The sequence below is a fragment of the Fistularia commersonii genome, chromosome 20 (assembly GCF_037954325.1).
Source record: "Fistularia commersonii isolate RoL2024-O1a breed Wild chromosome 20, RoL_Fcom_v1.0, whole genome shotgun sequence".
Classification (NCBI taxonomy): Eukaryota; Metazoa; Chordata; class Actinopteri; order Syngnathiformes; family Fistulariidae; genus Fistularia; species Fistularia commersonii.
The window spans coordinates 14793842-14937140 of NC_141303.1; the positions used below are offsets into that span (position 1 = coordinate 14793842).

The following is a 143299-nucleotide window of genomic DNA, read 5'->3' on the forward strand; positions in this document are numbered from 1 at the left end:
ACTGCGGCGGAGCTTTGAGGAGAAATGTTGCATTTTTCATTTGAAAGCATCAACTGAGCTTATCATATTGATTACAGTTTTGTCTTTTCCTAGCAGCTCTAGATTAAGGTCATTTGACATGTTGGTCAGATTGGTTAAAAATGCCAAGTCTAGTAGCCACTGGTCATCATTTAGTTGGCTATATTCTTCATGTTTAGCTTCACAGAAAAAAACTTAATATCCAGACGGAGGTCTCGAAATCTTTGCAGGAACTTGCCTCGACTAAGCCATCTGACATCGGGGAGCAACAATAACTTAAAGTAGTCACTGTCAGCATTATCCAGATGTGCACAGAATAGGCGTCTAGGAAGAGATCTGGAGCAAATAGAACAAGTGATAGTGATCTTCACGGACACATCCATGATTTCTTTCATGTTGTGCATTTTTGCGCTTGTTGGTGTATTATGCAGTGGTAAATAAGGACGTCGGGGAATGCATCTTCCTCCCTGCACTTGGCCATAAACCCATTCAAGTGGCCAACCATTGCAGGTGCTCCATTCGTGGTGATGGACACCAACGTGCACACTTGCAGCTGGGTTTTTTCAATCCTGTACTCCTCTCCTCTTGCGATCATATCAGAAAGCACCATCCAAATAAAAATGCACAACTGCGCCATGTAACTGTGTTTCTTGATAGCTGGAGATGATATTTCTGCCTTGTTTTAAAGTCTTGGGACAAGTCAGCTGCGTCAACGAATGTTTCTTTTACCATCTCTCCATCTTGGAAGGATTTCTTGTTCTTAATGATTAAGTGACTCACCCAGAACGAAGCTTCGGTGGCTGCCTTTGCTTTTGAAGTTAGCTGTGAGAAAAATGACTGCTGTCTTAACAGCTGGGATTTTAGTTCTTTCACCTTTCTCCTTCTCAGCTCACTTTTCAGAGGGAAGTCAGTGTCATAGTTTTTATGAACAGTCCGAAAAATGGCGCTCCACATTATCCCCTTTTTCGGTATAGCAATGGCAGACTGGCAGATGAGGCAAATTCACTTTGAAAATGACATAGTAAAAAAAAAGTCCACCTCCCATTCTGAATGGAAGTGATACCTTTTAGTCTCTTTACTTGGTCCAGCTCCCCCACTCATTTTTATACTCATAAATTTAAACAACATAAATTGGAGGCTAACTCACTAGCTTGCTAGAACGGGCCGTTATGTGCACTTGCAGTGACGCCTGTATCAAGTCGGATTGGACCGACCAACTGTGAGTCAAGTGACAAATTTCATAGCGAGAATGATAAGCTGACGTCTACAGTATGTTTTAATGCCACGCGATCTACCCACACTACCTTTGATAAACCTACTGGGCACAACTGGTCCAGAGCAATGGAGAGTGTGGAAAAGAGGTGAAGAGACGGTTCAAGCAGGTTGGTATGGATGGAGAAAAGTGTCAGGGGTACTATGTGATAGAAGACTATCAGCCAGAATGAAAGCAAAGGTGGGCAAGACTGTGGTGAGACCAGCGATGCTGGTGACAATGATGAAAAGGAGGCACACCCAGAGGTCACAGAAATGAAGATGCTAAGGTTCTTTTTGGGAGTGACCAGGGTGGATAGGATCAGGAATGAGTCTATCAGAGGAACAGCACATGTTAGATGTTTTGGAGAGAAGGTCAGAGAAGCCAGACTGAGATGGTTGGGTCATATACAAAGGAGGGATACTGAATATATTGGTAGACGGATGCTAAAATAAGAGCTGCCAGGCAAGAGGTTTCGAGTTAGACCAAAGAGAAGATTTATGGACGTAGTGAGAGAAGATATGAAGTTACTTGGTGTGAGAGAGGAGGATACAGAGAATAGGGTTAGATGGAGAAGTTGATTCACTATGGGGACCCCTGAAGGGAAAAGCCGAAAGGAGGAGAAGATATTATAGCATAGCATATTACATTGTTATATTCTATTCTACTCTGTTATGGCATGCTCCAACATATTATATTATATTATATGATATTATATGATATTATATTATATTATATTATATTATATTATATTATATTATATTATATTATATTATATTATATTATATTATATTATATTATATTATATTATATTGCCTAGCTGTTCAAGCCAGCTCTGACTATTTAAGCACACAGGTGACATCCAGTGGCTTTACAGTATTACTGCAAGCAGCTAATTTCACCCTGCCAACAGAAAATTGAGTTTACATGGAATTCACAGGGATTTCCCATGAATGGATTTCTCGTGCCTCATCTGTTTGTTCCATATAGACAAACACACACACACACTCACAGAAAGAGAGAAAGAGAAAACGTTTATGAGTGAAGAAATTCAAGTCCAGTTGCCCCAAACACAAGAATTGTACAAGCAGTACAAAAAGTACAGAGGAGGAAAGAAAAAAAATCCTCTTCATCATCATCACCATCACTGTAATCAGTGTTTTCCAATAATTCCTCGAGCGCTGTGTGTTATATCCACTTTAACTCTGAAACTGGCTGCAATGAGGGATGAAGAGTGTGTGTATGTGTGTGTGTGTGTGTGTGTGTGCGTGTGTGTGTGTGTGTGTGTGTGTGTGTGTGTGTGTGTGTGTGTGTGTGAGAGAGAGAGAGAGAGAGAGAGAGTGAGAGAGACCTGGAAGCATATGTGAAGCCGCTCTAATGCTGAGTTCTGGTTAAACATTGGCCCAGAGTTTGCCTTCCGCCTTCTGTTGTTTTTATGCCGCCGCCCGCCGATTGTTGCTGCCCTTATTGACTTAGTAATTAAAGTATTTTAACCTGGGGATTCTGTAATCATTACACGTCCTGCCATCTGGCCCTGCGCCGCCAACGCTCAGCCTTGCATGGATTTTTACCCCTGAGTAGATAACGTACAAAGACCTGCAGGGAGCTGCTCTCTGTTACAGCCATATATATATATGTGTGTGTATGTGTGTGTGTGTGTCATGCATAGCTTGCGGCGCAACTGGCTGCTTCTTCTCTGCATGTTGCTGCTGTGAGAAGCAGCAGATCAGGTCCTTCTGGTTTCATAGATGAATGAATAAAAGCCTCCAGAATGTCCAAAACACTCATTCTCACACAAGACATATATACTCTTATTGCTGTTGAATTATATGTTCTTGGTTTAAGTTGTTTTTGTTGTTTAGAAATGATCGTGGAAATGAGGGACTTGTGAGATCCCCCACCGAAGATCTAAATCCTTGGAGGCCGTGATCAGAAGATCATCTCAGATAAGCTCATCGTCGTGCTTTGCTGAGAAATTGTCATTTTGATAACTGAATTAACGGCAGTGCAGAGGTCACACACGCCACAGGCAGAAGATCCCTGGTTTGATTCCCACCGGAGGACTTCCTGTGTGGCGTCTGTTCGTCAGGGTTGTCCAGGTTCCTCCCACAGTCCAAACACATGCAGGAGGTTCTCTGGAGACCCTCTATTGTGCAGAAATGTGGACAAGCGGGTGAATGGTTGGATGTCTCTGCATGAAGTGTGGATGAGGGTCCGTGGTTGAATCTCCATGTGATGTGTTAATGGTTTTATCTATAGATGAGGTTATATGAAGGGTGTCCTTGACCCTGACAGCAGGACGAACTGTGGCGATAATAAATGAATGAATTAATGAAAACAGAACTCACAAATTGCTATTATGATTTAATTACATCCCAAAGTCCACTTTCCCCCATGAAATCCCAGCATGGCCCCCCTTTGTCTGCCCCCCTCCCTCCAGTTGTTGGTCCTCATCACCTCTCCAAACGTCCTTATCTCCATCCTATCATCATCGTATCTCCATCCTATCTCCCTCCATTGTGTCCGGGGGAAACCAAATAATTGCACACAAGAACCCCCCCTCCCTCTAATCTCAGCGTCCGACCGCAGAAGATAAAGGGGCTCGTTGGGTTTATTATTGACCTTGAGTCAACTGGCTCCCTCCTCCTCATCCTCCATCTTCATCACATGGAGGCCGACGTCCGTCCAAGAATTGCAACCGCTTGCAAGCGTCGTCTTTATTTTCAGCGACTTGTCCAGGGACCGCTCGGCGCGGAGGAACTGTGTAGAACACCAAGAAGGAATCAGACAAATGTAGTGTTTTCACTGCTGGTGACCTCCAACCATCTCCACAATTGACCTTCCGCAAGAGATGTGTCATCCACAATCCTCGTGAATCATCTTTGGCCTCCAGGGACACACCAGAGCCACTGCTAGATGGGGATATCCGTGAAGGAGCTAGTTCCACTTTGCTCTATCGGGGCACCGGCAAGACACTAATAGTTGTGTCCTGCTTGAAAGTTCCTCCACAAGAACCTCCATGAGCAAATCAAAACACAGAAGCATTAGCATTAGCTTACTGGATCCAAACGCGATGGCTAACTATCCTCCCAGAATGACTCATCTCCCTCCTCTTCCTCTTATGTTTCTACATCCACCTCCATCTTTCCCCAACCAGAGTTTGTCATCCCCTGAGCTCCACGTCATTTCGGCAGCTCTCGCCTGCTCCATCTTTGGATGCTACTTCTGCTAGCCGTTAGCCGCGCACAGTCATTTCGCCGAGAAAGAACTGTCACTATGGAAAAACCCTCTTGGTCTGAGTTGCATTGTTCTAAGATGCTTTGTCCGACGTCGCTGCCCCCTAGTTGTCAGATGTCGATTTTTAGGCGCTAGCTTGCTCTCCTCACCTAGTCTACCATTCTTCATCCCGAGTCCATAAATATTTTTTCCACATTTTTTTCAAAGATCCGGTTCCTTCAACTGGAGCAAGGCATGGTGTGGAGATGTTCTCGGGTCATTGTACCCCACCGGCGCCCATGAAGACGGTGTTGATGGGCGGTAGCGAGGACACCAGGTCCTGCACGTCGGTGGAGGGCGGCGCTCGCTGTGGCGGCGGCGGCGGCGGGAGCAGCGCCTCCTGGGAGCTGAACGGGGACAGGACACCGTACATGCAGGGGGCCGAGCCGGAGGACGGGATGGAGTGATCTGCGGGTTGGAGGTGATGAAGACGTGACTTGGACCGTGTTGAAATCTGCAATTATAACGGGTCGTGTGTCCGCTGCTGTACATCCCTTGATATTACCTGCGGCGGCTTCCGCCTTGGGAAAGTAGCCCGCGGTGGCCTTCCTTCCAGGCTCATCCAGGATGTTTAGCGGGTCGTGGACGTCGGAGAACGTCGGAGGGAAAGCGCGGCTGCCGACGCTGCTGATGACCGACACGTGCTGGCCGGCCAGAGACGTCATTCGCTGGTTGTCCAGGTAGCTGTTGTTGCCAAGGTAACCTGACGTGGACAAAAGAACCGTTCAGAAAGAAAGACGAGAAGCGAGAGTCAAGTGACTTTATTCCCGGAGGCCTCACCGCTCTGCCCCAGGGCGGCGTACGCCGGCCCCTGGCACCCGGCGCCCGACGGATTAAGCCCCGCCTCCACGAACCCGAACCCCTCGGCAGGTTCCAGGATCTCAGTCGCCGCCTGACCCTCCAGACCTGGATCATTCTGGACCGGGTCAGATCCGGAGGCGTACCCGGATGGAGGCCGGGCCGCCGAGGCGTAGGGAGTCAAGGAGCAGGCGGAGGCGTTGGAGGCGTGGGTATGCCCGCCGCCATAGAAGACCTCTTTGCTCAGGGGCTGGTCGTTGAACGTGGGGTACCTAGAGAGGTGGTAGGCCAGGGAGGACGTCTGGACCGAGGACAGACATGGGCTCTGAGGCCTGGACACACAAACACACTATGTAGGCCAGTGGAGAACACAGCACTTGTTCAAATATTGTCTGGTTCGGAGAAACTGGGAGAGGGGGACGGCACATGTTCTGGAGAGAAAGTATGGACAGAGGAGGGATGGAGAAGATCTGGGTAGAAGGATGCTGAGGGTGAAGGAGGTCAAGAGGAAGAGGGAAGGAGGGGAGTTAGCAGGTATGACAGGAGATGGTTTGATGGAGGGAGACAGTGTAGCGCAGAGAAGAAGATGACCTCATTAGGTTTGTTCAACCTCGGTACGCAATCCCCCTCACGCTGCAGAACGAACCAATGTGCTTGTGGCAGCAGCTGCATCAGGCAGGGTACTTGAAGGCACCACTGCTGCTGGACTTCACAGTGGTTCACACTACCTCCAGGTCTGACCCCGAGTGGAATTCTACTTAACCCAAGTGACCATGCAAGAAGAGAGGCCCGGACCTGAAAGTGGTGCTGACCTGAATGTGGGCTGGTAGCCCGGGGTGGAGGCCCCGCTGGCCGGGGGGAAGTAACCGGAGCTGATCTGAGGTAAGCAGTGGTACAGGGTCTCCTGGAAGGAAGGGCAGGGGCCGGGCTGACCCATGGAGCCCAGAGCCGAGAGGCATGAGGACGAGGGGCAGGGCAGGGAAGAGGAAGAAGAGGAGGAGGTCAGGGGCCTCCCCGCCATGGGCCCCTGGTTGATGACGGAGCCTCGGTGCATTAGTGCAGCTGGAGAGATGGGGGGCGTCATGAGAGGGGCGGAGACCTGGGAGAAATCCATCTGACCACCTGTGGGACATCAAAATGGCTTCATATTCCAACGAAATACCAAACCAACGTTCATCTGATCTGATGAAGGTCCTATTTTTCCATTTTCCCCCGTAGACCTTTGTAGTCTTACCTGAGAGGGTGAACCCGATGGAGTCCGACGCCTGGAAGGTGACCGCACCGGTGTCCAGTCCTTGGTGCTCACCGGCGGACAGAGACATGTAGGCGTGCTCACCCAAGGCTTCATTCTTCACCGATTGGTCAACGGCGCCACCGGCCTTGTTGCGATTGGCTAGAAAGCAGGAACTTGGAGACGCCGAAAATGCAGCTTTACTAGCATCTGGAAGGATAAATAAATAAAGAAACTGGATTTATAGAATCATTTCATGGGCGTTTACTGCACTTTGATGTGTTGTGCATTTAAGTATTCACCCAACTTGATTAAGAGAGGCGTTCAGCCACCGGAGGAGGAGGAGGAGGAGGTCCCACCCGCCCTCCACATTACATGCTACAGGAGCCCTGTAGAGATCCTGCTCAGTAGCTTCATCTCTGTGAGGTAACCTTTGGGACCTCCGCTCCCCACCCAGGGCATCGCACCTGAACAAGGCATGTCCCGAGCCGAAGAACCGACACATCTACCGCAGCGTCTTGCCACTATTATTTCTTTTATGAATATTAAAGCTGTTATTGTATCATTTCAGCTATTAGCATGTAGCTGTTAGCACCTCTGTCTGTCAAACTCTTGCTTTCTATCTGTCTATCTGTCTCTGATCGAGGCTGAAGGCCGCCTGCATTGTGCTGGGATCCGTCCGAGCTGTTTCCTTGCTGCTTGTCCTGATGTCGGATTCCTGACGACCATCAGGCGCAAGAGTGCGTTCCAGACTTGCTGCACATGAAAGAGGTTCCGCAGCCGTTCTGCACCAGCATCCCCAGACTGCCGACCTCCAAATTTAACTATCCAGCTGATACTGATCACCATGCACTGCTATACTGACATACCTGCGTTTTTCATATATTTGTCCAAGAGGTTTTGCAGGTCTTGCTCCTTATCATTGTTGAACTGGGTCTCCAGGGCCAGCAGGATGTACTCATCCAGCAGCATTCGGATCAGGTGGAAAGAGCCTGTTTGAGAAAAAATCAGGCAGGAGGGATCTATCTGGTCTACCTTTGGGTTCATCTACAGTGCGGTTGGTCACCATGTGTCCTGTTCACTAAGAACGTTTCTGTGACAGCGAGAAGCCCAGCCAAACATCAGCATTTATATATATTCATGTGCTCACTGTGTGTGTGAGTTTGTGTGTGTGTGTGTGTGTGTGTGTGTGTGTGTATATTTGAACAGCGAGCACGCGACTCGGTGATAAGAGTGTTTGATCAAGGTGAGTCTGGCCTTTACAATTTATGGCACCATTGTAGCAATCTGCTCCAAGCTGCTTTGTGTGTGTGTGTGTGTGTGTGTGTGTGTGTGTGTGTGTGTGTGTGTGTGTGTGTGTGTGTGTGTGATTTTCTGATAGAGAAGAAAGAGGCGCAGCATTAATCAGTAGAATGATTAATGCATCACAATTGTGCCTGTATGTTATCAGTTCTAAAGCCTGGTTTAATATACTGGAGGGAATGATGTGCTGTGTTAGCATCGCTCCCCAATCTGGATTATTTTATTCTCAAAAAAATATTCTGTGTGCGCTAACCAGTGTGAACGGGTTATCGCAGGCGTTCGATCAGTGGCGATTTAAAATGCGGCACTTTGTTTTGAAAGGGCGCCCGGCGTCCCGTCTCCTCACCGAAGCTGGAGGCGTTGTTGAGCGTGAGGTTGTGCATCACCCTGGCGCCGAAGAAGCTCCACCTGAGCAGAAAGTCCTGCGCCCGCTTCCTCACCGAGCGGCCGCTCTGCTTCCCGGGCTGGACGGGGGAGAGGAAAGAGGTGAGGGGGTGGACTGTTTTCAACATGGAATATGACGCGAGCGCTCCGGCCATTAGATCTAAAGGAACCCCGGAAGTGTAGTTGGACCCAGGTTCCTGCAGCCAGAATGCACGCAGGTGGAATAAAACCGGCCAATTGCGCAAGACACCACCTGACCCGTGCCTCGGGGTGGAGTAAAACACCTTGATAACTTTATGCTCCACAACAGAGTCCAGCCACTCAATGAAGGACTCCACCGTGGCGTTTTTCCTCAGCAGCTCCTTCAGCTCCTGAAAGACAGTGATGGCGTCATCTGCAGGAAACAAAGATAACAGCGGTAATGACACAGTTATTTCTCGAGGGCTCCATTTGTAGACTGGATATAACACGGCAAAACAGGAAATGTCAAATTAACCATAAACGCCTCCCGGAAATGCTCAGATACAGTGTGTCGGCAGCGGAGAACATTCGGTGTAAAGTTAGAAGTGCAGCGGGCCGAGAACAGACACCTGTGGAACCCCATATTTGATTTGGGTGGATATCCACATCCCTGAAACAGGTGGGCAACATCCAGCGAACAAGGCCCGGGTCCTTACACTCGGTGTAGATGTCGGGGTCCTGCTCTCCCGTCGTGGTGATGCTGAGGAGGGGCTGGGAGCTGATGCTGCTGAGATCCACACTGTCAATGTCCAGCACCATGTTGGTCACCACGGTCTGGTCGAACAGGGCCGGGCGAGCTATCTGCGGGGGGTCAAACGATGAAGATAGGTGGTCACGGGGGAGAGGAGGGAACCGAATACTGCGGTTGATCCCTTTGTGACGTAAAGGTCAAACAGAAAAAGGGAAAAAGACAGACATGCTGTGCTATGTGTGACCTGTGTGGAGTTTCCAAATATTATAATATAATTCAAGTGCAGTTGCAAAGATAAGAAGGATTCACCGTGACCTGGATGTCTGAGAACTTCCACAGATGTGCTACGCTACCTGTGCCAGGTGTAGGAAGGAGGTCTGTCTCTTCAGCGACGAGACGAAGCGGCGCGCGATGGGCATCTTTTTGGCAGCGAGGCATTCTGGGAGATTCTCTAGGGACGAAGCAAGCCAGTTCTCCCAGTGTTTGGCAAAGTTGCGTATATCTGCTAACAGACTGATGGGATACATTCAAAGACGTCGCCTCACTGACGGGCCGTCAATTCATCACTTCCTCATCTGCTAAACTCAAACAAGTGCTTCTGCCTGGAAATGGAGATAACACATTATTCCTTGCAGACCCAGACAGCTTGCTGTCCTGCTCTCACAACCACAGAATTAGCAAACATTGGTGTTGCAAACAAATATCCGGCAACCTTTACATAGCCTCATACCACAGAGGAATATTTACATGCTAAGTATCTTTCATAGGGTCTGTGTGTGTGTGAGTGTGTGTGTGTGTGTGTGTGTGTGTGTGTGTGTGTGTGTGTGTGTGTGTGTGTGTGTGTGTGTGTGTGTGTGTGTGTGCCACCACTTTTAAGCTGGTAGTTAATGAAAAAAAGAATTACAAGCAAAGACTAATATCAGTAAACTGAAATGCAGGTCTGATGGGGCAGGAGCCCAGAGGTAGCCTCTAGGGGTCGCTGTCCTCTGACCCACCAACCTTCTAATAACTATGCAACTCACTCTGTCTCCTGTTTTGAAATGATATACATAAGAAAAAAAAAAAAAAACGTGTTTTAGAAGTGGACACAAACCTTTCAGGCATCTCTTGCATGGTAGCCGGGATCAGTACGTCAGTTAAAACCTGGGGAAACAGATGATTCATTTAAAAAACAGCAACAACTCGCTTCGGGTAAGTGTATAATGTCGCTAACTTAACCTCGACCCCGTGACCTTTATGTTCCCGCCTCTCGACATACGACTCTTTACTGCCCTCTAGTGGTGTTTAAAGCAAATCACGACGATCGATATAAAATTGTGCTTATCCATGAAGCTGCCTGATATGAACATGGACGAGCTCCAAGACAAATTGTTTCGGAAACCCATTTATGTTTCGACTTCACCCTGGGCCGGCCGAAACAACTAACTGAGCCTCAAGTCCAGTTGCCAGGAAAATATTCCGACTAGAAATGAACCGTGACCTGGATGACCGAGAACCTCCGCGGACAAACAGAAGATCTTGACATCGTCCTTCATGACGACGTTACAACAACCTTGTACAAGATGGAGTCGCAGACACAGAAGATGTCGACGATGACAGGGTTCTCCATCAGCGGCAGCAGGTGGTCGGGCATCCCCTGCCAGAAGTGCAGCAGGAAGTTCTGGATCTGAGACGAAAACACGGGCAAGAACGGATCACGCGTCGCCTCACCGATCTGCATTTAACCGGTGCGTCGATCAGAACTCACCTCCTCAAAGTTGACGTTTATGGCGTTGTCCAGGATGCACTGGCAGTGTGTCTTATACATCATGATGAGTGTGTCCACCTCCAAGCACAACAGGTACCATACAGTTATTAAAACACATGCAGGAAGTCGGCCACATATCCAGACCGTGATGACGAGCCTCATTTAAATCAACGGTCTTTTTGTTTTCCGACAGACCTTTTCCCTGGAGACGTTCCCCCGCAACAGGAGATGCTGGGCGCTCGGGAAGTCGGGGAGCAACGTTCCCGTCTTGGCGCTCAGGGTGTATTTTCTGGTGAAACCCCCCTGCACAGAGGCACGCGGTCAGGACAGTGTGCTTCAAATGCTGGTAATTTAGAGGGCGGAGGAGGAGAAGGTACCTCATTCTTCAGCTTGCTTCCTGAGAACCTGCAAGCAAAGATGGGCTTGGGTTACACACACTTGTTTTTGTTTCCAGTTTAGCTTTTTTTTAGATCACATAAACCCATATTTGATTTGTTCAGCTTGAGTTTTATCCCAATTGTACAATCGAGATTTGAATGATTCCAAACACGCACACAGACACACACACACACACATACAGTAAATAGTTTTTATTTGCTTTTTTCAATTTCAATCAAATAACTGTTGGCATTCCTCAAGCCAGTGAAGAACAGATGAAACGGAAACTTTGAAAGATTCACTTCTTTTTAAAAAAAGAAGGTATTTCACGAAGTAGATGAATTCATCCAAAGCTCGGTTCTCAAGGTTTAACCTCAGGTTGGGTTTTTTGGAGCTGTGGTGATTTTATCGAGAAACGTGTATTTGCTCGTAGAGCGATCGAGGGTAATCTTTCTTTTCTTTGAACAAGAAACAAAAGATATTTGGTAAAATAAACACTGCATCAGACACTGAGATTTTCACTTCTTTTCCTCTCAGTAAAGACTGATGAAAGCTTAAAGAGACAGTCATGGATACCTGGTCAAACCTTTCCCAGAATACACAGAGTGATAGTACGCGCTGCTCTCCTTGATGCCGATCCCGTAGTAATGGTACCTGCCGGAAGTCATTTAATGTTACGAAGCTTTGGGAGCAAACATTTGTGTCTGGAGTGTAAAAACAATGCTATGTGAATGTGTGTTTACTTGGAGTGTCCGCGGGTCCCCAGCCGCCTGGTGGTGAGGAGGGGGAACTTCTGACGGATCGTCTGGCGGATCGGAATTGGACGAGATATTAGGAAAAATATCAGACGCTGATTTTCTCAGAGTATTTTTCTGACGTCTACTTATCAACGGCTTGTCAAACCGTCCCCGACTGTTTCTGATCCGTTTTCAAATCTAGTAGCAGCCGCAGTTTTACCAGTGTTGTTTAATTTTCGACTGTTGCCATGCCAACCAGATTGGACCGATAGACTTTGTACGTCTCTTCATACAGAACACGGACCTTCCCGAAAGTGGCGGCGCAGGCCGGCTCCAGTTTCTCCTTCCTGCAGAAGTCCAGGTAGTGGGCGTAGAGAATGCAGCGAGGAAGACACACACCCTCACACACAATGTAATTCTCCTCCAGCCTGGGGACACACAACACATGGACAGAGTGTGTTTCAATGGGCGAGACAACACACACAGAGCAATATGTGTGTCTTCAGACTGAAGCTCAATGACAGCTCCAGGACAAAAGTACAAAAATGGCAGACATTAAGGCAAAATAGGAAATCGATGCGGTTATCACAAAGCCATGTCGAATTAACTTCGGCCAGAAGTGCCATTAGCGTTGTATGTTTATTTCCTCACAGTCTAATCAATATGCTATATTATATGTGTGACAATTTACCTCTGTTTCTGCTTGTATGAGTTCTGAATGCCATTACATGGTTTTTACCAAACCCTTGCACGAATTCTCAAAATCCCCTTTCATGTGTTTTAGAGCTTCTCTTTCAAATGAATAAACAGACTGATAAATAAATAACTGCTTGAATTGAATTAATGAATTCACTAAGTGGACGTTTCATGAGATGTGTCAAATCGGGGTGAACCCCTATTCATATTTCGACATGATCATAGTAGACAGGGTCATGTCGTTTATTATCATTTTCTTCATGTATTTTGTCGGAAGCATTAAAGCAAAGAGACACTTTCATATCAGATTTAGCTAAAGCTAATTTCCATCTGTTTTTCCTCAGGTTATATAATACAACACAAAACAAACACGCATAACTGGCCTCTAGATGTGCAGCCATGGGCTTAGTCTCCCAGAGGTGTCCACCATTCTTATATTCTTATTTCTTTTATGATTATCAAAGCTATCATTGTGTCATGTCAGCTATTAGCATGTAGCTGTTAGCGCTACTGGAACTGATACCCTAACCCTCTCTGTCCTGGTCGAGGCAGAAGGCCACCCACATTGAGCTCCTGGTGGGAATGCTGGTTTTCTGTAGCTCATTTTAGTGTGGTCCAGACCCGCTCTACATGGAAAATAAAACTGTGTCATGAAATGCTGCTAAACAAAATTTGACTTGACTTATCTTGAGATATTCCATTAGACAGGGAACAGAGATTGGCCATAAATTAGTGAGCCGTGACGGGGAAAAAAACAAAAACGAAACACAATATATTTCACTCATTCTGTATGAGATTTGCATTCATTACTTATTTCTTTTGATAATTTAGAATTTATCCAGACACTGCCTTCTTGCACCAGCATCCAAACAGTGTTTGAGTGAATGAATCCCTGCAGGAGGACAAGAAGCCAAACCAGAACCCCCCTCCATCGTATGTTCTCCAGCTCTTACCACTGCAGGGTGAGCTGCGTCTGCTTCTTCTTGTCCTTGATGATCTGACTGATGGTCTTCCTGGAGGACGACGCGCCCTGCTTCGCGTGCGCATCCGAACCGATGTCCGCCAAGTCCGGGTCCTCCTCGGAGGACGGCGTCTCGTTGCTGTCCTCTGCTTTGGTGAGACACACAGGTGAGTCGTGGATTCCTTTCTCAAGTGTACTTTTGGGAGTTATTATTATTATTATTATTATTATTATTATTATTATTATTATTATAATTATTATTATTATCATTATCATTATCATTATTGTTGTTATTATTATTATTATTATTATTATTATTATTATTATTATTATTATTATTATTATCACTGGTATAAGTTGTAGAAGAAGTATTTGGGAAAAAAGCAGATGAAGCTTTAATGGTAAAAGATATTAAGATTGTCTGTTTCTTTCACTTTGAAAGGACATTACTATTGGACTTTCCAGTCAGCTGATGTCACAGCCCTCATCTGATTGGTTCACTTCCCACTGCCTGATTTGGCGTTTGGCCTCCGGCCACAAGAGGTCCTTGTGTAGACTCAGGAAGCTCTTTATGTGTTTACCCTATTCAGAAAACACGTCATTTCAAATGTTTCCCCACTGTCTCTGTATGTTTCACTGTTTGTTCCATATGGTTTTCCCAGTGATTTAGTTTTACTTTTCTTTTTTCAAATCATTTGTTTATGTTTTTGGCAACTCCAGACTGATTTAGGAGTCATATAAAACACTATCAGCACCTGTAATGTTTGTACCTTATTGTTGCTGTTTTTTTTTCCGTTTTTGAAGAACATCTCACCATTTCACATCCAATAAGTCTTGATAAGACTGGATGCTAAACGTCCTACTGACTTTGTGCTCAGGGGCCATCTTCTTATTCTGTTAGCGTCGCATATGTTACATATGTGACGCCAGCATTTCCTCTGAACGCCCAAATACAATAAATTATCTAAATCGCCATACCCCTGCAGACATGGATGATCTCACATTCTTGTGTATCTTTTCTTAACTCACTCATGTGATTTAAAATGTTAAACAAAAGCGTTTCGCCAAATTCAACACTGCAAAACTCAGTTTCGCGCCACCCTGCGGCCGTCACAGATTTCAAACCTGTCCCTCTCAGGTAGGCCGAGAGGAGACGACGAAAAAGCTTCTGGAATAATCTAACCTCGCGGAGACCCCGTTTACCTGATCTGATCCCGGAGTCATCCTCCTGGTGGAAGTCGGCGTGCGTTTCCTCTGGCGAGTTGCAAAGGCTTTTGGTCAGAGAGTGGATAAGAAACACGCCGCTCGAACTCTCACTGCTTCGTTTCATCGGCATGGTGACGCTCAGTCATTCAAAAAAAAAAAAAAAAAAAAAGAAGCAAAGGAAAAGAAAAGAGGACCAGAAATGATGGACAACAAAGAAACAATCCTTAAAAACTTTTTTCTCCAATCCAGGGGAGGAAGACCACCAGGACCACATGCAGCATAGTGGGTCCGTGGAGGTGAAGCCGGCGGGAGGTTGAGGCGACGCTCTGCTCCACTGATAAACCACGGCAGGCAAATAAAGCAGTGCTGTGGGAAGGTGAGAGCTTTAATGAAGCCCAGGGATGCATTCATCATATTTACAGAAGACTGGGGCTAATCCAGGTTATTAATGATTAACAGAAAAACCCTCATCCATCTGTCCTTCCGTGCAGCCTGCCGGGCCCTTCACCAGCCGAGACCTGCGCCAAAACACCGAGACTCGGGATCCGCCGGTTTATTTTCACGCATTTCAATTTGTGAGTGTGTGTCTCTAAAGGTTAAAAACCTTATTCCAGCCTCGTCAGATCATTGTCCTAGACTTACGTATTATTTAACATTAAATAATGGAGTGTGTGACACCGCTGACACGAAGAATGAAAGAGTAAATATTTGTGTTGATTGGCGGAGCCTTTCCAAAAAGCGTCCCATTATATCCACCCTCTTGAAAGGTGGAAAGTTCATGTATTTATTTTTTTTCTAATGCGAGTTCAGGCACAGTCAGTGGTAGCAGGTAAACAGATCTGGGACACACTCCCACAGGTCTGCCACTCAAATATCACTCATCTTCATCATTCATCTTCTACACTGTGAGTTCATCCTGGATCGACATACAGAAACACTCAACCATTCATCCCTATTTACCCATCTGGACAATGCCAGGTCAAAAATATACACAGACAAAATGCAATTATCAGAAATGAGCAGCAACAGTTATGTCCACTTTCATCTCTGGTGAAAGTGCCACCAGTTTAACTGTTTTTCTTTTAAAATGCAATTTCCTAATTTAATATCCTAATCAATTAATCAACACGCTGTTTGAGCTGGACGCCTGATCTTTTCATATTAATTCATCCATCACTAATGGCCTCTCTTGTTGTGGACAGGTGCTGAGTGAAATATTTTAGATTTATCGTTTTCATCTTTTTTTTTTTAAATCTCATCTAAATTTAAGAATAAATTTATTGTGCATTCCAGTTTGATATATAACCTGATATTTCTTGACATCCCTGCTGTACATAATATGCATCTTTTTGCATCACCTCTCCGACCCCTTTTCTCAATACTTTACAATATTACACATTTTCTTCTGTATTATGTTTTGTGTCCAGTCGATGTTTACCTTCACGAGACTGCGACTTTTATAGTGCTACTTAAAAGATATAAACAGTCCCATCAAAAATGTGTTTTCAGATTGAAAATGTTTTTAATTTCAAGCTAGTTCAAAGGCATTTTGTGATTCATTTAAATATAACCTACAATCCCAATAGCAGAGAAAAGGATCAGTGGCAGTCGTACACATCGATCTTCTACTAGTAGGATTCATTCTTTATTTCTTTTTTTTTTCAGTGATGGAAAATACAGCTGCCTGTTGTTCGGTCTGATTTAACACCGAGTTCCACCGCAAAGTCCTTTATGATGAAAAGCTTAACAAGTTATATTGATTTCATGTTTATTTCCCTGAATTCACGTCACGGAAGTTTTGAATCCTTGGACTGGATTCAGGATGATCCCGCATTCATATTAAATAAGGTATTATCTGATTGGACAAGATCAAGCGCTTGCGGTTTAACTAGCCAATCAGATACCAGGTGTCTATTGATATTCTAATCAAGTCCAAAGCGTCTCTCCATGCTGGTACTTCCAGTCACCAGGCAAACCACGAAGTGAAAGGTTGGAAACGGGTGGATTGTCGTTATTTTCTGTCTCCAGGCGCTCTAAGACTGTCATCCGGTAGATATTCAAGTTATCTGAACCCAATTTTTTTTCAGCATTCGATGATTGGTCGTAACGTTAAAAATGTCGATTTGAAACATCCGCTAACTTAGCGACTGTTAGCACGTCTTTGCTAATAATGCTAAAGCCCTTTGGCGTTGAACTTCCATCCGTTCAGTCCGCGTTACTTGCCCTTATAAGTTTAATACTTAAATGTTTATCCAGTTAAATTAGGCTATCTTAGTTTTGCGTAATGTAGATGTGGCACCCTCTATCAAATTATTGATTTAAACTAGCGTTTTTGGACGGACTTTAAGCCATTTAAATACTATTTTTTTAATAACAAAATTAAGAAAACTAATTAAATAATGCCCTGTTTTGTCTTTAAATGGAAATATTCACTGTACTTACGTACGAAATACATATGTTTTATCACTTGTTTTGTTTATAATAGAGGTCTATATGAAACGTTAGATTCAGATTTACTTAGAAAATACCACCATTGTTCCCTGTGTTGTTAAATTCTGTCTTGTAAGGAAAAAACATAAATGACACCCTTAGAAATGTCCCTCTTGCAACAAAATTTTCATGCAGATTCTCACAGATAGTTCGTTTAAACATAAAATGAAAATATTGAGCAGCCAAAGTATATATTCTGGGATTTTGAGTTTATCCATAAACTAAAAGTTGGACTTCTGACAGCCAAACGCTGCTAATTAATAAGCTTTGGTACCAGATTCGATATGATCTGAATTAATTGGGAACTTAAATTGGGATTGTCAGACTTTGGCTCTAGAAGGTCTCCTCCTGCATATGTAGGCTTATCTTTTATTTTGGTGAATACAGTGGGGCAAAAAATTATTTAGTCAGCCACCAATTGTGCAAGTTCTCCCAAAAGGATGAGTGAAGCCTGTAATTATCATCACAGGTACACTTCAACTATCACATTGTAGGATTTTTAATGAATTAATTGGTAAATTCCTAGGAAAAATAAGTATTTGGTGTCCTACAAACAAGCAAGATTTCTGGCTCTCACTGGCCTTGAACTGGTTATTAGAATAAAAGACACCTGTCCACAACCTCAAGCAGTCACACTCCAAACTCTACTGTGGCCAAAGAGCTGTCAAAGGACACCAGAAACAAAATTGGCGACCTGCACCAGGCTGGGAAGACTGAATCTGCAATAGGTACGCAGCTTGGTGTGAAGAAATCAACTGTGGGAGTAATTATTTGAAAATGGAAGACATACCAGACCCCTGATAATCTCCCTCGATCTGGGTCTTCATGCAAGATCTCACCCTGTGGGGTCAAAATGATCACGGAAACGGTGAGCAAAAATCCCAGATGAGATGACCTAGTGAATGACCTGCAGAGAGCTGGGACCAAAGTAATAAAGGCTTCCATCAGTAACACACAACGCCACCAGGGACTCAAATCCTGCAGTGCCGGACGTGTCCAGACCCATCTGAAGTTTGCTAGAGAGTATTTGGATGATCCTGAAGAGGGTTTGGAGAATGTCCTCTGCGCAGATGAAACCAAAATAGAACTTCTCGGTACAAACTCAACTTGTTGTGTTTGGAGGAGAAAGAAGGCTCAGTTGCATCCAAATAACACCATGCCTACTGAGAAGCATTAGTGGGGGTGGAAACCTCATGCTTTGGAGCAGTTTTTCTGCAAAGGGACCAGGACAACTGATTTGTGTAAAGGGAAGAATGAACAGGGCCAAGAATCATGAGATTTTGAGTGAAAACCTCCTTCCATCAGCCAGGGAAGTGAAGAAGAAACGTGGTTGGGTCTTTCAGAATGACAATGATCCCAAACACACCGCCCGAACAAAGGAGTGGCTTCGTCAGAAGCATTTGAAAGTTCTGGAGCGGCCTAGCCAGCCCCCAGATCTCAACCCCATAGGAAATCTTTGGAGAAAGTTGAAAGTCTGTTGCCCAGCGACCGCCCCAAAATATCACTGCTCTAGAGGAGATCTGCATGGATCTGCAAGAATGGGCTGAAATACCAGCAACAGTGTGTGAAAACCTTGTGAAGACTTACAGAAAATATTTGACCTCTGTCATTGCCTACAACGGGTATATGTAATGTGATGAACTTTTGTTCTTGACCAAATACATATTTTCCTCCATAATTTGCAAATGAATTCTTTTAAAAACTGGATAGTGTGATTTTTCTGGATTTTTTTTTTCCCCATTCTGTCTCATAGTTGGCGTGTACCTATGACAAAATATACAGGCCTCTCGTCTTTTAAATGGGAGAACCTGCATAATTGGTGGGTGGCTGACTAAATACTTTTTTGCCCCTCTGTATTGCAAGATCTAATTTGACTAACAAGTGACGCTTTGTCGTATAAATCTGTGTTTTGTTTTCTTCCAATAATAAATATATATATAATTTTTTTTTTCTTTTTCAGGTTCTGTTTTTGACGTGGACGCAGCTGATGTTGCAGACGTGATGTCAGGCCTGAGCTCTGAAAGCCAAAAGTAAGTAAACCAGGCAAAACCTTCAAATTATTCGGGCTCAAGGTGTAATGTCCTCCATTAAGTCTTTTTTTGAAGTATGGTATTTTAATTGAAATGTAAAAAAATCAGATAAAAACATACCTGGCAATTCAAAGGGAATATTTTGCATTCAGAAACATATTCCACATATCTATACAGTTGTGTATATTTGACAGGATTTATAAATTAACCAAAAAAGTACTCCCAAATTTCCTGTCTGACTGAGAACACAAAGATTACATTTGAAAGGTGATAAAACCGCTCATTCTGTATGATTAGTGAATTTCTCTTCAAATGGTAAGTTGGATCTTTTATGCTTCATGTCAGCAGCGTAGCTTTCTTTCAAAAAATAGATTTAACATATCTCCATTCTGAAGATAAGAGACCTTTGGGTTTGCTTGTGTGTGATGATGCCTATTTTGCTGAGTTGTATATAACAAAGGTTCTCCATTGCAACCCACTGCATACAGTCAAATGAGAAAATGATGTTGCTCTTGATAAACCAGTATTTCCAAAATTATTTTAACACAATGATAATCATGCTATTCCTGAAAAGTGAAGTTCTGCTAACTGAGAAAGGAAAAATCATGTTTAAAAATCATCTTCAGGTCGCAGGACCTGGATCTATGTATTCCATGCACACCTGGAACAATGGACCTCAAGTTAGCTCACCTGGACTGGAATCCTGAAACAGCGCTAATATATTTCCAAGGACAACATCTTACTGTGTGTGAGCTTGACTACACCATCTTGCAAGGGGAAATACAGAACATCGAAAAGACCAAAACTGCAGGTGACATTGGAGAGTTTTGCCTTGTGAAAGATCTCAGTTCAGCTCACTGGTACCGAGGAAGAGTCCAGAACCGCAAAGAGGGTTTATTTGATGTTTTCCTAATAGATAATGGGAATATCTTGACGGCTGATATTGACCACTTGTCATCCTGCTCAGAGGATTTCTTTATCCTGCCTCCAAAGATAGTGTGTGGCTTTCTCGCCAATGTTCTGCTTCTTAATGACTCTACTTATTCTGCAGTGAAGAAGTACTTCTCCACCCTGATTGGAAAAACAATTACCTGTCACATCAAGGCCCTGCTGCTCTATGGAGTGTTCTTGCTGGAGGCTCCTGAAATAAATGATGGCTTTGTCCTGCAAGGTTTTGCGAGGCATGTGGACACAGACACGTTTCTCCTCTTGGTTGAGATGCTGACAGAGATCCCACTCAAACACAATGTAAATTATGATCCCCACTTGGTGACTGAGAAGTCACAAGAACAAGAACGTTGCTGCAAACCGTACAGATTGCCAGGATATGAGGAAATCATGTTGTTCTCTGGGCTCAGGTTGAGTTGTGGAAAACGCCTTAAAGTGCGTGTGACTGCTGCAATAAACCCCGGCCTGTTTTACTGCCAGTTGACAAGTATGGAAACAGATCTTTGGGACATGTCAAAGAAGCTGGCTGCTGTTTGTGAGCACAAGATGCAAGAAAACCCGGGTCCCCTCTGTGCAGTTAAAAGCAAAGATAAGAAATGGTACCGAGGCTTTGTGCAAAGGCTCCCAGAGAGCCCACAGGCGGAGGTGCTGTTCATTGACTACGGATACTCGGAATCCGTCAAAATTGAGAACCTCCGGAGGTTGCCGTCTGATTTACACTCAGTTCCCATAATGGCATTCCCCTGCTCGCTCTCTTCCTCATGTTCTCATGACAAAGCAGCCGAAGCTCAGCAACTGAGTCTCCTCAAAACAGGCCTGCTTGGAAGAGTGCTGCTTCTGGAGATCACTACTTTTGACAAAGTGCAACATCTGTACTCGGTTACAATTATCAGTGCTCAAGACAATCACACAAAGGAATCAGAACTTATCCAAGAGCTTCCCAAGAAGAGTGCTGAGTCAGTGTGTGAGCCAAAGGAGTCCTCACCTCCTGCTGGCCCCCTGTACTATGACTCAATCATCAGTCAAAAGCTTGTTCAAACCATGGAAGTAGAGGACGTGCGGGTAGGCTCTGTGTTCGAAGGCTATGTCGAACATGCTGCAAATCCTAACAACTTCTGGCTTAGAACACAGAAACGCAATAGTGAGTTTGAAGTAATGGTGGAAAAAATGAATAATCACTTCAGTAAGGTGAAGTTAGATGAGGAAGCGCTACATAAACCTGAACTTGGCACATTATGCTGTGCGTTGTATGAGCAAGACATGCATTTTTACCGGGCTGTCGTAATTGAAACTCTGCAGAGTGAAGCTCGAGTCCTTTTTATTGACTTTGGGAACGCTGAGAGAGTTCCATATATGTCGATTAAGAAGATACCTGAAATTTTTGCCCACAAACCTGCGTTCTCCCTTTGTTGTACTCTTGTTAATGTTGTCCCCTTGAGCAACGTTTGGACCAACCTGAACTGTGAATTTTTTAGAAAAGCTGTGTACAACAAGGCCTTCTTAGTCCACGTTGTTCAGATCAGAAAAGACAAAGTCGTTGTTGATCTGCGTGAGATGGGGGGCAAAGATAGTCAGAGTATCAGTGAGTTTCTTGTCTCCTCGAAACAAGCTGATATCTGGAACAGTATAGTGCAAAATAAAAAACATGTGACTGAAAAGACAGATCGCCACAGGAAACTTGTTACACCATACATAGACGGGAAAACAAATTGGAAAGATGGCGAGCAAGAGGGGGACGCTGTCAGATTCGAATATGAAAAGTCTAGCGGTGCCACTGGCTTCAGCGCCGGAAGCGTCAAACCCGGTTGTGAGTTTGCGGTGTGTTGCTCTCACATTAACTCTCCATTACATTTCTGGTGTCAGCGACTTGACATGGTTGCAGAGTTGGAGGACCTGATGAGTAAAATCCAGCGATATTACACGACTCATACGGTTCCCGTCCGGTGTGGAGAGAAACGGTGTGTCGCTAAGTCCCCTCGGGATGGTCGTTGGTACAGGGCCCTTATCACAGAAACACAAAAGGACCATGCCAGGGTGTTATTTGTTGACTATGGATTTACATTTCAAATCAAGAAAACTCACCTTCAGACGATAATGCCGGAATATGTTACTCTGGACCGACAAGCCTTTAGATGCACCCTTGACAACCTGAAGAAACCTGCTGAAGCTAAGTGCTGTCGGGACAGGAACCAAGAGGTAGCAGACTATATGAAAAAGTTTTTCAGAGATACCTCTGGCCACCTAAGATCCAAAATATTTTTGCAGTTGAAAGTGGAGAAAGAGCTGTACAGTGTCGTGGACCTCTACAATGCCCAAACGAAGCAGATCATTACCAATGCGCGGGTAGAAAGGGGTCTGTTTGGACAAACTACAGTCTCAACAAGGCTAGTAGCTCCCATTCCAGAGTCATTTGTTTACTCTTCATTTGACTTAAAGCCCAAGAATGAAGCACACGTCTGTGTCACTCACCTCAACAGCCAGTGGGAGATTTACTGTCAACTTGAGAAAAATGCTGAAGTAATCGAAGCCCTTGAAACCACGATATCTGAGGAAAGCCGGAAAATTAACCAAGCCAATATGAGATCCGTTGTCAGAAAGCTGTGCTTAGCAAAATACTTGGATGGAAAATGGTATCGGGGTATAGTAGCTCCGGCCCAATCTCCTCTCCATCTCAGTGTGTTCTTTGTGGATTATGGAAACACAAATACAACGGAGAAAGCCAACATCATGTTCATCCCAAACGACTCTCACCATTTGCTGTATACACCAATGCAAGCTCTGAGGTTCAACCTTGCCTCAGTTTCCAAAGAGCTGCTTTTTGTTGATGCCAAGGAGTGGCTGGAAGCAGCTGTTCTCAACAAGCAGGTGAGAGCCGTCATAGTTGGAAAGAATGACGATGGGTCATTTGACATTCAGCTGTTCGATGGAGACTTAAACATCAACGAGAGAGTGAGGGAGCTGGTTCGCGGTCTTTCAAAGCCCAATGGGAACAAAGCTAAAAAGACAGTGGATGCTTGTGATAAAAAAATGCAGACTTCAGTCAAATCCCAGACTCTAAATGTGCAAAAGATCTCCAATTATTCCTCATCTAATGACCGCAGACCAACTCGTGCGATGCCTAGACCCCACATGAAGAGAGGGAACACTGAAAGGCAGGCAGGCAGGGTAGCAACTCTGAAAGTCTCTCAGGTAGAAGTCCAAAGATGGAACCGTGACATTGGGGCAGGAAGGCCTCCACCCACCACAGACAGAGATGTCCCTCAGCTCTCATGTTTGCCCAACGTTAAAGTGTATGCGGGATGCAGGGTGAAGTGTTTTGTGTCACATATCGACTCCGTTCATAACTTTTTCCTTCAGCTGGAAGAGGACGAACCTGCTCTTTTGAAACTGCGTAAAGCTCTCAACTCAGGTGACTCCCAGATGGCCTTGAGGAATATCCCCTCTTTGAGAGCCAATGACCTTGTTTTAGCTGAGTACGAAGAGGACGGAGCTCTGTATCGAGCAGTTGTGAAACACCAAGAAGCGTCAAGAAAGAGCCATTTCCAGATTGAGTTCCTGGACTACGGAAACTCTGTTGTCATCGAGAAGGAGAAGATCTACTACCTACCACAGCAGTTGCTCTCTCAGCCAAGATTCAGCATTCCGTGTCGTGTCATGGGCACGAAAGAGAACGACAAAGATGCTTTTTTTGCTGATGCTGTGATGGACAAGCCAGTCAGTGTTCACTTTGTCTGCCAATTCGGAACCCATTGGGATGTCAAGGTATTGAGTCATGCTGAAACAATCGATCCGTCAGCAACTGAAACTGGCAATGAACCTGCCAAAGAAGATGTGAAGGTGCCTGATACTTTATCTGAAACAATGGAGATGGGGAAACCCTTTGAGCAGACCACCATCAAGGTGGAAGAGACCACAAAAGGATCTAAAATTAACCTCGATGAAGAGGACAAAATGAATCTACCGCTGTTCGCAAACCCGGGGATGAAATCAGGGCGTAACAGAAGCAGAATGTCCACCAGAAATAAAAGAAAATCCGGGATGAATCAAATAGTAAAGGAAGCTGTCAGACGAGGCTTCATGTGCCTCATTCAGGTACCAGAGGACCCTCAGTGGAAGAGAGTGCTTGTCCAACAAGTGGACCAGAATAGATGCCAAGTACTGTTGGTGGATGAAGGAATAGCTCGAGAAGTTACGATTGGCTACATACGAAGATTCATCAGTACAATCCCGAACCTTACTCCGTTGTGTAAGATGAACCGCCTCATGCTCGTGGAAACCAAGCATCGCAGTGAAACTCTCAAGACATTGGTTGACAAAGAAGTCAAGAATGTGTTTGCATCTCATTCAGATGCTCACAGCCTCAGGCTGGTCGATATGGTTCATAGTAGGTTGTTCCTGATTAACCGTATCCTGACCTCTCAGCAGAAAGATGAAGGGCCAAAGTCACCTCGAGCTCAAACCCCAAGTGAGTTAGCAAGACGTACCCGGGCCTCAACCCCACCTCAGCACTTTGAGTTTGCCCCCATCTTTTTTGACAAATTATATCATGGCTTCACTGCTGTCATGGCTCCTCCTTTGGAGTTTTGTATCCTCCGAGCAGACCTCCTTGGGACAACTAGCAACATGTCCGTCATGTCGGACAACTTCTCTCCTCTCCCACAAGCCCGCCCTGGAATCTGCTACATGCAGAACTCAGACGTAAAGAGCCTGTTGTGTTTGCAGGCAGAGGCCGTGGTGGTTTTGTACCTTGTAAATTCTGGCCATTGGGAATTTGTGCTATACCAAGACGGACGCGGTTTGAAGATGGTCCAAGGAGATTTGGTAAAACTTCCAAACGTGACATATCCCTGTGTCCCGAGAGCCGGGCTGGATGGGCAGGGGACAGATGAGGCTTCTGTGGTGTTTCAGCTGTGTTTATACCAGAAGAACCTTCAGATTTTCCTCAGAGAGTTGGTGTCACACTGGAAGGCGGGCATCCTGCCAGACAGCATCCTTGCAGTCATGAAGCTGGTGAATACTGGACAAGATGTGCTTGGACTAAGGCATGTCCCTACTATGGGTATGTACTCATATCTTCAATACTCTGTGATCGAATGAAAACGTGTGTGTGTGTGTGTGTGTGTGTGTGTGAGTGAGTGTGTGTGTATAAATAAATATATATATTTGTGTATATACAGTGGGGATAACAAGTATTTGATACACTGCTGATTGTTCCGCTTTTCTCACTTGCAAAGCATGCCGAGGTCCGTAATTGTTATCATGGGGTACTCTTTAACCGTGAGTGACAGAATCTAAAACAAAAATGCCGAAAACCACATTGTATGATTTTTAAGTAATTTGTTTTTTATTGCATGACATAAGTGTTTGATCTTCTATCAACCAGTAAGAATTGCAGCTATCACAGACTTATTAGTTCTATTAGTTCTAAAAAGCCCTCCTGTCTCCACTCAATACCTGTATTATTATATTAACTGCACCAGTTTGAACTCGGTATCTGTATAAACCTGTCCAAACACTCAAACAAACTCCAACCTCTCCGCAATGGCCAAGACCAGAGAGCTGTGTAAGGACATCAGTGATAAAATTGTCGACCTGCACAAGGCTGGGATGGGCTACAGGACAATAGGTAAGCAGCTTGACAAGAAGGCAACAACTGTTGGCACAATTATTAGAAAATGGAAGAAGTTCAAGATGACGGTCAAGCTCCTTCGGTCTGGGGCTCCATGCAAGATCTCACCTCACGGGACATCAATGATCATGAGGAAGGTGAGGGATCAGGCCGGAACTACATGTCTTGTCCTGGTCAATGACCTGCAGAGAGCTGGGACCGCAGTCTCAAAGAGTACCTTTAGTAACATACAACGCCATCATGGATTAAAATCCTGCAGTGCACGCAAGGTCCCCCTGCTCAAGCCAGCACATGTCCAGGCCCGTCTGAAGTTTGCCACCGACCATCTGGATGATCCAGAGGAGGAATGGAAGAAGGTTATGTGGTCTGATGAGACAAAAATAGAGCTTTTTGGTCTAAACTCCACTTGCCGTGTTTGGACGAAGAAGGATGAGTACAACCCAGAGAACACCATCCCAACCATGAAGGAGGTGGAAACATCGTTCTTTGGGGATACTTTTCTGCAAAGGGGACATGACGACTGCACCGTATTGAGGGGAGGATGGATGGGGCCATGTATCGCAAGATCTTGGCCAACAACCTCCTTCCCTCAGGAAGAGCCTTGAAGATGGGTCGTGGCCGGGTCTTCCAGCATGACAACGACCCGAAACACACAGCCACGACTGAGGAGTGGCTCCGTAAGAAGCATCTCAAGGTCCTTTAGACCTGAACCTAATAGAAAATCTTTGGAGGGAGCTGAAACTCTATATCGCCCAGCGGCTGCCCCGAAACCAGATCTGGAGAAGATCTGTATGGAGGAGTGGGCCAGAATCCCTGCTGCAGTGTGTGCAAGCCTGCTCAAGAACTACAGGAAATGTCTCATCGCTGTAATTGCCAACAAAGCTTTCTGTGCCAAATATGGCAAAGTTCTATGTTTCTGATTTCTCAAATACTTATGGCATGCAATAGAAAGCAAATTAATTACTTAAAAAAACCATACAATGTTTCTCTCTGGACTTTTGTTTTAGATTCCATCACTCACAGTTAAAGGTGAAGTTGAAGTATCCATGATAAAAATTACAGACCTCGACATGCTTTGCAAATGGGAAAAGCTGAAAAATCAGCAGTGTATCAAAAACTTGTTCTCCCCACTGTATATGTATGTAGGCAATGTTTTCTTTTTTTTTTTTTTTGTTGAAGTTGCCAGTGCTGCAATGTTTTTTTTTTTTTTTTTTTTATTCAAAATTATTTAGGATAATTCTATTCAAGCAGTAAACGGCATATTTTCTCCATAATATGTGTTTCTGCTTTTTGTTCTTCTTTCTGTCTGTAAACACAAATTATGATTACATTTTTAGATTGAATATTTAAATCCACACACACACACATATATATATATATATATATATATATACACACTGCTCAAAAAAATAAAGGGAACACTTAAAAAACACATCCTAGATCTAAATGAATGAAATATTCTTATGAAATACTTTGCTCTTTACACAGTTGAATGTGCTGACAACAAAATCACACAAAAATGATCAATGGAAATCAATTGTATCAACCCATGGAGGTCTGGATTAGGAATCACACTCAAAATTAAAGTGTAAAAACAAACTCCAGGCTGATCCAACTTTGATGTAATGTCCTTAAAACAAGTCAAAATGAATCTGTGTTGCTTCCTGAGTGGACACTATGATTTCACACAAGTGTGATTGACTTGGAGTTACATTGTGTTGTTTAAGTGTTCCCTTTATTTTTTTGAGCAGTATATATATATATACATATATACATATATATATACGTGTTTTGTCCGGGAAATGTCTCAGTGATATTTAAGTTAACCTGAAACCTTGCTGTCTGGCATGTCGAGGTTCCGGTTGCGGAGCACGTTTGAAGAACCTGCTTGAAGTCCCCGTCAGTGAAGAAGACAATGAGCGGGAACAAAAAGGTCTTCTGGTACCTCTTGAGGGTACTGATGAAAAGGAGGTTCTGCTCAGATTCTCCTCTGGATCCAATTGATGTGAGAAGAGTTGGAACACTGCGACTGTCACCAGCGTTTTCATTATCACCGTGGTTATCAATGAGGCCGTGGTCCCTTATTTACAAACTGAGTGCTTGACCAACAGATCCATTTGCAAACAAAATATATGATCAAAAAACTTGAACTGCTAAAATACTATCCTGTAGCATCGATTTGCATTTGCATGTCAGTGTTTCTTTGTTGCACAACACCGCAAGATCGTCAGACGGTTCCATCCCGAAGAACAGCGGCAGTAAAGTGAGCGAAGTAATCAGCAAAGAAAGTTTCGCAGGGTCTCCAGATCACAGAAGGACCTCAGAACTCTAAAGAAAGTGTTCATTTTTTCATTGTTTCTTATCAAACAATACGTTTTAGTTTAGAACTATGTGTAGGAGCTAATCAGATTTGTAAACTGAGGTACCACAGTCCAACATTTCAGTCATTTCAGTTGAGACTTGAAACTGATTATTGGTTAGTTTTTTAGTTTTCCTTTTTGATGATTCTCAGGGAAATACTTGTTTCTTTTTCTAATTCCCCTATTATGTTTGTAATGTCTTGGCTGGGTGTGTAAATAAAACATTGCAATTGAAAGTTTTTCATTTATTAAATCGTGAAAAAAAACTTTGTTTTGGGTGTCACACTGATATGATGTCTGCCGAGCGGTCTAAGGCACTGCGTCTAGGTTGCAGTCTCCCCTGGAGGCTTGGGTTCGAATCCCTCTTCTGTCAGCACCGTTTTTCCTTTTCCCATCCTGTCTGGAGCCTCAGCGGCTACATGATGAAGATCAGAAGTTTTCATGGTTTCCCACAGGAGCTTTCAAGCATGGACTCGGAAGGATTCACACATTACTGTACCCAAGCAGGCGGGTTACCAACAGAAAGCTGCAGGTCACAGTGGCTCAGCAGAAGTATGTGCCAGCATATCAGCAGTAAGTACATGGATTTAGCAAAGGTGATGCTATGAAATCCAACATCATCTTTCAAAACCTTGTTGTCAGAAGTGGGATTCGAACCCACGCCTCCAGGGGAGACTGCGACCTGAACGCAGCGCCTTAGACCGCTCGGCCATCCTGACTTATTTTCTGCCTCTCTGACCTTCAATTCTTCTATTTCTACATATACACACATGTATACATATAAATATATATATGTACAGATATGAGCTAGATGAAGTGATGCTAATTGGTGCCCATGGTCATCTGACTGCATAACCACAGTCTGGACGGCACACAAGGAGAGTCTGAAGCGTTCGCTTCTCCACTGGGGTGGGATGAACCGTTTGCTGAAGGCGATGCCCATCGGCCACAGCTCGTCATGCAGGGGGTGGGCAGGATTGTTCAGGATAACACCCGCTTTGTGCTTCACCTTCCCCGCTACCACTGATTGAAGATGGTCCAGTTTCAGTCCCACCCCGGAGCCGGCTTCTCTCACGGTCTTGTTGAGCCTGTTAACCTCACCAGTCTGGGCACCTCCCCATCAGCACACTATACCTAAGGAGAGAAAGCTGGCTACCATAGACTGGTAGAAGGTTTTGAGGAAGAACATCCTGCAATGACCCCTCCTGTAGACTGCATCAGTGTTGTGTGACCAGTCAAGTTTGTTGATGATGCGAACCCCAAGGTACTTGTAGGAGTCCCCTATCTCCACCTCTTCACTCTGGACGGTGGTTGGTACCTGTCTCCTCCAAATCTTCCAGAAGTCCACAACCAGTCCTTGGTCTTGGAGATGTTGAGTAGAAGGTGGTTCTGGTTGTTCCACTCAACGAAACTCGCGATCAGACCTCCGTACTCCTCGTTGTTATAATTGATACATCCAACAATAGAAGAGTCATCGTAGAACTTCTGGTGGTGGCTGGAACTGGAGGTGTACCGGAGGTTGGAGGTGAAGAGGGTGGAGAGGAATGGTGACAGGACAGTACCTTGAGGCACTCCAGTGCTGCACCCATCCATCCACTGTAACATACCGCGATCATCCTGTGAGTACAGGATCCAGGCACAGAAATCAATATATATATATATATATATGTGTGTGTGTGTGTGTGTGTGTGTGTGTATAGGGGGTCTATTCTGATAACCAGTTCAAACAGGTGCCATTAATACAGCAAACTTATGGATGACATTACATTACAGTCACTTGGCAGACGCTTTTATCCAAAGCAACTTACAAAAGGTGCAATTCAGTCACCTAAAATCCGAAGTACCAGTTGTTGGAAGTCCAAAGTGACCAATCAACCAAATAGACATCTCAGAACCATGTACAGAGACCTGCCGAGACCTATTCGATCGGCAGCCGGGGGCTCTGAGTGATGGGGTGGACGGTGTGTGTGTAGAAATCCCACAATTGAAGGTCAAAGACTAAACGTGTGAGTCAGGATGGCCGAGCGGTCTAAGGCGCTGCGTTCAGGTCGCAGTCTCCCCTGGAGGCGTGGGTTCGAATCCCACTTCTGACATCAAGGTTTTGACAGAGGATAGATATTCACAGTATCACCTTTGCTAAATTCTGTTGATATGCCGACTTGTACTTCTGCAGGGCCAATTTGACCTGTCGCTTTCTGTTGCTAACCCACCTCTTTGGTTCCCCTAAAGTTGTGTGAGTTCATCCTGCAAAGGTACAAGAAAAATTCAGTCCAATACTTACATAGTAGGGAAAACTTAAATTTCACATCAACATTAGTTCGACTATTACACTGTTGTATGTTCTGTCGGTCTTCCAGAATACTGCTAGTGGGGGTTTGCTCCGGAAAAACAGTACTGTCAGAAGTGGGATTCGAACCCACGCCTCCAGGGGAGACTGCGACCTGAACGCAGCGCCTTAGACCGCTCGGCCATCCTGACTTATGCATACGTGCAATGCACTATTTTTTAATATTTGAATGCATGACTGGGTTGTGCGTCTGTGTGTCATGCTTAGTTAGCTTGTTTAGCTAAACAGCGACATTTATTATCAGCTGACGTCACGAGTCTCTTCGGAAGGTATTCCGTATATAACCATTTTATATGTTTATATACATATATATTATATATTCAATTATGAGAATCAGGATGCGAACATATATAACGTTTTAACGTGTATATATATAAATATATATCCTTTTTTTTGGGATACCGGAAGTGATGGATTTGCGCCCGCGCCTTTATTCGGCCAATTCAAATGATTGATAAATATATGATAATAATAATAATGACTGGATCTCTGGAATTTCCAAGATCTCTGGCTGTAAAACAGCTTGTGTTAGTTTCAGATCCATTTTACTGAGTCGGTGGGTTTTCCACCATTTTTGTAGTTTTCTTACTGCTTTGGTGTTTAGTTTGTCTTCTGTAAAATCTTTTGTTACCTTCTATTCAGGTCATAGTTTTGAGGTCCATAGAGATTTCCTGTACAATATATTCAATCTGCTTTTCGTTGCTATTTTAACAGTAAGTAGTTTTAGTGTCGCTTCAGTTCCTTATTTTGACAGATCACCTACAATAACAACACTTCCAGTCTCAACTTTGGAAAAAGGTGTGTTTATTAATGACTTACAAAAAGGCTAAACATGACCGTGTTGAGTTTGAAGGCTTCAAAGGGGTAACTGTGGAGGGACGCTGGCGCAGGGGGAGGAAACATCATGTACAAAGTGTTTTCCTGGAAGGACGAATCAAACGTGGATTCACTCCATTCACCAACGGTCCAAACGTCTAGTTTTTCATTCAAACCAAAGGGCCCGAATCCCGTGGGCGACCCTCGGAAGAGGTCACGAACCCCAACGGCCAGTCCCGGATTATTACCACAGTACCGGAGCTCCCCGGTGTCAATCCACCTCTCCAAAACAAACAGACAAACAAAAACAGTTTCCGATACAAACTCAGCATTACAAGTGGTTTTCTTTTTCTAGTTATATTTGTGCAAGAAGGTCTCTTTGAAATAAATATCTGTTAAGCAAACAAAGGATTCAAAGGGTCGAAGTCTTTATTGTGAAACCAAACAGTCACATTGTGAACATCGTGAGCGAACGTTCCTGTTTTTGTCTTTTTTTCCCGTTTCTTTAATCTGGATTAAAGTCGAAGATAGTCAGTCAAATTAATCACACAACTCCGCAAAGGTTGGATTAAAAAACAAGAAAAAGCAAAAAAAAAATAAAACAAAATAAAACAAAGTTACCTCAAGTGTGGGGCAGGAAACATTTAAAAAGTCCACAGTTTTGGCAGAACTTCCTGTGGGACTTTTGTTACCAAAATAAAAGTTGTTACATCACATTAGTTTTGCAGGGTTTGTCTTCTCGGTCGCCTGGCAGGTTTTTTTTTTTTTACAGTAGTAAAAGTGAGACAGTCGTGGACCCAAATATTTACAGTAATGTTGTGCACTTTTAAAGACTCTGGACCGTAGACCCTCCGCGGGAGAGTCCGCCAAAGCTTGATTCAAAATGAAAAACAATCACAAAAGAAGGAAAGGAAAAGAAAATCCCATGCTTTTTCTCGCTACGGAATGAAAGAACAGTGTTTCCACTCGCTGAGAATTTAGATTTAAAAGAGAATATCCATAAGATAGTTGGTCGTGGAGCTCAAACTTCCTGCTGGAAATGAATGTGAAAGTGTGAGGAAACAAACAAAAAAAGCTTAAAACAACACCATAAAATTGTTCGTATTTCAGAAGCTATTTAAAAAAAAATATTAAAATGAGCATAAATCTCTGATCCGCCCCAAATCCCCCCAATTCGCGAGAGAAACAGTTCACAAACAAAAATAGATCCCCCGTTTCTCTAGTGGTGTGATTCTCCAAAACCGATCACCAGATAGAATTTCCATTGTGTACAGTGCTTTACCATCATATATCTCCGACAGACCGTAATGAGGGGAAGGTTTTTGAGCCGTACGTGTCTCCACCTGCTTGTGTTGCCCCCCCACCCCGTTATTTTTAATAAACCTTTAAATAACTGGACCCTTGACGTAGCTATATCATTGCAGTAGGAGACAGTCAAAGGGGGGAAAAAAGGGGAAGCGAGCGCCTTTTTCCCCGACAACTTAATTCATTCCCCCCCTCCCAGTTGCACCTCGGCGTTGCCGTGGCGACAGGGATGGATGCAGAGGGGGTGTTTGTGTGTTTAAGGGGTGTGTGTGTGTGTGTGTGTGGGGGGGGGGGGGGGGGGGGGGGGGGGGTTGTAGTTGGTGTGTCCAGGCTTCACTACTTGGTGTTGAGCTCGTTCTCCAGCTCCATGAGTTTGCGTGAAGCCTTGACCTTGTTGGAAACCTCCTTCCCCTGAGAGAAGAGACGCTGGCGCTCCTTGAAGGTCAGACTCTCCGGGGCTCCGCCGGGGACAGAGTTCTCCTGCTCCTGACTGCGACACACACAAACACACACACACATTTTTAGTATATTAAAAACATTTTTTTGACAATAAATTTATCTAAAAATGCTAAACCCTTTATAATAAAATGTAACTGCAGAATTTAAAATAAACCAATTGAAAATGTGAAAGAAATGTTGTAAAAATGTTCCGATATTTTCAAAATAATTGACCTGGAAAACTAAGATTTGGATGCAAGAGAAATCGTCAGACCTGGCAGAAGCTGAGGAACTAAAACAGCATCTAAGGATGGACGATGAAATTGTTTCATATCATCAACTTTTCTGATCAATATTGGCTGAACTTTGAGATGAAAAATATTCTATGATTAAATATTCAAAATTATTCTATGTGCGATTAAAATATTATATTTGAATATATATGCCCGGTTTGGTTGGTCTCAGGGTGAAAAGAACAAGGTTTAAACAGCTGAGAACTGCCGGTTCAACACTTTAAACTGAGCAGTCTATTTTTATCCTTGTTGTTATACTGTTTCCTGTTTCTATCCTTGTTATTGTCTTTGTCCTTTTGTTTCTTCGATTTATATTTATATTGTTGTGCTGCTGTGACAAATGAATTTCCCCTGATGATCGATAAAGTATTATCTTATCCAGTCCCTGACTCCTGAAGGTCACCTCCCCACTCCCTCCAGGTGGAATCTGGCGTCCCACCGGCAGGTGTAGCCAGATCCCACACACCCACGGCAGTTGAAGGCGTCTCACCTCCTGGTCCACTTGTCCCGCGGGTCCTTGTAGACTTCTCCCGATCCTACAACTCCTGCTGAGTTTCCAGTGTACGCATTAAGTCCTGTGAGGGGACGCGGGGTGAGACAACAAACGCACACGTCAGTCAAGATGGTGCCTGCCGCCGCCTCGTTCACAAGAAACTTGAAACATCTACGAGGAGAAGCTGCTGGTCTAGAGGGGAGGGGGGCGTTTACATCAACAGAATTAAGAAGTATCAATGTCTGGAACTGTAGGAGCTACAGGCATGGGGGGGCGGGGGGGGCGCAGCAGCTTCTCCTCGTCACCTGGTTTCCCACAGAGCGGCTGAGCAGCAGCAGGAGGACCAGGATCAGGAGAAGCTTCAGCCACTGCAGGCAGGAGAAGAGCTCAGAGACGGCAGGCAGCCAGGCAGAGAGAAGGCATTCAAACAGGGGGCCATTCCAGAGCAGCACCGCACGTGTGTGTGTGTGTGTGTGTGTGTGTGTGTGTGTGTGTGCGTGTGTCTATCCTGGAACATCTGAGAACATCCTGACCTCCAGAGGCTCTTGTGAATTAAAGTTAATGGATCCTGAAGATGTGATACAAATCACTGGGGTCATCAGAGCGCACAGGAAGAGGGCGAACTTGACCTCTGACCCCCAAAGCAGCGCCGATCATGTGATCATGTGATCATGTGTGTCCCCTACGTGCGTGTGTGTTGTGACCTCCGAGTCCGAAGGCTTTTCATCCAAAGTATTGATCGTGTAGTTTGTAACGGATTAATACTTCCGCATGGTTCCGTTCTATTCTTCTTCTCAGCCTCTCCGTCCCTTTGGTGGCTTCCATCGATCATCTCCGGGTGAACCTGCTTCTCCTTTTCTTCTTCGGGAAAAGAACGACCGAATGACTCCTCGTGACCAAAGCCGAGGATCGGATGGTCTGCTCTCTGGGAGAGGACGTCTTCTCTGAGGAGCCCTGCTCTCCTGGCAGCCAAGATGTGGGGATTAGTGAGCTCAGGGAGGGTCTTGGCGGATCTTCAGATCTACCGCTGTCCATTAAACATCACCGACAGGGCGAGAGCCTCCTCTGATCCGTGGGGAGAAGGTGAGGGGATCTGAAGAGATCGGCTCCGAGAGCCATCTGCCGCCTCCTGGCTGGAAGCTGCAGACGCCTCCCGATGATGTGACCGGAGGTCTGGCTTTTGTTTTATGGATGTGAGGAATGTCCTTGGCAAACCAAACACCGGTGATTCTCTGGATTCTCAAAGAGTGTTTTCTTTGCCGACTGAGGTTTGGTTATCTTGGAGGCTCCTCTGTTCTGCCGAGGAGGTGGTCCTCCTCAGAGGAGGTCCCGCCCGTTCTCCTCGGAGGTGCAGTTATTCTGTGTTGTGCTGACACCAGACGACGGGAAGGAGCGGCCCCCTGTTTGCTCCTGGAAGCTGCCGGCCGCGTAAAACACCCGGTGGACCCGTCGCGGGGTTGGAGGCTCAGGTGCCGCTGGAGCTCCACCTGAGCCTGCAAAGCCCTCTGGGAACCACAGTAGGACCCTTTGGTGCAGCTGCAGCCCAGCAGATGGACAGAGGAAAGAGGCGGACAAACCAGGGAGGGAAGACGGCGGGAGAACGAGAGAGGAGCAGGAAGCAGAGGAGGACGACGAGTGAGATCAGCTGAGGAGGAGCGGGGGTGGGGGTGGGGGTGGGGGGGGCACAGGCAGTCAAAAAAGCAATAGACATCAAGCCGGTTAATCAGCTGGTAGTGCGTGTGTGTGTGTGATGGGGGGGTGATGGTGGTGTGTGTGTGTGTACGTGGGAGGGGGGGTATCATGCAGATTCGGTCCCTGAGAGGTTGGGGGGCGGCATGGGGGGTCAGGGCATTAGGAGGTCTGGATTCATAATTGAATCAAGCAGCAGCAGGAGCAGTGGGAGGGGTGATGGAGGTCTGATGGGAGCTCTGGTGTTGGTGGAGCTGAAGGTGCAGGCAGCTGGTTCTCCTGCTGCTGGTGGAACCAGCCGCCGAAGGCCCCCCGCAGCTGTGGGGGAGGGTTATTCTGCTACTCCAGCGTTTGTGGACGTGGACAGATTTACGGCCCTGGCGCTCAAAGTTCTCCTGCGGAAGAGGAAGAACCACAGCGAAGATCCTCTGATGGATAGAAGGAACACAACGCACACAGACCTCCTGTTTGGGTTTTAGCTTTAAGCTAAGCTAGCTCTTGAAAGGGACGGAATATCAGATCATCTGATCTTCTTCCGGCACGGTATTGGGGTTCTCTTCTTCCCCCGTCGGCATTTAGGTCTTCACCTCAGAGGCGCTCACAGCCCGACTGTCACAAGGCATGTCTCCAAACATCTCCTCTGGAAGGACATGGAACAAACACATGCCGGTCCTTCCCAGCCTGGACCTTCTCAGCTGAAACCTCCATGTCACAGGATAGTTTCTACTAGGTGTTGAAGGTCGAAGGGCGGCCACGCTAAAGCTGTGAGGAGGGCATCCAGTAGGTCGCGCTGCTGAGGGCTTTGTACCTTCACATACCTTTGTGCTGGCCAGTAGATCAGTGTGTGTGTGTGTTTGTGTGTGTGTGTGTGTGTGTGTGAGTCCCTCCTTCCCTTTCCAGCAAGCACACACACACACACCGCCAAGCAGGGCCACGGGGCAGGAAGTGGGTGGGGCTTCCCCCTCCCCCCCCGCCCCGGTCCCGAAGCAGCAACCAATCAGACACACGGGAGGCGGCGAGCGACAACACCAACAGTACTATGATTGGCTGATGGGTCTCAATCGGGTGGATTGATTATCGATTGCTTTTTCTGTTGGCTAGTGCTGATCGGGGAGGGGAAGGGAGAGGGGAAGAATCTAAAAAAAATTAAAAAAAAAACTAGGAAGAAGGTGTTTCAAGACAAATCAACACACACAAAAATAAAAGAATCTGATTGGTCCGCGCAGACAGTGACACGTGATTGGACGACGGGGAATGAGAACCAGGAAGGGGGGGAGTCAGGGAGACAGACGGAGCTAAACGGTGAAGGAGTGAATGGAGAGATGAGCGGATGAGAGGGCACTGCGGCGAGGCCTGATCCTCCCTCTCTTCTACCTGTGGAGCCTCCTGGGGGGTTGGAGCCGGGTTTGGCGGGAAGGGGGGGCCCTGTACTGTTGGAGTTGTTGAGCGGCGGCTGGAACCGGCCCGACAGGAAGATGCCGTCGGAAAGGGGGCGGGGTTTGCGGGCAGCGGGCGGCGGCGGTGGCCTGCCGCGGCCGGGCGGGACGGCGGCCGGGAGGTCGCCGTACGACTTCCGGGTCGCCGACAGCTTCACCTGACCTGATTGGCCGCCGCCGCTCCCTGCTCCGGAGGCCTCCTCGGCGTCCTCCTCGTCACCCGCGTAGGAGACGAACTTGGCGGTGTAGAGCGTGTCGGGGGAGGCGACCTGGGTTTTGAGGTAGGAGGTGTTTCTCTGTGGGGGCGGCGGGGGGCGTGTTAGTAGGGCTGGGGGGGGCGAGGGGGTGGTAATCCCGGGGCAGCGGGGGCCGATACAGACCCGCCGGCTCCTCTGGCGTCAGCAGCTTTCGCTCCGCCTCCTCGTGCTGCCGGCGCCGTTCCGCCTCCAGGCGGGTGTAGTACTCCTCCTCCTGTCTCCTCTACGGGGGGGGACAACCTGTTAGTGTCGCCCGATCACACCCACGCCTCGCATCTCCACCCGAGCCTGGGAACTCCTCCTCCACAACCTCTATGCCCTTCTCACGTGACCTCAAGCTAAGACAACGCCGGGTGAGCCGGATCTGCGGACGGAACGCGAAGAAGAATCGCATGCGCCCGTGGAGAGCCGGCGCCGGCCAACGGGAAAAGCTCCTCTGTTCAGAACAGAGCGATGGAATTCACACGTCCGCCGCTGCTCCACCACCGGTCCCCTGAGAAGGTGGAGGTGACGGAGCGGTCGCCGAGCCGATCGGCCACGGAGGCCCCACTGGAAGATTCCTACCCCAAAATATGAACTTTATCCCATAAATACATTCTGAATCTGAGCCTTTGACTGTGAAGAAAGCGAACCAACTGATCCTACTGGAGCCTGAGAACCCTGAGACAGGTTCCTCCACGCAAACTCTCCATCTCCATAGAAAACAACAGTGAACACACAAACTCTGGCCGCAGGACCTGACTATGACTTGGATCAATAGCTTTGACCAACACGGTGAGGAGAACCTTCCTGACCCTGACTGGACTCCGGTTCCTCGGCTGCCTGCCACCGGCCCCCCTGCCGGGTGTATGGGTGCGTCGGGTTTTGGGGCGCCTCAGTGGTGACGGGGGCTTCGTTGAGGGTTCTGGGCGTCAGACGCCGGCGGCGTTCCTGCGAGCTGCTCGCACATGACGCAGCTCCGGGAGGAATGTGTTTAGGTTTTCTGGGTTTGGCGCCCCGAGCGGCCGTGCGTGTGTGCGGTGTGTGTGTGTGTTGTGAGATTCTCCTCCCTCTCGGCGTCGGGACTTCCCCGGCCCGCCGTGAGCTCGGCGGTCTACACTCAGCCTCTGCAGCTGCTGGCCAAGGAATCTGAAGACACTGGGAGGGATTAGCGGTGTGTGTGGTCTCAAATGAGTGGGAAGATGTGGAATGGGGGGTGGGAGGGCAGGGCATGGGTGTGGGGGACGTAAAGGGTGGGATATGGCGGCTGTATGTTTGTGTGAATATGAAACGTGGTTTTCCGGAAAGGGGGGGAGGGGGGGGGCGGCATTCCCTGAACTCAGACTGGAAGGCTGGCGAAAACAACAACAATGGAGGACAGGATGAACTCAAACCCACTGACCCCTGCGCCACCACCCACCACCCACCCAAATAAAGACAACAACTGAAAGATAACTTCAATTCCTGAAAACAGCAACGACACGATGGAGTCCCATGCTTGAGGTGAGCGGGGCATGGACGGTCACATGACAACACATCACATGGGTAAGGGGGTTGGGGGGGGAGACATCATGGAAACATGCAACTGTACAGTTTGATCCGAACACAAAACATCACATCCTGAAAGGAAGGCGAGCCTGTGGAAGGGTCAGGGGGTTCTGGGGTGGAACCTGAAGGAGGTTAATCAGAGGGACTCGTCATTTTAGCTCCTGGATTTAAAACCCATCAGATGTAGGGAGTCTCGGAGCAGAGCGGTTCGGTGCAGATGGACGATGATGGGTTTCAGGCTCTAAATGCAACACCAGCTCTGATCTGATCTGCGTTTGGAGCTTCGTGTCTTCTGCGGTCCAGGCTCCTCTCGCGTATGGGGAGAAGTTTCTACATATGTTGAACACATGGGTCGGCAACCTGTGGCTCTTTAATTGCTCTGATGTGGCTTTTGAAAATGAGTATTTAAATGAAATGTATTTGATTTTAGATTGATCATTTTCTAAAAGGAATTTTAAATTTGAAGATGATGGCGATCTCAGAACATCTAAATAGAATGTGTTAAAATATTTTTGCCACGCCAGGAAAAGGATGACAGCACACAGAGAGGACAGCATTTTTAGTTTGCTGCGGTTGGATAATTTAAGTTTGGCTTTTTTGTGTCAAATACAACGACTCAAACAGACATTGAGTATTTTGTTTAAAAGTAACCTTCGACCCAGCGCCGGATTTTCGGAGTTCAAAATGTTTTGTCGCATGCGGAAATGTAATTAAGTTTACTCCGCAGTTGTTCGTGAATTTAAAAAAAATGCAACACATATTTTGTTTATACACAGCATAAAGGATAAAAATAGTGTTCTATGTTATTCATTTTGAATTTCAAGAATGTTGTGTGGCTCCCGGTGTTTTCTTTTCTGTGGGTAAACGGCTCCAAATGGCCCTTTGAGCGGGAAAGATTGCCGACCCGTGGTTTAACACTTTCTCCGGGATCTTCAAGCCCTGGGTTTCTGTTTCTCGGTGGACCACAAGCCCTGAGCGTGTTCCTCCCGGCAGAGCTCCTCCGTGGACCAGAGGGAGCAGCTGCGTGAGGAGGCCACCTTCTCTCTGGAGCTTTGTGAGGACACCGCCATCCCGCTGAGACCAGTCGGTAAAAACCGTCTTGATCCTCGGCTAAACAACCTCCACTGTTCTCCTCCCGAAGGAGACAAAGGGAAGCACCGACCTTCTCCTCCGCCTCTCTCTTGGCTCTCTCCTCCTCCCTCCACCTCCTCTCCTCCTCCTGCTTCACTCGCTCCTCCGCCTCACGCTTGCGAATCTCCTCCAGCTGCTGCTTACGCCGCCGCTCCTCGTCCTGGAGCTGATACACACACGGAAAAAAACACACAGGCACGGGAGAAAGCAAGAAAGCAGTGAGTGCAACAAACACACACAAAAACAAACACACAAACACTCTTCAGGACAGAACAGATCAGTGCGTGGACACCAATGTGGATCAATGTGTGTTGCAAATGAGAGGCAGTCTGTATCAGAGTGGCAGAGTCCTCCTGGGGCAGTGTGCGCACACACACACACACACACGCGCGCGCACACACACGCACGCGCGTGCACACACACACACGCAGCTGATCATGCACATCATGCAACAAGGAGCTAGAGGAGGCGTGGCGAACACGAGGAGAGCCCGTCTCCACACACTCGAGGTGTTCTCGATGTTAAAGGTGGTGGTTTTGGAGCTGGGCTGCAGAGTGAAGCCCGACACACACACCTGTCCACTTGGCAGGTGGACAGGGTGGGAGGAGACGCACTCCCTGGCTGAGGATCGGTGGACCCAACCACGTTCTGAAAAATACACACCCGTGGACGCTGACACACACCTCAACTGTGGCAGTGTGGTATTTCAGCCACAAGGGGGCACCGTGTTAGAGAGGCAATTCATTCCTGTCTCATGATTGATTCAATGTTGAAATCTACACGGAAACTTGTTCTGCTAGAACTTTAAAAGGGTTCCTACTGGTGTCCATCAGATCAGTACTTGGTGGAGTGGAATAGTACTACCTAAGGGGGGGGGGGGGGGGGGGGGGGGGGTGAATGTCATGATTTTTTTGTTCCTGCTAAAAGGGTCTTCTTCAGCATCTGCTTCCTGGGCGGCCTCCGATCAGGGACAGGGGACAGGACACCAAGATGAGCTCCAGAGGAGCCTCACAGACCTTCACGCCCTGAAGCTCTGCAAGCCTCTAAGAGAGAGGATGTGTGTTTCTCCAGAGGCGGCGGCCGGACTCTCCTCGCAGACGCCATCGGGACGCTCAGCTGGTCACGCACAGACGGATGGATGGATGGCGGGAGGACGGATGATCAAGATAATGGTGATGGAAATGGAGCCCTGCGGCAGCAGAGCTGGGGGTGCACGGGGCTGAAGCATGCGTGCCCCTCCCCCCCGTTGGCATGCAGTTGCCACCTCCATGTTCACTCAGAGGCCGCCGCCGCTCCACCTTCGGTGTTCTTCTTCGGACCTTCTCAGCAGCGGGCGGCCGTTCTGATTGGATAAGGAGGCGGGGAGAGCACCCCCCACCCCCCCACCCCCGCCACAAAGCCGCAAGCACCCCCGAGGACGGCAAGCTAAACATGCCCCCCCCCCCCCCACTAACCCACAACCCCACCCGGGATGGAAACAACAACAGCTGTCCAGATGTGGGGGGGGGACAAACTGGAGACACGGGCGGCTGGGACGGCCCAGACAGGAAACAGGAAGTGATGTCAGGATTGGGGACGGGATACTGGTCAGTAACAGGAAGAACATACCAAGTCTAGAACAGAGATAGCTGGGACAGCAGTCTGCTGCTGGAGAAGAACAAGAGCAGAGCAGAGCATGAGAGGGGGACAGAGGAGGAGTGAGAGAGCAGGAAACACCCAGAAACCAAAGGGGGGGACCTGAACTTGGGGGAGGGGGGGGTGGGGGGGGGGGCAGAGAGAAGAGTGAAAGCATTACTCCATTACTCATGTCGGCTTCGCTCACGATGATGTTTGAACGGTGAACCACCGACAACCCCTCTGTAACCTCTGCTGTGTAACACACACACACACTACACAGTATTCAGGGTAGTACTGTGTGTGCGTGTCTATTTGAGCTGAACATATGCTAGCTTAACGAGTACCAACTTATTTACAAACACATGCTAACTTACACCAACATGTACTTACTATACATGCACCAACATGGACTAGGTTACATGTACTCACATGTGCTAACTTAACATCGACCAACTTTTCCTGTAGCCATCAACACGTGTACAAACATGTACCAACAATAATGGACACGTACCAATTCTCCATGAACTAACATGTGCTAACTTAGCACACGTAGTTAGTACATGTTAGTATAACACTACATGTACTAACTTGCCATGTGCTTCCATGGTTTGGTGAATCTGCAAAAAGTCTGTTCGTCTGACTAACCTGCTGACTATCTGTTTACAGACTGATAAGAAACCGCGCATCGTGCGCGCACACAAATTTAAGTTTGTTTTCTTTGACAGTTATCAGCTGACACTGCAGTTTGTCTTAAAGGTTCTGTTCTGTTCCTGTTTGCTGAAAATACTTTGTAATTCTTTCCTATTTCTTCTATATGCCTACAGACTGCCAGACCTTAAAAGTGACAATAGGAAAGAAATCATCTCAAATTTGTCGATAAAACCTAAATATCTGAGGGAAACCCAAACAATTCAGTCCAGAAAATTGCAAGGGCAGGTTGGGCCGTCACACATCTGTGGACCTTCAGCCCCCGGGAGAAGCTCCTGACCAGAGGGAGAGCAGAAAGGACCGCTTCGGCCGGAGCCTTGAAGGCTCTGACCTTCTGACCGGCAGGTGGGACCTCCTGACCGTCCACTCTCTCAGTAATACACAGTGGATTCCACACCCAGACCCTTGAGCCCTCCGAAAATGGGACTGGTGTCGTCATGACAACACAGCAAAGCACCTCCTGCATTTGCATGATAGGGTACATACATTTTTTTTTCTGCCTTGACTTCGGAAGAACCCAGTGTTTTCCTGCGGGTTTGCCATTTCTTTTTCTTCCATATGATGCAAATGCAGCTTCGCAACCATCTGCCCCCCCACCCACCCCCTCCCAGCCAATCAGATTAAAGCAGCTCAGCATGGCAAAGCGATGACAGAAGCGTGTTGCGGATGCACATTGCGGGAGCATTCAGAGTGCGGCGGCGCCGCCCGCTTCCTCCTTGGCACTTTGGAAGACATTTTTGTGTCTTCCTCCGCCGGGCCTGATTCGCAGACGTTCATCTAAAAGGTTTGGTTTCCAACCAAAAATAGCTTTGAAAGTATTTTCTCCTCAGCAGCTCCTGGCAGCCGATCCCGCTCCGTTTCCACAATCACTCTCAAACCCCCGTGACGTTGTGTTGTTCTTCTTCCCTCCTCCCCTCGATCCACCATTTCCTCTCTCCCCGTCTCACCCTGGCTCTCTTCTCCGCCTCCAGTCTCTGCATGATCATCATGGTGTCCACGTCCTCGTCGTCCTCCTCCTCCTCGTCCTCGTCGCTCTGCTTGGACTCTTGCAGCCTCTTCTGGAACTGCCACTCCAGCATCAGCTTCCGCAGGCGGTCACTCTCCTCCGCTGTCCGCTCGGGCTTCGCCTGGACACGCAGAGACAGAAAGACCTCATCCTCGTGTTGGGTTCATTCATCCATCCATCTACTCAGCCATTCATTCGCTTATCCTGCTAGAGCCTATCCCAACTGTGATTGGCTGAGAAGTGGGTTCGTCCTGGACCAATCACAGGACTGCATGTTGAGACATCCAACCATTCACCCCCTCTCATCCACACAAACCTCCTGCATGTGTTTGGACTGTGTGAGGAACCCTGACAAACCTCACGCAGACACAGGGAGAACACGGAGACTCCACACAGGAAGTCCAACCAGGGACCTCCTGGTCCTAATCTCTGCTCCATCGTGCCGCCCCATCAACAGTTTAACAGTTTAATAAGCACTGTGATGTGCTGAAGCCCTGCTGGAGGCTCCAGTTCTTCCAGATCCATCACATCTGTATATGACATTCCATCAAACCGCCGCTCAGAAACAACTAGAACTTCGTGACCTCCACACATTTCATTGCTCCGTCCACAAGACCTTTGCCAATTGGTCTTCAGGCAAACACTGATCCATCATCTGAAGCCTTAGAAGCTGTCTGCAGAAGAAATGTCTGGAAGTCTTTGCCACGCCAAGTCAAACCAAAGTAGAGTTAGATGTTTTCACAGCGCTGACTACAGACTGATCAAACCGGAAGTGGCCGCTCCAGGCTCCCACCTGCAGCTCCTGGATCTCCTTGTCAAGGAGGTCGACGATGTGCAGCTGCTGCTGCTTCTCGGCCTTCTCGCGGGCATCCCTCTTCCAGGGGTCCGGGGACAGGCTGTCGCTGGACGTCAGCTCCTCCTTGCTGATGGTGATGTACTGGAGGTCCCTCCTCTCGATGGTGCGGGGTTGCTGCTGCGGGAGAAGCTCCCTGATCACAGTGTCCGCGCCTGCAGGAGGACGGGGAGCACGGGAGTGTTGAAGACCTGGTCCGGAAGAGGTGGGGCGGCAAATGTCGCGGGATTCGAGGTGCTTACCGGCGGGGCTTGAGGCACTGGCGGGGCCGCAGGAGCGCGGCAGGCTGGCTGGCTTCTCCGGCCTGGAGGGGGGCGGCTGGGGCTGGGGGGGCAGGTACTGCTGGGGAGGGCCCGCCGAGCCTGGGGGGGGCTGGTGGTGCGGGGGCGGCGCCGACCCCCCGTTGTTGTGGGGCTGGACGGGCATGACGGGGTTGCCTCGGATCTGACCCAGCTTCCTCTCCTGCTCTCTCCTCTTCCTCTCCCTGCGAAACGCAAAGACCGACACGTTCACTGTCAGAGGCAGACGCCACGCGCGTTATTGCGGCAGGTTCAATTCGTTATTCGGCCTCTGAAAGTTTCAGCTAATGCTACGAAACTATGTCCAGCTCCAGCGTCATATCCAGGACCGGTTCTCCACGGCTCATTCTATGTTTATGAGGAGGTCTGGAGGGCCGAGGCACAAAGTAATCCCTGGAAGGATCTGCTCAAACTCTTGGTCAAGCACGTATCTCAAAAAACATCATATTATTCTAAATATAAGATTTTAAATAGATAGATGATAAGAGTTTTTATGTATGTATATATATATATATATATACACACACACACACACACACACACACAAATGTATGTATACATATATATACACACACATAGATAGCTAGCTAGATAGATATAGAGAGAGAGATTTGGATTACATTTTGTAATCTGTGATTGTACTTTGTGAGTTGGAATAGATTAAATATATATTTAGTTAGATTAGATGATAGATTATACATATATTGAGTTGGTTTCCACTTTGTTATCAAGTGCAGGGCAACGAAATGCAGTTTAGCATCCAAACAGAAATGCTAAAAAAGGAGCAGGTGCAGATATGTCAATAATTTACTTGTGTGTGTGAGTGTGTGTGTGTGTGTGTGTGTGTGTGTGTGTGTGATCAAATGTTACACAGAAGGGGGTTCTCAGTCATCCAGGTCATGGGGTCATGGTAAATTCTTGTTGAAATCTTGTCGTGGAAGAAATTCAAGTCCAGTTTGTACAACAAGATTTCGACAAGAATGTTCCAATCCTTCTCCTGGTCACCAGAAGAATCCCCTTCATGTTTTGCAGCACTGACCTCTCTTCTTCCAGACGAGCTTTCTCCTTCTCATACCAGCGCTGCTGCTCCTCGCGCTTCTTGCGGTCCGCCACTTGTTGGGCCGTTGCCGGGGCGATGGCGGCAGGAGGCGGCGGGAGAGGTAGTTCTGGCTGAGGGTCGTAGGGGTCGTAGGGGTCGTAGGCATCTGGGTAAGTGGCGGGTGGCGGGGGAGGGGGCGGCGGGAGGTCCGAGCGCGACGGCGGCTGGACTGAGTGCGGCGGCACAGCGTGGGGGGTGTTGGGCGTCTTCCATCGCCCCGGGCCCGTCTTCTGGTTGGCTGCCTTGTTGGAGGACGAGGAGGACGCCGAGAAGTTGAGGTGCTCCTGGCTGGACGTGGAGGACTCCAGTGAGGAGGACACCTGAGGCTGCGGAGCCCAGAGGTCTGGTCCTCCTACAACACACACACACACACACACACAGGTCACCTTCCTTACAGTAAACTAGCAGACCCAGAGAAGAGCCCACAGCACCCCCTGCTGTCATGGCGGTCACAATGCTGATGTGGAGGTATTTTCTGCCGCCCTGCTGCTGGTTCCCCGACCTCACCTCCGGGGCCTCTGTGGTAGTCCAGATCCCGGTGCTGGTAGTCCAGGTCTCGATGCTGGTAGTCCTGCTGGTAGAGCGGCTGCATCCTGTCGTCTGGCCTCAGGCCCGCCGGCGGAGGGTACAGCTCCTCCTGGGAGTGGTTCACTCGCTGGGCAGGGACGACAACGTGTTCCTCAGGCCACAAAGCCGGGGTTCCCTGCCGGCTGGCGGAGATCTCCGGCGGCGCCCTCCGTACCTGCATGCTGCTGTGGATGTTCTCCACCATGGGGAGCCGGTCTCGGTCCTCCATGACCTGCCAGTGCTGCGTCGGGCCCTGGCCCGGACCCACCACCCGGTCCTGGCTCTTGGAGGCCGGGATGGTGAAGTACTCCCGCGGGTAGGTCTGGGTGGGGATAGGGTACGCCTCTGGACGGGGGGGCGAGGGTTCATCCTGGAGAAGACGACCAGGAATCACAACGTGAGGGACTTCTCCTCACATAGACAGCCCTGGTCCTTAACTGGGGACACTTCTCATTTCGGCTATGCATTCGCAGGTCAGAACTCACGTCAGCGCAGAGGTTGCCGGTGGAGACGGAAGTGATCTTGGTGCCAGGACCTCCGGGGTAGACCGGTTTGCCTGCAGGACTCTGGCCCTGATCTGAGGAGACAGACGGGAAGAGGAGCTTTAAAAAAGGCATGTGTTTGTGTGTGTTTTTAAGGGTTCCCAGTCTTCACCCGAGATCATTTTCCAGGACATGAGACCTTCTGGAATAATGCTAAGTGTGTGCGTGTGTGTTTTCTCTCATACTTAAACTCTTCTCAGTCAATCCACTGAGAATAATCCACATTGTTCACTGTTTTCAACCAGCTCCGGACTTCACCCTTTCCCCTGTGTGTGTGTGTGTGTGTGTGTGTGTGTTACTGCACATGAAATATTTATTTCCTCCGACTGACGGGGGGTCTATTCTGGGCATGGGGGATGAATTTTTCAAAGCGGGTGTGTGGAGGCTGTGTCGGTGAGCAGACGGGAGGTCTTACTGGCCACGTTGGGGCTGGAGCGGTGGTCCGCTCGGTTCTTCAGGAGCCGGTCCTCGCCGCTCATCTTCTTTGGTTCGGGGTAGGAGTCCCAGCCGGGCTGAGGGCTCTCCGGGGAGCCGTTCTGCACTGAGCTGTTGTACAACTCGAAGCCCTCACTCTTTGGTCGCAGCTTCCCGTTCTTCTCACGTCCTCGGTCCGAGGCTGGGGAGGGAGGAGGAGAGGACACCTCGACGGTGAGCTTCTGCACGGAAACGGCTGAGACGTGGACCGTGAATACACATTCATTCATCATCCCGACTCCTTATCCTGTTCACCCTGGACCCGTCATGGAGACACACACTCCTCCGGTCTAAGATTAGTGTCCTCCGCCCACCCCAGACTGGGCCTTCAGCTGGATCCTTTAACGTCCTCCTGTGACCCCCGAGCTCTGTTTCAAACTTTAATTTCTGTTTTGTTTTTCGACCAGCGGGTTCTGGGCAGCTGTGAGGGCGGTGGAACACTCCAGGAGAAGCCTTCACAGCTCCATCCTTCTTTCATCCCCGTGGGAATTCGCTGTGGACATTTCTTTTATTTATTTTTTTCTTTTGCTAGCTTTTGCATTAAGGCCATTCGAAACCGACACACCTATCGCAGCGCAAACACGCACACACACACACACACACAGACAGGGCTGGGTGGGGGTCGTCCTGGACCTAAGGCGAGTCCAGACAGAGCCCCCCCCCTTTCTCAAACCCGAGGGTTCACATTCCAGCACGCAGCCAGACCTTCACACCACGGAAACACACACAGCTGGCTTTGGCCACAAACAGTCATTTGTTCACCCCTCACACACACAGGCATTGCTGCAGGGTGTTGGACCTTCACCCTCCACCATCTGGGACCTTCAGGGGCTTTTAAACACTGCGTACTGTGGAGTATTACATCCTCCTCTGAGTACCTGGATACACCTGGTATTTATACTTTCCACCGACCTGCACGCTTAACATCTAACCTTTCCCGGCAGCTTAGTTTCTAGAACTTTCTACAGAGGAGAAACCAAGTTAAACACTTGGGAGGACCCAGATCAGTAGCTCCGATTTCCTGTTTTGTCCAACGGACGGTCACACAGCCAGGAAATCCTGGGAATTTGTGGCCATGAGAAAAAAAATGACACGTGGGGAGCGGAGGGACGGCCGCGCAGAAGGGATTAATTATCGCTTCGTTTTCTGAACTGTCCCTGAAAAAAAAAAAAATCTATATTTGAACAGTTACTTACATATGCAAATATATAGAGGGTTATTTGTATAAATGCCTTCATTATGAAATCTTGAAAGGAAATAAAGGTGTTTGTGTGTGTGTGTGTGTGATCTCACCTCTGGGCATCATGGGGCTGGGCTGGTTGAGCAGCGTGGCCAGTCCATGGTAAATGGCTCCCTGCTTGGCCACCTCCAGAGTCACGACTGAGCCGGTCCTTGTCATCAGCTCTGCCGCCCTGCAGAAGGGGGGTGAGGAGGAGGAGAAGGAGGAGGAGAAGAAGGAAGAGGAGGAGGGAGGACATGAATATTGGAGCACTGAGATGTTCCATCATTCATGCAGTTCCATGGGTGCACCAGCAGGACAGAGCCGCTCAGACATGCAGTGACTCAATTTTGCCGGAACAATCCGGGCTTTCAAGCTCTGATGTGGTTTGAACTTTGCTGTCAGACCCCTGGTAGGACTTGTTGGGTGTCGTCATGCATCGGGGTCATGAGGGACACATGCAGGGATGTGTTGGTGATTACCAAAGGAGAATGTTCTTATGGGCTCCGCCCTGATTTCTAGGATGGAATCGATGAGAAGACCCTGAACACCCTGAGGGTCCTCCTTGCACAAACACGCTGAGGTGATTTAAACAGGCCCCGTTGTGTGCTGGTCTGCGTCCCATGAAGAGTTGAACATCATGGAACCACGACGCTTACATCTGAATACATCTGCAGCATCAGCCCCCTCCTCACCACGGGAACCTTCTGCAGCTCCGAGAACCCTCTCGGGATCTAGTCTGTTCCTCTGTGCCAGCAGGTGGGACAGCAGCCATGAGCTTCTAGAACCATCTGAGCTCCTGCTCCACAGCAGGGTCTGTTTTTGCAATTCCATAGGAACTCTTAGCTGGTTGGTGGAGCGCATAAGCCACGCCCGTTTTAAAAAAACTATCCTGGTCAGAGTGACGAAGAGGTCCAAGCTCGCAGAGGAACGTCTACATTTTGGACCAGAATAAGTGTGGAGTTTGCTAAGGGCAGGAGAAGATAAAAAAACCCTCCAACCATCTGATAGCCCTTGGTTATCATTCCATGAACGGTGTGGCAGCTTCCACCTCCATGGTGTCCACATTGTCTTCCTCTTCTACTTCTTCTTAGTGGTTTATATTGGACCATGGAGCTGAAGGGGCAGGTCACCCTGGCCGCTACCGTGGTCCCTCACTACCTGAGGGAACGCACAACTGGAGGCAAAGCTCTAACTGTTCGTCCCTGGGCTTCAAAGGAACAGAACAGATGGACACTGAATCCGGCAAGTTGCAGCAGGGGTGTGTAGAATGGGTGCCGTGTGAACATGTCGAGGGCTGTTAACGGCTGGGAGGGCGTTGGCGAAACAGCGTGCTGCCATTTACAAAACAACACCCAGGTCTTTGCTGAAAGCGCATCGCACACATGCCACAAATCTGGATGTTTCTGTGGAAGGCTCAACCCTTCCCTGGCAGGACTGGACACGCCTGAACCTGAACCTGAGGTCTAGAGGCCGCAGGGTTCGCAGGTCAGGGTGGTTTGCTTCTTGGCGCTCACAACTCCCAAATTAGCTTTTTCGCCATTGCACCGGCGTGTATGTGAAAACAATGCGGCGCGGCCGGCGGTAAAAACACCCTCCTCAACCACGTTCCCACGTAAGGGCTTCCCGGGGTTTCCGGGAAGTCAGGGTTCCTCTGTATTTCGAAGGAAAAAGAGGTTACCTCTCCTGTGACAGCCCCACCAGGCTCCGCCCATCCACACTCAGCAGCTGGTCGCCGGCCGCCAGGCGCCCGTCCTGCGTGAGCACAAACAGGTGAGTGTTTGACGGTTAATCTGAACAGTTATGTATGTGTGTGTTTGTGCGCACACGTGCGCTCACCATGTCCGCCGCTCCTCCCTTGACGACGGACTTGATGTAGATGCCCAGCTTCTCCTGCCCGGCGCCCTGAGGAGAGACAGTTCTGATTGGACCACAAGGACTTCTGTTCCTGGTCAGGAAGCGCATGTGGGAGATCAACACACACACGGACACGCAGACACACGCACACACGCCACTGAAACCAGACCCTGTGTGACGGACTTCCTGTTTCACAGCTCCTTCAAAACCTGAAATCAGACATCAGCTCTTTCAGGGACAAGACTTGAAGGCCCGGTTGGCGTCGGACCTTCTATCCTGGAGGTGTGACGATGTCTACGTTATGATGGTGTTCCTGCTCCTTCACAATTAAAGCCCTGCCGTTCATCTGACCAAATAGTGCCCAGGCCACGGTCTGACTCAGAGTTGGCCAGGGGTCCGAGAAGGTCGTGAAGAACCCGGGTCACTTCTACCGCTGGATGACTCCCTGCTTAGAAGAAGTTCTTTGCCACGGCTTGGAAGTTCTTGGCTCTTATAGCTATCGGATGTTACAGATCAGCCAGGGTTTCAAATCTCCGGGACTCTTTTAGTCCGTCACACTTCTAGAGAACCTCTGCTATGCATCAAGATGGAGTCACAGAAGAAGGAGACTCCTTCTTTACAGTCCTCTGGCTATAACACACTGACGGTGAAGCTCCTCCACTGAATTAACTCGCCGAGGAACCCTGCTGTGATCTTTTACAAAGCTCTAAAAGAAAAACATCTACTGCCTGCAAACGGTTCCCACCCAGTGGACAATTCCACCGCATAGGAGCGTGCAATCCATCACCGCCTGAGCTTCACACCACCTGAAGGTTCTCTGTGGTTAGGAGATGTACAAGCATGAGCTTCAAAAAGCAAGCCGAGCTGCTGTCAGTGGTGGAAAAGTCAGACACCCATTCACCATCTGACCACATGTCTGAGGAATGGTGTTTTCGCCGGTGGCACGGCTGCAGACGGTAAATATGAGCGTTACGCAAGGAGAGGGTGAACCTTCAGAGAACAGTTGCACTCAGATGGAGCACACAAATAATCCAGGATCTAGCAGGTCCGTAAACTACCTCCTGAAAAGGCGGAGAGGATTAAAATGAAGGGACAAGCCAAGTGGATGGCTGCCATTGTTGAGGAGCGGGAGGGCCAAGCAGAAGGTCAACGTCACGGCCATCATAGTGATTCACGCTGGAAAGGAGTCCTCCACGTCCACCGCCCAGGAACCTCCAGCCTCAGGACTCTGAGGAGGACCTGGTCCACTCCAGATCAAGTTCATACAGTTTCCGCACCTCAACTATCTGATTTCATTCAGCCAGTGTCTCAATGGGATTGGGCGAGAGGCGAGTGCCCTGGACCAATCGCTGGGCATCATGCAGAGACATACAACATTCACCCTCTCATTCGCATGTCTGGACAAAGTAGGGTCTCCAATGGAGCTCCAGCATGTTCTGGGCCTGTGGGAGGAACCCCACGCAGACACAGGGAGAACATGGGGACCCGACATAGGAGCCACCCTGTCCTTCAGCAGAAGGAGCTGCTCCTGCATGGGGGAACCAAGTGTTTACCAGGTCAAACCAGTTTTATTTCACAAACATCTGCTGAGGGCCAGCTTTAGACCACAGCATTTTTTTCAATAAATCACAAAGAGAAAACCAACAGTTGGCTATCTTATCAGCTCCACCCAGGCTTCTCGTCCAGCTGGATCCATAAAACCTGACAGCAGATGGTCACGCGGATCTACCTACAGACCTGGTGGAGGAATACTGGGCATGTACACGCTCCTGATCACAGCCGACTTGTTGACTCCAGTCTGAACAATCTAGAATAGTTTATGCAAAACAACTAAGAACATTCAATTATCTGGTACCTCGAGAACTCTCCGACAGAGGGGTCCGCAGCCGGACGCCGTCCATCAAGCAGCAGCCAGATCCAGCTCATGGTGGAAACCAAAGTGCTGGGAGGCAACAATGGGCTTTTGTGTGCACCCTCCCTTCTATTTTATTGGAATTCAACAGGAACATTCCAGCGCTCGCAGACATTTAGAAGGTGTTGTCGACGTGGGGAGGCTCCAGACCTGGAGCCACAGAGGACCACGTCTGGTTGGTCAGGATGTGGTTGGGCCGACCCACTCCCCCCCCACGACCCCATGACTCCATACACTCGACACACACAAGACCGCTTCAAGCCCCTTGACCCACAACATCTCAACGGTCTGCCTCCATCTGCCAGAGAATGAGATTGAACTTCCTGCTGGTGACATTCAGATTTTTTTGTCCTTTTGGTGTGTGTGTGTGTGTGTGTGTGTGCTGTACATTAGCAGCTCTGTTCTGCAGCTCAGTGCACGCTAGGCAGAGAAACCAGACTCCCTTGTGGGAATTCCCTGAATCCTGGGGGGTTAATATGTCTGAGGGGTCTCCAGGGGTCCAAACAATTACAGAAAAGCGTTGTAAGAAAAAGTCATTTCTGAAGACAAGCCCTCCTTTCTTTTTCTTTGTATGGTGCATTTACATGCACGCAGTGGAATGCGACATTTCTGCATCCGTCAGCGGGACAGCATCTGCAGGGGCGCCAAGCAGAGCTCTGAAACGGCATTAGCATGCTAGCAAGGTCCACACAGGAGGTTCTTCTGCACTGACTGATCTACAGCTACTTCCTCACCGGAGGAAACTTATGTAGCTCCTAGGACTTTCTCAGGAGCCATGAGGAGACCATGGACCTCAGCTCCGTGAACCATCTCAGCTCCTACTAGCTCCCAAGTAGGATCTTTTAACGCTTCCACAGGAACTCATAAGTGATCGGTGGAGCTCATAAGCCACACCCACAACCAGATACTTCCTGTGTAGCGCCATCTTTAAAACCAACGGTGGTCACTGCTTAGATGTTTTCTTGGGACCAAATGGACAGAAGCAGCGAGAAATGGAGCGCCAAAGAGGTTCCAGCTCTCGTTCATAGCAACCATAGAGGAAGTATCTGCGAGGGTTAAAGTCTCCTTGGTTCCTCCTCAAGGATCTTTAGGAATTGAACTATGGCTGAGGCTGCGAGTGGACCTGCCCTCAAGCACAAACCATCCCAGCTGAGGACCTCAACAGAGGTCTGCCCCCTCCACCCAAACATCTACACGTCTGCTTCACTTCCACAGTGCTTCCCAGCGTTGTGCTTCTGTCACCCAGCCTCAGACTCGGGTCTTCAGGCTCCACAAAGATCTCCGTTTTGGCTCCCCTGCTCTGAGAACCTGTACCTGGAGGTCTGATCGTACGCTGGGACGGGACGGTGCCTCCGTGACGATGCAACATTTGTGGAAAACACCACAATCTCGTGCAAACAAACATCAGGTGTCAGAGAAATGTTAAATATAGCTTCTGTGGCACCTTGAAGCAGTCTGACAACACGCTAGGGTTTAGCAACACCTCCGATCACCCACAAACAGTGATTAGCCTCAGAGACTGCGGTGGGAATCTTCTCCATGTCTGCTTCTCCTCACCTGAGCACGCCACACTGCTTCTACAAGGGAGGAAATGAAGCCGCGGGCAGGTCAGAAACCCAGATTTAACAGGAAATCAGCAAAAGAATCCCCCCATAAATGGATTCAATGACTGAAAAAAAACAGAAACAGCCACAGAGTTCAAGAGAGGAGAGGAGAGGCCCGAGACCTGGTTAACCCTCTGAGATACTGGGTTCTACCTGGCTATGCAGCTTAGCAATTGTTTTTTTCCAAAATTATTTGCAACCTTGTCATGGATATTAGCTAAAATAAGCTATAAGTCAGAGAGAGCAAGGGTGTATTGGCAGTAAACAAGCTGATATTTAGCAATATCTTAAGGAAGTTGCCAGAAAATTATTAGGAATTTAACTAAAAATCAGCAGTGTCTAAATAACCCCTGGACTTGTTTTATTATCATAAATAATATCTCAAAGGTCGTGGAGGCGCCTGACTGGTGTTTTCACAAGAATGTGAAACGCCATCTTTTCTGGCAAAAGCTCCTCCCACTTTTCATTACAATGTGTGACAATCTGCAAACACACACGCACACACAAACACACAGGCTCTGTGAAGATCTTATTGCCTCACCGGAAAAACCTGCTTGTGTGTGTGTGCGCATGCAAGTGTGTGTGTTATATATCCACATATCCTCCCATTGTTCCTTCCCTCAGAGGGGGGCAACCCACTCAAACAATTGTTTCATATGTGCTATGACAACTAAAACACACACACACACGCTAATGGAACGAGTGATTAGTAGCACCTGCAGCCCAAACAGCCACTGACCGCATCTCTGCGTTCCTCCACACCCCACTTTTAGCGTCCAGATGACAACGTCCAACTGGTCCCGCCACCATTCTCCTATTGCTAGAGCTCACAGACCCATCCGTTCTCCCACAAGGAGATCCCGTCTTCAAGTAGGACCCACGAGAACGTTTGGGTTTCCTGCTTGGGAAACAATAACATATATAGCATATTTTCAGCAGGGACAGAGGGAATGTTCTCGTCCTCGCTGACAATAAGATACGGGCGGATTCAGTCGTCCGGAGTGCTGAGTTGCCTCAAATTTGGCTGACACAAAACATGCACACACACCCTTTTGAAAACAAATCTCCTGCAACGCATTCCAAAAAATAAAGTTGAGGGACAGAAGTACACAGGTGTGAGCAGTGTGTTCTTGAACATCAGCCTCCTGGTGGCCTCGGACCTTCAGTGTGTGTGTGTGTTTGTGTGTGTGTGTGTGTGCTTTGGTTAACCATTAGCTGAAGGCAAACAGCAGAGAGCCGCGGAGCAAATGTGCAACGAGCTGCGAACGGCTCACATCTGTTGGGCTGCTGAATCCTTCACAGCGCGTCCTGAATCAGCAGCACGTGAGCCCCAGTACCAGACTGCCCCATCCAGAACACACACACACACACACACACACACACACACACAAACACACACACACTCCTTTTATTCATGGTGCATTTACACAAGTGCTCACTATGAAAATAGCATAAGATCAGGAAGCATGCCGGGGCATCCAGTGACACACAAACACACACACACACAAAGCAGCGTAAAAGAGCAATTACCTTGTCTTTCTTTCCCACCACAGAGAACCACATGTTGCACCACTCCGTCGTTAGCCAACCCCAAGACGTGAAGAGTGTGTGACACACACACACACACGCACACTCTATGGCAGTGCAGTACCTCAACACGCACTGACTAGTCTAACAGCCTGTTTTCAGGCAGACAGCAAGCGATCCATTCAGAGAGTCAAAAAAGAAAAACCAAAAGAAATCAGAGTTTCCGGCGGCAGGAGGGAGCAGGCGGCGCCGGAGGGGCTCTTCTGGCGAGGGTTACAAAAAATCCAAAGCGGATCATTTTGGAAAGTGAAATAGAGTGCTCCGCGATTGGAAACACCTGTTAAAACAAGAGGCGAGGATGGCGGGAAAGAGAAGCGGCGTAGATCCTGATCGGCGCCGCTCAGTGCGGGAGGCGGAGCCTGGGAACGCTGGAAACACGCCGGGGGTTCAGGTGGAGATCGAGAAGTGAAGCGTCTGCGGGACGCCAGCTGGTCAGAATGAGGTGGAGCTGCTGCTGCCGTGGCTCCACCTCACACACACACACACACACACTTATATAACAGGACAGAGCACAGCCCAGTTGACTGTGAATTCAAGCAGCTGTCTGACAAAATTCCCTACCTGACTTTCCCATCCCAAACACACACACACACACACACACACGGTTTTGAAAATAAACAGAGCAAGGAGGTTTCCTTGCTACATCCTTCCTCTGACCCTCACAGACTCCAGACGGCCACAGGAAGCCTCCCGCCTCCAGCAGGAAGTCACTCCACTCATATGCAGTGCTCGCAGCAAGCACGGTGGTTTCTCCGCAACTATAAATTTTTATTCTTCTTCCTTTTTTTTTTTTTTTTTTTTTTTTTTAAAGACCCTTCATCAACATGGTACGGGAGGGAGGATGGGGGAGAGCCGGAGGGCCGCGGGTTCAAAAACACCAGAGTGAACAGTACTCAGCAGGGACCACGCCCATCTTGAAAACAAACAACACTGGATTTGGGCCCATGTGGGTCGGGATTGGTCACACACACACATGCACACATACGCGCACACACACACACGTGCACACGCACACACTCACATACATGATAAGGTGCAGGTCAGACCCCTTAGACTGAGTGAGAGCCAGTTAGCGGACACCTTCCCCTTGTCTAGATCACTCAATCGTAGTGAACACAGTCCTGATCATGAGCCGGACTTTTCTTCAGGTTTGTTCCCGTGTGGACTTTTCCTGACGCCTTCACGTCTGGCAGAGGCTCCACCTGCTGATGTGTGGCATCATGGTGTAAATGTTGCCTTGGCGACCGGGTTGGGGGTCTGTTCCAAACATGGCATTTCTTCTTCACTCAAAACCAAACAGCGACCACATCAGTAGGTCGTTGTCAAGGCGCATACTCCCCCGGCAACCACACCAGTCAAACCTTCTCCCTTTCATGTCACCCCCACATCTGCCCGCCACCCCTCCATCACATTGGCCGGGGGCTACACAAGGAAGTGATTGGCCTGCGGTCACTTCTCGCACCACCAGGGACCAGAAATGGTCCAGAGAGACCAGAAGGTCCACCCAGGAACATCTTCACGGGCTCAGGTCTGGAGGTGGAATCCCTGCGACAAAGAGAATCACCCCACCCGTGCACACAAAGGTCCACAACGGAGGAGCGAGAATAAACACGGAGCCGCTGCAAACCAGCCCACACACACACACACACACACGTCGGCAAACTAAACAGAACCATCTAGAACCTTCTGTGCTGTGAAAGTGTTTAGTCTCTGCGTGGCTGTCAGACTCAACACGGGAAAAAAAAACTGCAGCTTTTTCAGTCAGCACTCTTGTCGCACAACCACGCGCACTCACACACACACGCACACACACACATCATCCCAACAGCCCAGTTATTTTTGGACTTCCTGTCAAACTCAAGCCAATCCTTCAATATTTCCTCCTGTGAAATATAAATATATAGAATCCTTTCAAAGTTGTTTTGTTTCTGCAATGAAAACTTTCTTGAAAACCCCAGCTAACACATCAGACCTGGAACACACACACGCACACTAATACACACACACACACACACACACGCGCACACACACGATGGGGTATCGCTTACCTTGGCAGCTACGATGCTGAGGCCCATGCCATTGTGCTTCTTGAGGGTTACCGTGACGACCTCTGGCTCCTTCCTCATTGGCTGCAAAGAAAGGTGAACAGACTGTGAATAAGCGCCGGACCTCTGGAGGTGCAGCAGTTAAATGGGTGCGGCGGCGGAGGGAGGAGAGGGGCGTCGATACTGAGACTTGGGAAAGAGGAGTGAAGAGCGAAGAGCGAGGCAGGCATGAGAAAAAGGGAGGGAAGGATGTATGGAGGCTGCGGCCACTGAGGAACCTGTGGTAGCTGGAGAGGAGTCAAGAATGAAAACCACATCATGGTTACCCCCCCCCCGCACACACACGCACACACACACACACACACACACACACACGGTAACTGGGCGGGCAGCACAAACAGAGACGCTTTCCCACATCGCCGAAAAATAAATAAATATTCCGCGGGAAACCAAAACACACGGCCCTCTGAGTGTGTGTGTTATTCGATTCATCACACACGTAAGAAATATGTCCAGGAGGCACAGAGGCGTTGTAGGAATGACCCCGAGACGGACTGAACGATGGCGGCTGGAACGCACTGCATCATAATTGTAACGGCGGCCGCGGCCTGTCACTTGGGCCAATTAAGAGATGGTGTCAGAGGCTGTGGCGGGACCTCCATTAACAGCGGTCCTCGCAATCACTTTCGTTAAAACTTTTACGGCGACGAAGGCATATTTGCTTTTTTTTCAGCAGCCACTGACGCAACCACAGGCCTTTTAGTGTTTATAAAAACATATCTTACATCTAGAAATCACTCTGACGGTGAGGAGTTTCCTCTTTCATGTCATGTTGATTTCTTGCGGGTCACTCCAGATGATTAATATACATTTAAACACAGTGACTCTCAAAATTTGAATTTGCAGCAAACGGGATGAAGACTCATCCAGCTTTCATTATTCATTCGTTGTCCAGGGCTGCTGCAGCCTGGCCCGGCTGTGATTGGCTGAGAGGCAGGTATCACCTCATAAGGCCTCACACACACACACAGCCGTTCATTCATTCACACACTGTAGAGAGACAACCATTCACACGTATGGACAATGTAGGGTCTCCAGTGAACCTCCTGCATGTGGGAGGAATGTGGAGATCCCTGAGGAACCCCACGCAGACACGGGGAGAACATGGAGACGCCACATAGGAAGGGAAACCTGTGGGAATCCAACCAGAGACCTTCTGGCTGTGAGGAGGAGGAGCTAACATCCGCACTGTTGTTGCCGCCTCCTGACTGACAACACTAAAGTCCTCCAACAAAGACCGCACGCACGCACGTTGCCGCCAACTGCTGGTCAAATAAAGCTGCTGATTCATTGTTCAGTGTTTCATGGAACACTGACCGCCTATTAAATCACGCCCCTGTGCGTGCGTGCATGTGTGTGTTTTGCGAGAGACGTCTGCATTATGTCGAGACTAGAGTCATGAAATAGTAGAGCGGGATAAACACGCCAATTACAGAGGAAGTGGCTGTGTGTGAGTGTGTGCGCTGTAAAGAAGTCTATCATTTACTGCTCCCGGCTCCCAGCTCCTGCTTTGTGATTGGTGTTGATTAAATTGTGTGTGTGTTTGTCTATGAAACTTAAATTACCCCCCCTTCTGAAGCAACGTTAATCGCTGCCTTCAAACACGGGACCACACACACCCACACACACACACACACACCTCTGGGACTAATTCAAACCCGCTCCCAGGTTGCAAGTGTTTCTAAAAATAGCCAAATATGTGAGTGTCCCTGCAGGAATTTCACCTTTTATAGGCTGAAATGTACCTAGAAAGCTGATCTGTGTTTTCACGGCGTATCACCATGACGACCAGATCTCATTCCCAAAAATACCCTTAACCCCCCCTCCCCAGGAGACCTGCCACACCCAGCTGTTGAACATGGATTATTTAATCCAGTCCAAATATAATTATATGGGATTCAGGGGTCAGGGGTCACACCCCCCAGTTTTATTTCTGTACTGCTGCAAATACTCAAACCTCCTTACAGGCTCTTCTCAAATGTTTCTAATCCTTTCAATTCTGAGATTGGCTTTCCAGGCGTTCCTCAACTTCAGCTGATGCTTTCACTCCCACTGGTTCTCCTCCGGCGTCAAGTGACGTCACTTCCCGCATGCTGCCTACCGCCATGGATTTCGAGTTCGAAACAAAGAAAAAAGTGCTATTGAATTCGCCTTCACTCGAATGTCTCCTGAGCATGGATCCAGATGTTGGAGGGTGTTGATGTTTTTTTTTTTCTGTCCAGTATTAAGCTGACGGGGACACCGGCGCGGCGGGGAGAGGAACTGGAGCGGCGGAGGATCACAGACTGGACAGAAGAGTGAAGCCTAGCCGTCGCTCCCCAAAGACTCAGCTGTATGAGACACTGCTGAGGTCCTCCAAGTCAGCACTTCACACACACACACACACACACACACACACACACCCCTTACCATCTCAGAGCTGTCAGCAGGAGAGAAGTGGCTGTCACAGTCGGCTCCCTCAAAGTGGACGGTCCACGTGCCGGGGGATCGGGGGTGGGATGTCAGCCGGCAAAATCCTGGAGGACACACACACACACGACAGTATTCACCACAAGCTCCTGCATCTAGAACAGGGGTCAGCAACCTTTAGCACTCAAACAGCCATTTGGAGCTGTTTCCCATGTGTCGCATTTTTTAAAATCAATGAACAACTGCAGAGAAAATGAAATTACATTTCCACATGCAAAACAAAAAAGACAGGTGATTGTTATTTTTCAGCAAAATACTCAACAAAATGTCTATTCGAGTCCTTGTTGTGTATATGACATAACAGCTAAACTTAAAATTATTCACTGGCAGCGAACCAAAAATGTCCTCCTCTCTGTGTGCTGTCATCCTTTCCTGAAACGTGCAGTCTTTACTTATTTAGATGCTACAAGATAGCCGTAATCTTCAAATTTGAAATTACTTTTTAAAAATGAATGAACTAAAATAGAATACATTTTGATTAAATACTCATTAATTATTTTCAAAACCCGCAGGGAGCTGCATCAGATGGATCAAAGAGACGCAAGTTGCTGACACTTGATCTAGAGAGTGAGTGTGTGTGTGTGTGTGTGTGTGTTACCTCTCTGCAGCAGAGGCTCCAGGAAGTCTTGCAGGCCGTTGGGGAGGCTACGCACCACGTCGCAGGAATAGCCATCCTCTGGGAGGAGGAAGGGCAGCTGGAGGTCTGGGTCCTCCTCCAGCTGGACCTCCCGGCCGTCACTCCTCGCCAGCTCGTCCGCCGTGTTCTCCGCCACCGCCACCACGTGGTCAATCAGCTCCTAAACACACACACACACACCTGTGATGCTTCACCACCTCTCAGGTTTCTGAGCCTCCTCCATCTTTTCCCTGACTCAATTGTTTTATTTCGTATTTCCCTAAATTCAACTCTTTCATCTTTTCTGTATCTGAATGGCTACGGATTTGGAGGGTTCCCTATCATCTGACGACTGGCGGTGGACCTCACAGGCGGGATGTAAGGCTCGTCCGGAGCACAGTGGTAGTTGGTCATGAGGGCGTGGAGCTGCAGCGAGTTGAGCTTGAAGCAGGTGTTGTGGATGTTCTGCACATCCTGCATGGAGTATTTGTCCATGGTCAGCAGCGTGGTGGCCTGGGGAGGACGGAGAAGATGGGGAACGTGAGGAGACACCAAGGTTGTTTGTGCACAAGTGGCTGCACAGACGTCACGGAGAAGGTGATGTCAGACAATTCCGCGCACTGTTTACCAGCGAACAATACACTCATCAGGATCGCAACGCAGCTGCTGGCTTTTACTGTGACGGGGGACAGAAAACAACCCCCCCCCACCCCTCACCTGAAACACACACACACATCTAAACAACAGTTGCCAAGATGAATATCTGAGCGTGTAGTATTTAGAAACGGTCTCTCCTTTCATGACCTTCATCAACCCAACACACACACACACAAATCTCAGATTTTTATTTAGATAACAAAGATCTGAGTGTTTTGAATTGGGAAATGGCCTCCACTTGAAAGACCATTCATCAACCCCCGCGGTTCCGCTACAGTGGCTCCCACTCACCTGTTCTCTCACACACACACACACACACACAGTGTCGTTCTGACCTGCACAATCCTGCTGAGGTGGCAGTCCGCAGCGAGTTCCAGGCCCTGCTTCTCGGCCCAGGCCTCGATGTGGCTGAGCTGCTGGCGCAGGATGGCACCCCAGTAGTGGCAGCACAGGCCCGACTCCGTGTCCGTCACCAGCTTGTTGAAGAGCCACATGTTGATGAAGTGGAAGAGCTGCGAGAAGAGCTGGATGGTGAGCGCCGCGTTGACGCGGCAGCGGCGCAGCAGCGACATGGCGCCCGTCAGGGTGTGCAAGACGTCCTCTGCGGGCGGAGGAGGGACGGACGGTCAGACCGAGAAGGTCTATCGCATAGGAAGTACACCCGCCTCTCCTCTCCCACCCCGGGACCCCGTCTACTTCATGGAGTGTCACGGGCGGCGGGTTTCGTTACCGATCTTGGGCCTCTGGGGGTTGTGCTCCTCGGGATCGTCCAAGAAGGCAGCCATGTAGTTGTTGAGGTCAGCCTGCAGGCAGTGGACCAGGTACCTGCAAAAGACGGGACGGCTGTCAAAAACACGGACACCAGCTCGGCACCCGCAGGATTTCATTGTCCAAACAGGAGCACGGTTCGCATTAAACCCCCAAAAGGTAAAAGTTCTCCAAAACAAGGCTTTCAGGCAACACACACACACAAACACACACACAGACTGACTTGAAGGCCATCTGGACCAGATGTGCGAGGATGTCCTGGGCGTCCAGTGTGACGCGGCTCAGGTCTCGGTCCTGCTTGATGAAGTTGAGCAGCTCCGAGGCGTTGGCCATCCAGAAGGCCAGCGCGCCCGCAATGTTCTTCTGCTTCTGTAAGGAGCCAATCACAGCAACACACGCACACATGCACGCACACACACGCACACACACACACACAATGGGGAGAGCTGTTAGCAGTGTTGCGGCTCACCATGATCTCAGGGGTTAAGACGAGTTAAGGGTTTACTGTTTGCGTTGCAGCCAGAAGGAGCAGATGTTACTTCAGGGATAGACTCATGCCCCACCCGCCTTTCAGATGCCCCACTCCCCAGCCAAACCCACCAATCAGGAGCGGTCACTACTGTCACTCTTTTTTGTTGTTTATTTTTTCCATGTGAGCTGTGAGACCCACCGTACAAGTGAGAGAAAACGCACAACGTTCCCTTCCACATTAGTGAGCGCGCCTGCTCCCTCAGAGACTGAACCCCACCATGGCGCCAGAAGGCTCCTCCTCAGACACACACACACACACACACAGCCCCCTCTGATAATTACCGATCATCTATTGTGTTTTTGCATCCATATATGTCAAATTAACTGATTCTGTCAGACATCGTTGGACCTGGGTTGACCCCTCCTGACCCTCCTCCAAAGTCATGTATGGGAACCATCATGGAGCAGGAACGTAGCGAGCTGTCGGCACAGAAGAGCTGTAATTTAACCAAGAGGCTCCTTTTGACAGCGTCTGATTTGAATTTCCATCTTGATAATATTTTGGAGGCGGAGCATCACTGGGAGACCTTTAGGCCAGCGTGATGGAGTGGACCATGACATGTTGTTACTACATAAATCAGCCAGATGATTAACGTCCAAGCTATCAAAGAGCCAATCAGATCACTTTATTTAACAATTTGGTTTCTGTATTGATACTTGGGTCCTCCAGGGGTCTCCACAGCCAATCACCTACCACCATTTAACCACCAGCCAATCACCTGCCTCTATCGAACCACCAGCCAATCACCTGCCTCTATCAAACCCTCTCCTCCCACACCATCTACCTTCCTGTCCTCTTTCCCTCCATCCATCCACCTCCTCCAAACAATCCAATCTCTGTCCATGTCCAAACCATCTCCAGAACATCTACCATGTGCTGGCTCTCTGTGCTGGACTCCTTCCTGATCCTCTATGTCCTCCTCATTCCCAAAGTAGAACCTCCACATCTTCACCTCTGCTGGGTGTAGATATCAGGACCCCTGATGCTGGTTTAGATGCTGTTGACTTGTCCTGAAGATACCGAGTCGTATTCCAGGCGGAAGGCAAACATCTGCTGGTCCTTCTGTCGTGGGTTTTCCCGTCTCAACATTTTCAACCCCTCCCCTCCACATGATCTGCTTTACGGCTCCAGACTCTGGATTGACCTCGAAGCCCGAACGTGCCGGTCTGCTGCCCCATGCCACCCTGAAACTTGGTCCCTGTTAATCATCTCCAGCCAAATCAGATGGAGGTCCAGGCCCGGGTTCAATTTCACAAGTCAGACAGACGGCCAGTGGCGCGGACCTCCTTGTGCTCCAGGGAGTTCAGTGTCTGAGGAGACGGTGGTGGGTAAGGCCCCCCCCAGCCCTCCCGCCCCCTCGCCGAAACAAAAAAAAAAACAAAAAAAAACAAAGACACAAATCAAACCCGGTCATTCAGAAAACAGCCAGAGGATGTGAGATGGAGCAAAAAACAAAGAAAACAACTGAGAGAAGAAGGTGACAGACGGGACGTGTTGGTTTCAAAAAAATAAATAAAGATGGTGGGACACGGTAACGTCCGGACGAATGGAAACACGAGGGACGGGTGAAGGAGAGGGGTGGAGGAGGGGAGGACGCTCGTCTCTGTCGTCCGCTTAGCAGGAGAGGCGGACGCAGCGTCGCGACAAGACAGATGCCGGCGTTAAGAAGGAGCAATGGTGGGAGAGAGGATGGCCGGCTTGGCCTGGCTCTCTGCTGGCGTTGGCCGTGTGTGTCTGTGTGTGTCTGTGTGTGTGTGTGTGTGTGTGCAGGTCCGCCAAGCTGAGTGGAATTAGTTGGCTGATGTTGCTGTTTTTGCTTAGTATTTCCAGCTGTTTGCTCTGGTGGTGGTTGTTATTATTGTTGTTGTCGGCTGTGTTTTTGTGTTAGGGTGGAGAAAAAGAAGCAGCATCAACAATGAAGGGCTGGTTTTAAAAAAGCAGAGAGAGAGAGAGAAAGAGAGAGAGAGAGAGAGAGAGAGAGAGAGAGAGAGAGAGAGAGAGAGAGAGAGAGAGAAGAGGAGGAGGAGGCTGGGCGACAGGATCTTTTTGCTGTTTTTGAAGGACGAAGCTGTTAATCATCGTCTAATTGCTTCTCATGCCGCGGTTTTAGCATTTTAAGCTAATGGCTAACGCGCTGAAGCCCCCTTTTCACCGTCACTGAGCTCAGATACCATTCCATTTGATGTAAACGTAAAAATAAGAAAGCGACTGCAAATATGGTCCTGCTACTCCGGAGATGTTTACTTAGCTGACATCTCATTCTGATGTCTTAGTTCATAAATCTGGAGGGATCCATGAGACTGTCCCTCGTAACTATTAGTCCACATTTGTGACCACTGGAGGAAATATTCCTCCAGTGGTCAGGTTAATATTCTCAACGGGAACATCCAAGAGACGTCCAGCATCACAACGGCGCGGGGAGGAGGACTGACTCCCATGAATGACTGAATGAATGAATTAAAGCTGCAGGATTTCTGCAGGTCAACCACATCGCCCACCCTGAGTGGGAGAGAGAGAGAGAGAGAGAGAGAAAGAGAGAGAGAGGAATGTAGACGAGTCTGCAACAGCTGTATCATGATGTGCTATATTGTGCTATCCTACCTGATCCCCTTCAGGAATTTCCTGGATGGAAGGAGGAGGAGGAGGAAGAGGAGGAGGAGGAGGACACGTTCAAAGGACAGAGAGAGAACACGTCAACGGCTACAGTATGGATAACACCATGTAACACATACATACACGCTCAACGCAGACACACACATGGTCATGGTTTACAATGTAAAGCCATCCTGAATTAGTTTCCAGAACATCGAAGTGGTGGAGGGGGTCTGACCAGGCCACCGGACAAGGGTTTAAAAAATGCAAAGAACACACTTAAACATTTCTATACTAAAACAAATAAACAAACAGCCCCTGGGACTAGTGATTTTCTATCCGCAGGGTGAAGCGCTTCTCGGGTGTGAAGGAGTTTCTGTGAACCCAAGACGTCATTGGACAGCGGAGTGGACGTGTGAAACACAGCCCAATGAATAAAGGAAGAACCAGATTCTGCTATGACTTAACCCCCCCCCTGCTAAACCAGTAATCCGTGCGGGGCAGGCTGGCCATTCAGTGGGCTCTCCACAACCACGCCGGGGAACATGTCCACAAGAATCCATGGCTCTTCAGGGAAATGTGTGTGTGTGTGTGCTGCGACTCTGCCGTTGTCAGGCCCACAGTCCTTCAGGCAGCGATGGAGTTATGATCAATAAAGGAGCCTCTTGGAAATATGAGGTCCAGAGGCTCCAGGTCTGTGTGATCCAAACACGGCATCCAGTGGAGACACCCTGGGGTTTAAGAGGTTTTGAAGTCCAGGACACACACACACACGTACACACGTACACACGTACACACGTACACACGTACACACGTACACACACCAACTCTGACTTTTTTTCCCTCAGGATCAGAAAAATCGGACGCAATGCTTTTTTGCAAGGCAATATCCAATGTTGTGGACGATAGACAACCTCCTGTGTGGCCTCAGACAGGCCTCCGTACCGCACCACTGCATTCAGATGCTCATCCAACACTAAGTATTTCCAGTTTCCCAGCAAACTCAAACAAAACCGGTGCGACAAGGCGAACCAGGGAGAGGGTGTCGCTATGGCGACGACACAAACACACCAATGTCATCTGCGGCAAGTGGATAACGCTCCCAAATGGAGGCGGGTGAAGGACATCCACATGTCTCCAAACATGAACAACACTTTGAAAGAAGAAGCGGACGGGGATGGTACTGACCTGGATGACGCCCTCCATCATGCTCACCATCTTGTTGACGATGGCGATGACCTTGTGCGTCCTCTCCGACGGAGACATGTCGGGCCGGTAGGACGGCGACAGCACAAAGCGGCACGCCATGTACAGGACGTAGGTGGGCGACAGCTTGAAGTGCACCGTGGAGCTGTTGGTATAGTTGATGATGGCTGACAGGAAGGTGTCTTCAGCTGGATGGGGACACACACACACACACACACACACACACACACACACACACACACACACACACATTTAGGCCATCCCATCACAGCATTGGGATTCAGATGTTCCAGTTGTGGGTGATGTTCCTCCAGCTTCTCTCTCTCCTCCCACAGCCTGGAGGTCACCGACCCGCTGTTTCTAGGCTACCAGGGTCGATCCAATAGTTTCCAGCTATTGAGCGCTGCTCGCCCAGCGATAGAAACACTTACAGTTGTCTCTGAACTCGATGCTGGCTGGGAGAGTCAGCTCGGGCCTGTCCGTCGAGACGTCCTGCAGCCTGATGGGCGACAAGGAGGGCAAACCATGAAAATCCACGTGGGGAACGAAGGTGTGAGAGCGGAGGTGTGACGCTGACCTGCTGTCCTGAAGCTCCCCTCTGATCATGGGCTTGACCATCCCTCGCTCCATCTCCAGCTTTCCTGAGCTCTGCGTGCAGAAGACACACCCGTAACACACACGCAAATGGACGGCGGGGACAGAGGACGTCCTGCGGAGCAAAGCGAGGTAGATCTTCCAAAGGTATGGCAAAGAGAGAAGAGCGGTTCTGGGCTGACATTGAAATCAAATTTTCCCCGGCCCCGCCTACTTTGTAGCCGTCCAATCAGAGCGTGGGCTAGGGCCGAATCCACACACACACACACACACACACACACACACACACACACACACACACACACACACACACACACACACACACACATTCTTTCTTTCCATATTTGCTCCATTATTGACTCTGATACACCGATAGTAAAGTGTGTGTTCTTTTCACGGTGGGCCAGCTGATTCCTGTCAGACCAAAGCACGCCCCCTCCCGCTAACATTTTTAAAAATGCGTTTTTAAGCACGACTCGAGCTGTGGCGATGAATAAGCAGCTAAAATGTGTGTGTTTCTCTCTCCTCCGCTGGCCATTAAAGATGGCCGCCAGGCTGGCGCGCTGTGTGCAAACCAGACAGGGCAGAAAACATGACTGGGCGGCGGCGGCGACAAACAGCAAAAATCTTTCCATATCCTGCCCCTAAATCGGATCAAATTGGCGGACTGGTGCGGCTGTGTGGGAGAAATAACATCATGTCTCCTGTTAGCAGCCGCTGGCAGGAGAGCGGCGGCCACTAACAAGCAGCTACACGACTTCCTGCCCGTGGCGCTTCCACCGCTTTCTGCTTGTACCACGCAGAAAAACATGGTCTGAGTTTGGTCTGTAAAATCCGTGGGGGTTTAGATCTTCTGTCCACTCTGCAGGGTCGGGGGGGTGGGGGACCTTCTCAGGTGTTTGATGAGCTGTAGCTCTTTGGTTATTATTTGATTTTATTTCTGGGCGGAGATGTTCCGTTGGATGTGCTGCTGGAGGTGATAAGCCGGCGTCATTGTTACCGGAGCTGGCCCGGGTTCAGAGCCTTTGTGGGACGTCTCCAGATGGATGCAGGGAGGACAAATAAAGCCGGTCTTTGATGGCCAACGTTCAAACGCCTCGCTCACAGGCTTCTGCGCACTATTTAAATTTTTTTAAGCATAGCAAAAATGACCGAGGCCGGTCCAATGTCAGAGAAGACGTGAACAGAAGGCTGGTTGCAGGCATGGAGAGGTAACCGCATGGACGTTCAAGATGGCCGTGAGGCCGGCCAAGTCTGTGTGCTCACAGCGGAAAGGTCTGGACTCCTGGGCGTAAAACCGACGCGCATCTCCACACGTCAATGTACACAACGCATCAAGAGCAACCCCAGGATCCGGAAACAACACCATGAAGTCCTTCCTCCAGAAGGTTACTTGCAGATGATCTCACTCACACTCACACACACAGAGCTGGCTGCAGCTGTGAGTGCCTTGGGGGAACACAGCTGACCTTGGCGAGCGACTGCGGCTCACCATCGAAATACCGAATACTCAAACGTGGAAAACATCAGAAAATACAACGCGGTTTGAAAATGTGTGTGTGGATGGATGTGTGTTACCTTGCTGGTGGGCAGAGCAGCTCCACTGTGGATGTCTCCGTGAAGATCAAAAGTGGTTTCAGGAACGCTGCTGCGGCACAGAAGCGCGCGCACACACACACACACACACACACACACACACACACACACACACACACACACACACACACACAGACAGAGACAGACAGACAGACAGAGGTTTAGATGAGTTGCTGCGCCCTGTGCAGCAGACTTCTCATTACTGACAACAAGAAGGGCTCAGACTTAAACCAGAGCTGTGTGCGTGTGTGCACACGCATGCACGCGCGCACACACACACGCGCACACACACACACACACACACACACGGAACACAACCCACGCACACACACACACTAGCTTATTAATCCCGGTGCTTGTCGTTGGAGGGGAAGGAGTGGGACATGCAGACAGATAAGTTTGTGTTGCAGACACACACAAAGTTGCATAACACTCCGGCCAGCCAGAGGTCAACACAGTGTTAGACACTGCAGAGTGAATGTGTGTGTGTGTGTGCGTGTGTGTGACAGTCAATCAGCGCAGCCTTTTGATTTTCAACCCTCTGCAAGGGGGAGACATCTCCACATACCCTGATCACATCGTCAGTGCTCTTCATGAGCAACTAGCTTGTTGTCAATTATGCCACAACTGGCAAGACATCTGTCCATCCATCTATCCATCCCTCCACCCATCCTACTAATCAGCTCCTTGGATGTGATAACAGGCAAATCTTTTATCCACAACATGGATACAAACTGGCGCTGAGTGTGGGGAAGGGAGACAGTGTCCTGTATGTCCAGTCCAGTTGCAGAGCTGCAGGTGTTCACAGCGGGAACATTCTTGTATCCGTAAACCTCGCTATGCCAGTCGACAACGAAAAAGGACAGCCGTGCTGATCCGTCTAAAGGCCGGCGAGGGAGCGGTCAGACCCGACCTGCTGCGAGGGGTGACTCCCGCCGCCGCGGATCACTTGACACTTGCAGGTGAGATTTGAGGGCATTGGGAAAAACAAGCGCCGATATGGTTCACGGACACGGCTTCCATTTGTGGTTGGTTCCATGTGTTTCCCTGAAGCCAGAGCTGGCGGGGAAGCAGATGTAGGCGCATTCCAGCCGGGGCCGGGGTAGAGTTACTCTCCGAGCTGAATGCTCCGCAGCTTCAGAACCTGACCCGCTTTGAACGCTCACTGCTACAGAGCACAAAAAGAACGAGAACCCAGAAAGGTCTGGGTGCAGCGGTGAGGGATAGCACCGAGCAACGACATGGGGGTTTCTACTCACCATGCAAGAGCATACAGACAAGGATTCAGCAGGAACCACGCAGTGACACCATGGATCCAGACAGAAAGGTTGGCTACAGGAAAGTCAAAAACCACCGGATGCTTGGAAGCAGCTGGATATCTGATCTCCTACCTGGCGCTGAGAAGATATGTGGCTATCAACACCAGTAATCGTAAAGCAAAGACGAGACCCGCCAGCTCCACCTGCCGCTCACCACCTCCTCCCTGCTTCTGAGGTAGCAATTGAAAAAAAACAAATAAATCACACTGATGGAGGTCTTCAGCTGGAACTCCATCCCAACCTCTGAGGAACATGTGAGAGGGTGGCATCACCAAAAACCCAGACTTTTAGCTCCAGTGCTCCATCTTGTTGGTCCTACATATTCCACCTCTGGTGGTAGAGAAGTGTTTAGTACATCATGTGGGCCGTAAGCTTCCATGTGAGATGTTCCCACTGAACGAGCGCCTTTCAAACTGACCTCAGACACCGCCGCGCAGCCCAGAGTTACATTTTGGACGTTCTTACTCACACACACCTCTCCGTTCTTCCTCAGCGTCCGTCATCCACGCAGCTCGCAGACCTTCTCCTCCCCAGATGTTCCCCTCCGGGCCCGGCCCCATGTGAAGCGGCGAGGCCCCGCCCTGGAGCATGCTGATTAGATTAGAGGGTGGCCTCCCCTCCCTGCCATAAACCCGAGACCCACGCTCTTCCTCTCCTTTCATTTCCCTCCCCGCGCTCCCGCCATGTGCGCGACCTCAGGCTTCCCTCCTCCCTTCATCTCAGGCTATGTCTGCCAACTCCAAAACCTCATCATCCCCTCCCTTCATCTACAATAATACTCACTTTTTTTTTTCTGCCCAAACCCCGGCTAGCAGTACACCATCAAGCAGAGCGCCAATGACGCGTTCCGACCATCACGCGTTCACCTCGGTCGTTATTGACCAAATATGGATGACGACAGCGTCTTCGGTCCAACCGCAGATGGTCCAACCTCCTTTACCTCCACCCTTACACTAGGGAAAGACTTCATCTGCACAGCGGTGGCAGAATAATCTACTTCAATGTGTGTATGCATTGATCCATTCACGGTCTCCAGGTTGCATACAGCCATTCACCCTTCAGAGACCTACAACCATTCACTCATTCATCCACACATCATTATGGAGATGTTAGGCATTCACCCTGTTATTCATGTGTCTGGACAATGTAGGGTCCCTTTTGAGGCTTCTGCATGTGTAAAGGCTGAGGGAGGAACCTGGAGGAACCCAACGCAGACACAGGCAGAGCATGGCGACTCCACAACGGGGGACCTTCTGGCTGTGAGGGGGCATGGCTAACCGCCATGCTACATGGCGCCCACATTCATCCATTCATCTCCACTGGGCAAAGGTGGGAAGGCCACTGGAGTCGCCACTTGTCAAACATTGGGATTCATGTAAGAACATTTAAGCCCCAACTACGGAGGCTTGGACGGAACCACAAGATGGTTTGGATTACGGGGGGTCGACAGGAGGAGGCTAGTTCGACTCCAACCAGAACCTTCTTTCTGCAGAGGGAATAATTCCATCTCTTTCAACATCTTGTTCGTGTCGCTATGGAGACAGGGTATGGGTGGCACCCATGATTTTGGGTTCCCTAACATTACTCCCAGATGTTCAGAGGACCCGCTTGGTATCAGAAAAAACAAGCATGTCCGCTCACCCAGACTTGTGGCGCCCCTTCATCATGGCGGGTGGCTCCCTCTTCCCACCCTGGTCGAACATGGGGTCCACAAACTTGAAGACGTGGGCTGAGCCAAACTGCAGCGTGGAGCCCGAACGCAGCACCGTGGTCTCCGAGATCCGCTGGCCGTCCACGAAGGTGTCGGCGTCGGGGCCGTGGGGTGTCACCGTCACCAGACCCTCGCTGTGTGTCAGGTTGCAATGGTGGGGCAGGATGCCTGGGCCCAGCAGCTGAAAGGGGGCGCACACACAAACACACACACACACACACACAGTCACTTTAAAACCCTCTAAATCCCTGCACCCTCACTTTTCTTTTTTCTTGTTGCCTTTATAAGGAAAATATTTTTTGTACAATCCCACATTGGGTCTCAGAGAAACACTTCCTGTGTGTGTGGAACACATGGCAGTATTGACAATCGGGTTGAGGTTGACGTTTGTTTGAGCTTGTTGCTAGGATACAGTCGTATCGCAGACAGAGATGGAGCGGTACATCTAGGACGGGGTCAGCAACATTTCCCACTCAAAGAGCCATTTGGGCCTGTTTCTCCACAGTATGGAAAAAACCAGGAGCCACATAACCCTTTTGAAATTTTAAAATGAATAAACACAGCATAGAATATTATTAATTTAGCCTTTGTGCTATATATAAATGAAATGTGTTGAATTTTTTTAAAAATCCATGAACAACTGCAGAGAAAAGAAAATTGATTTCTGCATGCAACAAAACATTTGAACTCTGAAAAAAAGACGTTGGGTTGAAGGTTACTTTGAAGCAAAATACTCAATGTCCACTTGAGTCCTTCTGGTATTTATGACAAAAGAAAAAAAAGCCAAACTTATATTATCCACTGGCAGCAAACCAGAAATGACGTCCACTCTCTCTGCGCTGTCATCCTTTTACTGGCACAACAAAAATATTTAACGCGTTATATTTAGATGTTACAAGATCACTAAAATCTTCAAATTCAAAATGAACAAACTAAAATAAAATGCATTTCTATAAAATATCCATGAATTGTTTTTAAAAGCCCCAGGAGGCCGCATCAGAGTGGTCATAGGGCTGCAGGTTGCCGACCCCTGGGCTTGGAGGTGCTGATTTGCTTGTCTTCCATCTGCCAGCTTCGAGTCCAGGGACGGGTTTCTTTAACTTTCACTCTGAAACCGATGGGTTCATTAGGATTCCTTACTAGTATAGCAGTGTGTCACGCATCTCGCGACCCAAACGCAATCCTAGTCTCAGCTTTTGACCACTAGATTAGATTCAACCTCAGTGTCATAACGTGTGGGCAAGTGAAAAAACACAGCAGGTGCAGATGGAATGAATAATGTGTTAGGGTTAGGGTATACAAGGTTTGTATGTCAATAACTTATAGCCGTGGTACCCTGAACATATTATACACATGGATGTGTGTTTTAAATGCATTAACTACAGACAGGAACTGTGGACATCGTTTACAAGTAGTAACGTACAGCAATGTAAGGTCTGCTGCACAAAAATACAGACAAATAAATATGGATGTCTCAGCCTGAGTTTACTAGTCCCGTGTGGGGTTGTGTGGTGGTGTGTGTGAAGGACCATCCAGAAGGACATGGACGCAATCTCCTGTTTCCTTCACCCAGCTGGACTCTGATCTCAGGAGCATACAGAATCTAGACTCTTGACATCAGGGGTGTCAAACTCATTTCCACCGAGGGCCACATTAGCATAATGGTTGCCCTCAAAGGGACACATGTAATGATAACAGTATAAATGTAATTAAATGTCATGTAAAATAAATCTAACTACTCCTTAATATTAAATAACTCTAAATTTATGACTCATTCAAATCCAAAATGTTACACATGCCTTCTTGAAAAAAAACCTCCCATCTGCGTCAACTTTTCCCTTCCTGGACATTTAGGGATCATTTGTATTTCTCACTTCCACTTGTTGAAAAAGGCATTGATGTGGATACGCAATCTAATGGCAGGCTGCCGCTTCTTGCCGGGTGACGTGATCGGCATGAATTGTGGGAAATGGAGTTTATGGTCAATGCACGCATTTGACTTATTTGAAGACAATCAGACCTTTCAAGACGTTCTCGCGGGCCTTTAGTTTGACACGTGATATGATTGCATCTCCTAATGAAACATCAAACTTTAAGGAGCAAAGACACTTCTTAGGAGACCTGTTGCCTAGGGAGGTCCTCGCCCAGGTCGACACGGACTGGATTTCTTCTTGAGGTGGTAACAAGGGGTGAAACCTCAAGAAGAAATCCCATTTCTGTCACAGATCAGTCATTTTTCAGTGGAGGGTGGTCGGCTGCAGAAGATCACGGACAACGAGGACCCGGGGGTTGCTTGATCGTTACCTGGATGGCTCCCTCCTCGGTACAGTCCGACCCCACCTCGGTGATGCTGTGCTGGAGCCGGTACAGCTTGGGCTTGTCCCGCGAGTCTGAGCCGTCTGCTCGCACACAAACACAATCCGGGATCAAAACAAGAACACACACACACACATACACACACACACACATTCAGAATCTGCCTGCTTCGTCAGCAGATATGTGGGTGGGCGGGGGTGATTATTGATTAGTAGTAAACTGAGTTTAGTAAAAAGCAGAAGCAGCACATTAGTAGGTCGGAGAAGAAGGGAGAACATCGGCCTCTTTGTGGGGAAGGGACAAAAAAAAATGAATGGGTGCCAGAAAAAATTAATGAGCTTCTCCTTAAAATGTTGAGGAGCAGTGAGGAGTAAAAAGCTCCAACATAATCATGATTTTTTTCTTAAATACAGCCATTTTTTTTAAGATTCTTAACACTTCTCCAAGCCCAGAAATGCTTCATTTTCTTAGAAAACGTATGTGGAAGCTCTTAGTTATCAAGATCAGATTCTTGTAAAAACCTTCTTCTCTTGGCAACTGCACCTGAATTAGAAAACACTCAGATGACAGGTGAAACCATTTTATGGGAGGAAAATAGAGTCCAGTTGCCACGAGATGATGATTTTGACCAGAACTGACCATGACCTGGATGACTGAGAACCTCCGCAGACCATTTCAACCAAAGTTAAAGGAGTCCAAGCCAGGAGAAGTGTGAAGAATCAGAAAAAAAATCCTATATTTTAGAATAAACACAATTAGGCCTGGGCTTTTTGCACCATTGTGCTCCTCAACATTTTTACAAGGTCCTCTTGAGGTTTTTCTACAACGCAAATTTGGTTGAAATTATACTCCATTACACAGGGGGGTGGCGCTCTGGCTCTGTGAAGACCCCGAGCTCTGCCGCCGACGGACCGAAGGGGAAACGCGCAGGAGGGTGTGGTGGGCGATTACCTTCGTGGTGCCGATAGGCGTAGTAGGCATAGTGATTCCCTCGCCCTACACAGGCAGGCAGCAGGCGGGCAGGCAGGTAGGGAGGACAGGAAGTACAACACATGCACAAGGCCCCCCATACACACGCACACGCACACGCACACACACACCATGCCATAAGGAGGTGGAAAAGAGAACAGACACATAGCAGAAGGTGAAAATGCAGCTACAGAGAGAGAGAAATAAAAATGTAATCAAATGCAGCGTTATCCTGTTATACAGTTAAGCAAACACACACGCACACACACACACACACACACACACACACACACACACACACACACACACACACACACACACACACACACACACACACACACACACACACACATCTTAGTGGTGAGTGTTTCCACACTCCAATGAGGTTATCATGCTAGTGGCGAGTTCAGTGTCTGGCCGCTCAGCATCTTTGTACAACAAACACCTTGATTCAGGAGTGGAACTGTTTCCGTGACCGAGCTCAGAACTCAACATGCTCTTATAACAAATTCAATTTGACCTTTAAAATGAGCTGAAGCGCTATGAATCCCTTCCAGCCCCTGGCTTGGTTACATGTTTTTAAATAAGAAAAATGTACTTTATTAGTAACAAATACTGTGGAAAACTAATAATACATAATAGAAGAGAATGTAAAGAAATAAAGTGGATTTGGCAAACTAGAGGTTTGGGGGGTTCATGTGGTTCTCTATCCTTAACTTAGCTTCCTAGCTCCACCCTTATGCTATAATGCAATGCTAAATGTAACATGCACACTTTGCTCCACTCCATGTCGGAGTGAAGCCGCTCGTGTTTCTAAAACCATCAAACCGTCCTAAATCGGCTTTGAACAGCTCTTCCAACACCTCGTCCGTCCACCGCGCCCAATCCCTGTAAATGTCCCTAGGCTTTCCACAGACGATGCTCTCTGTCACCGTATCTCACCTACAACAACTTTGATGAGTCCGAAACACGCTCATGTCTTTCCACGATTTTTTTCTGGGCTATGTAGTGGCGGCAGCGTCTCCTACGGTCTTTAAATGCCACTTCCCGGACAGCGGCGTCCGCGTTGGCGTGAAAGGCTCATCCCACTGCCGCTAACTCAGATCTGGACTCTGATCGCAAAGCTGGACATCCATTGAGCCACAGCTCTGATCGTAGAAAACTCCTCAGTAGATTCACTGGGAAGTCAGGGTTCCACTGTACCTCTTACTAGAGGTACAAATATCTCACCACAAAGCCAGTCCAAAAAAGGCCAAAATGAGGTTTTGAGTCTGGTGCTGTTCCTCGGGTCTCCTTCTAAGCCGGAGAGGATCTGGAACTGCTTACGATTCATGTTTTCTCAATGGCTTTTATAAATGTTAAAATTACGACGAGGGACGGTGCCAATTTGGCCCGGCCGCCCCCGCGGAGGGTCTTGCCGGGGTTGGATGCCCGCCAGAGTACGCAGCAATGGAATGGAGAGCATTCCACGCAATAATACAACACACATTATGGAACGGCTTTGGCTTTTCATAAATGTTATTGTCTTGTTTTTGCCCTCGCTCTCTACAAGAGCATCAGCACATGCAGCCAGATGGGACTAATTAGAGCTGGTTATGGGAAGAACTAACACACACACACACACACACACACACACACACACACACACAAACACACACACACAGATATCCCAAAGAAGGTGTTCTCCCCCAGGGCAGCGACCTGTCACCCACTAAGTGAGAAGAGTTAGTATCTCCACTTTTACGCCCCCCAAACAGCGCCGCCGCCAGGCAGGGGGGGTTCATGGATGGAGTGGAGGGAGGGAGGGAGGGAGGGAGGGAGGGATGGATAAAGTGGGGGAGGAGGAGAGGGGAAGGAGTGGATCAGCAGTGAAGAGATTAGCCGTTCAGGGGTCAGACAGCGGCGCGTAAGAGCAAACTTCAGGCGATCAGTGGATGTCTGTGCTGCATTCAGGGTCCCCTTACCTTTGCCGAACTCCGGGTTCTACTACCTCTCTATGTACTTTTACTTGGTGCACTGCAGTCTGTACTTATACAGTACTCTGTTTGGAACCAGCTCTGACTTAAAATGAACCTGGGACTGAAGGCCGTGCAGATGTTCAAGAACATTCTGGGCACAACGTTCAGGGATCGCGGGAAATGGCCCCATGCTGTTTGCACCAGCAGCGCCTCCTGTTGGCCACCGCCTGCAGATACAGGACCCCCAAACTCACAGCAGGTGTTTCCCTGCTGGGGTTGGGAGATGAATCTGTTCCTGACAACCATCTCCCCACCTTCTTCCCTTTTTGCGCGATGAATTATCACACATCAATCAAATGTACCTCGGCCTCTCCTCCTTTTATCTACTTCCTGGTTTGACCGAGTTACAGAGGAACACTGTGAGCAAGGTTCATGTCTGCAGAGCAGAGAGCTCAGGAAAGATTTACTTCTATGTCGCTTGATGTATATCTGTATGTGTGTGTGTGTGTGTGTGTGTGCGTGTGTGTGTGTGTGTGGACCTACCCGGGCTCAGCTCCACCAGGTAAGGCAGTTTCTCCGGTGGCAGCGAGCTGCTGCTGCTGTCCTTCCTCAGGCCCCTGTCCTCCATCTTCCTGCCCTTCCTGCCCTGGTAGTCGGGAGGCCTCTTCTTCAGCTGGAACACCAGTGTTTCTGCACACAGTACAACTACACTTTAACGCACTTGTCAAGCTACAGTCCAAGTTCATGCAGCTGCATCTCCGTGCGGTTCTGCTTTCAGGACTTGGGAGGAGACGGGAGAGGATTCAAGCTGCAGTGCCACAAAATGGCAAAAGGGGGCAGTAGAGGCCAGGCAGCGGGCATTACCTCTGTCTGCAGGCCAGTCCCTGAAGATCTGCAGCGGACACTCCAGGTCCTCCAGAATCACCTCCTTCCCTGATTTGTCGTCCTAATGAACCGGAGACGGGACATCCGATGATTTCAGGAAAAAAACATTTGAAAGCTCTAAATCCTGCCCCGACCCAGGGGGCGGGAGCTCCCCCTCCCTCCGCCCCCTCCGTCCCCTCCCTCCTCAGCTTTAATAATATGAGAAAGCCCGACTGGGCCGGAGGGACCCAAAACCCTGTGGTTGAAATGCGAGTGATCCTGTGAACAAGTGAAGGAATGTCTCGGAGCCCCTCCAGCCGGGGTCTGGGGATAAATACAAATTTCCTGTATTCATTGCTCCGCTTGTTTTCCACCCCGAGCCGCGGAGCAGACGAGGCCTGCGTGCCCCAGACACCATCCAGATACACCCTTACACGGCCACCAAAAGGTGCTGCTTCCTTTCAAAACCATCATTAATGACGCCATCAGGTGGGGTCACGGGGAGATTTGTGTTGAAGCACAAAGGGGGAAGGCTTGTCATGATGGTTGAGTGGCGGCTATAGCAGCTAGCAGCTAGCAATAGCACTAGCTTTAACAGAGAAGTGCATCAAGTGTAAATGTAAATAAATGTAAATAAAGTAACCATTTGACGACCGCAGACGGCATCGGATCAGGTTGATCCTCCAGACTGGTTGCCATGGAAACATCTTCAGGCCCCAGGCTTCGGGATGGTGTTTTTTTTTTTTCCATAATTATAATTGCACTTTTAACCGCAGGTTTGCCCCCGCATCTCTCGCTACCTTGCCTGGTCCTTCTCTGTTACCACCACAGTCACACACGTGCACGCACACACATGCTGACATGCTGCTGCCGTTGCTACCTACTCCTCACTAACCTAATGGACTCATCAGTAATATCGACTCTGTGTGCGTGCATGCGCAGTCTTGCCGTGATTGGCTGAGGCCAGTGTCAGTCATGGTGCAGAGAGTTGGAGGAGGCGGGGCTTGTGGCTGAGAGCCATTCGTGGCTTTCCTCAGCCAAGGAGCATTCCGTTCCAATCTGTGTGTGTGTGTTTATATATATATCTATATATGCAAACACACACAAACACACATACACACAAATGGGTGCGTGCATGTGGTTTGTGGGTACGACTGTGACCTTGGCTGTCAATTCTCGCAGCCTCGACGGAGGCTGTCGTAGGCGTTCGCTGACGGGACGAGAGGAGCAACAGAAGGATGCATCGGTGTCAATTTGGCCAAACACAGCCCGCCCGACGACAACAAGTCGCAGCCCGCAGCCCCACATGGAGGCAGACGCCCTTTCGGCCCATCGCCGGCGGAGGGCGGCTGGAGGGAGGAGGAGAAGGGCTCGGCGGGCCCTGGAAAGCTGACAGATTCTATTCTGTGCGGAAGCCTGTGCAAACATCTCGATTGTGAAGCTGCGCCGAATCAACCCCCTCCCTCCCTATCACCACGAGACACGGTTCCAATTCAACCCCCGCTTTGAAAACCGCCGTCAATCGGGATTATTAGTACGCCCTTACAGGGGCCTGTTGGGTTTGGACGTCAGCCTGGAGGTGGGAGAACCTGTTGCAGGCTCTGCAAGATTCTCAGTCAGGGCTGAAGGCCTCGAGACATTTCAAGGATTCAAGAACTCCTTGAAGCACCTCGGGACATTCCAGCCCTCCATGGAGAGATTTTTATTCACAGTGTGAATAAAGGGCTTCAGAGTGGTTGGGTACGCTTGGACCGGACATCTAAGCAGCATCTCAGCAACACTGTGTGTGTGTGTGTGTGTGTGTGTGTGTTTTAACCAAAGGTAAAAGCGTGGAATAAGATATGGCCCTTCATGGTTTGGAGTGGGACCCCTAACATTGGAGGGTGATGGAGTGGGAAAATGGAGGTTAGAGGTTGTGGTGGACGGAGGGTGTGGTTACCCAGGCGATGCAGTACTCTCTGGGGTTCTCCTTCTCCAGGCCGTACTTCTCCAGCGCCTCCACCACCGCAAAGTCTGCCGTGTCGCGGGTGGAGAGCAGGATGGTCTTGTAGGGGATGTTGGGCTTCAGACTGTCAGCGTAGATACGCAGAGTGCCCCCTGCAGGGAAACAGAGGGGGGCGGTTGACATCCCAAAACACAGAGCAGGAACTATTAAACACTCCTCTGTAGATCCCCCATCGTCCTCTGAGGGACAGAAAAGGATATCACAGCCTGTGGCCTGAATGGTCCACACCACAGCATCATTACAATAATTGTGGTGGGCTTTCAGGGCCTGCAAGGCCTTCTCTGCTGGCCTAAAAAAATATCCGAATCACAGACCGATTTTAATTCTATTTTGTCCATGAACACTTAAATAATTAAAGAATTCCAAATGGTTTGTCCGCTTCCTTGCATAGCTTTTTCCCTGGCTGTGCTGCTTCCAGACATGCATTTTCATATTGAAGCATTTAACCAATCACATTTCTGCCATTATTTATTGCCAGGTAGGCTGTAAGTCTCAGAAATCTGCCTGGAGGCTTGCAGAATCAGATTCACAGGCAGTCTACCGAAAAAAAAGAGCCGATGAAACTCTTGCTTCGATCAAACAGATATTGAGTTGCAACACCAAGGCCTTCTAGAAGGTTGAGGCAGAACAAAGCCAGTGGGCCGGACAAAAGCAGCTCCTGGGTCCTCAAGGTGTGTGCTAGGCAGCTTGCTGGGGTCTTCCAGCACCTCTTCAACCTCTCTCTGAGGTAGCTGAAGTTGCCTGACCTCTGGAAGACCTCCTTCATTGTCCCAGCACCTCAGAAAAGATGTGGCAGGTTCCTCAAGACCTTCTACCAGTCTATGGTAGGCAGCACACTCTTCTTTGCTACACTGTGCTGTTGGGGCGGTGCCAGGACGCGGCGGTGAGACTGAACCTGGACCATCTTCAATTGGTGGCAGTGGGGAAGATGACTGGGAGTTATCCTGGACAATCCTTCCCACCCCTTGCACCACGAGCTGTGGCTGATGGGCAGCTCCTCTAGCCAACGGTTCATCCCACCCCAGTGCAGAACTGAACCCTTTCCACGCTGTATAACAGCAGTCTGTACAGCACACAACTCTGGCTGGCCAGCGGCGCTTCGGTGCTTCCACAACCTCACTACCTCAACCTATTCACTACCTCACCCATTCATTCATGTTTCATGCCCTTACTATGTTGTCTTTTTTATCCTTGTTGGTGTCAGCCCACTCGAACCCTACCTATTTTTGCTTATTTATTTTATTGTTGTCATTGCTATTGTCACTGTGTTTATGTTGTCATTTAGTTTTAGTTTTGTTGTCTATTTTGGTTGTTACCCCTGCAGTCTTTTTTTTTTTTCTCCATTCTGTTATCTATTCTTATCCTTGATGTTGTTGCTGTAGTTGTTCTCTCCACTTTTTTTGTGGATGTCTTTTGGTTTTTCTATTTGTCTCTCTATTTATATTTATTGACACATAACTGTTACGCTGCTGTGACAAAATTATTTCCCCTATGGGATCAATAAAGTTTCTTCTCTTAGAAGGCTACGGCAACGTCAGCGTGTCACGCACCCTTTGATCGGATAATCAGGGAGCATGTCGTGAGCTGCACCGACACAAATATAGTTGTGTTGATACAAAAGCTAATTTGTCAGCCCATGATGGCTGAAGGAAGGGAGGAAATTGATATGGTTTCAGATTTACTGTCAAAGCCATTTTTGAGGACAGAAAGGAGGATGGATTTCGTGTAAAAATAAACCAATTCTTGATGAGTAAAATGTTTCTATTTTACTAAATAATATTGCAATTTTATGAGGGTATTATTGTCGCTTGTTTATGTGTGCCGCAGTTTTAGCTGCCAACAGTATTTATTAGGGCTACACGAGTTATCTCTGCCATGGAATGGCTCTTTACACTGCATTTCTGCATAATAAGATGTTTTTTATCGCCATAAAACAGTTATTGGGGGGTGGATTGCTATATGGCGCACTACTAAAGGCCTTGCTTAGAAATGCACAGTCCGCCACGGTCAATCACAAATTACCATTCACTAGAAATGCAAAAAGGTGATCCTGGTTGCAAAGATCCAGATGTTTGAAAAATACTTTTTGCCAAAAAGTTCAAATGGAGACAGTATTTGTTTCCTGTCCTTTTGCTTTGGACCGTCCTCGCAGCATTCTCATCCACACCGCTCACAGTGAGCACAGGACCAAGTGTCTGCATCCCCGCTCATGGATCAATGAGGTTGGAGCGGTTACCCAAGAAGGACTGTTCATTCTTTCAACCATGATCTATGTCACTCATCTTGCACGCGAGGTATCGAGGGTATCCCGGCTACGATTGGACAAGACACCGGACCGGTCAATCACAGGCTCACATATAGAGACAACCATTCACCCTCTCCGCAGCACGTCTGGACAATGTAGGGTCTCCATGAACCTTCTGCATGTGCTTGGACTGTGGCAGGAACCCAGAGAACTCTGAGGAACCCCACGCAGACACCAGGGGAGAACATGGAAAACTCCACACACAATCCAACCAGGGACCTTCGAGCAGTGAGGCGGAGGCTCTCGGCACTGCACCAGCGTACCTCCGTGCCACAGGCCTTATCAGCTTTGAATGAGTGCTTGATGGGTCCCACTAAGTAATGGAAGTCCCCGTAAAAGCTGCTGTGGGCTGCGGGGACACAGACCCTGCTGATCTGCTTGGAGAACCACCGGTGCCATATGCATGTCGAATGGCGGTTTTAGTTGCGTTTGGGGGAATTAGGTACATTCCTGTAACACAGCCAGAACTCCTGTGCAGGTGAATGAGGCGGATGTCGATGGATACAATCACCTTGGGAACATCATCAGGGAGCCGTCAGTAGATCAAACTGTTTAATTAATCTATTATTTTGGGGGCATCAAATGACAATTCGCGTTCACTGTGTGCAGGATTCTCGTGCTTGCTAAGTTGCTTCATGGGAGCACGGGACACCACTCTCTACTGGGGGGGATGTGGAGTTGGTTACCATGGCAACACACCTCACCAACGGTGCAGTGACGGGATGCTGTGATCCCCTCCTCCCTCCCGCAGACAGATGCACACAGCTCCTTTTGTATTCAGAGGCATGACATGAATATATATACAGTTGTTCTGTGGCGCCGTCACCCCTCCAAGCCCCTCCCCCCGGTTGCTGCTATCCTGTCAATCAAATTCTAATCACCTGCAGGATTTTCCATCTGGAGGACGGGGATTATTTTCATAAAACAGATAAACTGGCGCTCGGTACCTGAGTCTGGACGGAGTCTGAACTCCTGCATGCGTTTCTCCAGTTTCTGCTGGCGCCGCCTCTTCATCACCACCTCGGGATTGGAGATGGTCCTGGTGAAGCTAGTCTCGGGCATGTCCTTGTAGACCTCCGCGGCCAGGCGGCTGTTTTCCCTGCGGGGCACAAAGACCTCAGCCCTGGCGGACCGATACCCAGACCCCGACGGCGAGGGTTCGAGGGGATTACCCGTCCTCCCGGCCGAGGGTCTGATCATCTCCGTCAGAGACCTGCGGGAACTCTTTCTCCCGCTTCTTCTCCTTCTTCTTCTCCTTCTTGGAGAGCGTCCTCTTGAAGTTCTGGATCACACCGTCCTTCTCCTTCTCTGGCCCATTACTCTGACTCTTCTTCAAAAGGGAGACAAAAAGTGACAAGATGAAGACCTTTCAGCTTCTCCATTCGCTGGAGGTTGAACATCTACCTGGTTCCATCACCAGGTGCACCTCCTGTTTATATTCAGCTGCTAAGTGTGTCACTGGTATGAACTTCTTCATTCATTTATACCACTGGTCCTGCACGCAGGGTCATGGTGGGCAGCTGCCTATTCCAGCTGTCGTTGGAGGGAGGCGGGATTCATTCTGGACCAATCACAGGGCAGCGTATAGAGACACACAACCATTCACGCTCTCACTCATACATCTGGACAATGTAGGGTCTCCACTGACCCTCCTAATGTGTTTGGATTGTTGTAAAAACATCGAGTAGGGTGTCTCCACACAGGAAGGCCTCCTGTGGGAATCCAAGCAGGGACCTTCTGGCTGTGAGAAGGTTCTAACCGTCGCTCCATTTATGTATAAACTCTTCAGTATTTCATTCCCCTTAATGAAGTTATTAAAACCTTAACATGTGTCTCAGATCTGCTCCAGAAGACCCCTGGTTCTTCTCACCACATCCGCTGCCTCAGTGAGCCCTGATGGATCAGCTGAAGGTGCATGGTTTCCACCTTAGCGGTGGTGGATGAGCGGGTGAGGGCTGACCTTGGGCAGGACGTCGTTCTCGTTCTTCAGGACGAAGCGTCCTTCACGATCGTCCTTGTTCCAGTTCAGCTGAACAACCAGCGGCTTCTCGTCCAGGTCCAGCTGGCGCTCTTCTAAAAGGGGCACACACACACACAGAGTTGAGGACACAGTACAGCCACCTCCAAGGCCTGGATCCCGCTCAGTCGGTGGAACCCACCTCCGCTGACGTGGACCTCGTACAGCGAGTACTTGGGGGAGGAGAGCATCCTCATGTCGGGTCTGAACTTCTCAGCCAGCGTCTCAATGACGTCCTGCGTGGTGGCTGTGCTAGACACCCTGATGCACTTGGTGGCGAAGTTACCGGCCACCCGGTCCTGGAAATAGAACCGCATCACGCCATGGAATTCCAGATCCTGGGAAGAAACACAGAGGGACGTCGGGTTTGAGACATGAGGGGGGAAAAAAAGGCAGCAAACATCTAAGCATTCGGGACCTTCTATCACACCTTCAGGACCGACAGGAGGTGGAAATTAATTAGATGTTAGAACAATGCAGGACACCTGGGAGCCTCTCATGGTCATCCATGTCCTCCACCCGACAGTCATGGGAGAGCCGGAGCAAATGGAGTGTGACGGCAGGATGTGTGTGTGTGTGTGAGCAGTGCATGTGACAGAGCGTCAATGTCAACATGTGCCAGGTCTTAGAGCTACTTCAGCACTGTTAGGACAAAAGCTGCATGTATTTTAGGGGGTGGGGGGTAGGTGTGTATGCGTGTGAGTGGTGTGTATGTTTGTCACCTTCACGGCATCCAAACAGTGACACAGTGTATTTTGTGTGTGTGTGTGTGTGTGTGTCAGCAGGTAGATCTAGATAAGGAGATTGCACGTGCACGCGCAGACACACAGTCAACACAAGCCAGATCTTCAAAGGCAGGGAGACTTTAAATGCTAACAAACTTCTCCACAGCCAATCACCTGCCTCCATCTAACCCTCTCTTCTCATACCATCTACCTGTCCTCCACCCCTCCATCCATTAACCTCTCCTCTGTCCACTTCCAAACCATCTCATCCTGACTGTATCTTCAGAACATCTACTACGTGCTGTCCCTACGATGTTCTCCATCCTCCCAAAGAGGAATCTCCACATCTTCATGTCTGTCTGCTGTCTTCTTAGCATCTCCAAAGTGGTTTCTATGCCCATTGCCTCCACCGTTCCCTTCATCCCAGCTGATGCTCTCCTCCACCCGTTCCAACGTGCTCAAGCAGGTTTTGAACGGGTTCTCTGACTGGTTACACATGGAAACACATCATGGAGCACCAGCCATTGGAGACATGTTGAAATTCCACATTACCCCTGATGGAGACAAATGTGTTTTCTCCAAAAGGACCACGAGGAGGGTCAGGTGGCCCCCAGGTACCCTGTGGCTGCCTGCACAGGATCTGGCTCTGCCCTTTTTAGGCACCTCCTTCCATCTGGTGAGCATGTTTCATGCTTAGAGACCGTGGACTGAGGTTGGTAAGAATCAAACTTGAGTTTCCGCCCCTTTAACCCGGCCACCGCCAACAGGGAGGAAGCGGCGTGCACGCCGGTGCAGATCCCACATTCTTTGCCCCCACCCCAACCCCCCTCCATGGCATTTCCCACACCGGAACCAGAAGTGGAACGTCCGTATGCGGGGGGGCTGCAACTTTGGGGAAAACAAAAAAGCTAAGTGTTCACTTGCTGCTGCGCTTTGATTGGACGAGAAGTCAGAGAGCGCTGACACAGCAACTCAGGGCCTCGGGTTTCACCCTACCTGCATGCATGCACACACGAATGCATACGCACACACACACACACACACACACACGCAGCAGGGTTAACTCTGATCTCTGCTCGTGTTTCTTACGTCCGTGCATCAGAGGGCCGTTGGAGACGTGGAACCAGAATTTCTTCACTCTCAGGTCACAGGAGACCAGAGTCAAACTAATTTCCACCGAGGGCCGCATCAGCATAATGGTTGCCCTCAAAGGGACACATGTAATGATAACAGTCTAAATGTAACTAAGTGCAATGCACAATAAATGTAACTTCTCCTTAATGTTAAATAACTCTGAATTTATGACACATTCAAATCCAAATGTTACATATGCCTTCCCATCTGTCTTGACAAAAACCTCCCATCTGCATCAACTTTTCTCTTCCTGAACATTTAGGGATCATTTGTATTTCTGAATTCCCCTTGTTGAAAATAACATTGACGTGGATACTCCAAATCTAATACCGGGATGCCGCCACTTGGCAGGTTACATGATCAGCATGAATTGTGGGAAATGTAGTTCATGATCAATGCAAACGTTTGACTTATTTATTTGAAGACAATCAGACCTTTTAAGATGTTCTCACAGGCCACATTTAGCCTGCAGGCCTTGAGTTTGAAACTTGTGCCCTAAAGGGTGAATAGTTGTGTGTCTATGATTGATGAATGAAAGGATGAATGGGATGTGTGTCCCCATAAGCTGCCCTGTGATTGGTCCAAGGAGCCCCTCCTCCCAACCAATCACAGCCGTGATAGGCTCCAGCCTCACCGCCGCCCTGAGTGCTGGAAAAGCTGTATCATGAGCAAATGAATGAATTAATAATTACATTATTTAGAGTACATTTCCTTCAGGGATTTCATTCTTTCACTTCTTTTAGTGGACACTTAAAAGCTTGTAATTAAAATGCCTGCCAGTCAATGTCCTCCAGACCTTTAAAGCAGTAGAATATAAAACAGATATCTGTAATAATCTTACGTCCAGATCTCAGTCCAGACCTCGGAAAACTCCAGCAGAAAAGCTTTGGACCTCAGGATCCTAAACATACTGCTTCCTGAGGCAACAGATAACAGGCTCAGCGCTGCACTGCGCATGTGTGTGTGTGTGTGTGTGTGTGTGTGTGTGTGTGTGTGTCCTGATTCAAAGCAAAAGGTTTGACTGCATTTCGAGGGGTAAACAGATTTTAACATTCATCCCGTTTAAAGGTGAACTAACACTGAAACCCTTCAAAGCAACAACAACAACAACAATAACAACAACAGAGAGATTGACATTGAATAGACGGATCCCGCTACAGGAGCCCAGCGGCGACGTTTTAAAACCTTTTTAAAAGCAGGAGAAGCCGTTCTTCTTCATGTCCTGCTCCGCTTTGACACAGCTGAGCCCAGTTTTGATAGTCGAAAAAGGGTGGAGTCAGGAATGTGCATGTGTGTGTGAGAGTGTGTGTGTGTGTGTATACATGTGTGATTTACTGCTGGAATGTGGGTCATCGAGGGTTGCCGTTTTCAAGCCCGCGTAACCATTGGTAACTGTTACTGTGGAGACACTCGTCCACTCGGGCTCAAACAAAGACCGGCTCGCAGTTGGAGGCGGATAATAGACGCCGCAGCGGTCGCAGTCGCCCCGCTCGGCCGCTGGAACGGCTCGAGTGAAACCTAACAGGAAACGGATCGGCCCTTCCCTGCATAGTTTCAGGACGCGGCGCACTCCCACACACCTCGCCCGGCTCCGGGTCAAAGGTCACAATCACACGCACACACTCCCCTGAGCGCTGGCACGAGTCCAGAGTTTCACTTGGACATTTTCCAGTGAAGTCCACACCTCAGAGCAGATCATCAGGCTCCACCAGCTGAGGGGTCCCGGTTCTCCCAGACCCTGCGGCCAGGTGCCAGCCTGCCCGAGGCCATCCTAGGCCTTTCCGAGCACGCATATTCTCCGAGTTCCTCCCACAGAGGGTTTTCCGAGGACTGTCTGGAGGTGCGTGGACTCTGTGATTGGCAGGTAGGCGTCTCCAGGTTAAGCCCCGCCTCCCGCCCTGGAGAACCCTGAGCAGGAGAAGTGGCGTCACAGACGAATGATAGAGGAAGTCTGTGGAGGTGGGAGTCTCCATTTTCGTCCATCGAGGTGATAAAAAAGCTGATCTCCCGGTACATCAATACAGGAGGCCACACGTTTAACTATGCTGACTGAATAAAGCACATCCAGTGGAGTTTCAATGGAAGGTCTAGCAGACCTGCACATTGAAGACCCACTGTCCCCGGCGTTCTTGCTTCACCGGCGAGAAGGACTACAGGGAAGACTTCCTGGGAGCCTTTTCACAGAATAGAAGCCCCGCCCCCTCTCTGGTCCAAGCAGTTTGACCCGTGTGTCGTGTTGTGTACCGCTTCGGCCTTCAGAACACCGAAATATAATTTCCTCATAACTTCGGACCGCCAGAAAACGGATAAATCCCATCGTAGAGTGCTAAACGGTTCTTTAAATCACTGTTGCAGTCTGACTGTGCCCAGAACTGCTTTCCTCTGCACTCACACACCTGACGCACTTCGAAATCATTCACCTTGTAAAAATAAATGTCCAAAAACCGCTGAGCGTTTGGGAGGAAATGAAGCGAGAACAAACTGTTGGGTTCATCCCTCCTGCAGCTTTCGCTCCAGTAATCCCCCCGCAGTTTCATTTTTTTTTCCTGTGTTCCACTGACAGGAAGCACAAATGTCATCAAAATAAGAGCCCCAAATACACCCTGCTCCTGTCACCCAGTCCAAGCGACAGTGCAAAGGGAGCAGCTGATGTAGCACTGCCGCCGGCGTGTCACGCATCTACTTTTAATTTCTGCCAATTGCCTAATGCCTTGTAATTACTTTATATTATGTATGTAGGACTGAGGGCCTGTGTGCGTCTAATCCTCTCTGCAAGGCCGTGCCAGGAGGAGGCATCAGCCGGGGGGGTGCGCGCACACACACACACACGCACACACACACAAACGCACACAAGGAATGTGTGAGTGAAACCTGCAGTGAAACCTGCAGGTCTGGACTATTTATGACGCGCACATTCAAAGTAGGCCGACAGAGGAGATACGGCTCTTATCGGATAGATAAAACCTGAAGGAGAGGAGGGAGGTGACTGAGTGTGTGTGAGTGTCTGTATTTGTGTGTGTGTGTGTGTGTGTGTGTGTGTGTGTGACCCCAAGCTCTCCTCCAGTTCCACTCTGTAAATGATCGACCTGCAAGCTGCAGTTCTGTCCTTCACCAGAAGAGGCTGAAGGACTGCAGGGGTGCGTGCGTGCGTGCGTGCGTGCGTGCGTGCGTGCGTGCGTGCGTGCGTGCGTGCGTGCGTGCGTGCGTGCGTGCGTGCGTGCGTGCTTTGTTTTGTTCCGCATGCTGATTGTGTTGTGCAGCACTATATACTAGAGAAAAAGATATGGGTGAAAGTAAGTACTACCATCATTTCCGGACTATAAGCCGCTACTTTTTTTTCCCACGCTTTGAACACTGCGGCTTAAAAAACAGAGCAGCTAATTTATGGATTTTTGGGGCTAAGGAGCTTCTCAGCGGCAAAACATTTAGCCCAGTCACATCGGGACGATGATTTGACGGTGAATTTTGAGGCTGTTCAATTCCGACACCATAGAAGAGGACTTTAATGGTTTTAGTGATCAGGAGGAAGACCAAGATACCAGCTGGAGTAGGACAAAGCGGGGAAAGAAAATGGATGGTTGGACTTCTCCTTGTGTTATTTATTATTCATCTTTTTTTTTTTTTTTTTTATCAGCCGTGTTACACGCACTGTTAGGAAAAAAAGCATTTCCAGTACATACTTGTGGATGTTACCGAAATGTATTAAATTAAAAATCCAAAAAATGTGTGTAAATATCTGATGTTACAACATGGATGCCTGCGGCTTCTAGACAAGAGCAGCCTATATATGTACACACAGATTTATTTGTTTATTTTTAGTGGGTGCGGCGTTTGGTGTAATAGTGTTTCCTCCAGGTAATGTATTACTATTTTTAGGAAACATTTTCTACATTTTTGAGGCGATTCCTCACAAATAAACTAAATTTCATGTTTTTTTCTGAAACTATACTACAACTACCTGTGTTACTTCAAAAATGAAATGACAACAGAGCAGAAATTACGGTCATTGTTCAAATTTAATTTCCTGTTTGTGAGAATGTTCACATTCCCGACCCCTTGGCCGATGGAATCTCCTGATCTCCAGGCTTCCGTGGACTTCTCCTCCTCCGATGCATCTCCAAGTCATTCGTTATGTAACAGTGGACAGGGCTTTAACGTCTGAGCAACTCGGCTAAATTAAACCGATCCCACGGGGGTTTGTCATCCTGAGGAGACGCTTCCCACACTCTGAGCCCCTTTCATCTACGACCTACCACTCCCTGACACACACACACATACACACACACACCTCTGCACTGCACAGTGCTCTAGCAGCCCGGCTCAGGAATGCCATCCGTAAACCCTCGCCCGAGTAACTCTCCTCGCTGAGGTGTCGACAAGGTGAGACGACAGAGGGACGAGCCCCGGCGTCCGAGCGGCTGACACTGACGGGTCAAAGGTCACATATGCACCCCTATGAGAGGGGAGGCCAGAAATGGCAGCTCCCACCTGGTGCTTGTCTCTCTGCTGTCAGTGGGTATGTGTGTGTGTGTGTGTGTGTGTGTGTGTGTGTGTGTGCGCTTCCCTGAGAAAGCAAGGGACCGCTAACCAGCTGCCTCTGAGCAGCGAGCCTGGAGGATCCCCTCTGCAGGGCTGCTGGCACCAAAGTCTTAACGAGTGGATGCAAAAGACGAAGACAAAAACCTAGGAGGGAGAAGCGTTGCCACGGCAACAGCGTACACGTAGTTGGCCTCGCATCCGATTCCCGAACGGCGTGGAAAAGCATCTCGTGCCTGGAGGCGAGGCGGACTCTGCAGAGACGGAGGCCAGACGAGGGATTCGTGTGAGCAGACGGTGAGGAAGCGCTCAAGTCCCGGCTGATTCAAACATCTGAACAGCCAGACGAAGCACGCCTGGGAGGAGACAACCACACTAAACCACGTCAGTCATTGGATTTACATCACTAGATGTAAATCCATCCGCCTCTGTCCAGCGTGAAGGAGGAAGAGCGCGCTACAGCTGCACGCTGTGTGCCTGGACGGTGAAGTCAGACTCCGCTCAGAAGTTGGACTTGAACTTTTCAGATCCCTTCCCATGAGCCGTTTGGATTTCATCTGTGTGCCTTTTCTTTTAGCAGCTGGATTCACTTTTATCAACCCTCGCCGTTGCAACCTCGTCACGTGCTCCTCAGCTGACCCGGGAAGGTCCCTCCCTCATTTAAAGACCAACTATTTGTTTTATTTGGAATACAGAAAGCAAGAGGTCACCAGCTCCAGCACCATCAGACACCATCCTCAGACCATCCTTCGGCCACTCTCACACCCACTGTCTCCTTCCCCACAGGAGAAAGCCTATTTCCAACACATCCTACATCATCCCACATGCATGCACTCTGTGTGTGTGTGTGTGTGTGTGTGTGTGTGTAAGACGGTGGAGGATTATCAGGTGTTCGGGAAACTAACCAGACACATTTCCCAGCATGTAAATCATCTGCTGAGCTGAAGCTGAGCACAAAACCTGCTGGTCCATGACTACACACATACACACATACACGCGCACACACAACTTTTAAGTTTCCAGGTATTCATCTGCCCTGAAGTAACTCCTCACACTCTTCCAACTGTTGCACTAGATATTCTTCTGTGCTCTAAAATAAACATTAACTCTTTACCATGTTTACATTTCATCCCATACATTATATTCATACGTCTTGGGCTATCTTTTTGACATTTGTAAATTTATTTCCTCAATTCTAGCTAAATTTTGTGCACAGCTTTGCCTTATGCTACTGGATCCCAGGATTCCCCCCGGATCAATAAGGTATCTATCGATGTGGCTCCTGTAACCATCAGTCACATCGTATCGAATTTATCCAAGACATGTTGCGAGCCTTTGAGTTCAAATGTTAAAAAACATTCATTTCTAACCTACCGTTAAGTTTGGGATCGCTTTCTAATCCAACTGAATGAAGTCCTTCTAACCTTCTTCAAAAGTGGTTCAGTAAGCACCCAGCAGGGGGATATTTCTACTGATGACCAGGAAGATTCGACATCAATGTTTTTGGCTTTAGTTCATCCAGCTGCATCTTCTCCATGCCTCCCGTACCTGGCTGTCCTGCTGACACCCCGGGTCCCCATGTGTAAAAAACATCAGGGATGTCAGCAGCGAACCTCAGGAGATGCTTCAGGAACGTCGGCGTAGGCCAGCTGTTTCTGGACACAAAATTCTCTCCGACCATCGCCACGGTTTGAAAAACAGCAATCGGTCTCACACGTCTGGACCACGTTCCTCTCCGTGCTTTTTGGGCTCGTTGAAACCGGCTACGTGTGGAAACCAAACATCACCTCATCGCTCAACGGAACTTGGGAGAACAAGGACGTCCACATATGCCACGGCATCAACGCAACAGGTTCACGGCCCCGACAGGGGCGACCATGAGGCAGTCTTAGCGTCCTAAGCCATGTAGCGTGCTATACAGCTTCGTGATTTGTCCATACGCCGACTTCCTTGAAACTTCAACTTCCACAAGTAACTGTGAAATGACCTTGAGGAAATAAGAGCCTCCTAATAACAACAACAACAATAAGAATTCTAATAATTCTGAGGTCTGCTTCTAGCGCTCAGTTGCTTCAATAAAGTTACAATCTCAAAAAAAAAGTTTCAAAGACTACCCACATATCTCCTGCACTTAACGCTTCTGTGCTTCATTAAAACCCAAACCGGCAAACCTGAAAAAAAATAAATAAAAGAAAAAGGTTAAACCCTAGTTTCCATGGAGACGCCGAGTTCTTGAATTTGAATTTTCTTTGGCATTAAAGGAGATGGATTTAAAGTAAAGGGGAGGAGAGGGAGCGGGGGAGAGGGGCTTTCTGGGTGATGGCTGTTTGAAAACCAGAATAGATTCCAGCTGCTGTGCGTCATCTTATTCTCCTCAAACACACACACACACACATACACACATACACACACACACACACACACACACACCTCCTAAAATGAACCGGGTTCCTGAGTCAATATTGTTGCAGCCCCACCTGCAGTAACATAGGGGATTCCACCATAAGCCTGGGTCTAAGGTGGGCCGGACTGGGCTCTTGGCCTCAGACGTGGGGGAGCGGAGGGCTCTCATTCCACGTTGGATCCCAGCAGAGACATCTGAAAACATCAGACGCACCGAAAAGCCCCGGGACAGGAGAGGGATGTGGAGAAAGACTCCCGTCCCAACAAGCAGGACAACGGCTTTCTCATACTAGTAGATGTGAGGCTCAGAGTGACGGGGGCCAAGATGGCGGCCGCATCCCAAGGTGATGGGGGGAATGATTAAAGCAGACGGAGGGTGAAGAAGAAGAAGAAGTGGCGTTTAGAGAACAAAAGAGGAGGAGGAAGGAAAAGAAATAATCAAATGTGATGTGGTTCCTGGAAACAATCCTCCCACTCGTGCACGTCCTGAGAGGGAGGTGCAGGTCACAGGAGGAAACATGAGGAGTTTGTGTACGCACACACACACAGGACCAGCAGGGGTGTCTTGCCCGAGGACACTTCGGTATCAGGATGGAAAGACTCTGGCCACAGAGTTGAAAAAGAAGAAAAAACACATGCACAACCGCTACCCAGTTAGGGATGAGTGCGAAATCAAAAAAGAAAAAAAAAGTTGACCGAGTTTGAAAAAAACATCCGCACACCAAAAACACTCCGAACAGAAAGATAATTAAAGAAAGAAAAAAACAAAATCATTCTCGAATGATGTTTCGAGCAAACATAGGCTCTTCCTCAGATGCTTACCAGAGATGGGATGAAACGTGAATGTGAAAATAAGTTTTTTGGGTTCGATGTAAAATAAATCATCTTTGTTTTTGGCGCATTTTTGGTGTGCAGATTTTTTTCAAACTCTACTCCAGCCACAGGGACTCATTGGTCACGTCAGAACATGGCTGCGGGCGATGTTTCCAGCTCATTCTGTCTGTTTGCAGACACAAGTTTCATCCTGACATTTATTTACACTTTGCGACTCACTTAAGTTTCGGAAATGTAATATTGGACATGTATTTAAAGATGGCCAACATCTAATCGCACAATCTCCCTGTGACTTGTTTAACATCTTTAACACTCATTCATTCAAATTCTACACAGCTTATCTTGTACTCAAGGTGGCAAGGTGCGTGAGTCTATCCCAGCTGTGATTGGATGAGATGCAGGGCTCAGACCAACCAATCACAAGGACACAGAGACATGCAGCCATTCACCCTCTCACACACAGGCCATACAGATTCTACATAAACTGAAAGGATATCAGCGTATTGATCAATACCATCATCATCTATAATGGATTTCAGCTCCAGCCCTGGTCCTCGTGTGACTGATACCCCAGACAGACCCTACAAAACCACACTCGGAGGTAATCACAGCTGGACTTCCTGCCGGGCAACAGAGATAAACAACAACCACCTGTATCACTGCTAGGGCTCCTTCTTCTCAGCCACTGTGAGAAGCCCCTTTGTTTCAGGTGAGTTCAACCCAACCCCTGCCCTTCCTCCTCCTCATCCATCCATCCCATCCTGTCACTGCAAGAGAGTAAGGCATTGTGGGAAGGCAGGCATAAGTCATTCGATGGCCGGCCACAAATCAGACCTGCCTGCTGCCTCAATGCCCCCATGAAGAGGCCTTGCGAGGTTCAAGGCTAGCAGATAGCCACTGCTGGGAGGACATTACTGTGCGTGCGTGCCTCAGCTGTCTGGTACAAGGCTGCTGATGCCTGATGAGATGTGATGAACAAGCTGAAACGTCTGTCAAAGTGACAAACAATGTTGTTTAATCGTTTCATTACCAAAAGAAAAAGGTCATCGCGTCCCGAGATTCCTCCTCCATTTCAAAAGCACCTTCAGAAACCCCTTCACGACAAACCTGACTCATCAATCGCACCCACACAGTCAATGTTTGACTACACTGACCATTTTCCACCATGGCAGCCCCCGTGACTCACTGCTTATTGATGAGATCTCAAAGCATGTAGACAGAGTGGGTGAAGGAGGACAATGGCATCTGAAGGACCTCAACTTTGAATTTTGGTTTCTTTACCTTCCTGCAGCAGTAGACATAGTATCTCTGGACACTGAAGGACTTTGAGAACATCGGCGTCTTACTGTCCAAGACCATATATCTTCAACAGCAGCCTGAGCCGAGTCCTGCTGCTGCTTCTTCTTCTTGTCCTTTAGGCTTTTCCCTTCAGGGGTCTCCACAGCAAATCCACCTTCTCCATCTAACCCTATTTCCTGTATCTTCCTCTCTCAGACCAACTAACTTCATATCCTCTCTCACCATGTCCATAAACCTTCTCTTCGGTCATCCTCTGGACCCCCAATTCCAGCATCTGTCTATCAATATATTCACTGTCCCTCCTCTGTACATGGCTAAACTATCTCTGTCTGGCTTTTCTGACCTTCTCTGTAAAACATCTATCATATGCAGTCCCTCTGATGGACTCACTCCTGATCCTATCCATCCTGGTCAGTCTCAAAGACAACCTCAATATCTTCATCCCTGCGACTTCCAGCTCTGCCTCCTGTCTTTTGGTCATTGTCACTGCTTGCAGACCATCTCACCACTGTCTCCTCCACCTTTCCTTTCATTCTGACTGATAGATAGTCTTCTATCTCATAGAAAACCTGAGTCTAGTCCTGCAATCTGCCACAATGGACTTCTCCAACAAGACTCAAGGAGAACCAGGCTTTTTGGGTCACAGTTCCCAGTGGCCTCGCGTGTCGACCCAGCAGGAATGAAGAAACCCTCAAACTGTAGGAAGTAGAGCCAGAGGATATTTGGATCCGTAATCGTCCTCGTCCAACTGATTTGACCCAAAATTCCTCAGAACACCCAGAAGGCCACAGGAAGCGTTTGAGTCTCGCATTTACCAGACAGAGACCTTGTTTTTCTTCTCCATGGGGATTTTGAAGAGCAAAACTTGTCATGAAGTGGAACACAGCTGGACAATAATCACATGTTTATAAGGGAAAAGGAACTTTTATGACCGAACTTAACGAGTCAACGCGTGCGAGTTGGTTGTACGGATGGCGACCAAAGGAGGCGACTCGTGCTCAAGAACAGCATAAAACGTGGGGTCGGCCTGAAGGTCACGTCCGAGCCCAGCTGGGCGTGACACAGCACCATTAATTAGCAAATGCAGCGTTTGTAAGCATGCACAGGCTCCCCGCGGGAAGCACACCATTATGTATTCACAATCAGTCACTTGATAGCATAAATATGATTTACATTTTTGCTTGGCACACACACACGCACGAACGCACACACACGCACGCACATAAGGATGTTAAAAAAAAAGGACAGTCGAGTTTTTTGATTGGGAGATTCTGTACGCCTGCAGACCTGGTCTTCAGCCGTTCATTGTGGACGCAGGTTCGAGGGGTGAACAGATCAATAAGGTGGATTTTAAATCAACCACACAGGTTTAAAAAACACACAGGTTAATACAACAGAATGATCTTATAGGGAACAAAACATCCCCCCAAAAAAACATGAAAGTGGCACAAAGTCTGGTTTTCCTTCTACAGCCGTCTGAATTCCTGCTTCTCCACAGACAGCGACCTCCAAGGTCCTGCAGGTCGCATTGAATGTTCTGTACAGACAGGATTCCCACCTGGGCGGCGTCGAATTAACCAATTAAACTAGTTTAAGGAGGACTCATCACAGCTCGGCACCAACTTAAGAGGTGTCTGATAACTGGAACCATGAGATCCTCAGCTGGACTCACTCCATCACCTTGCAGCTCCAAGGTACTTCAGCCTGGATCACCTTCCCCCGTTCACACACTGAGCGAACCGTCAGGAACAGTTGAGTGGTCCGGTGTCTTGCCAAAGGACATTTGGGCATGCAGACAGAAAGGGCCGAAGACAGCTCCGCCAGCTACGGACTCACAATCTGGTCAAAATAAAACACAGATCCGAAGGCAGCCGGTCATCTGAGCGGGTCACGTGACGTGCAAGCTATTGCAGGCCTTCAGACAAATCCTGGAAAATAATTTAGTTACAGCTGTCAGACCAATTTAGGAGGCAGGAAATCCAATTCAACAGGCCACCGAACACGAATGAGACACACACTCTCACACGCCCGACGCCCAAATCATGTCAGCAGTTTCCAAGAATCTGTTCTTTTCATTAGTTTGCGGAGAAATGCCGAGCTCACCCAGCTCCGGCCTCATGAGGAGGATCTGCCGTAACAAAGCCTTCCTGCAACAGTTCGCCGTTCACGGTCTGAGAGCCGGCGTCGGCCTTCATCACACCCATCAATAACAACCATTGTGAAGGCAACTGTCGTTCGCTACAAGTTGCTATGACAACAACACAGGATGTCGGGACGTTAGCAGGTGAGCTGATTGTCATGTGTCACGTAACACCTTCCCAAACAAACACATTGGTTAGAGGTTATGGTTAAGGTTATGACCACCTGACATCCATATGGAGACCACAGTCACGCCGCTGTGACGGCTCACCGCCTTGTTACACGAGTAATAATCTCGTCAGTTCACAAAGCCTGACGAGCAGGAAGGTGTTTGCTTTAAATGTTGCAAAGAAATTTGCTTTTAGTGCTTAAGAGGCCATTCATTCATTTATGACTTCATTTACTGGGCAGGAGTCCCTGCTTGGATTCCCGCAGGAGGCCTTTCTGTGTCTGTGTGGGGTTCCTCAGGGTTCTCCGGGTTCCTCCCGCAGTCCGAGCACATAGTTGAGGTTCATGAAGACCCGACCTTGTCCAGACGTGTGAATGAGAGGGTGAATGGTTGTGTATCTCTAGGTTCCCCAGAGTCCAATATCATGCAGGAAGTACATTAGAGGCCAGTTATTTCCCTCTCCAGAGGACAGGAGGAATTAATGCACAAGTGATTGTTACTCCATAGCCTTCCTTCTCATAGCTCCTCTACTTAGTGCACAAAGCACATTCTGTCCTACAATCCTTTCACTTCTACCGAAGTTCAACCATCTCATGGACCTGGTCCGCCTCAGACTAACCGCCGACCTGTAGATGCAATCCAACACTGTCGGCAACAGAGCGTCGCTATGGAAACTAGCGAGGGCGGGTGTCGTGTTGCACTGTCTAGGCCCAGGAGGCCCCGCCCTGCTCTCAGGTGACCACTGGGGACACAAACTACAGAACGCATTAGCTTCCATTCTTCATCCGATCAAATCAACTTTAAGAAGGTGTACTTTAACGAATATGAAATTGAAAAAAGATTGAAAATGTTGATATTCTTTTTATATTTTTCACTTCTCCATCTTGATAGCACTTCATTTATCTGAAACGTTACAAGAACTTTGGGTTTCCCGGGGCTTTAAATAAGCTCATGGTCATTTCTCCTCCATTGCCTGACCGTTTTGTGAAACTAAAGGTTACTTTGCCAGAACTGTATCCATTGTGTTGCTGTACTGGTAAAGTTGCTGTAGTAAAGTCTTGATGATCTGAAGATCTTTTCTGAATCATTCATGGATGTGTTGTAGATTTGATCCATGTGACTGATTGCATTTTACCAGGATTAAAGATACTATTGCAAATGCTTCTGATGTTGTGCTGTGAGGCCATGAGACCAAAATGAGATTCCTCTGCGGACAGATGTTCACACTCGCTGGTGGACCACTGCTCCACTGTCATAAATGGCCCCCTTGTAAACCAAAGGCACGTTTTGAGGTATTTCTCAGTTTTTCTTATATATAAAGATGGTCGTTTGCGACTCCCAAGATGCCCAGAGCTGCAGCATTTCGCTGGGAGCCACAGACACCCCAGAGCTGCAAACGTGACTGACGCCGCAGGCATTCAAATTGGCAGATGACATCACCGCCGGGCCTCCACCAAGTGGCGCATGCGGAGATGGAGGCGTCCTGGTTGGAGCTTAATTTCCACATTTACAGGATTTACTGATCCAGGACATTCCAGTCAGTCGCAGAGTTTTCCTCTGGTTGGTGAAATTGCCCGGTATCACTGGTGCAATGTGGTGCCACAAACAACACCAGAGAAGAAACTCTTCCACTGGCATCAGTCGGCCTCACTAGACAAACAACTAACCGAGGAAAACACTGCAACGGTGAGTATGCATGCGCACACACTCCCACACAAACACACACACACACACAAACACTCACTCACAATAACACCTATGGAAACTGACAAACAATTATTACCATAAACCGCCTAAAAAGCTCTTCTCCGCCTTCTCTTTCCCTGGACACGCGTTAAAAAACACCCGAATCCTGAATTCTTTCCTGCACACAAATCCCCCACAATCAACAAGGAAGGGCTTAAACGGCAGTAAGAAATGGCTCCAAATCTGCAGGATGGGGTCTGAACTTCTGCCACAGGCAGAAGGAGAACTGAATAATAACCGAAGAATGAATTTGGTCACACAGTCCCATCCAGAAGAGAACGTCCACAGCCGGTTCCTTTTGCAGCTGCCAGCTCAGACATCCAGAACCTCCAACCAAGTGTGTGTTCACACAAGGTGTGTGTGTATCCTGTCCTCTCGCAGAGCCTCTTATGAAACAGGGCCGGGGGAGTGAAGACCAACAAATAGGGCTGGGTGGAGCAGCGAGGAGGAAAGTCCCCGGCACGCTGAGCTCACCGGCACGCCGCTGCTCCACTTCTGTTCAAGATCTTCACAGCATCCAACTGGGTGGGCGGGGGGGTCAGGGCGGGAACTGGGAGCGGCTCCACCCGGGGAGGGGGGCTAATGGAAACCAGCAGCGGGGTTCACCGAGGGACAGGGCTGTCGAGTGAAGGGGCGCAGCTAGATCTATGATCGGCCTGTTCTGCACGGACAACCGGCGAGTAGCCAGAAGGTCCAGGCAGAACCTTGGTGAGCGACCGGAACTTTTGGTTTCACGCAAACTGCAGTCAAAGGAAAAACCAGAGCGGTTCCACCTTTGGGTCGTCCACGTCAGTTGGTGTTTCTGATCGTCGTATGTTTGTGAAGGTTTACATAGTGGGGCGGTCAGCCCCTGCCGAGACGGGGCTTGTTGTTTGCTCGCTGGTCTCCTATCCCCTCAGTGAACAATGACAATGTCCGCCCTATCCTCTGGCCAAAGGCTAAATAAAAGTTTACGTTCCCTCCCCCGATGCTGTTTATTTAGCCCTTTATTGCTCAATTACCCAAAAACTGATTGAGCATGACGTCCTCTTGTCCGGCAGTCATTTATTTGTGCTGCTTTGCAAACTTGAGATAATACGGGCTCCGGCTCGACAATCCAGGACAGGAAACCAATTAATCATCGGGAGGGGGGGATGATATCATTAACATTAATGCCGTCATTAACAGGATACAAGGCGAGACATAAAGACGGCATTGATCGTTTCATGGAAACACAGGAGGCGGCAGACCGGCCGTCCGCTAGCAATACTGGTCCGCAGATTCAGCGTTCTACCTTCATTTGCGGCTAATTTTCAATACAGAGGTTTCATTTTCGCCCCAAGCTCCCCCGGGGCCCGCTGTGCCACACGCCTCACCCCACCCCCAATCCCAAGGGCGACCATTCACCATCACGAGAAGGTGTGAATGCTCATGGGTTACTGTGCAATATCACAGTTGCAGTCAGACATGCCTTGACTGCACACAGTTCTGCCCAAATGGCAATATCCATTGAGATACCCAAGAGAGCAGTCAGACCGAAGCCCCTCCCCTACGCAAATCAATCATGGTGGACACCATATCACACAGCGGGCTGAAAATGAGTTCTTGTTATTTACACACACACAGGGATTAAACTGCACAGTGTGGAATCAGTGCACATACCACTGACTCAGACACACTGGTTAATCTTTTTCTAAGAAACCCTGGAAAAGGTGGGACTTCATTGCGCGCAGTTTTTGTGGCGCCGGCTTTCTAGAAGACCAGACTGCGACTCCAACACGCGAAACGCGCCGCGTGGGTTTGTTTGACCGATAATCTAATCTCCCCCCAAAAAAATAAACCCTGCTTCTCCGACCGAGTCAAGGGCCATCGATCATCCGATCAGACCCAAATATGCATCAAGCCAATAATAACCAATGAGTAACGCTGAAAAGCGCATGAGGAGACAAATCACTGTGCTTTTCCTTTGAATTACTTGGCAGAGAACGTGACAAGCCCAGACGCTCATCATATTCATCTCACTCTGCGCCGCTGATTTCCGCGTATTGGCCGTTTTTTGTTTTTTTTTTCCTGCGAGCCAGCAAGAGGATTCACTGAGAAAAAAGTGAAGATAGAGAATAACTCGGAGCAAGAGGTGTTTGGACTTTCCACTTAGCCCCTGGCCCAAGTGTCGCCTCCCCCGGACCTGGGCCGGGCCCAGCCCCCAGGAAGGGAACAATAAGATTCACTCTTGGTGAAGATACACCTCCGCCCCGCCCCCACCTTCCACCTCCTCCCAGGACGCAGCTAAGACATTGATCTGCCGCAAAGCACCACGGGAACCGGGAGCGAGCGCTCACGGCCCAGGACCGCCGTCTGATCCTGCGAGGTCAACGGGGGGTTAGCACCCGCCCGATTGGCCCACAAGGCAGTGACAGGCGGCCAGGGCAGCGAATCAGCCGGGGCCGGGCGAATGAGGGGAAGGAGGGGCTGAGGAGCAAAAGGAGGAGGAGGTGAACCAGGCCCTCTGAGGGGATTAACATGGTCTGACAGGCTGGCTGGGACAAACACACACACACACCATACATACACACACAAACACACACACACAATCTTTGAGGGGCGGGCTGCTCTGGTGAACACACACAATACATTGCTTGTTTTAGAACAAGAGGAAAGAGAGAAAAGATAGATAAGAGAGGCCAAATCACAGAGGAGGAATGTGTGTTTGATGGAGGGAGGGAGCAAGGGAGCGAGACGGAGAGAGGGGGAGATTATGAAGTACAGGTGCTTCCCGCCTTTCCACCGGCGCTGTGACCCGAGAGTTAACTCCATGACTCTTCCACCAATCCCACGGTGGCCGGGGGCAGCAGCCAGGATTCTCCATGCCTGCTCGACACTGCACGGAAATAAAACACACTCGGAGGGAGAACGCCATCCCCGGAGACCACTGAGAAAGCTGCGTCTACGAACCAGTCAGAAGGATTTGAGTCCGTCCACCGCGTGAGAGGGCCGGTCTGAAGACAAACTGCAGTGGATGTTAAACTATAGAGAAATTCAATTGTCTCCTCAACAGGGTTCATCTGAACTGAGATGAGAAGCCATGGATCGGCACGCCGCCATTTTGGCTCCAGTCCACTAGGTGGACCAACCAGGTGGAGCATAGTCACCGCTCATAGAACACCATGAGCAGTGTTATTAGCGTTGTAAAGTTTGTGTGATTGACTTCCTCTGTCCAGAGCTTGGTATTCTGGTATGTCAGATGTGAAGCCTGCGAGCACCAGCCTGGTGTCCACCCTGAGAAATCATTCTTCTCAGATGGTAAAAGCCCTTCACATTCTAAAGTGCCCAAAGATGCTCTTTCAGGTTACCTGACCTCCCTCATCTGCACGACAACCTCAAAAATCCCATCTGCATTCCAGGGATTCCATGACCGGCAGGAACCCTGAAACTATGACACACGCAGAGAACCTGCAAAGGGGATACCCAGGTCTGCTTAGGGAAGCTTTTCCAGTGGGTCTTTGCATCTATCGATCCACCCTTCCCGGAAAATTAATTGCCTCCCGAGTAAAGCGACGTTTTCTGCAGCATCGACGGCTTTAATTTAAGAGCCTGGCTTTGAGGCAGGAGTCAATTATCTGATGTATTTCACGGCCTAAACAGCGATGCAAACAGCGCTGCCGCACAAAACGTCATGCACTTGGAATCTCTGAGGGGGCTTTGACGTGTTTTGACAAGGTGTGTATCTGTGAGGATCGTCTTGCTACCTGGAAGATAATAAAGACGCGCAATTGCAATTGTTTTCATTTTAAAAGCAACCGTTTTAAACAACGGAGGCAATGCTCTGCTACGATCTGCTTTTCTGGTAAGAAACTTGAACGGCTAAATTAATTACAATTTTCATCTGCGGTGTTCCGTAAGGCTCTAATAATTAATTATTCGGTTTAGCCCCAGTACCAGGGGGAAGGGAGGGGCTGTAACAATGAATAATTTTAATGTCTATTAATTGTTAAATGGGTTTATCAAAACGGCTTAATTTCCTGCTGAATATTTCATCAACGGCTGCAAAATATGAACACATTTAGTCCACTTTGTTTTTGTTTAACTTTAACCCTGGATTAGATTTCAGACGCTCCCCGCACACCGCCAATGGAACACCCATCAGTGATAAAACTAAGAGGTAATAAACCTTAACCGGGCCTGGTTTGTTCAGTAACAGAGCAGGAGGTTAGCGGTTCGACTCCCGGCTCCTGTCTGGAGGCAAGAGTGCTGTCGGGCGAAGACGCCGAACCCCAAACCACCATCGCTGGGTGAGCGAGATTGGCCTTGCAGGTATGGAAGCCTGGCGGATACAGGCTGGTCCCTCCATTAGCTTTACATTAACTTTTATTGAAATATTCATGGAAAAAAAGACATGAACAATGTACCGTCATTTTAAAGTTGGCTCCCTTGGGCATCTTGTTGGGTTGGTCCTTGGTGGTGGTTGATGTTTGTGCTGATTGGAGATCAGCTTTAGATGCCGTTAGTGTTTTTTTTCCTGGAGTATTTCTGGATTAGTCTGTTCGTACGTGCTATCCATTACTGCTGCAGTTATTATCTTTGGGGATTCGTTCTTTTTCCCCTCAAGGAATTTGCCTCACGTTTTGCAATCTGGGGGGAAAAGAGGAGTTCAGCTGGGCTCAGCTGGTAAACACTGGTGCGCGTGGATGGCGGCCAGACCTCGGCACGTGGCTGCACCTCCCCTGGAGCACATCTCCATCCCTCCTCGGGAGAGGGGAGGCCGCAGAAACAAGGTGATAAATATGTCCAGTCTTACCGCCATCCTTCTCCTGAGCAGGCAGAAGCCAATGGAGTGCTGCGGCCAGCATGAGTTACGACCCCGAGACGATTAAACGCCGGCCGGACGGGACAGCGGGCCGCTTCGACTCATCTCCTCCGTGAATAACACAAACAATAATCATGGAAAGTAAAATACCGGAGCAATCTCCTGCACGCTGAGGGGCAATTCAGACAACACACAGCAAATCCCAGCGAGCTGCAGAGTCAGACAGACTTTTATATCTAGAAACTTGGAAAAGGCTTCAATTGGAGCCCAGAGACAGTCTCAGCAGACGGATTTCACCTGCCACGGCAGAAGGTGCATTAAAAACACCTGGAAACACTGGGAAAAAATATCCAACAGGAAATTACAGAAATAATAAAGACGTTAATGAAAAAGCCACATAAAGTTAGGAAACAGCTGCAAGTTAAGAATCTGTCAGCGAGTATTGCGGTATTTATTGAGCTGCTGCATCAGCCATGAATAAAGAAGCTGAACCTCCTCGACCCGGGAGCGGGAAATCCAGCGGCATATCGTTTTGTTCTCATTAAATGGTGTTTAATAGGGGGAAACGGCCCTCACAGGCCTGCTTAGCAGGCTATGACGGAGTGTGAGTTGAGGAAAATGACTGGTGTGTTTGTGTCAGCGGCTCGAAAAAATAACAAAACAAAACCTGGTCATTGTGATTTTCATGCTGCTGGTAGGGCGATGCATTCGGCCACGGGCACGACGTGGACGGAAAGGCCGAGGAGGATCACTTGGGCCTCCGCCAGCCGTCGGCTGCAGCAGAGGTGATAACACAGAAGACACGTCAGAGGCTGGTGGGCCTTTGAGTGCCTTCAGGGGGGAATAAAGTGCAATTACTGAGTTGCACAAAAATGGATAGATTTCTTCAAATGTGTGAATAAAAAAGTAAAGGGGGGGGGGGGGCACAAGAGCTAAATGAAGGGAATTTTGAATATCCAGCAACCAAACTTGCACAGCAAGTTACCCTGCCTTGATGTCTGATTTGGTCCCAAAGCCTCCCATGAGGACCTGCAAACACGCGAGGGGAGCAGAAATGGAGTCTGCATTTGGTCCTGAAGACTCCCATTATGTAACGCCAGAACATCTGAGCATCCGACGCCTAGTTGCAAAAACTCCGGCGAAACTCCACCAATAATGCAGATGATGCACAAAACAGCCAGAACTCGTCACAGCCTTGCCATTGCCGTGGTGACGAAGCTAACCTGGCAGGCCATGTGACGTAATTGGGGGGGGGGGGGTGCAAACACACAACGAGACAATGCCACCACAAGATAAATGTGTGTTTATTGTAGTTGTAGCTGAGGCCAGCAGATCCATAAGCCAGGCCTCCCCCCCGCTGCCATACATACTTCCAGTATCACCAGCTACAGCCAACAGGCAGATGTTCACCTCTCAAAGTCAAAGTCACACAACACCACAGCTGAGGACACCATCAATAGTCTTCATCAGTAATCCACAGCAGCCAAAGCAAAGAAGTGTATTATTCCCTGTGCTTTCCTTGTTTTAGATGTTAGTAAGGTTAGTATGGTGCACCATACATACACCGTGCGGCAAAAAGGTCCCTGGCTGGATTCCCTGCGTGGAGCTCCTCAGGGTTCTTCCCACAGTCCAAACACATGCAGGAGGTTATTGGAGACCCTACAGCAGGGTAAATGGGTGAGTGAATGATTGTCTCTGCGATGGCCTGCTGACCCCTCCAGGGTGATCCTGCCTCTGAACCAATCACAACTGGGATCAGGGCACACATGATGAATGAATGAAGGTTCCACATTCTAACGGGAGCCACGGCGAGGCATGCTGAGATATTTGGGTACAGTCCGTATCGCCTCTGCTCCTCAACCATCCCAATGGCATTTTGTCATTCTGCTGATTTCCAGAACGTTCCCTGGAGTCCCTGCGCTTCTGGACGGACCGGATTTCATCTGAGATAACTACATGTGAGAGATAGCAATAGCATGGGTTTTAGAATTAGCCAACCTGGAATGACATGGGCCGCGTCTCTTAAAGAGTTGAGTGGACGTGCCCCATCTCTCCATCACACCTACACGACTTCTTCCTGTGACACTCGAACACGTGACAGAAAAGCACCTGCGCCATCAAAATGTCAGAGGACCATCCGCCGCTGGAAATAAAACCAGCGGCATTTCACAGACGACCAACTGCTTCTGCGTCACTTCACTGAGCAAATTAGAGGGTTTCTTTTTCCGAAGTCTGTTCACATCCAGGAGGGTAAGAGGACGTGTTGAGAAGAACCCAGACAGAGGGACATGTGACAACGGGAACATGGAGCTCCTTCCCGACGTCTGTGATTTCTCACATATCTTAGTGAATAAGTCGAAACAGATGAGGCCGCTTGCCTGCTTCAGACGTAATTTATGACGGATTAATTGATTACAGAGCTTTCTCAAGTGCTACGGCATCACAACATATATCACCGTGGAGCACGGCACTTGATTCATCGACTTCTCGGTCAAACTGAAGCTAATCTTCAAACTAATAGTGACAAACGATTCGCCGTGTCAGCCATTTCCAAGCAAATGTGTCCATCATCCCATTGATCCGCCCATCCTGGATGGATCATATATTACTATAAACTCAATTATCTATGATTTCTTCAAAGCAACTCAGCTTTTGATTAAAACGAGAAGCTTTTTCTGATCTGTTGCATAGCTGCTTTGGTGGCTGGAGCTGAGCATCTACATCTCCCCAGGTCCTGGTTCGGGCCTTTGGGGAGAACCTGAGTTGCCGCGCGTGTCGGACAAAAGTCTGCGGAAAACAAAGCACAACACTTTGGGCCAAAGTTCTCTGCACCCAGCTGCAGGAGGAGATGTGCATATTTGAATTCAATGTCCATTCCCCGGCACTTCCAGAAGTACAATTCAAATCCGGTTCAGGAAGCTTCTCAATTCTGGTTCACCAGGTTGTTGGTCAGAACCGTTTGAGTCACATCCATTCAACAAACTGACCCCGATGGAAAAGTGATAAGAATAATATCCCGATTGAACGGATTCTGCTCTGAAGATTGGTAATGGCTCGTATTATAAATGCATGTTCAACCTCATCAGATACAACTAAAGGTCAGCTGTCAACAGGTCTATTGCTGAAAGATTAGATGTGAAACAACGCAAGCGTCTTTTTATTCTGCTGCTTTAGGAAAAGTGAAGCATTATTGTGACAATACTTCCAAATTAAAAGCATACGTGATGGCACGCATTAACTATCTATCCACAGGGAACATTCATTCGAGTGATTGCCTGAGAATTGAGGTTCAAACCAGATCAATCACAGGGCCACACAGAGACATCCAACCATCCACCCTCTCATCCAACTCATGGACAATCTCGGGTCCCCGATGGACGCCCTGCATGTGTTTGGACTGTTTTGCACTGCTGGTAAGGACGCTGGAAGACTTCACTTTCAGCGCTCATAAATTGTAATGAATATTTTTTTGCGCACACACATCAAGCGCTGCGGCGAGGACACACAACTCCGAGGGAGGGTGCAACAATAGAATCCACGGTACTGCTGGTGGTAAAGAACCCCCTAACCTGGAAATATGCTGTAAAATAAAGTTTGATCTTTCTGAAAACAAGACTTTCCACCTCAACCACAGGAAAACCCACAATCTGCACGCAACACACACTTCCTTACTGCTTCCTGCTTCCTGTTTGGTGGTGGGGGGGGGGGGGGGGGGCTTACAGACTGCGATTGCATCCCAGAGGAGGGAAGCTGGATCCAGACTTCCTGCTAATAAATAGCGAGTACTTCAGATTGAGTAGGTAAGTACTACAAGAAACATCCACTGGAAATAAATCAAATGGTGTTTGTGACCCACTTAGTTGTGGTTGAGTGAATCAGGAGTTGGTGAAGGTGGTGGTGGTGGTGGTGATGGGTTCTCAGTGGTTCCACAAATGCTATGGGCCGGTATCATCAACCTGTAGTGACAGATTTCTTCCTGGAGCCGAGGAAGACCTGCAGGAATCCCCGAACCTGAGGGAATAGGAGCCTCAGATATTTCTCTTAAAAAAAAAAAAAAAAAAAAAAAAAGAGAGAGACCCTGTAGACCTACAGAGGCAACCGTGATCAGAGAGCATCAGTGTAACACCAACTCCATAGCATGACAGCAGGCCACGGAGTGTTCACGTTGACTAAAATGACTGCGTGACGATGGTCAACCTCCACCCTAATCAGAGGAGCTGCTCGGGACGAGGCGTCTCGTCTCTTTGTGCTTGTGTAATTCATGGCACCAAACCAAGAGCGCAACATGACATCATGTTTTTCTAGACGGATCACTATTGCTTACGCGAGGATTTTGAGAGGCAACTGATAGTGATTATTTTTTGGAATCTCTGGCCAGGTTAGTTGCTAACCCTGACATTGCTACCTCATGCGTACCTAAAAATACAGGCAGCAGCATCAGTTTGGACAGAACGGTTCGGACTTGGAGAGATTAAGACATGTTATGAAAAATCAGCAGGGTTTATCTTAACAGATCTGACCAAGCTTTTAGTCAGTCTTGTTCTGTCCTCGCGAGCTTTGTTCTCCATGGAGGGGAACAAGCGAGTCACATCGACTGCTATCAGCTGATAGGCTATCAAAACACTCCGCACTGAAGAAAGACAGCACTTGTTGCTCATTCATCTTTTTCGTATTTTGTCTTCAAATAATAAGATCATGATAAATATTATGTTTCACCTTTGTAATTTTTTTAAAAGAATATTACAGCTATTCTTGCATCATGTCAGCTATTACCATGTAACTGTTAGCGCTATGATTATCTTACACCCCTGCTCTGGTTCTCCTGGTCGAGGCAGAGGGACGTCTGCATTGTGCTGAGATCTCGCCAAGGTTTCGCCGAAAAAAAGGCAGTGCTTCCTCACTGCTGTCGCCAAGTGCTGGCTCCCGGGAGGAACATTGGGTTTCTGTAGATCACCTACAGAAGAGCGGTGGGCCAGACCTGCTCCATGTGGAAAGTGTTAGCAGATAACTGGCTTGGGATTTGGAGCCGGGGAAATAAAATCTAACTTGGAAGTCAGGATGTGTCTGACTCCACAGGCTGAGATGTAATTGAAGGATGGTGAGAATGTCACCACGGACGTCCTGATCCGGCCTCCAGTGGACTCTCGCTGATGGCATTGTGACCAGATATGGGCTGGAGAATTACTCAGACGAAGGTTGAAACAAATAAAAGGGAATCACTTCTGCAGTCAGTGATATTCAAATATAAAAATTTGATGTTACAACTTGTAACTGGGGAAGTTGATATCCATTCATGAATTACTACAAGGTTAAATTACATTTTTGGGGGGAAACTGGACGAGTGAATAGACACTTTAAAGTTCAAAGACAAACCTAGACAGCAGGAGACCATTTTGTTAAAAATGCCAGATATGACAGCAAGGCTTTGTTGACAAGTCATTCAGGAAAATTCAAATAAAGGAGAAATCTGTAATGAAGGAGAAAGCTTGGAATACGCTGGATTTGTGTCGTGTATCTGAAGCTTGTCTTCAAGAAATAGTGGTACATGTCAAAGAACATGAATAAGGAAGAAACAGACAAAACTATTCCTCGAAACTGCACAGTGTCACGCAGGTAATGGGATTCCACCGAGAAACACAACCAGATACTTCAAGGAAAGTCCAGCTCAAACTGAGTTACCATGCCTGACAAAGCCTAGAAAAAAAAAACGGTGAGTGGAAATATTCCATGCCTTTTATTATGCATGGTTATTCTGGTGAGGCATGTGGTTTTCAGAACCAAGCTTACAATTAACTGCAAGCGTAAATTCCCTCCGAAATCCTCATTCGTTTCAAAATTGCATGGTGAATTGTTAGCTTCTCTCTCACCGGGTCGCCCCCGTTTTCTCCCGTTTCCTCCCTTTTCTGACCATCTGCTGTCGCCATTGACAGCCTCTCCCATCTCTGCCATCCTGTTGCCGTCCGCCAAAACAACATCCGGCTCGCTGTCTTCCAAAATTCCCCGTGAATGTGGCATTATCCTGGTCGTGACCTCTGATGGCCCTCCGTCTGATTAACTGCAATGCTAATCGCATGTAATTAATTCCCTAAATCACTCGATCTGATCACTAAAAAGAAAAGACAAGAAAAACAAGTCCAGTGGCAGACCCTTTTCAATGCTTAGCTTGTGCAGCCCGGATTCGGCCTACCCGAGTGCACAATGACTGAACACTGTACGTGCATTTGTAAGGGGATATGCATCATCTACGCTCTATTGTTTATCCTGCAGTGCACACAGGGTCTGCTTGTCCTGAGCACCGACTATCACACAGCACCGTTAACGACTTAGATATATGACTCAAACGCTCGGGTATTTTCAGCGCCGTGCTGCCAACCTGCAAGAGGCTGGACGATATCATGATAATCACATGTAGGATTCGGAGTCAGAACATGAAAATACGTAAAAATCCGGGGCTGACAACGCAGTACCTGACAACCCAGTTCCTCAGCGGCAACTTTTCCCCTCATACAAACCTTTTTCCAAGCACAATAATTTGCTGGGCCTCGCTTGTCAATGTTAAGAAAAGAAAAAGCCTAGATTTTCAGAAGTTGCACTCCTGCAGATGCTGCTTCTCCTCAAATCAGACGCCCAGGCTATTTATGTGCCTTCACATTGTGAATGACACTGGTCTCATCTGGTGCGAGGAATTAATCCCCAGGCTGTATGTGCAAAAGTGTTAAAACAAAGAAGTAATTAGCACAGTCCTGCTCCGCACTGCCTCAACATACACACACGCACACACACACACACACACGCACACTCACGTGCACACTCGCAGAATCCCAGCTATTCTGCTAACCAGACCATCATGATAACAAACCTGTCATAAGATACTAGCATGAATGAGTGATGCATGATACCTCAACACCACCGCTAGAAATGACAAGGTCTGACAGGCCTTTTTGTCCACTGCAAACCTACAATGATCAAGGTTTAGACAACTTAGCCCTCGATCTGAGAGCAAGTCTTGATGAGAAATCAAACCGTGTGAAGGCAGCCAAGCGCTCGGTCCGGGTCTTCGCTGACCCGCAGAAATGCCACTTCTTTAAGAAACACCAGCGAAAGTGTGATGGTGAAGGCAGACATATCACAGCTGAGACAAAACCCACCGCAGTTTCCGCAGGGTTGTGTTTGGGTGGTGTCCTGCCTCATCTGCTCCGTATACAAAGTTTGCAAAGCCAAGAGTAGTTTTATGTAAAAGCTACTGCCACTGAGTGAAAAGCGAAAATGGGGGGCTGACTTATTATGTGTAAACAATGTAAACAGACCAGTCGGGGTCGCAGTTGCTTCTGCAAACATGTTGCAGTCGCACCTGATTGTGTTTCTGGAAATGTGACAAGGTGGGGGGTGGGGGATGGGTGAGTCGTGCCTGTGAGCGATAATCTTTCCATGATAAGCTCACATTCACGTCCAATTTGAGAGTTTGACGGGTTTGAATACAAACAGGGGCGAAAGTATTTCCTTTGAAACAAAACAACCTGATGGTGCGTTCAATACAGTCCTCTGAGCTCTTCATCGCTGCCCAATGCCGGTCGCCACGTTACACAAGTACCTGTTATGTTGAAATGAATCTCGCCATAAGCCCCCCCCCCCCCTTTCCCACAGCAGGATTTATTCAGTTTGGGCTGCAAGATTAAAAAGTTTGAGAACCTTTGCTCCAGACTAATCAGCCGCCCGTGACTAATCTAATCACACGAATGGTCTCACACTTCTCCACGGCAGTTATGATTAGAAATTCTGAATGCTGAGTTTCTGCGTTTGCTTTCCCTCCCTCGACTGTCAGGTGTTTTATTTATTTTTTTTATTTAAGTGATCGATGAGAGGACGCCGGCCTGGGTGATCCGGTCACAGTGTTTATACAGAGGCTTATTTAACACAAGTCCGCTGCGGGGGTCAGTCTAGACAGAGCAAAGGGCACTGGTGCTGCCTGGGGGCTCCTCCACCTGACATATGGGAAGGGTGTGGCGTGGCATGGCAAGCAAGGAACACACATCTGTTTATATGGAATTGGACGCTGGAACGAGGTCGAGGCAGTTCTTCTGCAGCAACAGCACCAAAGCCTCCCTCCACAGTATGAACGCCGTGAGAACCTGCAGACTGGGTTAATCATCTCTCACAGAACGGAGGAGGAGGCTGTGTGTGTGTGTGTGAGCGCAAGTACACAACCCTCTGCAAAGAGCTGGCCAACTCCAAGCCTGAGAAATTAATCGGCTCAGGAGCAGAAGAGGGGACCCTGTGCCCACCCCACCCCCCTTTTTACACCCTCACCCAAGAAAGGGGGTGGGCTGTCCCGCCTAAAACATTGCAACTGACACAATCACAGCCCCTGCGATAAATCAAACCCACTTAGCCATGAGGTGCAGTGGTCCAGGAGGTAGATTGATATTGACTGACTTGTTAGGAACTGGAAACCCTGCCGACCCCTTTAAACGGTCTCTGTGAGCAGCCGGTCTGCAGGAACAGCTCTGCGTCTTATAAGAAACAACAACAACAACAACAAGAGGCTGAGGGCAGACGGCAGACTTAATCACTGCTCTGCTGCTGGACGTGTCCTGCTAACTAACAGTGGAGGACAATGCAGGGCGATTTGGGGACGAGTCGGGGGTGGTTGGGGGGCTGCGTGTCGTCTTGTGGACGCCCGACTCCGTGGTAATCCACATTCCCAACCCGAAGCTTGTGGCCGATACCTGGACGTGCTCCTGCTGCGGTTCAACCCCCCCTCCGCTACCCCGGTGTTGTGAAGCCATTGCGGGCAAGTGTTGCCCAGTTCCCCACCCCCTCCACCCCGCCACCCCACCCGCTCCATGACCGGCACACAACACGCACGGCGGGAGATGTTACAGTCTCTCGTTGTAAACAATACACGTCGTTATTCCACGTCGTGAACACGTCGCCACTTTATTATTAGTGAGATTCCTCGGGTTGATCCACAGGCAAGGTGCTTGCTTGCTTGCTAGCTAGCTAGCTAGCTAGCACCGAGACGCGCCGTTCCCTCGCAGGAAAACACCACGTCGAACTCCATTGAGAAATCTGGCGTTTCTGCGTCGCGTCGTTTTGACGGATACGCAACCAGGGGGAACACTTGGGAGGAAATCACCCCGAATTTCACGTCGAATTCCGCAAGTTAATTCAGCCCAATGCAAATTTATGGGGAGAAAAAAAACACTGAATAATATTACCACTGTTCACTCCAAGTATAGCTTAGGCGGTCTCAAGTCAGGTTAGCAAGCTAGGTGAGGGGCGAGTGAGTTGGACGTGCCAGGGAGGGTGTTTGCCAAAACAGAGAGTTATTGGGTGCTTTAGTAATTAATCCCTGTGATTGAACCGCAAATCGTTAATTAAAGAATAGCGGCCGGTGTGTGCGTGTTTGTGATACGACAAAGTAAAATCGACCGTTTTGTCAATGGAGTCTGGCACGCAGTCCGTCCCATACACCCAACTTGCGGGACTTCCCACCGAGTAAACCACGCTGTCCATCCACCGCTCCACCGCTCCGGGCGTCCCGACAACGGCCGCCTGATTCCCCACTCCGCCGGGCGGAGGGCCCCCGCAGGTCCGCGGCCTCTCCCACCGCCCCGGTCTGGTCGCCTACCTCCGTGGGCCGGCTGATCTCGAACAGGTCGAGCCGGTTGGCGTTCCAGTGGTTGATGATGTCGGCCAGTTTCCTTCTCTCCTCCTCCCGGCTCCCCGTCATGGTGGCCGGCCGTGTGCTCGTCCGTCGGTCCGCGGTGGAGCGGGACGTCCGCTAGCGTTAGTCCGCACGGGGGTTACGACGCGCCGCCACAGAGAACCGAGGCTCGGGTCTTCTGCGCTGCTCCTCCGGTGCTCCGCGCAGTCCGTCTCTCTCTCTCTCTTTCTCTCTCTCTCTCTCTCTCTATCTCTCTCTCTCCCTGTGCGCGCTCCCGAAGCGTTCGCGCACGCGCAGCACCCGTTTAACCGTTTCTGGTCCGGCGGGGAAGGAGGGGTGACGTCAGCGCCCGTGGCTGTGTGTACATACATACAAATACATACAAGATGAGATGTTCTGTTATGCCGTGACGTGCAGTCAGTAGAGGCAGGGGAGGCCGGGCCTCACTTGTCAACATGGAAAGAAAAAAATGAAATAAATTAAACAGTTATTTTAAGCATAGCTTCACCATTTTTGGTTATTTCTTTTCAAAATCGCTAAAAGAAATTCATATTTACTGTTCAAATATGAAAAGGAGACATGCAGTGACGCGGCAACCAGCGGAGCCCACTATGGATCGCGCAATGATTCTGCTATCTGTGCTACCATGCTATGCACTGAGACCGTATTGCTGTCCCTGTGGATGTCACCATTAAAAAATCATTTTTAATATATGAACTAAATTTCCACAGTTTAGCTGATGTGTCTAATGTTTTTCGTCAACAACTGTAACGTGTTTCTTGTGTTTGTCGTAATCATAAAACGACTACAAAGAGACATTAAGTGAGGCACGCAGTGACGGTGCCTCATTGTAGGGGGCACCGCTGATCCAAGGGATCCTTCTTACTACTCGGCTACAGAGTAATTGAATTAGCAATAGCAAGCTACAGTAAACAGTTAGCAAGTCAAGTGCAGCCATCCAGCTTTTTTTTGCCAATCTCATCAGGCTGTATAGCTCACAAACAGTGAGGGATGAATGTAAATATCCATGGCAGCGTCTCAACTTTTTGGTCCAGAATTATCTCATTCAAACTGTTCCTAAGGCGACAAAGTTGCTCCGGCCGGTGGTCACCGTTCCAGCTATGACAGCGTCGGTGGAGCGGTCATTCTCGGCACCGAAAAGACTCAAAACATACAGTCGGAACAGGGCCGATCAAGGACGAATGTCTTCACTGGCAGTCATTTCCATTGAGAAAGAGAGACTTTTAAAACTGAAGAAAGAAATGGAAGACTTCTACAAGCAAGTTATCAATGCTTCAGAAGGAGTGGTGCATGGACTTCATTTATAAGTAAGGGTAAGCGATAATAACGTTTTTTGTACATGTGTTTTTTCTTCTATGCTACAGTTTTTATATGTAAAGAATGCTGATATGATATTTTAAACAAAACACATCAACTGCCGCCCATAAAATGGTGAATAAGCTACCAAGTAGGGTTCATATGTTCGTAAATCTGACTGTGATGACGTCAGTGCCTCACCAGCCATGAACCTCAGCGCACGTCACTCCTGTTATGCATACAAATTTACATAGTCATCTCATTGTGTATATATTTAATATGTCCGTGTGATTATATGAGCGTGCATGTGTACTCCGTCTCATTCTGTTTATATTTTATATCCATCTCATCCTATATATTTTTAGATAATGTCATTCTGTCATATATTTCTATAAATTTACATATCCATCATATTCTGTCTATATATTTTATACAGTTTCTTCTTTTCCTTTAGACTACTCCCTTTAAGGGGTGCAACAGTGAATCAACCTGTCCATATTTATTTTATACCCATCCCATTCTATAGTTTTTACATGATGTTATTCTGTTGTAGATACATTTAGAGATCCACCTCATGCAGTATCCATGTATTTCATATCCATCTTATTCTGCTTATATTTTAATAAATATACAGAATATACAGATCCATCCATCCATCAGGATCTTAACTCGGGAAAACTTTGTTCTGATCGATTTGCTCTGATCTCACTGTCTTTTATGCCAGAGCAGTGACATTAAAACTAAACACACACACACCTGTATTAGTTCCACCCATATATATTCCACATCTCCTTCCATGACTCCTCCTGTTTGGACCCCATTAGAAAGGTGCGTGTGTGTGTGTGTGTGTGTGTGTGTGTGTGTGTGTGTGTATGTGTCATAGTCTCCTGTAGAGTCTCAACAGAAGGCGCTGAATGTCTCACCACCTCGCAAAGTCCAACAGCTTAACGCCTCTCTCTCTCCTCCCTTCTCGCTGAGGGTCTTTCAAGATTGAATTATACATATACAGCTTTTTCTCCCTTTTGTGGTATATATTGTCCCCCGAGTTTGCTTTTCGGCCGCCCGATCCCCCTGCCTCCCCTCCTCGTCCCCCGCCCGGTTTTAGAATGCTGTGGGTGAAATCTATTTCCAGCCGCGGGTGAGGAGCAACAACTATCTGGGCAGAGCAGCTGTTGTGTTTTTATATTATTTGTGTCCATCCAATGAACAGTTTGGTGTTTGGAAAGCAGAGAGGAGGAGCTTTAGCTTTGAAGCGTCTCTCAGTCAAATGAAGAACTAGGATGTATTTCCAGTATGCCGATCCAATGAAGGAGCGTTTGCACAGGTCGCCAGGTTTGAGCAGCCTCTCACACACACCTTCTGTTTACCGACATGCAGAGGAGCCTCTGTGGGGAGGGTCGGCGCGTATTCAGCCATTAACTGAATAATGTTGTTCACCTGTATCCCCCAGTGGGGTCACGCTCCCTGCGACGCATGCACTTTAAGAAACATGAGCGTTACCTTTTTTTTCACCGTGATAATTCGTTTATTATTCATCCAGACATGCAACATTAACAGGTCACAAAGAGACTTATAACCTGCTTCTTCAGAAGCCTCTGGGATGAGGGCTGAAACGTCTTCAACCGAAGAAATTCAAGTCCAGTTTCCATAACAAGAAGATTTCACCATGACCTGGATGACCGAGAACCTCCATAGATATATCCTTTCAGCACTCCATGATTTTTCAGCATTTGGGTGGGGTTTGGAGAACTGTCAGGAACCCACGTGGACGTGGAGGACACGGAGGCTCCGCAGAGACTCACAGCCAGGTGACCCCAGAGCTTCTCCCTGTCAGCACCTAGATGAGTGACGCAGACGACTAGTCACAGGCAAATGCGGTGATGTTTCTTGGGGACATGGAGGAGGAGTGTGTGGGTGATTGTGTCAGCATCCTGGAACCTGCACCGTCAGCGGGGGAGTCACCTGCTATCTCCAGATGCAACTCACACATCCAGACCTCTGCTCTTCATCAAACCGAACGAAGGTCAGCCACGCATGCAAATGCCAAGCATTGCCTCAGGAACAGCTGGAGAAGAGCTTCTTCTGAACACCTTAGTGAATGAATACAGAACCGGCTTCACTTCCCAGAAAGAATAAACGGGTTTTTATATTGAGAAAGAAGCAAAACTAGATTTGTGAAGTTCGGCTTTTCACAGAACGTGACACGATGATTCTGAATCCAATAAAACAAAAGTAATAATGCATTTCAGAGATAAAACATTTTATATTTGTAATATCCAGAAACACATTTGCAAATATTTATTACACCAAATATTGTCTGTGGACTTGTTTGAAATAGATTACAAAAGAGTTCTTTTCCTTTGGCTTGCATCTTTAGGGGTCTGCACAGCCAATCACCCGCCTCCATCCGACCTCACAGCCAATCACCTGCCTGCATCTGACCTCACAGCCAATGGCTGGTCCATGGACAGAGAGGAAACATCAATGGAGAGATCTATGAAGAGCAGCCGAAGTGAGAAACCTCAACAGGAAACCAACTTCAGGCTCACCACTTCCTCTATGTGTGATGCTATCATCACTGTCTCACACACACACACACACAAACACATAGAGTCCGGATTTGGATGAAACAAAACAAAATCAGCTCTTCCAGAAAACCAAGCTGAGTCATTTTTAAACTCTCCACTAATTGGAGGAGCCCATTTATCTCCAGCGCTGGGACAGACAACCCCTGACATCATGTCTACGTTCCCCTCCGCTTCTTCTCCCTCATTATGAACATGATACATTATGATTTACGGAAGCCTCTCCCAATAACCTGGTCACCTTCAGACAGTCAGCAATGGGATGACCTGAGAAAGCAGAAGGGCAGTGGGAGTGTGAAGAAGGTGGGACGGGTGTGTCTTCACAGGAGGTGTGAAGAGAGGCTGAATGGTCGTAGACAATAAAATTCGATTATAAGAAATAATAAATAGGAGCAAATATTGAGCAAGAATAGAATTCAAAAACTGGACCAAAAAAAAAAAAACAAGATTCCATCCATCAGGGCTGCTTGACCAAACCCCTGACCACCACAATGTCATTGTCTTCTAGAAACCACCGCAGTGGGAGCAGTAGATCCTTCAGAGGGAACGTGCATTACCCTGTGGACAACAAGAGAAGGTTGAGATCCTCCAGCACGGTTACAGTATTCGCACTTCCAACCTTACCAGAACCGTGAGCAGCCTGATCTTCATCCAGCCCGTTTGCTTTTGGGGAAAGAAGTTCTTACATCCTGGAGATGTTAGGACAAAGCAAGATATCAGTGCTCGGGCTTGACCCAGGAAACCCTGTGTGATCCTTAGCCTGCTGCAGGGGAAGGTGGATCTTCAGCTGCATCATCTCAGATGGTTGCATAACCCTGTACAGAAAAAGCAGTGCGCTGTCTGTCCCAGGTCCACTGCTGCTGGCGACGATGGTCTTCAGATCTTCTCCATCCCTCTTCTGTCCATGTCCAAACCATGCCAGTGTGACTTTATCCCTCGAACATCTAACATGTGCTGTCCTCTCATGGACTCCATCCTCCTAACTCCCAAAGAGGAACCTCCACATCTCCATCTCTGCTGCCTCCTGTCTTCTCCTCAGTGTCTCCAAACCAGACACCATGGCTGCTCTCAGCTCCATCTTCTCCACCTTTCCTTCCCTTCTTCTCTCCTCCTGCTCCAACCTGTTTCCATATGTTCCTCCACCTCTTCCCCAGCCTCTCCATTGCTCTGGAGCGTTAGCCCTCGGTACTGAACCACCTCCGCTTTCTTCACCTTCTCTCCCTGCAGCCCCAGCGTTCCTCTTGGGTTCCTCTCCTTCACACACATGTACTCTGACCTGCAGCTGCTGCTGACCTCCATCCCTCACGATGCTGAGGTAATTTCTCCGGTTTTCCTGTTTTGAGAACGGTGAAGCTGAGGGGGACAAAGAGGAAAAAAAAAAAAAGCCCCTCTTTTTAAATATTATTTTACCAGATGCATTAAAACCTCATCTCCTCCCAACACAAAGGCCAGATCTCAACCGATCTCCCGATGGTCTGCATGTTTTCACCAAAGTAGAAAAGCACGTGACCTGCACCTTATCTCTCACTGCACACCTTTCTGCTTTCCTGTTCTCTTCCACCATCTTTTCCAGGAGAACGCTGTGTTTCACCAGTGTGGTGTGACAGGAAAAATCTGCCAGAGTGTGGATCACGCACTCTGCAAGATAGGAGCTTGTTTGTGGACGGGGGTTGTTTCTCAAAAACGCAGACGGCTGCTGAAGATGCAGCTCCCAAGGCACCGGAGGTCCACCTGACCTACCGCTCTCTCCTGATGAAAGTGAGAACCTTCATCATCCACTTAAAGTTCTCTGCTTCTCACCCAGGCACTAGATTCAATTCTTTAATAAATACTTCAGGACTCTTCCTGTTTTTTTTTTTTTACTGCTTTGCACATGTTTGCAGATGACATTGTGATCTGTAGTGAGAACAGAGAACAGGTTGAGGAACATCTAGAGAGGTAGAGGTATGCTTTGGAAAGGAGAGGAATGAAGGTTAGTCACAGCATATAAATGTGAGGAACCCAGATGGAACGCTGAGTCTATAGGGAGTGGTGGGAAAGGGAGTAGGTGGAGGATTTCAAGTACTTAGGGTTAACAGTCCAGAGAGTAGGAGAGTGTGGAAAGGAGGTAAAGAAACGAGTCCAAGCAGGTTGTAATGGGTGGAGAAAAGTGAATGAGTCCAGAGGGATAGCACATGTTAGATGTTTTGGAGTGAAGGTCAGAAAAGCCAGACTGAGATGGTTGGGTCATGTACAGAGGAGGGATAGTGTCAGGATCTCCTCTCGGCAGCCGAGAGGAGACACGGCTGGGATTAATTCGCAATCGGTGCCAGCGGCAGCAGCTGCCGCTAATCAAGAGCCCGATAAAGGGCAGCGGCACGCTCCGCCTGGGGGTGGAGGACTGTCCCAGACCACACCGGACCCCTGCCATGACTGGACCCCTACCCTGTTACGACCGGACCCAGCTGGCCGGTGTAACTCTGACCCAGCCCGAGATCCTGCCTTGACCCAGGTGAGCCACCAGACCCTGCGTGTAGACCGGGACCCCCTGGTGGACCACCGGACCTTGATCCAGCCTTCACCCTGCCTGGGGCCTGTCCTGGTGAGACCCAGTCCTTCCTGCTTTCACCCTGCCTGGGGCCCGTCCTGGTGAGACCCAGCCCTGCGCAACTCTGTCTCGGGGCCAGGGGCTTACCAGCGACACCTTGCCTGCTGTTTCAGCCCAAATAAAGCGCTTTCAATCCAGATTCCTGCTCTGAGGTGTGGTTCCCTGCCCGAGTGCGCCCCCGCGATCCGTGGCAGTGAATATATTGGTCGAGGGATGCTGGAATTGGAGGTCTAGAGGAAGACCAAAGAGAAGATTTATGGACGTAGTGAGAGAGACACAGAATAGGGTTAGATGGAGAAGGTGTATTCGCTGTGGAGACTCCTGAAGGGAAAAGCCCAAATGAAAATAAAAATGTCACAGGGGTGCAGGACATGTATGACCAAGACAAACTGATGACTGAGATGGTTTGGACATGAACACTCCTCTGTCCATGTCAAAACCATGGTGAAGATCTGGGTAGCAGGTTGCTACAGGTGGAGCTGCCCTGCAGGAGGTCTAGAGGAAGACCAGAGGGAACATTTATGGATGTAGTGAGAGAGGATATGAAGTTAGTTGGTGTGAGAGAGGAGGATACAGAGAATGAGGTTAGATGGAGACGGTTGATTTGCTGTGGAGACCCCTGAAGGGAAAAGCCTAAAGGAAAAGAAGCAGCCCAGGCTTTGTCTTTCTGGTGTTCAAAGTACTGCCATCTGTATATCATGTCTGTCCAATACTTACTGTAAAAATTTTGATTATGATTTATAAAATGTAAAAAACTGTGCATACTGTACAAACTATATACCGGGGTGCCTAATATGTCAATCGCAATGGATCGTAAAGGTAGTGTGGGTAGATGACATTGCATTTAAAAAAACGATGTAAGCCCATCATCTCTCCTCATTATAAGACTTAATTGCCATACAGGGTTGCCAGTCTGACATTTGAGCTTTTCTGACACATGGGTCACCACACATGCAGCGCCGCTAAGTGTTACAAAACTCTAGCAAGCCACCTAGTATATCATCCAATTTATGTCTTTCAATCTTAAGAATTAAACTGAGTGTAACCTTAAGAATTAAACTGAGTGGGGGAGCTGGACCAAGTAAGAAGCCAAAAACTTACCACTTCCATCGGGCGTGGGAGGAGGACTTTGGTTTTTTTTTTTTACTGTCATTTTCAAAGTGCGTTTGGCTCATCTGCCAGTCTGCCGTCGTTATACCCAAGAGGGGAAATGTGGAGCAGCATTTTCAGACTGTTCATAAAAACTACGACATCGACTTCCCTTTGAAAAGCGAGCTGAGAAGGAGAAGGAACTAAAATCACAGTTGTCCGGACGGCTGTCATTTTTCTCACAGCTAACTTCAATAGCAAAGGCAGCCGACATATATTGTGCATAGAATTCAATACATTTGTGAATGTATGTCTTTCATTTTTATAGTGGGTAGATCATTTTATAAGTAGCTCGCATGTTGAAAAAGTGTGCACACCCGTGCTATATACCATATATACACTGCACATACTACATACTCTATTCAAAGATACATACTTAACACACTTAGATACTGCATATGAATTTCTTCGCCATGCACACGCATAATGATAAAGATAAATCTAAACTAATCTGAATCTAATCCTCTGCCAAGGAATATTCACAGCAACACAAAGGAAACGGTCAGTGTGGCCACAAATGAAAAGCTTACAAGCAAACTCCTAATCCTTTCTTCTAATGCAACCTCAGAAACCGAAAACCTAACAGGAAGTACAGTAATATATGTACGCGTGACATTTGTTAGCCCCACACACACTTCCAGTACTTTATTAATGACTTCCCTGATGGTCTCTCTCCTCCTATAAATGTTACATTTACTGATGGAGAATCTCACACATGCACCATGAAGATGGAGGATTTTCATGTAGAAACCTGCACGGGGCTTATTTACAAGGGAGATGAATGGAGGGCTATGCCAGGTCCCAGTTGTTTTTGAGGTCACATCATGGGAGTCTCAGGAACTAGGAACTTGCAAGGGAAGGCGTTGACCCTCTGGACGTGGGAAGAAGCCTGGTCTCGGACGCGCGGCTAGCATACACCTATGTGTGTGGGGGGGGTACCCACTCGAGACATAAAAACTGGCACCGAAGGGCTGGCAGCAGGTTCCTCTTAATCCTAATGATCTGCCGGTATGCATTGCATCCCAGCTGAAATCATTCTCCTGCTCCATCAGGCTCACTGGTGAAGGACTGAGGTGACACATAACCCCAGATCCCAACGCAGACGGACAAACAAGACCCCCAGATTGAAAGCTCATACTTTGACACTAATTTCCAAAAATAAGGTTAACACCACAGAAGCAAATGCAATATGTCAATTTTCTGAATTACTTGAAAATCTTGAAGTTAGCTTGCTCCTTCTATCCTGCCGAGGTGCTCTTGAGCAAGACATCCCCAGATGCAGCCCAGTGTCTGCCTGCAGCAATCCATGATGGCAAAATGCAGAGTTCACACTTCGCTGATGATGCTGTGATGTATTTTTAACTAAAAGTGACCGAATCAAGGGGTTTCTTTGATCTATGATAAAAGTTATGTAAATATTACGAAATAAAATCTAATATGTCAGCAAAGCATCTGACAAGATGAGTCCTTCACGCCTGACATTTCAAGTCTGGCTCCTTTTCTCACTGGAAGTGTGCACAGACAACGCCCTATTTTTGAATAAAATAATTAAAAATAATTGTATGTTTTGTAATGAATTGTAACAAAATTAGTTGGTTAATGAGCAGCCATCTCAGGGGACGTTGGGTGCAGACGCTGCTACAGGGCCCAAAAATTTCAGCAATTTAATTTATTTATAAGAGCATAAAAGTAACCCATTGTCCTGGTGTGGGAAAATATTTTTTCCTTGTAGTCACAAACAGTTTGGAGCGGCCATGCAGCAAATACTCCAGCCACATTGCACTACACTCAAAAACTGATCCCTTTGTGAATGCAAATGATCACATGATGGTATTACGGTTGTCCTGTAGCTCCGACATGTCGGGAAAATGCGAATGCGGAGGTGCGCATTGAGGGTTTGAGACAGAAAAAAGGGCCTCCAGCGGTAATAAGACGGAGCTGCCAGGATCTGCTCCAGGAGTTTACTTTGCACGTGAAGTGACATCAGCTGCTGGCAGACGAGCCGCTGCCCGATATCAATCTGCCATCAGGGATGCAGGCAGCGCCGCCGTGCACAGATCAAGCCCGCAACAATAACATTCAAGAGGAGAAATTCTCGCCTGGCCTTATCTGCTCGCCGTCAGAAGCACATAAACAAAAGGCCCATTGGCTCTTTTTCTGGCAGACAGATGGAAAGATTGCAGAGTTTCTATTCCAGTGTTTGTGGCTTCACTCTTCCCCGGAGTGTGCTGGGCCGAGAGTCCTTGTGTGAACCAGGTTTCTATCTCTCCGAATTTGAACACCTCCGTGTCAAAGGTGGACCTCAGCCCTCAGCTCAGAATGGGTGGCTTTATGATATCGTGGTAGAGAGATACAGTATATGGAGGCATCTGCTGACAGAGACGACTGATCCATCCATCCACCCATCCTGCCGTGCATCAATTCACTCTCAATGCTGCTTATCCTGCACTCTGGTTGCAGGTGGATGACATTTCGGGTCGTACAGCCATTCACCTTCTCATCCAGGTAATGTAGGGACATCCGACCATTCACCTTTTCATTCGCATGTCTGGACAATACAGGGTCTCTAGTGAACCTCCTGCATGTTTTTTGACTTTGGGAGGAACCCTATGCAGATACGGGAGAACATGGAGACTCCACACAAGAAGGTCTCCTGTAGGAATCTAACCAGGGACCTTCTGATTGAGAGGAGGAAGTGCGAAGCGTCAACCGCTGAGCCACCATGCCGTTTTCCAGGCAGCTTAGGTGATATTGAACAAAAGCTGGACCTTCTTGCTGTAAGAAGGAGGTTGTAATCCCAAAGCTCCATGAACTCATGGTGTCATCAGTGTAGAAAAGACTTAATTGCAATGATGTGAAGAACAGTTGTTTGTGAATCAGCCAATTAAAAAGCAAGAGCCAATAAAAGAACCGCTCATCATCCATGAATGTCAAATGATTAGAAAATTAGTCAAAAACTTGAAAATCATTTCCAATTTTTTTTAATCTTGAAAAATGATCAGGAAATGATGAAATTGCAGCGTAGAGTTTATTAAATGTTTCGTGATTCTGAGGCTTTCAGAAGATGACAGGGTTGCCGGGCAGATGGCGGGCTGCGGACCACCCAGGCCACGGGGCCCACCGGCGATGTCATAGGTCACATGACTCAAAGCCCATGTCAGGCTGTAAAAGTCATTGCGGCGGAGGCGCCATGGCAACGGTCTCGGCAGCAGGACGCTTTCCAAACATGGTCACACACACACACACACATACACAACCTGGGAGGACGACAGACAGGACTGAATGGATCATGTGATCGCTGTGTGGATTAGTGACCTTTGACCTCTGGGGGCCTTCAGCCTCATTCTGTCACCTCGTTAAAAAAAGCTCCTCTGAACACGGCAGCAGCTTCACCTCGGCTCAATGGCAGGAACACCCACTGTACATTTAACGTGCACATTTGAGGGGTTTCAGATAGACTTCCTGAGGGCTCCTCACTTGTTGTGGGGAGTCTCCATGTTCTCCTGGAGTGAGGAGCTCCTCCAGGTGAGAGGGGGAATAGTTGCATGTCACTATATGTGGGTGTGTGATTGGCCCTGCCTCCCGTCCAATCACACAGGGTAAAACTGAAATCTCTGCCCACAGACATGGATGAAGGACCTTTCAGGGATACATTCATCTCCATCATTAACTGTGTGTGTGTGTGTGTGTGTGTGTGTCTACTCCACCACTCAGCACCACATCATTAAGAGGGACTGTGTCACCGGCAGACACTGGGAGACGCACAAAGGCCTCTGTGGTGCAAGTTCTATTAGACCATTCATCCACACACACACACACACACACACACACACACACACACACACACACACACTTGTGCAGACGTTTCTCCTTGGGGAGGATTGCATGTCCAGTAAAGACGACAGATGCCATGTCTACTTTCCCTCCCTGACAAATACACATGATCAGTAAACATGGCGTGTGTTGCCGTGACGATGCTGTGTAGCCTCGCTCAGGACCATATAAAAGTCTGCCTGCTGGTGTTTGTGTATAAAAGGAGCAGGGAGGAGAGATTAGAGTGCCGTCGGCTGCTCCGGTCCGACCGGTTGGTGATGTTCACACAGAATGCGACCACGCCTGTTGGCCTGGAATCCACTCACCTGCCTCGGGCGCTCCTGGCCGGCGTCCCCCTGGTGTGGACCTCGGAAAGGACCTTCTGTTGGTTGGAGCGGCAGAAACCACGGTCTCCTGAGAGGGTGTGAGCGATGAAGCAGGGAGGAGAAGCCCAGGGAGGAGCGACAGGTGGACGAGGGCCAGGACGACCTCCAGCTGAAGAAAATGTCACACAGGTGACGCCACTTCCTGTTCACTTGACATCATCACACACTCATTGTAACATCATCACACACAGACATTTAACCATCACATCTGTGTGTGTGTGTGTGTGTGGACAAGATAACAAACCTTCACGGTCAGACCTTCTGGTGGAGACCGGACCGGAGGACATTCTCCATGGGGACATTCTCCTCTCATCCCAAAGGTTCCTACGTTTCCTCAGTTCTGAGGAGCCTCCAAGATGGGAGGAGAACGGAGCTCTGCCTCAATTCCTCCAAAGGATACTGGCTCTAAATGCAGCTCCACCGCCACCTGAAGCTTGAAGGTACTGTCTAGAATTTTATCCACAGGACTGAGGCTCTTTCTTCTCAGATGCCGATGAGACCACATCTCCGTTCCATCTCTGGAGATCAGAAGATGAAGAAATGAATGACTCCGCCTCTGTGTGACGCCTACGTTTCCCACAGTCCTCGGCAGCCGGCGCCAAGACAGGGCCGCAATTTGCCTGTCTAATTACCAGCCCTGTGTGTGTGTGTGTGTGTGTGTGTGTGTGTGTGTGTGGCAGGGGTGGGGGTGGATTCAGAGCAGATTCTATGGCACTTAAACAGTATACGCACACACACACACACACACACACACACACACACACACACTCAAGAAATGCCTTACACTTTACACCAAAATGAGAGCGCACACACACACACACCCACACACACACACACACACACACACACACACAGAGTGGAGGATGATGGAGAGATAAATGGTGTGCAGATAAAGAGCCAGTTGAATAATTCATGGAAGTTGTTTTTTTTGTTTGGACTTTTTTCTTTTTTTCTTTCTCCTGTGGAAGCTTTTCTTTGTCCTCCTTCTCCCTCTCCTCCTCGCCATCCCTCTCCTGAACTCCAGACTTTTCCTCTGGTCCAGCAGTTCACCCTGTGTGTGTGTGTGTGCATGTGTGTGTGTGTGTCTGCTCTGTGAAGGCATCTGCAGAAGATGTGGTTAATTCCACATTCATAAGCAGGGATTTAAATATAAACTAAGACGTGGAGGAAACTTAACCCCTCACTGACCAAGGAGCAGGAAACTCAGAGGGAGCAGGTGATTGGCTGAAGGTCAGATGGAGACAGGTGATTGGCTGTGGTGCTGTGGTGAACAAAACTGGAACAAAATTCTTGATATATATCCTTCAGCTCTTGAATGTTGTCTTACATTTTTGGATCCTCAGACACAGAAACTTCTCAGCTCTTTATTTCCCCATGAAAGAAAATGACCTCATTCAATGTGTTCTGAACCCTCATCTCAATTTGACTCACACACACACACACACACACACACACACACACACACACACACACACTTCAATCTATGTGAGTCCGGCTGTGTGTGTGTGTGTTGTGTGTCATTCAGCGAAATAAAGCGACAGAGTGTTTGTCTCAGCAGCTCTGGACAGTGTGTTCATTGTGTAGGAGCCAGCGGTTGATGCACCGTGTCAGCAAACACACAACAATGGCTGTGCTGCTGTCACTCACACCATCACACACACATACACACCCACACGCATGCACACCAAATGACAGAGCTGGACAGAGATTGCTGCCTGACAAAAGTGTAAATATGATGCGCACACACGCACTCACACACACAAATATACATACATACACGCACACAAGGACACACACAATGATGGTGCCAGAGTGGGAGACTGAAGTCTGGCAAATCCCAAACACACACACACACACTCACAAGCGCGCACTGTACATACACACTTACACTACAACTTTTCCCTTAGAAGTAAACAGGTTTTTTTGCTAGTTTTAAGTTTCCTTTTCCCCTTTTGCGTGAAAATACTTCAAACAAACAACAACTACTAACCTGGTTATTTACCTGGAATAATAAAAAACTGAACTTAAAATAACCAAACCAAAACAGGTTATTGGCTGTGGGATTTGATGGAGTAAGGTGATTGGCTGTGGAGTTGGTTCGCTGGAAAATATGCTGTAAGACATTTCGTACTATAATGCTACTCGATGAATTTATTTAGTTGTATTTAACAAAAGTAAACGAATACATAAATCCATAAATAAAACTCGTGAACCCTAAACATCAGTGAGTTCTTCAGCCACTCGCATCGTGTAAACTTTTGAGTATGTCTCCCTCTAGTGGCCACCAGTCATAACACGCATACATACATACACACTACATATACTGTATATACACACTATATGGCCAAAAGTATTGGCTCACCCGCCTTGACTGGCATATGAACTTAACTGACATCCCATTCCTAATCAATAGGGTTCATTGTGACGTGGCTCCACCTTTTGCAGCCAGAACAGCTTCAACTTTTCTGGGAAGGCTGTCCACAAGGTTTAGGAGTGTGTTTTTTGGGAATTTTTGACCATTCTTTCAGAAGCACATTTGTGAGGTACACTCTGATGTTGGACGGGAAGGCCTGGCTCTCAGTCTCTCCCAAAGGTCTTCTATATGGGGTTGAGGTTGGGACTCTGTGCAGGCCAGTCAAGTTCATCCACACCGGATTTTGTCATCCATGTCTTTATGGAGTTTGCTTCGTGCACTGGTGCACAGTCATGTTGGAAAAGGAAGGGACCAGCTCACGCTGTTCCCACAAAGTTGAGAGCATGGAATTGTCCAAAATGTCTGGGTTTGCTGAAGCTTACGGAGGCCAAGCTAAGCTCGTGAAAAACTAACTTCACCCCTGTGCACAATGCAGTCAGACAGGTCCTGGCAACCGACAAACCCAGACCCGTGCATCAGATTGCCGGACGGAGAAGCGCGATCGGTCACTCCAGAGAAGGCGTCACCACTGCTCTAGTGTGCTTCACACCACTGCATCCCACGCTTTGGATTGCACTTGGTGGCGTGCGGCTTGGACGCAGCCGCTCGCCCATGGAAAGCCGTACTAGGAAGGTCTCTGCGCGCTGCTCTTCAGCTCATCCGCCGCCCTCGCTCCGTCAGTTTACGTGGCCTACAGCTTGATGGCTGAGTTGCTGTCGTTCCCAAACACTTCCATGTTCTAATACACAGCCGACTGGAATATTTAGGCGCGAGGATACGTCACGACACAGGTGGCATCCGATCACGGCTCCACGCTGGAATTCACTGAGCTCCTGAGAGCGACCCATTCTTTCATAAATGTTTGTAAAAACAGTCTGCATGCCAGGGTGCTTGATTTTACACACCTGTGGCCACGGAAGTGATTGGAACACCTGATTCCGATTATTTGGACGGGTGAGCTAATACTTTTGGCCATATAATGTATATATATACTACATTGACTTTCATGTGTTACGTAAAAATAAAACTTAAATACCCAATTTATTGAGATAATGTGAAAATCTAAAGATCATATATAAAATTCAGAATGGCAGAGAGTGAAATAAATACTTAAATATATAAAAACTCAGGGCAGAGAATTATTGGACCGATCTGCCCTGTTCTGACGATCAGTGAGTTCATTCTTTGCGTCTAAAATCGTAAACATTCCTTGAAATTTCTACTATGTGTGTTTTAGAAATAGTGGTTTTCTCTTTGGTACGTGTGTCCTGATTTATGGAGAAGACGGGGATCGTCTGAAGGTTTCAGAAGATTTGGAGAAGAGATTTCTATGCTAATGATGCTCTTCCGTTCTGAATAGGATTCACCTGGTGCCAAACAAAGACACACACACACACACACACACACACACACAGTGTGCTGACAGCAGGGTGGAGGCCAGTGGACAGAGACTATAAACACATTATTACCTGATTATAGCAAAGAAAACAGCTGGAATGTCAGTCTTATCATAGGGTGGACAAACATTCCCTTTATGGTTAGAAATAAAGGACAAGGACAAGGACAGACCGACACACACACACACACACACACACTATTTCCCGTCCACAGGTCAGCTGACAGTTATCTCCTGTCACTGTTTGGACCTCTGCTGTTTTCGCATAGATAGATAGATAGATAGATAGATAGATAGATAGATAGATAGATAGATAGATAGATAGATAGATAGATAGATAGATAGATAGATAGATAGATGGATGGAGGAGACCCTCCCTCCCAGAACACCCCGTTCTGTGTGTCACCTGTGTGTGAGGGTGGTGGACCTGCAGTCAGAAGGTCCTCTCAGGGAGGACTTTGCAATGACCCGTCCAACACTGAAGATCCATCTGCTATAAAGCTGCAATAAAGATGTTGTAAAAACTGGCGTGACTCGGACCTGGAACAACCTGCAGCTTCGAATGTCCATGTGTGCAGCTGGGACAACACACACACCCAAAACAACTGCTGTGACTCGTTTAGGGTGTCACAGCAGTTGTTTAGGGTGATGATGGTCAAAACATCAGCTGGATTTCGCCAGGACATTGGACTGGGACAAACATCTGAAGGCCCCAGGGTGTGGAAGTGTTTGACTCCAGTGGGGAACTGATGAACCAGCAGAGGGAGGGACAAAGGAGGAGGATGACCAAAGGGGGGAGAAGGAGGAAAAAAAAAAACACTGGATCTTCTTCCCCGTCAGAGGTGAGGGAAACCATACTGTGGAAGTTATGGTGCGTTCAAGTGCACATGGGACGTATCCGCTCCATGGTGCGTTCAGTTGCCTTCATGGAATCACAAAAACCAAAGGTCTCGAGGTGACGCCAGCGCCATTCGCCGAACTCACTTCTCCCATTATCCTGCCGGCACTCGAATGCACCACACATGAGGAGAAAAAAATGCAGCGAAACGTATCACACGCATTGTGGGAAATTCTGACTGACACGTGATGTTTACTGACTGACAGGCCATTTTCACTTCTTCACTGGAGGCTTCAAGATGTGGGAGGGGCAGTGATAAGAGGTGGGTGGGGGGGGGTGTGTGTGTGTGTGTGTGTGTGTGCACTTTGCTCCCAGCTGATTCCAGTATATCAGCTTCCGTCATGTCCATATCAGTTTAGACTCCACACTCAAGGAACACCGCCGCTTCTCTTTGGTTATTTTTTAATTGCATTGAAAAAGTTGTTTTTTGTCGGGGGTTTTCTCTCCAGAAGGACGAAGGATGATCAGCCGGAACTTCAAGAATGTCCTGGTGGTCTCCGTGGGCTTCCTGTTCCTCTTCACGGCCTACGGGGGCCTGCAGAGCTTGCAGGTAAGCGAGGACAACCACGCACTTTGAACGCATCACTGATCGGGCTCTTCAGAATAAGTGACAGTTATGAACCACCTTTTTTTTTTTTGACAAAATATAGCAATATTATGGTTTTATTTTCCAGACAGATTCTCAAAATATCATCAATATTTATCAACACATTGATAAATATTTAACTATAATTTACATCATTGATCGTCTTGTATCGTTTCCAGCTAAGCGTTATCTTAACGTTGATGGGGTTTTTTTTTAACCATTTCATACGGCGAACGTGACAATGACGTGACTTCTGGTTTCGGGGTGAAGAGCAGAGAAGGTTCAGGACCCAGCTACTGGTCCAGGATCCGTGAGAGAGGCTTTTAATCATCTGCACGGTCACTAATGCGCTGGCACGGGGGATTTCTCCTCGCTGCAGAGCAGCCTGAACGCAGAGGAAGGGATGGGCGTGGTCTCTCTGAGTGTCATCTACGCCTCCATCATCATTTCCTCCATGTTCCTCCCTCCCATCATGATCAAAAACCTGGGCTGCAAGTGGACCATCGTGGCCGGCATGGCCTGCTACATCACCTACTCCTTCGGGAACATCTACCCCGGATGGTAACGAGCAGTGCAAGCTGACTTCGGCGTGACCTTCTGCTTCCGTGAATCAATAACGATGGGTCGGACGAAGGAGGGCCGTCGAAGAGCATCGCCTTGCGGGACTCGTCGTCCACATCTTCTCAAACATGGGCCTTCGCCCTCTGCTTGGTCCCTTCAGGTACACGCTCATCCCCACCTCGGTGGTTCTGGGTCTGGGAGGCTCCCCCTTGTGGTCGGCCAAGTGCACTTACCTCACCATCGCGGGGAACGCCCAGGCGGCCAAGGAGGGCAAGAAGGGCCCGGACGTTATCAACCAGTACTTCGGTATCTTCTTCTTCATCTTCCAGTCGTCGGCCGTCTGGGGGAACCTCATGTCGTCGCTGATCTTCGGGCAGGACACCAACATAGGTAGGAGGACGTGGAACATCAGGAGGCGGAGACTCTCTGAGCACAGTTTGCTTTTATTCATTCGCGGTTTCATTATTTATGATACGCTATCGTTATATTCATTTATTTCCCGCTCGGCCCCTCCCTTCGGATGTGCCTGTGCACGTGAGCGGGAACACGTGCACGGGAACCTGTGACCCTTCCAGGCCAACGGGGAAGTGACACCTGGGACGTCTTCACCGGAGCTGATAAGACCAGATGGAACATTAACGTTGTAAACGTTCAGATGGGGAAACCGCCTTCGCCTCGGAGACAATCCCATAATCGTCACCTCGCGGCCAGAAGGTCCCTGGTTGGATTCCCGTCGGAGGTCTTTCTCCGTGGAGCCTCCATGTTCCCCGCGTGTCTGCTGGGGTTCCTAAAGGTTCCTTCCCCAGTCCAAACACATGCAGGAAACCCTGGGAGGAGAGACCGGGTCAATAGTCGAATGTCTCCATATGTGACCTTCTCGCCCCCACGACCCCGAAAGCGGGACGAGCGGTGGAGACAAGGAACGAACGAGTTTTCACCTTGTCATCTCACTTACCGATGGCGCAAGGCACCATCCAGACCACTGGGTCCGCTGGGAGGGCTTGCTCAAGGACGCTTCGGCATGCGGGCGGGAGATCACCTCCATCCAGATCACCTGAATATTCTCGGCTCGTTCTTGACGGTCGGCGGAGCGGTCGTCTTAGAAGCGAACATCCGATTCCCGAGTAGCCGTTGGGGCGGACGCCGAACCCCTGACTCCTCTCAGGCCGCTGCTCAGCGGCTCAGAGCTCATCCCTTATGGTTCAATGGAGATGATCTGTTTCGCCGATGACGCTGTGATGTACGTTGACCTGGATGCGACTAAATTATTTTCTCTCGACTTGCTCTTCCTCCTCCTTCTTCTTCTTCTTCTTCTTCTTCTTCTTCTCCTTCTTCTTCTTCTTCTTGTCATGTATCAGCTGACATCCCCCAGGAGCAGCTGCAGTTCTGCGGAGCCGCCGACTGCGGCCTGAACGTGACGGCAAGCGGCGCGCCGACTCGGCCGACCCAGAAGCTGGTGTGGACGCTGCTTGGCTGCTACATCGGTACCACGATTTTTGCGTCGCTGAACTCACTCAGAAGAGGGAACAATCCGAATTCTTTGAATTCTCCGGAAAAGATTTGCTTTATCCGAACGCAGAGGCTAAAAATACTCCGGTGGTTTTATCACAGGACGTTAGCGGTCCGTGTCCTCGTGCAGCAAAATAACGCAGCTGTTTTATGACTCGCGCTTTAAAAGTTAAAAGGATCTGTGCATATGTGTGTGTGTGTGTGTGAAGGTGTGGGCGTGGTGGCCATGCTCATCATCGCCATATTTCTGGACAACATCGACCGCGAGCAGAGCAGCCGTTTCCGGGGCAACCGGGAGCCGTTCTGCCAGACGTTCCTGGCCACGTTCCGGTTGCTGAAGGACTGGAGGCTGCTGACCCTCATCCCCCTCACCATGTACAGCGGTTTCGAGCAGAGCTTCCTGTCCGGGGAGTACACCAAGGTGTGTGCGCATGTGTATGCGTGTGTGTGCGTGTGTGTGTGTGTGTGTGTGGGCAAAAACACAAAATCATCCACGCCGACGGTTCAAATGTATCTTTGCTGTTTTGAGTTTGACTGACGTGAAAGCTGTGATAAACTGTGTCACCAGCTTCCTGTTGATCAGGAAGTGTCTGTCTGAGCGTGCTTTTAATTCCCTACAGTTGCTTGTAATGAGCTGAATAATGGCGAGGCGCTAACTAAACCGACGACCCGGGGGTCGGTGCCTTGCTCAAGGGATCTCAAAAGACCCGCCCCAAGGTACTGATTTTTTTTTTTCCGTTTACCCGCAGAATTACGTCACCTGCGCGTTGGGGATCCACTACGTCGGCTTCGTCATGATGTGCTTCGGAGCCTCCAACTCGCTGTTCTCCTTCCTGTTCGGGCGGCTGGCCCGCCACACCGGCCGGGCCCCCCTCTTCCTGCTGGGTGAGCCAGAAGCCCTTGGGTCGCCCCGCCCCGGCTGAACCTCGGGTGGCTGACGGCGGGTCGATCTGTTTTCCAGCTGCCGTCACCAACCTGGCCAGCATCATCGCCCTGCTGTACTGGAGGCCCGTCCCCGACCAGCTGCCCGTGTTCTTCGTCTTCCCGGCCCTGTGGGGGATGGCCGACGCCATCTGGCAAACCCAGACCAACGGTAGGGAGCGGCGCACGCCGGTTCCGCTTTCTGAATCATCTATCCAATAAGGAAGCGGCAAACAAACAAACAAATCAGTGAGAAGTGACCTTCAGAATGGCTGTGGGGCGACCCCGAACATCTGACAACAGCGAGAAAGCTTCGATGGAGAAATCAGCCGCAGAAGAAAACCAGAGACACTGTTAAAAAAGCCGAAGAACCGTAGACGGAGGAGCAATGGAGAAGATCTGTGTGGAAGGACGCTCAGGTTGGAGGAGGTCTGGAGGAAGACCAGAGAGGAGGTTCATGGATGGAGGGGGGAGGACAGGAAGGTAGATGCTGTGAGAGGAGAGGGTTGGCTGGAGGCGTGTGATTGGCTCTGAGGTTTCAAAGGAGGAGGGTTATTGGCTGAGGGTGAGATGGAGGAAAGTGATTGGCTGAGTGGTAGAGGAAGGCAGATGATTGGCTGAGAATTCAAGGGAGGCAAGTGATTGGCCGTGCAACCAGACCATGCAGCGACAACCTATCAGCTGTTTCCTCGTCGCGGTTGCAGCAGGATAAAGCTCCCATAAATGATACCCGTGTGTGTTAATGGTTGGACTTTCTCCCTCAGCCCTGTACGGCGTCCTCTTCCCCCGCGACAAGGAGGCGGCGTTCGCCAACTACCGCATGTGGGAGTCTCTGGGCTTTGTCATTGCCTTTGCCTACAGCACCTTCCTGTGCCTGGAGTACAAGCTCTACATCCTGCTGGCTGTGCTGCTGCTCACCTGCGTCTCCTACCCTGTGGTTGAGTTCTACGAACACAAGCATCCCAGCCAATCCGAAGAGGAGGAGAGCGCCTATGTCGCGCAGAAGGAAGACTCCCCAAAAAGCTGCTGCAAGATCATCAGCCAGACACATCTATAAAGACTCATGGTTATATTAATATCTAGGGGCGTCGGGCCTGGAGCAGCTCCGACCAGGTGTTTGAAATAAATGTAAAATTATTTAAAAATCGCATTAACTGAAGTTTAAAAAAAAGGATGATAAACAAAAAAAAAAAATTTTTTTTTTTTTTTTTTTCTTAAAAAGGATTGTAAGAAAAAAAAAATCAGAATAAAATTATATACATTTTTGAAAAAAGCTAGCTTAGCTTTAGGTAGCAGGTGTGAAACTTCATTCGAAACATTATAATGGAGAAAACTTCACATTTGCAGGTAGTCATCACGATAGATCAGGCCTGGCCAACCTGCGGCTCTCGAGCTGCATGCGGCTCTTAAGTTCATGTTGAATTTTGTGTTTGTGTGTTTTTTACTTGTGCAATCACGTGCCGCTCCGGCAGTCTTTGCACACAGCAAAAAAAACCGCACACAAACACAAAATTCGACATGAACGTAACAGCCGCATGTGGCTTGGGAGCCACAGGTTGGCCAGGCCTGCGATAGCTATATCTCTATACATATCAGCCTATTTTTATATTTCTTTGTACATACAAACAGAGAACATTTTGAAATGTTGCCATGCGTCCTTGCACAGGCGAATGCTTTTACTCATGAGTTCCTACCTGAAAATGGAGCAGATGAAACAGCTCCACCACCTGATTGGAGGTGCAGCTCTTTACCAAGCCGTGACTTCACGGCAGTATTTGTTTATATGTAAAAAAAAAAAAAAAAAAAAAAAAGACCAATGTAAATATCAAAATACATACGAACTTTTCCAGAGTTGATATCCATAATTAAAAATGCTGTGTGGTCAGAAATCTTTGTCTGATACTAAACCATTTGTGTGATACACGCCCATTTCTTATATTTTTAACAATTTTACAATCTAGGTTTGTAACTTCACAATATGTGAGAATACCTCTGGCTTCTGTTTCCACAACACCCCAAAGTTCTTCTATTTCTATCTTCAGCTCAGCCGGTCAGTCTTTTCCTTTCCCGCGATCTCAAAGTAAGGGGAGAGACTAAAACTGTGTCGATTTCAACGCATCTTTTCCTCGTCATTTATTCTCTATACGGCTTATGACGGTCTGACTGTCACTTTGGGACGAGTTCAGTTGTCATTGTGTAGAGGTGGAGTTGGCCCTGGACCGCTCCATAAAGAGTCATGCTAACATTCACCCTCTCATTCACGTCATAAAGCTGTCAAACTCAAGGCCCGCGGGGCAAATGTGGCCTGCGAGAACTTCTTAAAAGGTCTGATTGTCTTCAAATAAATGAGTGAAATGCGTGCATTGACCATAAACTATTTCCCACAATTCACGGCGATCATGTTTCCCGCCATTAGATCGCAGTGTATCCACATCGATGCCATTTTCAACGAGTGGAGTTGAGAAATACAAATGATCCCTAAATGTCCAGGAAGAGGAAAAGTTGGTGCAGATGGAAGGCTTTTTCAAGAAAGATTGGAAAGCCAATACATGTTTGTGCTACAAGGAGAAAAGGTGTCCTTTTGCGTTATGAGGCTGTGTCGGTTGTGAGAGAGTACAATCTATGTTGGCATTTTGACACCAAACATAGAGCTAAGTATGCTAAAGTTAGCCTTCCAGAAAAACAGCAAATTGCCCAATAATAAAAGCCAAATAATGATGGCAGAAGAATGTGTTCACGAAATCCACATCCAAAAACGTTGCAGCAGTGAACTCTGGCTAAACATTTCTGGCTTTTTTTTACATCTATGCAAATGCATATGTAACATTTTGGATTTGAATGAGTAATAAATAAATGCTTTATTTAACATTAAGGAGTAGTTACATTTATATCACATTACATTTGGTTACATTTATACTGTTACTGTTACATGTGCCCCTTTGAGGGCAACCATTATGCTGATGAGGCCTTTGGTGAAAATGAGTTTGACACCCCTGTCATAAAGAGACATATAAATATTCATTCAGACGTCAGAGAGACATCCAACCATTCGCCCTCTTATCCACTGTCTGGAGAATTCGGCATCTCGAGTGTGTCTCCAAGAGAACCCTGAGGAACCCCAGCAGACATGGGGGAGCATGGAGATGCCACACAGGAAGGCTTCCTGTGGGAGTCCAACCAGGGCCCTTCTGGCTGCCAGGAAGAGGCTTGAACTGCTGGCTTTTTCCAGAGAGTGCAAGTGAAACGAAGCAAAAGGAGGACTGCAATATAAACGATGGCGTCGTCTGCAAATGGGACAATGACCAGAGACGTGCAGCTGCATTTCAAATGGTGCTTTTATTGCAATGTGTTGCATTCCCACATTCATAGATGTTATAGATTTTGTTAGTCAAAGCGTAATTTCCTCAAGGTAGGCATCCTCACCTTGGAGAAAAACAAAAACAAAAAACGAAACAAAAAAAAAAAAGCAGAGGGATCCAATGCACGAGGTGTTTGTGTTTTGAGTGTAGTAGAGAAGTGTGTGTGTGTAAACTTGAGCAGCCACGGACATATGAATGAACGAACCTCCAAATTTAGACTTCCAGTAGATACAAATCTTTTTTTTTTTTTTTTTTGTCTTTTCTCTTTTTTTTATGATTTTTTTTTGTCCTTTTTTTAATTGTTGTCATTGTTGATGTTTTGAATTGTCAAACAGAAGATTTTTTTAAAAGGTATTTTTCTTTTAATTTATTTCGTTTGTGGTATCAGCCTGCGGGGCTCCGACTCCCTGCAGCGACTGCACCCGGCCTGAGACTGATTGTCTACAACATTCCAAAGGATTAAAAAAAGAAAAAAAAAAAAAGAAAAAAAAAAGGTAGATTTCTTTATTTCACACCTGAACAGTGGGATTTAGGGGGGAGAACTGGAGCGGAGGAGGGTTTTTTCTTTTAAAAAAAGAGAGAGATAGATAGAGAGGAAAAAAAGAGAAAGTATTAACATGCATAAGATTCTCCCAGATGAACATTGTCACTCATATTGTCTGGAAATAGCTGCTCTGATGCCTCTTTAAAACCATTGTACATGAAATATACAAAAAAAAAAAAAAAACTGGACAAAAAAATGAGTAAAATGTATAATATATATTTATATATATTTATTTATATTAATTTTTGTACAAGGGAAGAAGTGGAACCTTGGCCTTCTTTTTTTTTCTCTCAAAGTTTTCAGAGAAAGCATTACCGCTCCCAGGACCCCCCTCCCCCCCTGAAAAGAAACCCCAAACAAATAAAAACAGAAAAGACACAGATGAAGCAGAGACCTCAAAGTTTACCATCTTTTTTTTTTTTTTTTTGGAATCTCTGAACCCCCGGAAACTGACCTGTGTCCAATAAAATAAGGCAGAGCTTAAAACCAACACACAAACAAAAAAAAAAGAAGCCATGAATTTTGACACACACACACACACACACACACACATATTAGGAATGGGCAGGGCTTACAGAGGACTTCTCAACCGAACGCAGAGCAGCATCGCTTTGCCAACAATGAAACTTGACAACCATAACAATCGGCTGGGACGCTTTTGGCTGCGAAGCTCTCCCATTGCTAGCTAGCTGCGAAACCTCCAGGCCTGCACGCCACTACGCTACCGAGGAGCCGAGGAGTCGAGGAGCTGTTTCTATTTCACCTCAGTGGACAGCTGCTGCAGGATCTCAAACAGGCCAAACTTCTTCTTCTGGGCCGATGGAAGCCAGTGCCCAGCTCGGGTGGTGGGAGTCGGAGGGGAAACGCGCATTTGTGAGTAGGAATGTATGCCCTTATTCGGATGGGCGGGACTGGAGGCGTGGCTAGGCTGGGAGGGGGCGGAGTCACCTGAAGAAGATTGGCATAGTATTGATATTGAGGATCAGTTGGTTAAGACAGACAAGGGGGGAGTTTCAGAGGGGCTGGGGGGTTTGGGGGGGGGACGCTCCGAAGCAGGAAAAGAGTGTAAACGTTTATCAGCAGAGTCCAACCAATGGCAGCGGTATCTTTTGTCCCAGGCGGACGGCGGTCGTGGGCCCGCGCTGGCGTTAGGTTGGTGCAGGCTGTGACGGAGGCAGTTCGTTTTGATCCCCGGCAGCTGAGGCTGATATTGTGGGGGCGTGGAGGGGAGGGGGTCGTCTATAAGCTGCTAGCGTGTCTTCCTAAGGCCCACATGTCCCCGCAGAAGGAGGCGCACACAGTTTTGGGGGTCGGAGTTTCAGCTGACATCATTTCTGATTTTGAAAGAGGTTTTCTTTCAGGTGAGATACTAAGTTGTCTTTCGAATCCGCGATTTACAATCTGACATTCAAACACGACTGGTCTCTGGCTTTTCTTTTTGCTCCTCCTGTTCGGACACGACCTGATGGCCTTTGGGCGCTACCAAGCAAAATCTGACATAAAGTGCAAACTTAGATTGTATTTGCAAATTCCTGGAATAGTGGGGATTCATCTCTCTTAAAAAAAGTTATCTGAAAATACAGTCATTTTCATTTTGATTACTTTTTGTTTGCTTTTTTTTTTTTTTTTCTAAAAAGTGGAAAAAAAAAGTTGTTTTTTTGTCTTTTTTTTTTTTAAATAAAACAAAAAAAACCCTGGGTGATTACTGTCAAAGCAGCAAAGCGTCTCCACTGCAGGGATAAATATATACATGAGGCACCTGGAGTTTGGTATAAAGATTTCACTCGATGGCGTTGTCTCTTGCGGAGGTTTAACGTAAAGTCGTCAGATGGACTAAATCCGCTACTGACAAGACTTCTTACTCGTTTGTCTTTTCTGTAATAAAGTAGCTATAAATGTCTTGCCGGTGTAATTAGATGACTGAGTTGGTTCCAGTGTTGATTCTACGAGATGGAGGTGAGGAGAGGTTTTAAGGTGCATAGCTAAAACGGTTGCAATGTTTTCCTCCTTCCTGTAAACGAGCGCTTTTTTTTTTTTTTTTTTTTTTTTCGATTAAGGACTCGGGCTCTACAAAGACCTCATTTGGCGACAAAAGTGAGACTCGTGTAGAAATGGACCGAAACTTTGGGACGTCATGCTGGAGATTTTTTGGGGTTGGGATGGGGGGAGGGCAGGAGTAGGGGTACATTGTGTGTGTGTGTGTGTGTGTGTGTGTGTGTGTGTGTGTGTGTGAGTGTGTGTGGACGAGGTTTGCATATGATCCGCTAAACACCCCGAAGCTTTGGTCGCTCGCTGCAGTGGCACGGAAGCACAACAGGGAAACAAAACGGACGTTAGAAGGAGAGATGAGGACAAAATCAAGCCAAACAGAAAACACAAACCAATGCTTCTCTGTGAAACCAAGGCTCCACTCTCCCAGCATCTGCTTTAAAACCTTTTTTTTTTGTTGTTTTTCATTTTTTTTGACAACAGAGAAAAAAAATAATATATATAATATGGCCTTTTTTTCTTTTAAATTAACCCGTACAAAAAAGCCAGTCCATACTGCTTCTCTCTCTCTCTCTCTCTCTCTCTCTCTCTCTCGCTCTCTCTCTCTCTCTCTCTCTTTCTCTCAGTAAAATCACATTCAGCAGTCGCTAAGAACCATTCTCTGGCATAGTCATCTGAAGAAACTAGAAGGTCAAGTCGACACTAAACCAAACCGCCCACAGGTGCTGTGCAGGGTCCAGGAAAAGGAAGGAGTAAAACCAAAAATAAACAAAAACAAAACAGAAATCAGAACATTTTCCACTTTTCCATCGTAGAGAACACCAGATATACAGTATTAATCACTTACACACACACACGCACGCACGCACGCACGCACGCACACACACTCATTGATAGTCATATACATACGTACATCATCAGAAAGAAAAAAAGTAGAAAAAAAAAGCAAACCGAGTAAAAAGGATGATGGAGGCAAGTAGTTATTTACCACAAACTTGGAGCACTACTCATTTTTTTGATTCTGAAGAAATACATATTCACATTTCTCTGTTATATACATTATGTTAACATTTCAAAACCAATGTTGTGTATGTATACACATATATATATATGCATATACATACACACACACACACACGCACACACACATATATATATATATATATATATAAAAACAAAACAAGACAAAACAAAAAGAACCTTGTACCGGTTAACTGTCACCAGGAGGGAGGAACTGTTGCTTCCATTAAAATGGCTGTTGCATTAAAAAGATAAAAAGATTAAATATGCATCGGTTGTATTTGGCTTTTTTTTTTTTTAAATCTTCCTCGCTCTTTTTTTTAACATTTTATCTATTTATTTATTTCAATAATACGCTGATGGTGTGGCAAGTTGAGAGTTTCTAGGAGACAGGAGGGTTGCAGAGGAAAGCGTCTCCGGAGGAATGCCTGTTCCATGCAGAAATACTGTCTTGTCTCTGTGTGTGTGTGTGTGTGTGTGTGTGTGTGTGTGTGTGTATATGTGTGAGCATGTCAGCGGATTGAGGCGCACCGACGTCTTCCACTGGTTACATTCTGTCACTTTGTGCAGCTTCTGAGTGTTTTCTTTCTGTGTGTGTTTGCCTCCAAAGGGGGCGGGAGGCCTCGGCCGCCATCACGCCGTGACAACGCGATCAGTTTATCCAGAAAAGCCACAGGTTTTGGCGAGAAATTAAGCAATATTATAACATCTGCAAGTCAATTTTGGATAAACCGCCTCCACCCCGGTGCTTGTGAGCGTTAGCTCCAAAACTATTTTGTCGCCCGTCTGCTCATTAGCTAATTTCGGTGGGAGAGGCCATACATTTCACAAGCTTGAGGTAAATCACGAGAGAGGTCATCACACAGCACGGACGCCTCGTGTCCGCATAATAATTCATTCGCCTATTGCCGGAAAGGTTGTGCAAATAAAAGGAAATCTTTTTTCTATTTTAATCACGCTAACATATTCAGAGGAACCTGACTTAAGTCCAGTTTTTCAGCGGAATTCATGCAAACAGGTCTTCACCTCGATGGCCACGGGGAGGGTCTCTGTTTTGCTCTGCGAGCACCTTCACATGGGTCCTCCAGAGTTCTAAACCCGATGGGGGTCTAATGTCGAGGTGTCACTACCGGCTGAACAACAGAGCTTGACTTCTACGGTTAAAATTAAGATACCAGTTCATATTAGCAGTGGTTGCAATGCTCTTTGGCTAAAAACTGTGAGTTAAGTGCCTCTGATCGGGCTGTTTTTTGGAGCTGGTTTTCAGGGATAAACTGACCGCGTCACAGTTTTGGGGGGGGGGAACAGTTGCTATCACCGGTTAGACGAGTCATTCGAGTCTGGCGATAAATAGTAATGAGGTAATAGGAACGTGACCGGAGCCGACTCATTTTGATCCATGCCTGGATTATGAATGGAAACATTTTTTTTAAAAACGCTCCTTTACCTCTGTTAGGTTGCAGAACGTGACGGATGCTGACACACTGACTCAAGAACCCGCGCGCAAAGTGGCTCTGGCGTGGTCCGCCCGCTGGAGGAAGCTGGTAGGTGGAATGTTGACCTTGCATACTATCCCTCTTTATTTTGCATATGGTAAAGTATCACTGTAAAAAAATAAGTAAAAAAGAAAAAGTAAAAGTACACAGGAAAGCCCTATTCCACGCAGTTTTACAGTGTCACACTGCACGCTGAGGCAAAGTGAGTCACCGTTTAGGTAGTTTGGGGAAAAACTCCTACCCTCATTCCTAAGATGTGGATGAGAGGCCGGCGCTGTTTGCAGAAACCCTACCACTGCTCCCGGAAATGGCCAGAGGAAAAAAAAAAAAACAAACGAAAAAAAATGAGGAGATCATTGTGAGACCAGATGATTCCGTTTAGTTTGCCTTGTGCTGTGTGGTTGACGCAGGAGCGGCGAGGAGCAGAGATGATCCCCGTCGCTCGGGATTTCGATGGAGAAGAGAACGGGGTCGGGGGAGGGGGTTGCGCTTTCCCCCCTACTCTTTTTGGAAGTGCGTTCTAAGAGGTCTGTTATCGCTGTGAGAGTCAGTGTCTGACTGAACAACAGTAGTAAATAGAAAACGGTGGAAGGGGGAGGATGAGGCTGGGCGATACGGACCCACTGTAGCGACGAGAGCGTTCGCTGACGAGGGAAGAGCGGAGGTCTGATTCCCGGAGGAGGACGACCTCAGGGGAAGATGTTTCTCGGAAACATCTTGGGTGACCTCCCACTGGGACTGAGGTAAGTCGGTGAATTGATTTCTGCAGATACTTGGTAATTTCTTTCCATTTTGGTTACTTCGTTCTGATAATTTTGAACCAGGTTCTTGATTCCGTATATAACTTTCCCATGACTTTGAAGTATTATTTGCTTGTTTTTATGAAAGGAAATGAGAACATTCGCAAACAGAAGATTAGAAGTGTCTGGGTGTAGAAGGTAAAATCACCAGCGATTGAAAAATGGAAAAGCTGATATCACTTCACACCATCGTCTGCGTATATAATCGGCCCGGCCCCGCTCGGGCAGACAGTAATGACAGGGTATTTTTAACGAGTCAACCCGACACATCTTGACTTCATGACAGCTTCAAAATCAAAAGATCTATCACATCTTTGTTAGGTACTTGAACCTGCCAATTCCCTGGCTTCAATGTCACTTATATGGGACTTTTTTTTTCCTTCTTCTTCTTTACGCTTCAAAATGGTGGCAGCGAGAACTCTAGGCGTGCTTCTGGATTCTTGTTTTTTTTGTTTGTACAACGGTTACAAACACGTGTGGTGTTTGAAATGTTCTCTCCAAAGTATTGTACACACACAGGAGTAAAAAAAAAATCAAAAATTAAACAGGATGAAGCGAGATGGCCGACTAGTTCCCTGGTTAACACAAGAGAAAGCACAGCAATCAGACCCATGTTTTTTTTTTTGTATATCCAGATAGCGTGTGGCCACTGAACGGGAGCTAGCTATATATCAAATTGCTTAAAAATGTTCTTGTTCACATTTT

The 143299-nt window shown here is 48.1% G+C and overlaps 6 protein-coding genes and 3 non-coding genes across 9 annotated transcripts in view; 4 read left to right on the forward strand and 5 right to left on the reverse strand.

Moving 5' to 3' along the window:
• Positions 1–4763: 4763 nt before the first annotated feature.
• Positions 4764–14911, reverse strand: rfx6 (regulatory factor X, 6). The gene is made up of 19 exons (XM_086167624.1): positions 14696–14911; positions 13485–13641; positions 12140–12263; positions 11842–11903; positions 11675–11752; positions 11098–11125; positions 10916–11023; positions 10721–10798; positions 10526–10639; positions 10067–10116; positions 9327–9486; positions 8939–9083; positions 8224–8655; positions 7445–7567; positions 6579–6785; positions 6157–6466; positions 5327–5676; positions 5052–5249; positions 4764–4954 (listed from the first exon to the last, which is right to left on the reverse strand). The coding sequence occupies exons 1-19, from the start codon at positions 14826–14828 to the stop codon at positions 4764–4766; spliced, it is 3048 nt and encodes a 1015-aa protein (XP_086023750.1). The 5' UTR covers positions 14829–14911.
• A 4976-nt stretch (positions 14912–19887) lies between these two features.
• On the forward strand, positions 19888–23288 carry tdrd15 (tudor domain containing 15). The gene is made up of 3 exons (XM_086167625.1): positions 19888–21795; positions 22450–23172; positions 23268–23288. Exons 1-3 carry the CDS (start codon positions 19888–19890, stop codon positions 23286–23288), a joined length of 2652 nt encoding a protein of 883 aa, XP_086023751.1.
• A 7-nt stretch (positions 23289–23295) lies between these two features.
• On the forward strand, positions 23296–29293 carry LOC147223085 (tudor domain-containing protein 15-like). The gene is made up of 4 exons (XM_086167626.1): positions 23296–24066; positions 24889–24908; positions 25026–25176; positions 29189–29293. Exons 1-4 carry the CDS (start codon positions 23296–23298, stop codon positions 29291–29293), a joined length of 1047 nt encoding a protein of 348 aa, XP_086023752.1.
• On the reverse strand, positions 28792–28874 carry trnal-cag (transfer RNA leucine (anticodon CAG)). The gene has a single exon. It is a non-coding gene; the product is annotated as a tRNA-Leu (tRNA).
• Positions 29294–30165: 872 nt separating the features above from the next.
• On the forward strand, positions 30166–30248 carry trnal-cag (transfer RNA leucine (anticodon CAG)). Its single transcript has one exon. It is a non-coding gene; the product is annotated as a tRNA-Leu (tRNA).
• A 302-nt stretch (positions 30249–30550) lies between these two features.
• Positions 30551–30633, reverse strand: trnal-cag (transfer RNA leucine (anticodon CAG)). Its single transcript has one exon. It is a non-coding gene; the product is annotated as a tRNA-Leu (tRNA).
• Positions 30634–31729: 1096 nt separating this feature from the next.
• On the reverse strand, positions 31730–113508 carry LOC147223089 (afadin-like). The gene is given in 40 exon segments (XM_086166746.1): positions 31730–33113; positions 33845–33929; positions 36911–37289; positions 37291–37452; positions 39919–40053; positions 41496–41534; positions 43160–43339; positions 44012–44226; positions 44314–44555; positions 45410–45821; positions 45977–46124; positions 46212–46406; positions 46522–46613; positions 46994–47194; positions 48346–48464; positions 49953–50026; positions 50111–50176; positions 57280–57360; positions 59746–59852; positions 60404–60602; positions 60791–60934; positions 61414–61679; positions 61809–61903; positions 62070–62215; positions 64980–65000; positions 66159–66364; positions 66608–66675; positions 66754–66824; positions 68349–68418; positions 71327–71577; positions 73701–73795; positions 74664–74708; positions 77183–77329; positions 77504–77585; positions 79443–79600; positions 82761–82912; positions 82986–83143; positions 83774–83886; positions 83973–84168; positions 113230–113508. Coding segments are annotated over 40 exon segments (5871 nt in total). The 5' UTR covers positions 113332–113508; the 3' UTR covers positions 31730–32959.
• A 16759-nt stretch (positions 113509–130267) lies between these two features.
• unc93a (unc-93 homolog A) lies at positions 130268–135275 on the forward strand. Its single transcript, XM_086167034.1, has 8 exons — positions 130268–130359; positions 130775–130956; positions 131117–131346; positions 132315–132440; positions 132675–132886; positions 133215–133350; positions 133427–133558; positions 134151–135275. Exons 1-8 carry the CDS (start codon positions 130270–130272, stop codon positions 134441–134443), a joined length of 1401 nt encoding a protein of 466 aa, XP_086023160.1. The 5' UTR covers positions 130268–130269; the 3' UTR covers positions 134444–135275.
• Positions 135276–142994: 7719 nt separating this feature from the next.
• ncoa1 (nuclear receptor coactivator 1) overlaps positions 142995–143299 on the reverse strand; it is a 55113-nt gene continuing 54808 nt past the window's right edge. Inside the window, exon 22 of the mRNA XM_086167377.1 lies at positions 142995–143299. This exon is cut by the window's right edge and continues 2041 nt beyond it. The gene's annotated coding sequence lies outside the window, so the exon portion shown is untranslated.

Excerpts from the sequence above, each read along its gene's own strand:
- tdrd15 (XM_086167625.1), top strand. The coding sequence starts at position 19,888 with ATGGACCTCAAGTTAGCTCACCTGGACTGGAATCCTGAAACAGCGCTA. Across the intron at positions 21,796-22,449 it reads CTGATATCTGGAACAGTATA|CTGTACAGTGTCGTGGACCT; the intron begins GTGCAAAATAAA and ends GTGGAGAAAGAG. Across the intron at positions 23,173-23,267 it reads GGAACAAAGCTAAAAAGACA|ACCAACTCGTGCGATGCCTA; the intron begins GTGGATGCTTGT and ends TAATGACCGCAG.
- rfx6 (XM_086167624.1), bottom strand. The coding sequence starts at position 14,828 with ATGCCGATGAAACGAAGCAGTGAGAGTTCGAGCGGCGTGTTTCTTATC. Across the intron at positions 6,786-7,444 it reads CAAATATATGAAAAACGCAG|ATGCTAGTAAAGCTGCATTT; the intron begins GTATGTCAGTAT and ends TTATCCTTCCAG. Across the intron at positions 6,467-6,578 it reads CATCGGGTTCACCCTCTCAG|GTGGTCAGATGGATTTCTCC; the intron begins GTAAGACTACAA and ends GATGTCCCACAG.
- LOC147223085 (XM_086167626.1), top strand. The coding sequence starts at position 23,296 with ATGAAGAGAGGGAACACTGAAAGGCAGGCAGGCAGGGTAGCAACTCTG. Across the intron at positions 24,067-24,888 it reads TTGAGCAGACCACCATCAAG|GCAGAGGCCGTGGTGGTTTT; the intron begins GTGGAAGAGACC and ends TTGTGTTTGCAG. Across the intron at positions 24,909-25,025 it reads GCAGAGGCCGTGGTGGTTTT|AGCCGGGCTGGATGGGCAGG; the intron begins GTACCTTGTAAA and ends CTGTGTCCCGAG.
- unc93a (XM_086167034.1), top strand. The coding sequence starts at position 130,270 with ATGATCAGCCGGAACTTCAAGAATGTCCTGGTGGTCTCCGTGGGCTTC. Across the intron at positions 131,347-132,314 it reads CGGGCAGGACACCAACATAG|CTGACATCCCCCAGGAGCAG; the intron begins GTAGGAGGACGT and ends GTCATGTATCAG. Across the intron at positions 133,559-134,150 it reads CTGGCAAACCCAGACCAACG|CCCTGTACGGCGTCCTCTTC; the intron begins GTAGGGAGCGGC and ends TTTCTCCCTCAG.